This window comes from Felis catus, chromosome B2, assembly GCF_018350175.1.
Source record: "Felis catus isolate Fca126 chromosome B2, F.catus_Fca126_mat1.0, whole genome shotgun sequence".
NCBI lineage: Eukaryota > Metazoa > Chordata > Mammalia > Carnivora > Felidae > Felis > Felis catus.
In genome coordinates, this window is record NC_058372.1 from 77651366 (window position 1) to 77795544 (window position 144179).

General features: G+C 38.9%; 1 protein-coding gene and 2 long non-coding RNA genes across 4 annotated transcripts; 2 read left to right on the forward strand and 1 right to left on the reverse strand.

The window, feature by feature from the left end:
* Nucleotides 1–1241: 1241 nt before the first annotated feature.
* Nucleotides 1242–2609, forward strand: LOC123385459. Its single transcript, XR_006597985.1, has 3 exons — nt 1242–1625; nt 2255–2324; nt 2463–2609. It is a non-coding gene; the product is annotated as an uncharacterized LOC123385459 (long non-coding RNA).
* Nucleotides 2610–21805: 19196 nt separating this feature from the next.
* HTR1E (5-hydroxytryptamine receptor 1E) lies at nt 21806–112158 on the forward strand. 2 transcript variants are annotated; one of them, XR_002742358.2, is made up of 2 exons: nt 21806–21925; nt 86022–86180. XR_002742358.2 is itself a non-coding variant. In XM_006931876.4 (2 exons), the coding sequence occupies exon 2, from the start codon at nt 110739–110741 to the stop codon at nt 111834–111836; it is 1098 nt and encodes a 365-aa protein (XP_006931938.2). In that variant the 5' UTR covers nt 21831–21925; nt 110552–110738; the 3' UTR covers nt 111837–112158. The 2 variants fall into 2 exon arrangements, 1 of the variants encoding a protein (XP_006931938.2); XM_006931876.4 differs by lacking the exon at nt 86022–86180 and adding an exon at nt 110552–112158 and having other exon boundaries at nt 21831–21925.
* On the reverse strand, nt 49677–109408 carry LOC123385458. Its single transcript, XR_006597984.1, has 5 exons — nt 109166–109408; nt 103443–103676; nt 91813–91917; nt 86099–89881; nt 49677–51265 (listed from the first exon to the last, which is right to left on the reverse strand). It is a non-coding gene; the product is annotated as an uncharacterized LOC123385458 (long non-coding RNA).
* Nucleotides 112159–144179: the final 32021 nt, after the last annotated feature.

The following is a 144179-nucleotide window of genomic DNA, read 5'->3' on the forward strand; positions in this document are numbered from 1 at the left end:
GCAGCCTGAGCAGACCAAGACAACCATTAAATGTCTGGCAGGGTAAAAGAAGGGCTGCATAATGTGTACAGTTAGAGAAAGTCAGATAATCTAAGTCAAAACTACTATTTTGAAAATACATTGTATCTGAGTCTTCAGCAACATCTTGGTTTTCTTTTTAACATATTAAGGAATAATTTTGGGAAGTCTTTGAAAAACAAAGATTCCTGTGCCATTGGGCCACAGCCTCAGAGATTTTAATTCAGTAGGTCTAGGGCAGGGTCTGTGTTTTGTTGGTCTTGGTTTTACCTTCCCCCAGATGATTCTGATGCATCACCAGATTTAGAAACCACTGTGCCAGGGAAGCATATCAGAAAGGATAGAGTCAATGAGTGCAATACCCTTCTCTCATGTTTTCTTCTCCTCTTCTCAAACCTGCGTATCCCTTACAAACCATTCTCTTACCAGTAAAATGATTTTAAATTAATCAGTGTTGAATTGGAATCTGTGTGTAGAAATTTTCTGAAAAACAACAAAAAACCCCACCACTCTCTGGTCCAACAATTAGATTGTATGCAAAAAAGCAGAACAAAAGCCTGAGAAAGCCACTGAATCAATTCTATCTGCTCAAGAGGTCTGTTACAGATTTCTAGAATCTTGTATTCAAAATGGCCTTCTGGATTCATCTATTTACTTTCATTTCACCTCTGCATTTTTTGTCTCCCAGACTATAAAGAAGTGAAATTCCAATATTCCTTTTCCCTCCTCTCCCTCCTCTCTAGTTGGTCACCAAATCCTACTGATTGTGCCTTTTTAAGTCTGTCTCAAATACTTCTCTACTTCTTTATTATCCATAAGCTCTCTTATTTCTGATACATTCAATTTCACACATAATTATTGCAATAGCTCTGGTTTTCCTTGCTTGCAGTCTTGACCTGCTGTGATCCAATCCAAATTCAGGTCTTTCATAGTCCTGACAGTGACTGGCAGGGTTCCTCTTCCCTTCAAACTTAACCTCCACAGCATGACCCCAGCTCTGACCCCTAAACACACTGACCCCAGTCACACTGAACTGTTTTATTCTCTCAATAACTTATTATTCAAATGAATTCCTACATTAGCTATTGTCAACCATGTCTCTGCTCAGAATAGGACTTCCCCAAGACTTGTCCAATTGTAATCATCATTCCTTCCAGACCATTTTAAGTTCTGCCTCCTCCATGAAATGCTATAGCTCTTCCCCTTTAGGGTTATTAGGGAAAAAATCATTTCTGTGAATAGCTCAAATCTCTGAATAGGCTTATTTTGGATAAGAAAAGAATATGGGGAGGTAAAAATCAAGCTTTGACATTGTGCCTCTAGAGCCTGGGATGTAAAACAAAGTCTGAAGAAGCTATGATGAAGAGAGAACCCAGTGCCTGGAGAGAGTCAGCTCTGCATCTTTTATTTCCCCAACAGCTCCCCAACAGTAGTGGGGGAGGCACAGCCTTTTCTTCACCATGCAACATGGCCATGGAGAACAACACCGCCATGAGGGGAAGGCCTGAACCATCTCCCACATGAAGGACCATTTAAGCTATAACATCAGGGACCACTACTCACAAAGTAAGGAGAAAGGAAGGAGTTGAAAATCCACTGAGGGAAAGGTAAAATATCAGAATATTCCACAATTGGCACTACCATTATAACGTCTGAAGTTCCTAGAGCTGAAATTTTGAGAGAGGCTCTTGTGAGAAACTCAATTAACTTTCCTTCCAAGGACTTGCTTTGGGAAGTACTTATTGTTAATAATTTCCAGGGCCTGGGGGTGCCTGCTAAGCGACCGACTTCAGCTCAGGTCACGATCTCACAGTTCGTGGGTTCAAGCCCCGCTTCGGGCTCTGTGCGGACAGCTCAGAGCCTGGAGCCTGTTTCAGATTCTGTGGCTCCCTCTCTCTCTGACCCTCCCCTGTTCATGCCCTATCTCTCTCTGTCTCAAAAATAAATAAACATTAAAAAAAAAATTTAAAAAAAAAAAAAAAGAAAAAAAAAATAATTTCCAGGGCCTGATGTAACTAACTTTAAAAACATTTTTTTAGAGGGAGAGCACATGCACAAATGGGTGAGAGACAGAGAGAGAGAGAGAGGGAGAGAAAGAGAATCCCAAGCAGTCTCCATGCTCAGCTTGGAGCCCAATGCAGGGCTTGATCCCATGACCTCAGGATCATGACCTGAGCCAAAATCAAGAGTCATCACTAAAAACCTTTTCTAATATCAACCCTTTCTCTCTGTACAGACAAATGGCACACATGGAATTCCCATGCTGGCCCAGTCACCTGTGAATTCAAGAATTTGCTGGAACTAAAGTAGGTTTGGGGCCCTCAGACATGCAGTCTTTGCATCCCAGACTCAAAGAAAAGCAATTATTTCTCTTTCATGTTTTTACTCCCAGTTTCAGCATCCTCAATACAAACTCACTCTTTTTCTGTCTCCCATCACATTAGGCTTTGTATCAATCCTTAAGGAGGATGCTGGTGACAAAAGTACCAACTTTGGAGTCAAGATCTCTGATCAGATGTGTGACTTTGGAAAAGGCCATGCACATCTTTCTTTTCATGGCCTATATCTTTATCTGTAACAAAAAAAAAAAAGCCTACTGTATATTAATGTCTAAGGTGTCAAATTCCTCTAAAATTCTTGGGGATCAGATATATAAATTTATATTGAATCTATCTATAGTGAGAATATACCTCCATGTCCTGGCAATGGCATTAAATAACTTATCTACTGACTTTTCTAGGCCTTACTCCTGGTACCAGATTGCCAGATTTTAAACCTGTTTTGCTACTTACTGGCTACAAAAACTTGTGAATGTTACTTAACTTCTTTGAACCAGCCTACCAATCTAACAGATGAGAATAACAGCTCTTTCTGCATAAGGCTGCTACAAAGATTAAATGAGTTAATACACACAATATGTTTAGAGTAGCACTGCACTTAGTAAGAGCTCCATGAATGTCAGCTACTATTACCATCCCTATTGTCATGATAAACTGAGAATAGCAACCTGCTTTGAGTTCTCCCCTGATTCACGAGAATCAATTAAGATAATATATGCCGAAGTGATTTGTAAATGTAAAAGTGCTATTTAAAGTTAGGGAATTATACAAATGCTCAGCAACTGGTGACAAGATTAGGAAGAAAAAGTACCACATATCCATATAGTGCAAAACAATTCAGCAACTGGAAAGAAGGAAGTACTGGTACATGCTACATACAGATGAACCCAAAGACATTTTGCTAGGTGAAAGAAGGCAGACACATAATATTGCATATTTATATGCACTGATCTGCAAATTTATAAAGACATATAGCAGATTAGCAGTTGCCTAGGACGGGAGGTGAGAGCAGGGAAATTGAATATAAACAAGCACAAAGGAACTTTTTAGGGTAATGGAGATGTTCTACAGCTGGATTGTAATGATGGCTGCACAACTCTACACATTTAACAAACCATTGAGTAATATACTCAAGACAGGCAAATGTTATGTTATATAAGTTATACCTCAATAAAGCTTTAAAAATAAGTAAGTAAATATATATAAAGTTAAGGAATTATTATCATCTCATAGGTGGTGTTATAAATTCTGTTTCTTTTTTTAAAATGATTTGAAATGTTGGGTTTTTGTGGAGATAGCGAAAGTGCTTTAAAAGTTGTAAATCTTTACGCAAAGTATTACCAATAAAAATAAATCACAATAAACATATCTCAAGGCATTCTATGATTGGTCCATTCCAATCCCCCAACCACCACACGCACACACACACAAACACACACACACACACACACACACACACACACACACACACACCCTCACTGAGAAATACTCCCACAGGAATACCCTGCTTTGGTGAGCCTGAGTCCCACAGCCAACTGATTCCCATAACCAAGCTTTCTCTCCCTTTCCCTCAGCACTTCATCACCCCATCTCTGGAACACACTGTAATATCTTTAGAGCTAGTCCTCAGTCCAAATCTCAGCTCAGCCACATGTATCTCCCTAGGCAAAGTATTTACTGCTGAGCTCCTTTTCCCTGAGGGCAGGAAGACAGGCACAGAAGCAGAAAGATTAGCCATACATTGAGAGAGCCTAGTAATACTCTACACAGGATTTCCAAATTCAGCTTAGCCCCAATCCCTTCACAGAAGCTTCTCTACTCCTTCAGCTCTTTCATGTAGTAATCCGTGTAAGTGCCTTCTCCTACCTTGACTTTGAAGTTCCTTGAGAGCAGGGATCAGGTATATATCTTTCAAACTTCTAGGCTGGAGGTGTTTAAGAAATATTTATTGAAAATGTGTTATTTCTACTCTTCACTGAGTGAGCTGGCTTCTCAGGATCACTTTCAGTGAAGAAGCATATTGGTCATGAGTCAATATCATTAGAGCCTGAAGTTTAGTTCCATGATAGGTTTATCCTAATCCACCTAGTCTGTCATACTTATTTCCTTATGGGAACAAATATTAATGTGTCCAACATGGAGAAATAGCCAGGGTATGCCCAGAGAATAAAGCTTTTTCTTAGTGCAAGGCCCACTGTGCTTATAAAGTTTGGACACTGATGACATATTCTAATCAATTAAGTTAATCAACTTAGATTCATTACTTTGTTCCCTATATCCCGAGGTTGGTAAACACCATTAGCAAATAGAGTCAAGTAAATATTTTAAAGAGAAAATACCTTCATACAAAAGCATCGCCAGAAACTGTTGTCAGTTGAATAATTTGTTTACAATATTTTGTCACTAGCAGGCCCATCTCTACAGAGCCCCTCCTGGTATCCCTCCTTGGAGAAAGTACACTAAGCCATATGACTTATTTTAGCACATGGAATAAATTATCCTATAATTGAATAAAATCGTTAAAAGCCATTGTGATGTTCTACCATTATTCTTCCCTCTGCCTAAAAATGGTCTGACCCCATCAGCCTAGGTCGCCTAATGAACATGTGGAGTGGACCTCCAGCCAATCCACAGCCAATATTTACTGTGGGCAAGATATACACTTAACTGTATATCTTTGGGGGCTATGCTTTGATTAGTCACTAATAGCAGACTAGTGCAGAAAGCTACCGATAGATGTTTCATCCTCTCCCTCTGGCCTTTGTCACACCACGGGCATAGAATGCAGTTTGAAGTTCATTCTTTAATGTTTATTTATTTTTGAGAGAAAGAGAGACAGAGTGTGAGTGGGGGAGGGACAGGGAACGAGGGAGATACAGATCTGAAGCAGGCTCCAGGCTGGGCTCAAACTCACAAACCACTAGATCATGACCTGAGCCAAAGTCAGACGCTTAACTGACTGAGCCACCCAGGCACCCCTTGAAGTTCATTCTTTAAAAGCAATCAGTAAAAGAGATAAGACATATATCATAGGGATGTTGAGATTATCTGGTGGGATAACATACAGAGAGAACCTAGGATTTTATGAGCTCAGTAAGCATGAGCTCTGCCCTCCCACAACTTCTCCCTTTCCCATTTTATTCCCACTACAGACAAATGTCTACTTAGTCTTGACTCTATACTGGTGACATGAAAAAGTCATACACAGTTTCTACCTTAAGAATCTCCTTGTCTAATTCCTATGAGGAAAATGCAGCATGTGCATGCTTGCTTCCTCATATATTTAAGTAAGTCTCCAGCATCCAAGCAGAAAGTTAAAAAATGGGATTCGGATGTGCCTTGAACAAGCTATTGTTCATCATTTTCCCCACTCTTCACCACAACTAACCACCCCTTCTCCTATACACACACAACTATCACCCCCACCTCCAGCTGGTATTCCTTGATCCTCAAGGTGGGATCCTTCCTTGAGGGATCAATGCCATCCTTTGTGGTTCCACAGAACTCTGTACTTCCCCTTCTTCTAACTATTACTTAGGATTGGATTTGTTAGTTTGTGAATTGGTCTTCTCACTAGATTCTATGACCCCTCAAAGAAGAAACTGTATCTTCTTTATTGTATTCTTAGAAGCTGGCTCATGCATGGTAAAAGGAAGGTATTTATCAACATTTTTGAATAAATGAATGAATGAATGTGCTCAATTAATTCTCCTTCATAATGACTTTTGAGTTCTCATTGCAAGTTGATAAATTTGTTATGCCACATGCCCAAGGCTCCACTCAATATCCTCACAGATATTTTTTTAACTGGCAAGAAATTCTCTGTTATGAAATCGGTATGTAATTTACAGATACCCACAATCTTAAAGTACTCTCAGAGCCCCATAGAAATTCAAATGGGCAATCAACAAATTAAATTATCAGCTCCTAATTAAGCAGATGTTGACTTTCACTAAAATTGGTAACATATATCCTAGAAATTAATGAATAGCTTGAGAATAACCATGAACTTCATGAAGCTAAAATCTGCCAAAGCCAGGGATGCTAAAGTATGTTCAGGAGAGTTTCCAAATGTATATGTTTCTATAGCTGCTTACACTGTAAGAACTAAAGAATAAGTAAGCTAATTTCCTTTAAAAAAAAAAAAAAGAGCAAATTGAATTCAAATTCTATTCATCTTTTGTAAGGACTCTAGAGTCGCCAAAGTAGGACCACATCCTCACTTACTCTTGGGGTATCCAAAAAGCTTTGATTATATGAGATTCTTTTTTTAAATGAAGAAAAATTGGGGCGCCTGGGTGGTGCAGTCAGTTAAGCGTCCGACTTCAGCCAGGTCACGATCTCGCGGCCCGTGAGTTCGAGCCCCGCGTCGGGCTCTGGGCTGATGGCTCAGAGCCTGGAGCCTGTTTCCAATTCTATGTCTCCCTCTCTCTGCCCCTCCCCCGTTCATGCTCTGTCTCTCTCTGTCCCAAAAATAAATAAACGTTGAAAAAAAATTAAAAAAAAAATAAAATGAAGAAAAATTGAAGGACCAAGATGGTGAAATAGCATGGAAGTTTTTTGCATCTCTCATCCCTGAAATACAGCCAGATCAACACTAAACCATCCTGCACACCTAGAAAACTGATTTGAGGATTAACACAACAATCTGCACAACCTGAACCGGAGAACTTGGCAGGTAGGCGGCATGGAGAGGTGAACCTGGGGAGAAAGCTGCGGAGGGCAGGGAGCTGGTTTTGCTTGTGGAGAGAGGATGGAGATGGGGGGGGGGGAGAGTATGGAAGGCATCCCCCCTGCCCAAAAGCAGCTGGAGAGAAAAGAAATAGTACACAAGGACTGAACAAAAAAAAGGAGAAAGGAGAAAGGAGAGGGTTTAAATTCCATTAAGACTCTGTAAACAGGGGGAGCGCAGAGTCTGAAACTCTGCAGCTCTATACCTGGCAGTGCTCTGGTGGGAAGGACAAATCCCCAGGAGCATTTAGCAAAGTCCTCAGGGTCCTTGGGCCACACAAGGAGAGGCAGTTCCCCTGCTGGGAGGACATTTGGTAGAGGCTGTGTGGCCTCCCCACAGGCAAAGGTCCCAGTAGATTCCAGAGAAAAACCACATTCGCTGGTGCTGTTACAAGGACATTAAAGGGGAATCCTGGCCCCAGATGTGTGTTGTGATTTTCCATAATCCCTGAAATGCTGCTGCTATACAATCAAGTGAAATTTTTGGGGGGCAGGCTGGCACCCAGCCACAGTCTCTGGGCATCTGCAGCAACGCAGTATCCTGAACATTCTTGGGGATGGCCAGCACCTGGCCATTGCTCAGCGAGACCCTACCCCAGAAGGGCTGAGCGGGTCAAAGCCACAGTCCCATAGAAGTGAGATAAAACTCAGGAAGGAGGTGCCACCTGGCAGCTTGATGGCTTGGTCATGGACAGCATAAAAGCAGGGAGTGGATGGAAGCCAGAGACAAAGGACAGGTGCTTGACTGTCAGTTGGGGAGAGTACAGAGTTTTGATTCCAGAGACTGGGTATCGGGTGACACCATTTTCACCCCTCCCTTGCATGCACATACAGGCCTACACGCGCCACAGCAATCTACCCCAGTAAGCTAAGCAGCGCCATCTAGTGGAGAACGGAGCCATTACACTAAGCCCCGCCCAACTGGGCCAACCTTGCTGTTCAGAAACAACACAAGGCTCTCTGCCTGCTTAGTTTATAGGCTATAAAGTACTTCTTGTTCGACTTCTGGGGAACAGATGTAATTTCAATCATACTCCAGTCTGTTTGCAGTGTATCTATTCAATTTTTTTCTTTTCTTATTCTTGACTACAAAAGAGAAAAAATTTATCTTTATTTTCCATTTCTATTAAAATATTGTTCTTTAATATTTTCTCCTATATTTTTTGCTTTTTTGCAAATTTTTCAAGTTCTATTTTTTAATTCCATCATTTCATTTTATTCTATTTCATTGTATCCATTTTTTCAAATTTTCAAACATTTTCCTTTTTTTCCCTTTTTTCTCTAATCTATCAAGCTTCTTTCAACAACCAGACCAGACCATACCTAGGATCTGGCACCCTTTATTTGATTTTTTGTGTTGTTTTTAATTTTTTAATTTTAATTTTTTTACCTTATAATTTCTTTTTCTCCTTCAAAATGATGAAACAAAGGAAATCACCCCAAAAGAAAGAACAGGAATAAATGACAGCCAGGGACTTAATCAATTCAGATACAAGCAAGATGCCTGAAACCAGAATTTAGAATCATGATCATAACAATATTGCTGGGGTTAAAAACAGATTAGAATACCTTTCTGAGGAGATAAAAGCTAGTCAGGATGAAATAAAAAATGCTATAACTGAGCTGCAATCTCGAATGGATGCCACAGTGGCAAGGATGAATGAGGCAGAGGAGTGAATCACCAATATAAAAGACAAACTTATAGAGAACAATGAAGCAAAAAAAAGAGGGAGACTAAGGCAAAAAAGCACGATTTAAGAATTAGAGAAATCAGTGACTCATTAAAAAGTAACAACATGAGGATCCTGGGAAGATGGCGGCGTAGGAGGACGCTGGGCTCACCGCGCTTCCTGCTGATCACTTAGATTCCACCTACACCTGCCTAAATAACCCCTAAAACCAACAGAAGACTAGCAGAATGGAGTCTCTGGAGCCAAGCACAGACAAGAGGCCCAAGGAAGAGGGTAGGAAGGGCAGAGAGGCAGTGTGCGCTCCACAGACTGGCAGAAGGGAGCCAGGGCAGAGGGGCGGCCCGCCACCCAAGCAGAGCCCCCAAGTTTGGCTTGCAAAACCGGAGGGGCCAGAAGGAGTGTGTTCCGACAGCAAGCGGGACTTGACATCTGGAAGGTTATAACCTAACAGCTCTGCTGGGAGAACGGGAGGGCTGGAGGACAACGGGAGGGAGAGTTGTTGAGCCCTGACAACAGAGATCAGCTTGGCAGGGAACAAAGGCGCTTGCCAGCGCCATCTCCCTCACCCATCCCCCAGCCAAAATCCCAAAGGGAACCAGTTCCTGCCAGGGAACTTGTTTGCACCACGCAAACACCCAAAGCTGTGCTTCTGCAGATCCATCCCTCCAGCGGTCTGACTCCCTCCTGGTGCCACAGGGCCCCTCCCGAAGCAGATCACTGAAGGAAAAGCGAGCTGAGCCTGCCCCTCCAACCCCTGTGAACCTAGCCAATCCACCCCAGCTAATACGCCAGATCCCCAGCACCACAAGCCTGGCAGTGTGCAAGTAGTCCAGGCGGGCCACGCCACCCCACAGTGAATCCCGCCCCTAGGAGAGGGGAAGAGAAGGCACATACCAGTCTGACTGTGGCCCCAGCGGTGGGCTGGGGGCAGACATCAGGTCTGACTGCGGCCCCGCCCACCAACGCAAGTTATTCAAGACAGCACAGGGGAAGTGCCCCGCAGTCCTGAACCACTCCAGGGACTATCCAAAATGACGAAATGGAAGAATTCCCCTCAGAAAAACGTCCAGGAAATAACAACAGATAACGAACTGATGAAAAATGATTTAAACAATATAAGAGAAAGTGAATTTAGAATAATAGTCATAAAATTAATCGCTGGGCTTGAAAACAGTATAAAGGACAGCAAAGAATCTCTTACTACAGAGATCAAGGGACTAAGGAACAGCCAGGAGGAGCTGAAAAAAGCTATCAATGAGCTGCAAAATAAAATGGAGACAACTACGGCTCAGATTGAAAAGGCAGAGGAGAGAATAAGTGAACTAGAAGATAAAATTATGCAAAAAGAAGAGGCTGAGAAAAAGAGAGATAAAAAAATCCAGGCATATGAGGGGAAAATTAGAGAACTAAGTGATGCACTAAAGAGAAATAATCTATGCATAATTGGTATTCCAGAGGAGGAAGAGAGAGGGAAAGGTGCTGAAAGTGTACTTGAAGAAATAATAGCTGAGAACTTCCCGGATGTGGGGAAGGAAAAAGGCATTGAAATCCAAAAGGCACAAAGAACTCCCTTCAGATGTAACTTGACTCGAACTTCTGCATGACATATCATAGTGAAACTGGCAAAATACAAGGATCAAGAAAAAATTCTGAAAGCAGCTAGAGATAAACGTGCTCTAACATATAAAGGGAGACTATAAGACTCCTGACCGATCTCTCTACTGAAACTTGGCAGGCCAGAAAGGAATGGCAGGAGATCTTCAATGTGATGAACAGAAAAAATATGCAGCCGAGAATCCTTTATCCAGCAAGTCTGTCATTTAGAATAGAAGGAGAGATAAAGGTCTTCCCAAACAAACAAAAACTGAAGGAATTCGTCACCACTAAACCAGCCCTACAAGAGATCCTAAGGGGGATCCTGTGAGACAAAGTACCAGAGACATCGCTACAAGCATGAAACCTACAGACATCACAATGACTCTAAACCCATATCTTTCTATAATAACACTGAATGTAAAAGGACTAAATGCGCCAACCAAAAGACAGAGGGTATCAGAATGGATAAATACACAAGACCCATCTATTTGCTATCTACAAGAGACTCATTTTAGACCTGAGGACACCCTCAGATTGAGAGTGAGGGGATGGAGAACTATATATCATGCCACTGGAGTCAAAAGAAAGCTGGAGTAGCCATACTTATATCAGACAAACTAGACTTTAAATTAAAGGCTGTAACAAGAGATGAAGAAGGGCATTATATAATAATCACAGGGTCTCTCCATCAGGAAGAGCTAACAATTATAAATGTCTATGCACCGAATACCGGAGCCCCCAAATATATAAAACAATTGCTCATAAACATAAGCAACCTTATTGATAAGAATGTGGTAATTGCAGGGGATCTTAATACTCCACTTACAGAAATGGATAGATCATCTAGACACACGGTCAATAGAGAAACAAGGGCCCTGAATGACACATTGGATCAGATGGACTTGACAGATATATTTAGAACTCTGCATCCCAAAGCAACAGAATATACTTTCTTCTCGAGTGCACATGGAACATTCTCCAAGACAGATCCCATACTGGGTCACAAAACAGCCCTTCATAAGTATACAAGAATTGAAATCATACCATGCATACTTTCAGACCACAATGCTATGAAGCTTGAAATCAACCACAGGAAAAAGTCTGGAAAACCGCCAAAAGCATGGAGGTTAAAGAACACCCCACTAAAGAATGAATGGGTCAACCAGGCAATTAGAGAAGAAATTTAAAAATATATGGAAACAAACGAAAACGAAAATACAATAATCCAAATGCTTTGGGACGCAGCGAAGGCAGTCCTAAAAGGAAAATACATTGCCATCCAGGCCTACCTCAAGAAACAAGAAAAATCCTAAATACAAAATCTAACAGCACACCTAAAGGAAACAGAAGCAGAACAGCAAAGACAGCCTAAATCCAGCAGAGGAAGAGAAATAATAAAGATCAGAGCAGAAATAAGCAATATAGACTCTAAAACAACTGTAGAGCAGATCAATGAAACCAAGAGTTGGTTTTTTGAAAAAATAAACAAAATTGACAAACCTCTAGCCAGGCTTCTCAAAAAGAAAAGGGAGATGACCCAAATAGATAAAATCATGAATGAAAATGCAATTATTACAACCAATCCCTCAGAGATACAAACAATTATCAGGGAATACTATGAAAAATTATATGCCAACAAATTGGACAACCTGGAAGAAATGGACAAATTCCTGAACACCCACACTCTTCCAAAACTCAATCAGGAGGAAATAGAAAGCTTGAACAGACCCATAACCAGCGAAGAAATTGAATCGGTTATCAAAAATCGCCCAACAAATAAGAGTCCAGGACCAGATGGCTTCCCAGGGGAGTTCTACCAGACGTTTAAAGCAGAGATAATACCTATCCTTCTCAAGCTAATCCAAGAAATAAAAAGGGAAGGAAAACTTCCAGACTCATTCTACGAAGCCAGCATTACTTTGATTCCTAAACCAGACAGAGACCCAGTAAAAAAAGAGAACTACAGGCCAATATCCCTGATGAATATGGATGCAAAAATTCTCAATAAGATACTAGCAAATCTAATTCAACAGTGTATCAAAAGAATTATTCACCATGATCAAATGGGATTCATTCCTGGGATTCAGGGCTGGTTCAACATTCACAAATCAATCAGTGTTACATCACATTACTAAAAGAAAAGAGAAGAACCATATGATCCTGTCAATCAATGCAGAGAAGGCCTTTGACAAAATTCAGCAACCTTTCTTAATAAAAACCCTCGAGAAAGTCGGGATAGAAGAAACATACTTAAAGATCATAAAAGCCATTTATGAAAAGCCCACAGCTAACATCATCCTCAATGGGGAAAAACTGAGAACTTTTTCCCTGAGATCAGGAACACGACAGGGATGCCCACTCTCACCGCTGTTGTTTAACATAGTATTGGAAGTTCTAGCATCAGCAATCAGACAACAAAAGGAAATCAAAGGCATCCAAATTGGCGAAGATGAAGTTAAGCTTTCACTTTTTGCAGATGACATGATATTATACATGGAAAATCCGATAGACTCCACCAAAAGTGTGCTAGAACTGATACATGAATTCAGCAAAGTTGCAGGATACAAAATCAATGTACAGAAATCAGTTGCATTCTTATACACTAATAATGAAGCAACAGAAAGACAAATAAAGAAACTGATCCCATTCACAATTGCACCAAGAAGCATAAAATGCCTAGGATTAAATCTAGCCAAAGATGTAAAAGATCTGTATGCTGAAAACTATAGAAAGCTTATGAAGGTAATTGAAGAAGATATAAAGAAATGGAAACATTCCATGCTCATGTATTGGAAGAATAAATATTGTCAAAATGTCAACACTACCCAAAGCTATCTACACATTCAATGCAATCCCAATCAAAATTGCACCAGCATTCTTCTCGAAACTAGAACAAGCAATCCTAAAATTCATATGGAACCACAAAAGGCCCCGAATAGCCAAAGGAATTTTGAAGAAGAAGACCAAAGCAGGAGGCATCACAATCCCAGACTTTAGCCTCTACTACAAAGCTGTCATCATCAAGACAACATGGTATTGGCACAAACACAGACACATAGACCAATGGAATAGAATAGAAACCCCAGAACTAGACCCACAAACGTATGGCCAACTCATCTTTGACAAAGCAGGAAAGAATATCCAATAGAAAAAAAGTCTCTTTACCAAATGGTGCTAGGAGAACTGGACAGCAACATGCAGAAGGTTGAAACTAGACCACTCTTACACCATTCACAAAAATAAACTCAAAATGGATAAAGGACCTGAATGTGAGACAGGAAACCATCAAAACCCTAGAGGAGAAAGCAGGAAAAGACCTCTCTGACCTCAGCCGTAGCAATCTCTTACTCGACACATCCCCAAAGGCAAGGGAATTAAAAGCAAAAATGAACTACTGGGACCTTATGAAGATAAAAAGTTTCTGCACAGAAAAGGAAACAACCAACAAAACTAAAAGGCAACCAACGGAATGGGAAAAGATATTCGCAAATGACATATCAGACAAAGGGCTAGTATCCAAAATCTATAAAGAGCTCACCAAACTCCACACCCGAAAAACAAATAACCCAGTGAAGAAATGGGCAGAAAACATGAATAGACACTTCTCTAAAGAAGACATCCGGATGGCCAACAGGCACATGAAAAGATGTTCAGCGTCGCTCCTTATCAGGGAAATACAAATCAAAACCACACTCAGATATCACCTCACGCCAGTCAAAGTGGCCAAAATTAACAAATCAGGAGACTATAGATGCTGGAGAGGATGTGGAGAAATGGGACTTCCCAACTGTTGGTGGGAATGCAAACTGGTGCAGCCACTCTGGAAAACAGTGTGAAGGTTCCTCAAAAAATTAAAAATAGACCTACCCTATGACCCAGCAATAGCACTGCTAGGAATTTATCCAAGGGATACAGGAGTACTGATGCATAGGGCCACTTGTACCCCAATGTTTATAGCAGCATTCTCAACAATAGCCAAATTATGGAAAGAGCCTAAATGTCCATCAACTGATGAATGGACAAAGAAATTGTGGTTTATATACACAATGGAGTACTACGTGGCAATGAGAAAGAATGAAATATGGTCCTTTGTAGCAACATGGATGGAACTGGAGAGTGTTATGCTAAGTGAAATAAGCCAAAAAGAGAAAGACAGATACCATATGGTTTCACTCTTATGTGGATCCTGAGAAACTTAACAGAAACCCATGGGAGAGGGGAAGGAAAAAAAAAAGTTAGATTGGAAGAGAGCCAAAGCATAAGAGACTCTTTAAAACTGAGAACAAACTGAGGGTTGATGGGGGGTGGGAGGGAGGGGAGGGTGGGTGATGGGTATTGAGGAGGGCACCTTTTGGGATGAGCACTGGGTGTTGTATGGAAACCAATTTGACAATAAACTTCATATATGAAAAAAAAAAGTAACAACATCAGAATCATAGGGGACCCAGAAGAGGAAGAAAGAGAAAAAGGTAGAAGGTTTACATGAGCAAATTATAGTGGAAAACTGTCCTAAACCAGGGAAAGACACAGACACAAAAATCCAAGAAGCACAGAGAACTCCCATTGGATTCAACAAAACCAACCATCAACAAGGCATATCATAGTCAACTTCACAAAATACTCAGGCAAGGAAAGAATCATGAAAGCAGCAAGGGAAAAAAAGTCCTTAACCTATAAGGGAATACAGATCAGGTTTTCAGCAGACCCATCCACAGAAACTTGGCAAATCAAAAAGGAATGGCAGGACATATTCCATGTGCTGAATCAGAAAAATATGCAGCCAAGAATTCTTTATCCAGCAAGGCTATCATTCAAAATAGAAGCAGACATAAAAAGTTTCCCAGACAAACAAAAATTAAAGGAGTTACTGACCACTAAACCAGCCCTGCAAGAAATTTTAAGGGGGACTCTCTGAGGGGAGAAAAGATGGGGAAAAAAAAAGACCAAAAGCAACAAAGACTAGAAAGGACCAGAGAACACCACCAGAAATTCCAACTCTATAGGCAGCATAATAGCATAAATTCCTATCTTTCAGTACTCACTCTAAACGTCAAAGTACTAAATGCTTCAATCAAAAGACACAGGGTAACAGAATGGACAAGAAAACAAGATCCATCTATATGCTGTTTACAAAAGACCCACTTTAGACCTAAAGACACCTTCATATTAAAAGCAATGGGATGGAGAACCATCTATCATGCTAATGATCACTAAAAGAAAGCCAGAGTAGCCATATTTATATCAGACAACCTAGACTTTAAAATAAAGACTGTAACAAGAGATGAAGAAGGGCATTATATCATAATTAAGGTATCTATTCACAAAGAAGACTAACAATTGTAAACATTTATACTCCAAATGGGCAAGCATCCAAATATATAAATCAATTAATCACAAACATGATGAAACTCATTGATAATAATACCATAACAGTAGGGGACTTGAACACCCCACTTACAGCAAAGGATAAATCATCTAGACAGAAAATCAACAAGGAAACAATGGCTTTGAATGACACACTGGACCACATGGACTTAACGATATATTCAGAACATTTCATCCTAAAGCAGAGGAATACACATTCTTCTCCAGTGCACATGGAATGTACTCCAGAATAGACCACACACTGGGACACAAATCAGCCCTCAGCAAGTACAAAAAGATCAAGATCATACTGTGCATATTTTCAGACCACAACGCTATGAAATTTGAAATTAATCATAAGAAAAAATGTGGAAAGATAACAAATACTTGGAGACTAAAGCACATCCTACTAAAGAATGAATGGTTAACAAAGAAGTTAAAAAGGAAATTGAAAAGTACAGTGAAGCCAAGGAAAATGATAACACCACAGCCCCAAACCTCTGGACCACAGCAAAGGTGGTCATAAGAGGGAAGTATATAGCAATTCAGGCTTTCCTAAGGAAGGAAGAAAGGTCTCAGATACACAACCTAACCTTACACCTTAAAAAGATGGAAAAAGAACGGCATATAAAACCCAAAACCGCAGAAGACAGGAAATAATAAAGATTAGAGCAGAAATCAATGCTATCGAAACCAAAAAAAACAGTTTAACAGATCAATGAAACCAGAAGCTGGTTCTTTGAAAGAATTAACAAAACTGATAAACTACTAGCCAGTTTTATCAAAAAGAAAAAGGAAAGGACCCAAATAAATAAAATCAATAATGAAAGAGGAGAGATCACAACCAACACAACAGAAATAAAAACAGTAATAAGAGAATACTGTGAGCAATTATATGCCAATAAAATGGGCAATCTGGAAGAAATGGACAAATTCCTAGAAACATATATAAACTACCAAAACTGAAACAGGAAGAAACTGAAAATTTGAACAGACCCATAACCAGTAAAGAAATCAAATTAGTAATCAAAAATCTGCCAAAATGCAAGAGTTCAGGGCCAGATGGCTTTCCAGGGGAATTCTACCAAACATTTAAGGAAGAGTTAACACCTATTCTCTTGAAGCTGTTCCAAAAAATAGAAATGGAAGGAAAACTTCCAAACTCTTTCTATGAAGCCAGCATTACCTTGATTCCAAAACCAGACAAAGATCCCACTAAAAAGGAGAACTATAGACCAATTTCCCTGATGAACATGGATGCCAAATTCTCAACAAGATACTAGCCAACCGGACCCAACAATACATTAAAAAAATTATTCACCACAATCAAGTGGGTTTACACCTTGGATGCAGAGCTGGTTCAATATACAAAGAACAATCAATGTGACTCGTCACATCAATAAAAGAAAGGACGAGAACCACATTATCCTCTCAACAGATGCAGAGAAAGCATTTGACAAAATACAGCATCCTTTCTTGATAAAAACCCTCAAGAAAGTAGGGATAGAAGGATCATACCTCAAGATCATAAAAGCCATATATGTAAGACCCACCGCTAATATCATCCTCAATGGGGAAAAACTGAGGGCTTTCCCCCGAGGTCAGGAACAAGACAGGGATGTCCACTCTCACCACTATATTGGAAGTCTTAGCCTCAGCAATGACACAACACAAAGAAATGAAAGGCATCCAAATCAGCCAAGAGGAGGTCAAACTTTCACTCTTCACAGATGACACGATACTGTATATGGAAAACCCAAAATATTCCACCAAAAAGCTGCTAGAACTGATCCATGAATTCAGCAAAGTCGCAGGATATAAAATCAACACACAGAAATTGGTTGCACTCCTATACACCAATAACGAAGCAACAGAAAGAGAAATCAAGGAATCGATCCCATTTACAATTGCACCAAAAACCATAAAATAGCTAGGAATACATCTAACCTAAGAGGTGAAAAATCTATACATTGAAACCTATAGAAAGCTTATGAAAAATTGAAGAAGACACAAAAAAATGGAAAAAGATTCCATGCTCCTGGATAGGAAGAAAAAATATTGTTAAAATGTCAATACTACCCAAAGTAATCTACATAAACGATGTAATCCCTATCAAAATATCCCCAGCATTCTTCACAGAGCTAGAACAAACAATCCTAAAATTTGCATGGAACCAGAAAAGACCCCAAATAGCCAAAGCAATCTTGAAAAAGAAAACAAGAGCTGGAGGCATCAAAATCCCAGACTTCAAGATGTACTACAAATCTGTAATCATCAGGACAATATGGTACTGGCAGAAGAACAGACACTCAGATCAATGAAAAAGAATACAGAACCCAGAAATGGACGTACAAACATATGGCCAACTGATCTTTGACAAAGCAAGAAATAATATCTAATGGAATAAAGACAGTCTCTTCAGCAAGTGGTGCTGGGAAAACTGGACAGCGACATAGAGAAGAATGAACCTAGACCACTTTCTCACATCATACACAAAAATAAACCCCAAATGGATGAAAGACCTAAATATAAAACAGGAAGGCATCAAAATTCTAGAGGAGAAAACAAGCAAAAACCTCTTTGACCTCGGCCACAGCAACTTCTTACTCAACACGTCTCTGGAGGCAAGGGAAACCAAAGCAAAAATGAACTAGTGGGACCTCATCAAAATAAAAACCTTCTGCACAGCAAAGGAAACAATCAGCAAAACTAAAAGGCAACCAACAGAATGGGAGAAGATATTTGCAAATGACATATCAGATAAAGGGTTAGTATCCAAAATCTATAAAGAACTTATCAAACTCAACACCCAAAAAACAAATAATCCAGTAAAGAAATGGACAAAGGACATGAATAGACACTTCCAAAGAACACATCCAGATGGCCAACCGACACATGAAAAAATGCTCAACATCACTCATCATCAGGGAAATACAAATCAAAACCACAATGAGATACCACCTCACACCTGTCAGAGTGGCTAACATTAATGACTCAGGCAACAAGAGATGTTGGTGAGGATGCAGAGAAAGAGGATCTCTTTTGCATTGTTGGTGGGAATGCAAACTGGTGCACGCACTCTGGAAAACAGCCACTTAAAAACATTTTTGAGTTCCTCAAAAAATTAAAAACAGAGCTATCCTACAACCCAGCAATTGCACTACTAGATTTTATCCAAGGGATACAGGTATGCTGATTTGAAGGGGCACATGCACCCCAATGTTTATAGCAGCACTACCACAATAGCCAAAGTGTATACACACACACACATACACACACACACACACACACACTCATGTGTGCATGTATATACACAATGGACTATACACACACACACACACGTGTGTGTGTGTATACACAATGGACTATTACTCTGCAATAAAAAAAGAACGAAATCTTGCCATTTGCAACTAAGTAGAGGGTATTATGCTAAGTGAAATTAGTCAGTCAGAGAAAGACAAATATCATATGACTTCACTCATATGAGGACTTTAGATACAAACAGATGAACATAAGGGACAGGAAGCAAAAAATAATATAAAAACAGGCAGGGTGACAAAATATAAGAGACTCTTAAATATAAAGAACAAACAGAGTGTTGCTGGAAAGGTTGTGGGAGAGGGGATGGGCTAAATGGGTAAGGGGCTTAAGGAATCTACTCCTGAAATCATTTTTGCACCGTGTGCTAACTTGGACGTAAATTATAAAAAATAAATAAATTCTAGAAAGTAAAAAAAATAAAATAAAATAAAATAAAATAAAATAAAATAAAAGTAAAATAAAGAAACATTTTTGTTCTGCTTGTTTTTACATAACAGTTCTATCACCTAACACATCTCAAACTGATGACTTGGAAGTACTATCTTTCTTTGGTAGGAAAACATCCTCCCATCCCATGTTCCTGTTTGGCTTTAGTCCACTTAAGCCTTTTCTTTTAGTGTAATAGGATTAACAGAAGCTAATCACAGTTCAAGACTATAGTTTACCAACCTGCCTTTCTCTTGTTTAGTGAAATTCCCCTTCACACCATCACTCAGCCCCTGCTGATCCTGAGAGGCACTACAGAAGGCAGGAAGAAAGGAATGCATGCTTGCTTTCTGAATTGAAAAAGAAGGATTTCATTTGTTTTAGAAAAGCCAAGCTACCAAAAATTAAATCAAATCAAATAAAGTCTTCTCAATTCAGCCATAAAGCCACACACTAGAAAGGCAAGTGTGAGGCAGGTATTTTGGGGAACTACATAGTTGTCTACAGAGGTTCCAAAGTCCTTTCAACTTCTATCAGGATGACTATAGATCATATAGTCTGCATAAAACTTGCCATTCCACAGCATTATCAACAATAGCCAAACTATAGAAAGACCCCAAGTGTCTGTTGACTGATGAATTAGAAGATGTAATATATATAATATATATAACTGGATATATATATATAACATATAATGGAATATTACTCAGGCATCAAAAAGAATGAAATCTTGCTATTTGCATTGACATGGATGGAGCTGGAGTGTATATGCTAAGCAAAATAAGACAGAGAAAGACAAATACCATATTATTTTCACTCATATGTGGAATTTAGGAAACAAATCATATGAACATATGATAAAAGAAAAAAGGGAAGCAAACCATAAGAGACTCTTAACAATAGAAAACAAACAGGGTTGATGGAGGGAGGTGGGTGGGGGATGGGCTAGATGGAGGATGGGTATTAAGGAGGATACTCGTTTTGATATATAAGTGATGAATCACCAAATTCTACTCCTCAAACCAATATTACACTATATGTTAACTAACTAGAATTTAAATTAAAAACTGGAATAAAGAAACGAAATAAAAACATCTTTAAAAAAAAAAAGATTTGCTATTCCATTTTATAACTCCCAATCTCTCCTCTCCCATCTGCCAGGGTTGTAGTTCAAATAATCTGATTTTTTTTTTCTCCCAAAATATCAGGGAATCAATGTATATACAGCTTCAAGTTTTCAGAACCACTTAAGTTCCCTCTGGGGAAGCAGTAACCAAAGCCCTCAGTATGCTTCCTTCAGCAGTGCCAGGATTCTATAAAGTCCCTCCCAAGTTAACTCCTCTGGCCTGGCAGCAGGTGAATATCCCTGGAACATTGGGAAGCGCACACAGACCTTTGCAGCCTGAAATATTAACTCCAACACCTCCTTTTCTCTTTTTCTCCTCTGTTTTCCCCACCTCTCTTCCCCTTTCCACTTTTCCCCACCCCCAATACTCCCCTACTTCTTCCTCACCCTCCTCTTCCCACCCCTCTCCTTTAAGCACCCTGTGGATGTTGACTGTAATTTTCCCCCTGGGGAAAAAGAAGTAATTCACTTCCAGAGGATTTGCCTGGAGGAGCCACAGACAGGCAAAGTCCAAACCTGTCAGCTACTGTATTCCCTCTCTCCCCAACCCAAGCTGGCCACAGAATAAGGGTATAGGGTCTGCCTTTCCTTGCACCACCTGGACCCTTCTCTGCCTGGGCCTCCACCAACAAAGGGCTCAGGAGGTGAGACCCTGGTCCACACCCGCCAACCCTGTAGGCCAGGTTTATAGCGTGGACAGCGCTGCCCTCTAGTGTTTGCAACCGGGAGCCCTGAGGGCGCCATCAGCTTCAGAATTTCTCTTTTACAGGCTAAGCAAGATCTGAAGCACCTCAGAGCTCCGACCTCCAAGTTCTCCTCCACCGCCACCGCCCTCATCGCACCCTGGCTCACCTTTTCATCCCACCCACCCCCTTCGCTGTTCAGTGGTGTCCTGCGCGCCTGCAAACCTGCCTGGTGATTTAGTAAACTGCTCCCTGCTCGTGTTCCTGTTCCTGCTCCTGCTCCTCCTCCTCCTCCACCTCCTCCTGCCAGCTCTCGCTCACGCCTCCTCTTCCAGTCGGGGCACCCAGACTTCGCAAAGCGCAGCGCCTGCCGCCTGCAGCGCCACGGGGCAGCCCAGCGCATCGCGCTCCCAGCTCCTTCTGGCCGCAGCCAGGGGGCACGGGCGCTGGCAAAGGACTCTCGAGGGCCCAACGCCCCTGGACTCAGCGTGCTCCAGAGCTGGGTGTTGAGAGAAGCTGTGCTTTCACAAAGCTCGGGAGAGAACGGAGCGCGTTCGGTGTGAGACTTGGGGAGCCAGCGGGACGCCCCAGGTCGCCCAGTACGACGCGGCTGCACGCACCGTCCACAAGGTGAGGGGCGCACGCTTCCGGGGACGACCTCGGCCTCCCTGCTCACCCCCTCCCCAGGCCAGGGGCTCAAGCTCTGGTTGAGGGATTTTTGCCCCCTCTGAGGCGCGAAGGCGGCCGGATTGGGACAAGGGGAGGGAGACTACAGGGGTCGCGTGGGCACTGTGCCTGCCCCCTGGGCCTCTTAGTAAGGAACGCATTTCTAGGTTAGACAATCCCCAAACGTGTGAAGCTGCGTGTCGACATTGTGTATAATTGTGGTTGAAGAATTTTATCCTGCTGCCCTTGCCAAAAGATTTGAGGCGGCTTAAAGATGAAATGAATGTGGGAGGGGTACTAGGAGGAAAAAACTTGAGTGGAAATCACGCGGAGATGGGTGTGCGGCGAGGACCGCTGGAGGACGAGGTGATTTCAAAGCCAACGCTGATTGAAAAACCTTTGATTGGAAAGGACCGTATGGTTGCTCCAGCCCTCAGAAAATAATGATGTGCTTAGCCTGATAAAGAAAATACCCAGATGGGGAGATGATGGGTTTGACTCATTTTCTTAAATTACAAAATAAACCTTGAAAGTGCAAGTTAAGACGTGAAGTTTAGTCTTTGGCTATTTCCAAACCCAATACTGCAAGGTGAGAGACTGGCCTCCTGCGTAATGAAAAGGAAAAGGAATCCAGGCTAAATGGAAGTGATTCCTGCTCCTATCACAGGATGATACATGATTTTGCCTTAATACATATATACTTTTGCTTTTTTGTGCCTTTTTTTTTAACCTGTATCCAGTTTTGTATAGGACCTTGTATTCAACTCCACCCTGCTTGTCCTTGAGTTACAAGGGTGAGGCAGAGGGTGTCAGCATCCCAGGATGATGCTTTCTAACCTTCCTCACTGTCCTTCCCTGCCTCCTGCACCAAATCTGAGTCCAGGAGGGAATAATAGATGGTCAAGTAAGTTGGGGGAGGGGTGTTTTTCCAAAATATGTCAGGGTTCTCCTACCACTCTTCTTTTACCCCAAGCTCCAGCAGTTTATGCTCTTGTTCTGAACTTGACATTACTAATACATTTTCCATGGTTACACATTTGGACATAATGTGCATGACCTTAGACACCCAGGGTGGACTTATGAATCTACGGCTTCCCTGACTTAACCCTGTTTATGGAGCAGGAAGCAGGGGCCTGGATCTGGCTCTCCATGCAGCTTCTTTCATAGGGAGCATATTTGCAATACTTTCGAAATACAGATTTGAAATACAGAAAGGAAATGATGAGGCAGCCTTTCTGTACTTCTGGTGCACTTGTATTCCTACTGAATTAAATGAGATGACCCTGTCTTCAACAAATAAATGAGTGGAGGCGTTTGAGGCCCATTTAGCAAGCGCAGAAAATATGCCTGCCTGCCTTTCTCCTCCCTTCAGAACTTTAGCCCTTAGACCACAGAACTGTGAAAATGAAGCTAGCCTCCCAAGTGGGACTCAGTTCAATTTCTGTACCATGTTTAAAGCAAAGTGTGTTGCTTATTTCTGAAATTGCACAGCACCTCCACAACTAACTATTTTGCTGCCTTGAAGTGGGAGAAGTACTTCTGCCCAGATATTTCATCACTAGAGATCTATACAGAGAAACTCATTCAAATCCTGACTCATCATTGTTGATAGAACTTAACTATTATGTCATCATGATCTGATATGGGCTTTTGAAACCCAGGGATTTCTACAGATCTCTGTATAAATTGAGACTTGTAATGATGGAACTGGAAAGGAGCTCAAAAAATAATGTAGCCAAAACTGTGGTTCTCAGAGTCTTGGTAAATGCATGCCTAAATATTCCTTTAGGTGGTAATTCTTCCTCTTATAAAGATTTCCAGGGATGAAGACTTCACAGATTGCTTTTATATTAAAAAGTATTCAAATTGACTATTTATATCTACAAGCTGGCAAATTTAAAATTCTACAGGAATCAACATCACAAACAGTAAACTCAAGTTTTCATTTTCTCTTCTCCTGCCCATGGTAACTTGACTTGGGGCATATTCCTAGGCCAAGTGTTCCTGGGTATCTTCCTGGACACACCTTTCCCTTGGGCACATGATGACACATCAACCACAGCGTACCTTGATACTCACCCTGATGTCACCTTTGTTAGCCATTTTGGTATCTATTCAAAACATTTCCTCCCCATTTCTTCTTATTGATGCCTGGCCAGCATTAATTATGTAAACAAACTTCCTTTTCTTTTGAGATAAATAACCAAGTCAGGATTTCTCAGAGATAGTATTTAGGAAGAAACAAAATCTAGGACACACCACAAGCTCAGGTGATGCTGCAATATGTTCCTGTTCCTGTTTGATGAGGTTATTATTGGAGAGCAAAGTGAGGTTATCACCAACAGCATCTCATCCCCAACTAGCTGAAGCTCCTCTCTATCAACATATTACACCATCACCACCACCAAGATTCCAAGGCTTCAGATTGAAAGCAGATCCCTTTACAGAAAACCTTAGGCCCTGACCTGATGGGTTATCTTCTCATTGCTCAAGCATCTGATTCCCTACACCTCACCTTTATACACATGTCATTTTTTCATGCCTGTGGTCCTTCTTGGAATTTTATTTCTATGCTAGCCTTTAAAAGTAAAAGATCTGAAGCTAATAATTTAATATGGGGAGGCTTTTCCTCCATTTCTGTAGGCTTATTTACATGAGAAAATAAGCTTGAGGCTGCTCAAGAAGTGAGTTTCCACAAAATAGGGATTTATTATTCATACCATATGTTATCAAGGCCATTTCAGGGTAGAGGTGAATCTGGGCATCTCATGCTATATGCTCCTTTCCCCTCCACCTCCCACATTTTTATATGTATGAAATTATATGAACATTAACTTCATGAAAACACTGAATATGCTCTATGGGCAAGGAGGGGGCAGATGGATGGACAAGGAAGGAGAAAAGGGAGAAGAAATGGGTGAACAAGGGAGAGAAAGGGGGCAATGGGGCAGCAACTCTTTAGAGTGGCTGACTACTCCCTTGTTTCCTCCTCCCTGAGTCGTTTTGTAGAACCAGTATTGTGGCCCCTAAAGCTTAGGGCCCAGGTGAGTGAATTTACCAAAGTCCATCCTCCTGGGAATAAAAGGACTTTCATCAATATTCTATCTACTTTTCATAATTTGGTGTCCCTTTTCAAATTTTTTGGATTAAAAAACTAAGAACCAGAATTTATAAAGATCAATTAATCAATTTGTTGTTCCTAAATCATAACAAATTGGTAAAATCCTTGAGAATTCTATTTCTAATACAGTTTGATTCTAATCTTGTTTTTCATTTTTAGTGTTCTCTCTCTCTTTCTTTTTCTCTTTCTCTTTTTTGTCTTGCCCACTGTGGATTAGCTGATTCACTATGGTCCTTATCCTAATAGATTTCAATGCTTTCATTTCATGATTTTATTCTCCTAAGACATGCCAAATGAAAAATAACATAGCCAGTGGAAAACTTGTAATAGGTTCATTGTTAGCACTCTCTCCTGTTGGTCAGTCCTCAACACATACAGCTGTAGGATTAGGAAGACAAAATCCTTTAGAAAAAGCTGTAAAACCCAATTCTTCTACATCTGGATCATTTAAAACTACAAGTTGTAAGAGGAATGAGCATCTCAAGATTCTAGTTATCGGTACAGACCAGATGGAAAGTCTTTATGAAATGTGGCATGAGAAAGAAAGCATTTTTATAGCAAGAATATAATATTTTGAAAAACAGCAACCAATAGAAGCAGCAGCATGCAATTCTAAAATTCTTAGATCCTTCTAATGACCCCGTCTACCTAAAGCACCCAAATAAAGTAAAACCAGACTCCAGGAAATGTCTTTCCCTAGCTGCAGCTGTTCTTTATCCCTTTATCAGATAATGGGCATGTGGTGATATTTCCAAGGGATTTTGGAGGAATCTGACTTAAACGTTAAAGTATGAGTTTTGTTGGGACAGCTTGCCCAAGGAAGTCACATTTGTGTCAAGATTTGTAATCTTGGGACTTGAAGACAAGCCAGAGTGTCTTTGGGGAGTAAACTTCACCAAATGGATAATGAGAGTTATAGGCAATACCTCTCAAAAAATGACTTCAGCTACAATACCCTAATAATGTTCAGAGGTATCATAGGTCCATTCATCTGCACTGGTGGGAGTGGGGAGGAGGAAGGAACCAATATGATGAACGTCTGCGTCTGCTATGCTTTAGGAACTGTACCAAGAACTACACATACATTCTTTTATTTAATCCTCAGAAAAGCACTGTAGGGTAAGTGTTATCAGCCCCACAATTATCAGCTTCACATTCTTTCATTAAAAACCTGTATTTGTCATCCAACCACCTGACCTGCTGCCCTTTTCAGGGAGCTTCAAAAAATCCAGACAGAGGGAAGTGAACATACACAAGGAGAATACCTAGAGAGAAGGTCTGAGAAGTATGCTGGTAATTGAGGGGATCCTATGAATTTGGACTTTACCCTATAGGCCTGGGGGAATTATTATAGGATTTTAAAAAGTATTTATTAATAATAATGTTCATACAGAGATGTATACAAATCCTAGTTGTTAAGCTCAGCAACTTTTCTCAAACTGAACATACCCATGTTACTAACCACCACCAAGATAAGAAATGGCACATCACCACACAAGTAACCTTCCCAACCCCACCCAGACATCACATCAACCTCCCTAAATGCAACTCCCTGAATTCCAACATCATAGATTATTCTGAGCTTTCTATCTGTGTAAAGTGTAGAGAATGGTATCTTTTATGATTTGGTTCAGTGTTATATTCATGAGATTCATTCATGTGGATGGTTATACTAGTAACTTGTTCACTTGTTGCTGTTGTTATATACCATTGTGTTGTATGAATGTGCCACGATTTAATTACCCATTCTACCACTGATGGGCGTTTGGGTTGTTTCCAGGTTTTTGCTATGATAATGCTTCATTATGGTATTTTAAGCTGTTGACCAAAATAATTAGTTTGGTATTATAGAGAAGCCATTCTCACTACACTACAGAGTGAAAGAGAATAAGTGTGGAGGAGGCAGTTGCCCTGAGAGCCCAAGCCAAGGTAGTAGCAGTAGACAAGGAGAGAGGGAAACAAGAACACAATTAATTAGGGCTACAGTGGAAGAAGGAAATGATAATGTACAAATAATAAATAGACATAGAGAGTGAAGGAAAGTATGGAATGCAGGACAACTCTCAGCTTCCTAAACTTGATGAATAATGTTTCCTTTCACCAAGACTGAGAACACAGGAGAATGAACAAAAACATATTTGTTGGATCTCAGAAGATTAAAAGAATTGCCCAAGATGACTCCAAATCTGTGCTTCTGCCACAAAGCACTTTGTTTCTCCCCTGGCTCCCACCAAGCCCCTTCCTCCTGCAAAATCACCCCTCACACCCCAAATGGTAATAGTCACCTAAAAAGAAACATGAACTACTTCATGTTTCCTGAACTGTTGACCTATGAATCATTTGCTTTTCCCTTCAATTTTGTCTCACAATTACCAAAAGAGAAGGAGATGATAATGAATCAGCTAAAACTTTGTTTTACTGCAAGATAGAATTCTTCGCAAGAGAGTAGAAATAAATGAAATAGACTGCAGATGGCCTAGTCTTGCTCTGGTTCATTCAGGAGGGCAGATGTAGTTAACAAAATGTGCAGAGAGGCTGATTCCGGCACTTCATGGAGGAATTGTCCAACACTATCTGACTCACAGTTAAGACTACCTGTGAAGTATGCACTCTGCATCACTGGGAAGTGCAGCATGTTTGGGGACTTGTCACAGGTTGGGTTCTCAGTGCTCTAAGAGAAACACAGTCTAAGATGGGTTTTATTGTGCAGTATGTTGATTAGGGAATGCCCTTGTCTTGAGAGCCACAATGGAGGAAATGAAGGAACCAGGATTGGACTGAGGGAGAAACTGAGCTGCAGAACAACAGCCTCAGCCAACCCTGTGGGGAATCTGAGCTAAAAGGATCCATCATAGTTGCCCCAAACTAGGTGAAAAGGGTCCAGCTTTCCAACCCCTTCCTCCATCAGGCACTGAGTGGGAGCTACCCCGAAAAGAGCACCATTTTGGGAGAGGCAGCTCTCAATGGCCAAGGACATCCCCGAAGGGGCTGATGGCTGAAGGCTGTCCAGACCCAATCTCAGCAGCTGGCTACAAGCTCTTTCTTGAAGGAGGGATCTGGGCAGTATGCCTCTGTGTCCTTCTCGGAAATTTTTTTATTTGGACTTTGACTACAGAGGATTAAGCTAGATAACCTTGCAGGCCTTCCAGCTCTGACATCTGCATATACTTATTTCATTAGATTTTCCAGGTTCCTGGCAGCATTGGGATTTGCATTTACTTATTTCATATACCCAGTTTTGTAAGCCACTGAAGAGTTTACAAACTTGTAAATATTTTTCCATTTCACCTTTAGTCCCTCCTCCCTCCTATTTCAGCACATAAATATATCACTTGAATCGCTGAACGTGGATGGAAAGCAAGAATTCCTATAAACATATGTGGTCCCTTGATGCAGAACTTCTCGTGAGAAGGTAGAGAGGGTGAACTGCCAACTGTCTTGGGAAGGAATTTTTAAATCATCATAAGAGGACTGTGTGTGTGTGTGTGTGTGTGTGTGTGTGTGTGTGTGTGTGTGTGTTTAATGCTTGAACTTGAAATACACTTTGCCATAACTGCTCCTTTTATGATTGGACCTGCATGACAGCTGAAATATAACAGAAAAACTGCTCACGAAAAACCTCTCCTTGATATCTCTGCCTGTTCAATTAAGTAACATAGTACCCCACAAAGAGATTTTATGCTGTACACTTTTGACAAGGGCTGACTGAAACTTGGCAGCTTGAAGAACCTCTCAGAACAAATTCTACCAGGGAACCCCTGCAGTCACATCTGACACAGCAGTTCCTGAGCTGGAGATGCTGCCTCTGACCTCATGCTGCATTCTACCTTTGCCTTCAATTCTGGGGCTGCTGCTCCCAGCTATACCACAACTGTATTTAGCGAACTGCTACCAAGAACCACTCCACACAATTTCTATGGCCCAGAAAGGACAGAATTACACTCTGTTTTCTACATCCATCCCAGCTCCATTCCTTGGTGCTAGTTTGGTTTTCTTTCAGAAATAATTTTTGTGTCTACAAAAGCACAATCTTTTTAAATTTTTTAATGTTTATTTATTTTTGAGAGAAAGACAGTACATGAGTGGGGGAGGGGCAGAGAGAGAGGGAGACACAGAATCCAAAGCAGGCTCCAGGCTTTGAGCTGTCAACACAGAGCCCAATGCAGGGCTCGAGCTCACAAACAGAGATCACGACCTGAACCAAAGTCAGATGCTTAACCGACTGAGCCACCCAGGTGCCCCAAAAGCATAATCTTTTAAGAAAACATTACTAGTTTTTTGGCCTTTATTGTATTGATTTTCCGTAGTGTTATTATTCTGAGTCTCCAGTTTGCTTCTGTTGATTGTAATCTGATTCTCTCCCCTTTGTCCTTATCACCTAAAGTAATTTATTTGATTCCTCTGTGCTTCATTGTCCCATCTCTAAAATGTGAATCACAACTCCTGCCTTATAGACCAATTGTAAGGAGTAAAGAAAACTTAGTACAACTTAGGCCATGAAGAAATGGTCTTATTACAATTATTGTCATTATTATTCTTATGGGGGTGTTTTACAAATAATCCTGACCTAAAATGAGGTGAAGAATGTGGTCCTGGCTTTGGAGAAAATAAAGAGAAATGGGTCCAGGCCAAGTTCCACTGCCCTGAACCCTGTTGGCAAGAATTTTTCTCTTTTAATTACCACCATTGCCTCTGATCAGATATATCCTCAAACCCCAGAGAATGCCTTTCCCTGCTACTTTCTCCAACCACTGAATCTCTACACCCTGAATCCACTCACACATCCTTTCTTTATACACACAGGACACGAGACTGAGCCCAGTACGTGACTCTGGAGTTTCATTTGCAATTTCTCTGCACCTGGAAAGTGCACACTCTGTAGTGATGCCTCTCAAACCATAGTGTGCAGGAGAAGCACTGGGAAAGCATGTTAAACCTCATGCTCCTGGTCCCCACCTGCAAAGCTACTAATCAGCAGGGGACGGGGGTGAAGCCAAGGATTTAAATTTCTCGCAAAATCCCACGTAATGCCGATGCTGCTTATCTGGCAAACCACACTCTGAGTAGCGCAGATCTATGGGAGTCAGCATGACATACAAAACTAAATGTTTTTGTTAAAGCTAAAGAAACAGGAAAATATGTCAGGGAACTTACTCTTAAAGAACTACAGCCCTGATGAGAGATAAGTAATCTTTAAGCAATAAAATGTGTTGCTGTCATGCTGGAAGTATTTTATTACCAGAGAACTCTTTATGGGGAAGGCAAACTGCCTTTAAAAATGAGTAAGAATATCACATCAATGAGACAATGGCCATCTCAAAGGGTACTAAAAAATTACAAAATTCAATATACAGTAAAACCTTGGATTGAGAGTAACTTGTTCTACTAGTGTTCCTCAAGACATTTCCTCAACACTAGTGTTCCTCAAACATTTCTAATAAATTTTAACTTGATAAGTGAGTGATATCTTGCAACTTGAGTAGTACATGAGGCCAAATGTCACATAATCACAACTGAGCCAATGATTCTTGAAATTTGCTTTGATATATGTGTGCTTTGGATTACAAGCATGTTTCTGGAACTAATTATTCTTGCAAACCAAAGTTTTACTGTATACTTACGATTTTTTTAAAAACTGGCAAACTAGCAAACTAGAAATAGAAGAAATAAATTTGTTAGTAAACTGGAAATAAAAAGGAACAGTTTTTCACATTAAGAACATCTTTCTCAGGGTGCCTGGGTGGCACAGTTGGTTAAGCAGCTGACTTTAGCTCAGGTCATGATCTCACGGTTCATAGGTTTGAGCCTCATGTCTGGCTCTGTGCTGACAGCTCAGAGCCTGGAACCCACTTCAGATTCTGTGTCTCCCTCTCTCTCTGCCCCTCCACCACTAGTGTTCTGTCTCTCTCTGTCTCTCAAAAATGAATAAAAACGTTAAAAAAAATTTTTTTAAAGAACATTTTTCTCAGGGCACCTGGGTGGCTCAGTCAGTTAAGCATCCAGCTCAGGTCATGATCTCGCAGTTCCTAGGATCGAGCACCACGTCAGGCTCTGTGCTGGCAGTGTGGAGTCTGCTTAGGATTCTCTGTCTCTCCCTCTCTCTGCCCCTCCCTCACCCACACTCTCTCTCAAAATAAATAAATTAATTTAAAAAAAAGAATATCTTTCTCAAACAATAGACAACATCATGCTTATTGGTAAAACCCTATAAAGACAAGGATGCCTAACAGCAGCAGTATTTAACAGTCATCTGAATGTTCTAATCAATGTGATAGAAAGAAGGAAAAGAAAAAAATAGAGAAAATATAAATTTATAAGTACTGGTCATGCAGTAACTATATTATTACTTACAGATGATGTGATTATCTACTAGGAAAACACAAGTGAATAAATGAAAATGCCATTAAAAAGTATGCAGACAATAAGATGTCTAGCTACAAACTATACAAAAGCCAATAGTTTGCCTGATTAGCAACAATATAATTGTAGACATTTCTACTAAGCTTGCAAATCACTGGGGAGAAAACAGGCCTGAGAAGTGTAAAAAGATTCTGTCAGAGTCCAGGAAGAATGAGAATTAAATGCTCACCTCATCTGAGGAAGATGGAGGACGAGGACCCTGGAGAAAAAGACTCCACATTCCAAAACCAATCCCTATGAACTCTGTAATATTTATCCCTCCACAATTTCTGACAACACAATGTGGCATTGTAATTAACTCTCTCCTGTATTACTGTAAATGTACAAGAATAGTATACTTACTTAAGTAGCTTACACCTTAAAACTTTATTACATAGTACAAATTTTAATTTGAACTCTGTCCTACTCAAGGAAATTTTTGTCACCTGCATGAGAATTTGGCATTTAGTAATCCATAAATCTCTCCTGCCATTATTGTCCAGCATAATTTAAGTAAACATTCAGGGAAGGAGAACGGTTTCCTTTTTCCTTACATTTTCATTTGATCATTCTGTCCCTCTGAACCTAATTAAATTCCTTACACAGATGTTTTTTAAAAATCAAGTATTAAAGATGACATTTAATTAGTAATTAGCAATTTTGCAAATTACTAAGATGCACTCATATTGGCTAGCATATTTTATTTCAAAGATTCTAAAATGGCAAAGCAATGTCATCTCCTGACCCTTTCTGTGACATGATAAAGCCTGGTTCTGTGGGCAGCTGTGGCCTTAATTTATGCCCAAGGCATTGGAGGACCAAAATGTACTCACCCTAGGTTTTGGTCACTTACATATAAATGTAGCACCTTACAAAAAGGGATGAAAAATGACTTTAGAGGAAACAAAAGTCTCAAAGCTCAGAAGATTTGATTAGTTTTTCAGCCTGGTAGAGCGACAATGGCCCTGTGATTCAGATGGAGCAATTTTCTCCAGCACATCCATGGCAGTTTATGCCTTCGTACCAAAAAGGTGGCCAACTGGGTCCCATTGACTTTTGCAGAATCTCTCACTTTGCCTTGAGTGTACTAAGTGCCTCTTTCGCAGGCATATATAATATTGGTATGCATTTAATTAATAACTGATGATTCTATAATATTGTTATTATGATTGTTATGCATTACTATTATATTAAAATATATAGTATTTGTAGCATATGGTTTGTCTGTTTAAATAAAAGATGAGTATGAATGTAGGGGTAAGAAGGGATGGAGTAGAGATTTAGGGTCAGAAGGCCTAAGTGAATGTCCCAGCTTCCTGGCTGTGTGAGCTATAGGGTCTGTCATCACTATAATAGGACAGTAATACCTGCCCTGCCTCCCTAGCCTTTTAGGGAAGTGACTCAAATCAAAGTGTGGTGTTGGAATTCATCCTTTACATCATCATTGTGTTAAGTCAACTGCATCCTGTCTCACTCCTAGGGAGCAAATCAGCACAGGGCTCAAGCTCTGGTGTCCAATGAGCCAGGTTCAAATACTACCTCTGCCACTTGGTGACCACTTGCTTTGGGGAAAATTACCTCTCTAAACCTTAATTTCCTCCTTTGTCAGGCTGTGGGAATTTAAGATATGTATTAATCATCTGTTGCTGCATAACAAATTACCCCCAAATCTAATGGCTTAAGACAACAGACTAATTTTCTCACAGTTTATGTGGGTTGGGAATCTGGGCATGGCTTAGCTGGGTCAAGTGGCTCAGGTTTCTCTCAAAGCTGCAATCAAAGTGTCAAATAGGACTGCAAACCTCTCAAGACTCAACTGGGGGAGGATATGCTTCCAAACTCACTAATGTAGCTGTTGACAAGCCCAGATCCTGGCTGGCTGTGACCCATTGTCAGGTGTACCTCTATACAGGGCTATGATTAACAGAGCTTGCTTCTCCCAGATGTTGCAGCTTGCTTGCCCCAGAGCAAGGGCTGAGAGCAAGAGATTCCAAAACAGAAGGCACAGCCTCTTTGTCACTTTGTCAGAAGTGACATCCCATCACTTTTGCTGTATTCCATTCATTAGAGGCAAGTCTCTAGTGCCAACATGTACTCAAGGGGGGAGGGAGGGAGTGGCAGAAATACCAGGAGGAACAGATCATCGAGGGCCACCTTAAAGCTGCCTACCACATCGGGGCGCCTGGGTGGTGCAGTCGGTTAAGCGTCCGACTTCAGCCAGGTCACGACCTCACGGTCCGTGAGTTCGAGCCCCGCGTCAGGCTCTGGGCTGATGGCTCAGAGCCTGGAGCCTGTTTCCGATTCTGTGTCTCCCTCTCTCTCTGCCCCTCCCCCGTTCATGCTCTGTCTCTCTCTGTCCCAAAAATAAATAAACGTTGAAAAAAAAAATTTAAAGCTGCCTACCACAATATAATATACTGAAAGCCATTTGATAATGACTCAATTCAGTATCAACTGCCACAACTACCTCAGTACTGTTCTTAGACTGAAATTAGATAATCTATGTAAAAGAAATTTGTAAAATGTAATGAGCAATGCAAAATCAAGATTTTATTAGTTTTGTTTTTGTTTTTGTTTAAATTCCAGTTAATTAAGACACAGTGTAATAATAGTTTCAGGTGTACAATATGGTGATTTGACACTTCCATACATCACCTGTGCTCATCACAACATGTGCCCTCCTTAATCCCCATCACCTACTTAACCCATCTCCTTTCCCTCTTCCCATCTAGTAACCATCAGTTTGTTCTCTATAGATAAGAGTCCGTTTCTTGGTTTGCCTCTCTCTTTCTTTTTTGTTCCTTTGCTCACTTGCTTTGTTTCTTAAATTCCATATGAGTGAAATCATATGGTATTTTTCTCTGACTTATTTAGCTTAGCATAATACACTCTAGCTCTATCCATGTCATTGCAAATGGTAAGATTTCAGTCTTTTTGATAGCTGAGTAATATTCCTGTGTGTGTGTGTGTGTGTGTGTGTGTGTGTGTGTGTACCACCACACCTTCTTTACCCATTCATCAGTTGATGGACATTTGGGTTTTTTCCATAATTTGGCTATTGTTGATAATGTGCCTATAAACACCAGGATGAATGTGCCTCTTCGAATCTGTATTTTTGTATGCTTTGGGCAAATACCTCCTAGTACAATTTCTGGATCATAGGATAGTTCTATTTTTAACTTTTTGAGAAACCTCCATACTGTTTTCCACAGTGGCTGTACCAGTTTGCATTTCCACCAACAGTGAAAGAGGGTCCTTTTTCTCCACATCTTCACTAATACCTGTTGTTTCTTGTGTTTTTGGTTTTAGCCATTCTGACAGATGTGAGGTGATATCTCACTGTAGTTTTGATTTGTATTTCCCTGATGATCAGGATTGTGGGCATCTTTTCATGTGTCTCTTGGTCATCTCTGAAAAATGTCTTCTCTGAAAAATATCTATTCTTGTCTGTCCATTTTTTAACTGGATTATCCATTTTAGGGGTGTTGTGTTTTGTAAGGTTTTTTTTATCTATTTTGGAAACTGTTTATTAGATAGGTTATTTGCAAATATCTTCTCTCATTCCATAGGTTGCCTTTTAGTTTTTTTGATTGTCTTCTTTGCAGTGCTTTTATTTTGATGTAGCAGAAATAGAAATTAAGGAATTAGTCCCATTTACAATTGCACCAAAAACAATAATGTTCCTAGGAATAAACCTAACTGAAGTAGTGACAAACCTGTACTTTAAAAACTCTAAAACACTTATGAAAGAAGTTGAAGATGACACAAATAACTGGAAAGATATTCCATGCTAATTGGTTGGAAGAACAAATATTGTTAAAATGCCTATATTACCCAAAGCAATCTACACATTTGATGCAGTCCCTATCAAAATACCAGCAGCACTTTTCACAGAGCTAGAACAAACAATGCTAAAATTTGTATAGACCCACAAAAGACCACAAATAGCTAAAGCAACCTTGAAAAAGCAAAGCAAAGCTGAAGATATCAAAATTCCAGACTTAAAGCTGTATTACAAAGCTATAGTCACCAAAACGGTATGGTACTAGCACTAAAATAGACACATAGATCAATGGGACAGGATATAAAACTGAGAAATGAACCCAGAACTATATGGTCAATTAATCTTCAACAAAGGAGACAAGAATATACAATGGGAGAAAGACAGTATCTTCAACAAATGGTATTAGGAAAACTGGACAGGGACACCTGGGTGGCTCAGTCAGTTGAGTGTCCAACTTTGGCTCAGGTCATGATTTCACAGTTCATGAGTTCAAGCCCCACATTGGACTCGCTGCTGTTAGCACAAAGCCTGCTTCAAATCCTCTGTCCCTCTCCCTCTCTGCCCCTCCCCTGCTTGCACTCTCTCAAAAATAAATAAAAACATTTTTTTAAACAAGGAAAACTGGACAGCTACATGCAAAAGAATGAAACTGAAAAAAAAAAGAAATCAAAAAAATAATAAAAATAAAAAAAAATAAATGAAACTGGACAACTTTCTTATACCATACACAAAAATAAAGTCAAAATAGATTAAAGACATAAATGTGAGACCTGAAGCCATTAAAATCCTAGAAGACAGCATAGGCAGTAAGTTCTTTGACATCAACCTTAGCAATATCTTTCTAGATATGTCCCCTGAGGCAAGGGAAACAATAGCAAAAATTAAACTATTGGAATTTTATTAATTTTATTAACAGTGAGAATCTAGCTCCAAATTACAGGTGGTGATAAAAGAATAGCAAATCAAGGATTAAGATACCTGAATTCTACACCTTACTCTCTGAATAACCTTGGCAAAACCATCTATTTGTTTTATGACTTAGTTCTCCTATAAGAACAATGATCATAACAGCTTTACCAGGACAAAATGAGATAATATATATGAAGTTATGCTTAAACCTAAAGAAATGAGGTGATGATGATGATGATGACAGCAACGATAAAGACAATTACATATTTCAGCTACTGCTTCTTGGTCCTCTGTTGACAACTGAACTAAGCAGATGTGATTTTTATCAGTTTTGTTTCAAATGTATGTATCAAATCCAGCTTCTTCCAATGTTTACAATACTTTTATATGGCTTAATCTTATCTTGCTTTCCACACTAGATATGCTACCCTGAAAAGAGGGTGAAAATACAATTTTGGGAAACTGACCCATAATTCAAACGCACAGAGGTTTCCATGTATCGAGTGGAATTTTAAAATGTACATGTGATATTGTGATATAATTAATATTTTTGTAATAGAAATCATCTTTAATTAGCTTGAATTTTCTGACATTATATCACATTCTGTAGAATTGGGCACACCAGTTTACACCAATATGTAAATATTCTTCTAGTGTGTAAGTAATCAAGCTTTATAGTGATTGAAGAAAGAACTCACAAAACGGCCTTCTGAAGTAGGCAAATATAACCAACTCTTGATTATCTAAAACAGTGTTCTATGCTTGATTCTTGTGTTATCTACATTTCTTTTCTCACTGTACAGTGACATAAATTTAGCAGATACAAAACAAGTTAAGTTCAAGTCACCTTAAGGGTGACTTCTTTTTTTCCTCTGCTTAAAATGTTATACATATTTATTGTAGAAAATATGGAGATACAGAAAAGTATACGGAAGAGAATTTAAATTACTCATATTCCCACCACCCTCTGCTTAAAAATGTTATACATATTTATTGTAGAAAATATGGAGATACAGAAAAGTATACGGAAGAGAATTTAAATTACTCATATTCCCACCACCAAGAGATTGCCACTATTAACTTCTGCCTCTGGGGCTTTCCTCTATATGGATGGAATTTTTTTATATAATTAGAAACATACTATGTATTTTTTTATTTCTACATTTTTCCAATTAACATTTTATCTTTAGTACTTTCACATATAATTAAATATTCTTTTAAAACATTACTTCTAGTAAATATGTAACATTCTACTGTATGGATATACCAGAAGTTTAACCAATCATTATTATTATACTTTCAGGTTGTGACCAAGGTTTTTTTTCAAACACTATAAATCATAGTGTAAAAAGAAATTTTGTACATACATCTTTGTCCTTTATCATTCTGGTTATTTTAGTAAAAATCCTATAGTAAAGGAGTCCTTGAAGTCATTGGGAGGAAATAAGGTTTGGTAATTTAAGTGTGGTAAGGATTTATACACACCCCATGGCCTTCTTTTACCCCTCCCTGCCCATTCCCCTTTGGTAGCAATGTATAGGCTTTATTGCTGGAAATTGCCAAGGCAACAATCTAATTGGGGTAGCCATCTGTCCTATTTTTGCCCACCCAGCATCCATGCCCCTCTTCTGGTAATAGTGTCCTAGTTTTCCTCACCTAGTGTCCTAGTGTCCTAGGAACCTCACCTCTTCATTCTCAATTCGTATGGCTAAGGTCAAATTGAATGCACCCTTTGCTCCAAAAGTTATGTGTGACCTAGACTAATCGCAATATCTTGTTCTCCTGGCCACTGTGATTGGTTCAAAGATGGCCCATAATCCAGAATAGGCCAATCAGATTCAGTGCAACACAGTTGAGAGATTTACAAATACCATCAAGGCATTCTGTCTACACTTGCTTCAGAAATTTGAGGATCAGTGCCTGGAACTGCTGGGACCAGATTTAATGAGACAACCTCCTAAGGATAAACCTCCTTACATGGAGGAAAAAAGAAATGGATCAAGATTCTTGATTTTTACTATTTGGGTTTGGGTTTTTGGATCCACCTGTGCCTGATCTCCTGTGGACACTGAAGTCTCATGAGCAAATACATTCCTGTTTTTGCATAAACCAATTTAAGAGGATTTCTGTTATATGCCTTTGAAAGGATCTTCAATAATCCAGAGATCTTATACCCTCAATTGATGAAGATGAGTTTTGGCTAAGATAGTGTAAGTACATACTTGATGAGTTGTTGGTTAAGGCAGATCCTGGAGCTGAACCCTAGTTCCACTGCTTACTATGTAATGGAGGGAAAGTTACAAGACCTTTCCCCACCTCAGTTTCCCTATCTCATTCCCTAATGAGGAGAATGTTAATACTTAATCCGTAGGGTTTTTGTAAGGGTTAAAGAAGTTGATATGTAAAAAGTGCTTTGAACAGTGCCTGGCACCTCATAAGTGCTGTGTGTGTCCCTGCTGTTGCTGTTGATTTTTTTAAGGTGGAAAGCGAAACACAGGAGAGTAAATTTCACTCATGCAGAGATTGATTGGCTAAGCGAAAATTCAAACTTAGGTCTTCTCTATTCTCTGCTTGGTGTGCCTTCTCAAAAGTTAACCTTATCATCATCTTTATGACAGAGATTTAAGCATTAGCTTTGAGAGGGTTTCTGTCCACATATTTAAATATTTCTCTGAAAAGCATTTGAGAGAAGTCTGAAGCCCATAAAATAGGTATATGTTACAGCAGTGACCAGACCCTATCGTTAGGATTGTAGGTTATTACAACTTGTAACTGAATAGCTTTTATTATAATAAATTTAATTAAATTTATTGTTAAATTTATTGATCAAATTTGTGTTAAAGTTAAAATACATTTTATTGTAATTTCCACTACAACAAGTGACTGAAAAAGAAATACTTGGTAACTTTTGCAGCATTTTTATTTTTTAAATAAAATATACCTTCCCACTAAATCAGTTGCTCTTGCAGAATGCTTGAATCATTTGGCTCTCAGCTGGAAGGTTCCCATTACCTTCTGAGCGCTGGGTGAATGTGTGCTGGGGGAGGCAGCTGGTCTCTCCTAAATGTAAATCAGATTCATCATGTCTGGCTTGGAGAGAATGTGGCATATGGCAAATGAATACAGCTGCCTGGTTAATTTTTCCACCAAGAATTGGTCTAATACTTAAATTCAGAGTGAATAAAACATTTTCTAAATAAGGATATTATGTTCAAATTCCTTATCACTGTTAAGTATTAAATCAGGCCATTCCCCTGAATTAAAACAAAATCCTACTATCCTATTCGAAAAAGTACATGGTATCTAGTATCCAATGTCATACTATTCAAGTCCAACAAGTACCCTCCTTAATGCCCATCACCCATCTAGTCCATCCCCCGCCACCTCCCTCCAGCAACTCTAGGCTGCCTTTTTATTTCTATTATTAAAAAACATTTCTGGGGTACCTGGGTGGCTCAGTCAGTTAAGCAGCTGACTTCAGCTCAGGTCATGATCTCATGGTTTGTGAGTTCGATCCCCACGTCAGGCTCTCTGCTGACAGCTTAGAGCCTGGAGCCTGCTTAGGATTCTGTGGCTCCCTCTCTCTCTGCCACTCCCCTGTTTGTGTTCTCTCTCTCTCTCTCTCTCTCTCTCTCTCTCTCTCTCTCTCTCAAAAATAAATAAACATTTTAAAAAAATATTTCCAAGCAGCTACATTGCCTATTATTAAAACACAGACTATTCTTTGGGTGGAGAGCTTTTCCGTAAGGCTTTTATAAAGTACTGCTGAAGGAGATGGAGAGTATGGACGAATGGTAGAGTTGGGGGAAGATCCATGGCCTGGGGTTTTGGAGCAGTCAGACCAGAGTTCACAGGCCTGCCACTTCTTGGCTACCTGGCATCAAGCAAGCTACGAAACTACCCTCTGCCTTAGTTTCCTCATATATAAAATGATAGTAATATCATGCAATGATGATAATACAAACCTCATAAAAATTGTCAAAATCAAAATGAGGAAATGCATATAATGCTCTCAGCACAGCTCCTGTTGCATAATAAACATTAGCAATAATGTGAGCTGCTTTATTGTTGGTCGTAAAGTTTTGCTGCATTGTCTTTATAACCATGGGATAATTATCAAACCTTTCTGGGCCTCAGTTTTGTCATCTTTCTGAGTAAACTGGGTCAGTCCATATAAAATGCCTTTCAGGTTTAAAATACTATGACAATGCCTGCAGGTATTGAGGTAAACCAAAAGTCTCTAACAGTGTCAAAGTGGGGAGAATTTTTTCAAACCTATTCATGCAGAGTGAAGTTGAGCCTCATCCCTTCTCCAAGGGTGACCATCCCCTCAAAGAATTCGGCAAGGACCATCTATTCATGACTTTCATCCATCTGGCGCTCAGACTTTTCAGCACTTGTGTGGGGAAGAGAGTTCAACAGCTCATTGTGGAATTTTCCTCATTTATGACAATTTTTTATATTTTTTTTACATTTATTTATTTTTGAGAGACAGACTGAGACAGAGCACAAGTGGGGGGCAGGGGGACAGAGAAAAAAGGAGACATAGAATCCAAAGCAGGCTCCAGGCTCTGAGCAAGCATTCAGCACAGAGCCCGACATGGGGCTAGAACCCACAAACCATGAGATCATGACCTGAGCCGAGGTCAGTCACTTAACCAACCAAGCTACCCAGGCGCGGTTGTCATTTATGACAATTTTAAAAGTACTACAGCCACTCTTTCAGATTCCATAAATGAATTCTTATCATAATCAAAGGGCATCATGAGGTTGATAACACAGACAAATCCAATTCAAGGATTAATTTCATTAGTGAGGATCACTAATACAGCTTATTCCCTCCCAATTGTTTTGGTGAGGTGGGTGTTGGGTGTCCTATTTAGTTGTCCATATTGATCAAGCTAACCTGAAAATCTCCTTCTCAGACCTTAACTTCGTACTTCACCAACAGAACTTTTGAAGTATTTGTGTTTTACTTTTCATGAGGGGCTCTTAAAGTTTTTTTGCTTAGACTCCAAAGTCAAAAATTAATTTAAATAGCATTACTTTCACACTAGACTTCTGAAAGCCTCCACATATCATCATTAAATCTAAATTGGTATTTTTTCCTTAAAATATGTAACTTTTAAAACAAATGCCACTCTCTATGTAAATAGAGCTATATTGATTTATGAACTCCAGGAAGAATTACCACTAGGGAAAAAGACAGACTAGAGGAGTATTAGTTGTTAGGCAGATAAAATATTTTAAACTGGTGGTAATACTCCTCTTACAACATGTACTTGTGTTCGTTGATATTTATACTCATTTTCCAATAGTGAATTGTAGATTGATACAAATATATTCAAAACTCAATTTGCTAAAAGGAAAAACAGTAGACATATCTATTTAAAAATTTTTAATGTATTATTTATTTTTGAGACAGAGAGAGACAGAGCATGAGCAGGGGAGGGGCAGAGAGAAAGGGAGACACAGAATCTGAAGCAGGCTCCAGGCTCTGAGCTGTCAGCACAGAGGCTGAGGCGGGGCTCGAACTCACGAACTGTGAGATCATGGCCTGAGCCGAAGTCGGATGCCCAACCAAGTGAGCCACCCAGGTGCCTCAGACATATCTACTTAAACATACACTGCAGGGCCACCTGGGTGGCTCAACTGGTTAAGTGTGCAACTTCAGCTCAGGTCATGATCTCATAGTTCATAGGTCCACAGCCCCACATCGGATGCGTGCTCTGTGCTGACAGCTCAGAGCCTGGATCCTGCTTCGGATTCTGTGTCTCCTCTCTCTCTGCCCCTCCCCTGCTTATGTTTTCTCTCCTCTCTCTCTCTCTCTCTCTCTCTCTCTATTTCTCTCTCTCAAAAGTAAAGAATAAACATTAAAAAAATTTTTTAAAAGAATCAAATATATCCCCCAAAACTGAAGAATGCCTTCCTAATAATATAAATGGAATAATGCAAATAATGTCACTTGAGTTTAAGTGGCACGCAATATTTTTAGCCCCCAGATTGACTACTGGCATAAGTACCAGAAAATAAAATAGAAACTAGGTACAGCCAGGCATGGGCAAATATCCTTTCATACATTTGTTAAGAAACTCAGAATAACTGCCCCTTCTTTGGTGTGACTTTTCCTTAGTTGAGGCTCTCCTGATTACAAGTAACAGATTCCCACTTCAAATTAGCTTAATTAGCAATCCCTATCAAAATAACACCAGCATTCTTCACAGAACTAGAACAAATAATCCTAAAATTTGTATGGAACCAGAAAAGACCCAAAATAGCCAAAGCAATCCTGAAAAAGAAAACCAAAGCTAGAGGCATCATAATTCCAGATTTCAAGTTGTATTACAAAGCTGTACTCATCAAGACAGTTTGGTACCAGCACAAAAACAGACACTCAGATCAATGGAACAGAATAGAGAACCCAGAAATGGACCCACAAACATATGGCCAACTAATCTTTGACAAAGCAGAAAAGAATATCTAATGGAATAAAGACAGTCTCTTCAGCAAATGGTGCTGGGAAAACTGGACAGCAACATGTAGAAAAATGAATCTGGACAACTTTCTTACACCATACACAAAAATAAACTCAAAATGGATGAAAGACCTAAACATAAGACAGGAAGCTATCAAAACCCTAGGGGAGGAAACAGGCAAAAACCTCTTTGACCTCAGCCACAGCAACTTCTTACTCAACACGTCTCTGGAGGCAAGGGAAACCAAAGTAAAAATGAACTAGTGGGACCTCATCAAAAAGGTTTCTGCACAGCGAAGGAAACAATCAGCAAAACTAAAAGGCAACCAACGGAATGGGAGAAGATATCTGCAAATGACATATCAGATAAAGGGTTAGTATCCAAAATCTATAAAGAACTTATCAAACTCAACACCCAAAAAACAAATAATCCAGTAAAGAAATGGACAAAAGACATGAATAGACACTTCCAAAGAAGACATCCAGATGGCCAACCGACACATGAAAAAATGCTCAATTTCACTCATCATCAAGGAAATACAAATCAAAACCACAATGAGATACCACCTCACACCTGTCAGAATGGCTAACATTAACAAGTCAGGCAACAACAGATGTTGGTGAGGATGCGGAGAGAGAGGATCTCTTTTGCACTGCTGGTGGGAATGCAAACTGGTGCAGCCACTCTGGGAAACAGTATGGAGGTTGCTCAAAAAATTAAAAATAGAACAACCCTACGACCCAGCAGTTGCACTACTAGGTATTTATCCAAGGGACACAGGTGTGCTGTTTCGAAGGGGCACATGCACCCCAATGTTTATAGCAGTGCTATTAACAATAGCCAAAGTATGGAAAGAGCCCAAATGTCCATGGACAGATGAATGGATAAAGAAGATGTGGTGTATACACACACACACACACACACACACACACACACACACACACACACAATGGAGTATTACTCGGCAATCAAAAAGAATGAAATCTTGCCACTTTGTAACTATGTGGATGGAACTGGAGGGTATTATGCTAAGCGAAATTAGAGAAAGACAAATACATGACTTCACTCATATGAGGACTTTAAGATACAAAACAGATGAACATAAGGGAAGGGAAGCAAAAATAATATAAAAACAAGGAGGGGGACAAAACATAAGAGACTCTTAAATATAGAGAACAAACAGAGGGTTGCTGGAGGGGTTGTGGGAGAAGGGATGGGCTAAATGGGTAAGAGGCATTAAGGAATCTACTCCTGAAATCACGGTTGCACTATATGCTAACTAACTTGGATGTAATTTTTTTTAATTAATTAAAAGAAAACAAATTAGCTTAATCATGACAGGAATTATTAAAAGGTGCTAGGATATTTGGTGGAACCCAAGAGCCAGAACTAGCTGCTAGGAAGTTATCAGGATCCTGGGACCTAGTATGTATCTGTCCCTCTTCTCCTCTCTCCCCTTTTCCCTCCCCCAAGCTGGATTTGTCTTTCAGTGCATCTGTATGCATGTAGTCAAATGCTGATGTCTACAGCTCCTTAGTTTAGATGTCCAGGTTGAAGTAATGCAAAGAAAAAAACAGTGTTTCTCACTTGAAGGTCCAAATGTTTAGAAAAGAGACTGATTGACCCAGACATAATTAGGTGTCTATCCCTGGACCCAATAAACAATAGCCAAGCAGTGAGGTTACCGAATGTAAACATGGTGCTGTGAATCTAGTCCTAGCAGGATGAGAACACCATGCAGAAAAAATGAGGATATAGGTTGTAGATACACTCCCCCAAAAGTTGTCTATTCTTTCTTTGGCTGGCACGTGTGCGCACGCGTGCACACACACACACACACACACACACCTACTTTTATACATTTTTATTAAGAGTACTCCTGCCATATATGATTTAAGAATCTCTCATAGGGACAGTTAAGCATCTGACTTTGGCTCAGGTCATGATCTCACAGTTTGTGAGTTCAAGCCTGGCATCAGGCTCTGTGCTGACAGCTCAGAACCTAAAGCCTGCTTTGGATACTGTGTTTCCCTCTCTCTGCCCCTCCCCTGCTCGTGCTGTCTCTCTCTCTTTCTCTCTCTCTTTCTCTCTCTCTCTCTCTCTCTCTCTCTCAAAAATAAACATTAAACAAAATTTTTTTAAAGAATCTTACATTGAACTATGCTCTTATCCACCTTCTTCCTATAGAGAGATAATCCAATCAGTCATCTAGCAACTGAAACCAACATTTCATCAGTTGGCCCCTCACCTCATAGTGAATGATTTCCAGATTCATCCATTTTCCTTCTAAGTCATATTCCATTTTGTTCGGACAATGCTCTTTTCCATTCTGCAACTCAATGCTTAAGTGGCAAAATTAGAAAGCTATCCAAAACACAAACACTCCCACATAGAAAAAGACACAAGAAGCAAAAATGTTCACTGGAACACCACATTATTGGTTACCAGACCACAGAATATATTTCATTCCACAGTACAAGAATTATAAGGTAAAGGGTAGAACAAACATATTTTATGGGCATCCACTGGTGCTGGGTTGGGTTCTTTCCATAATCAGCTGTGTCACCACCTTATAATGCAAATGAAGGAATTCTTTGTGCATGCCACCCTGAGTGACTTAGGCAATCAGTTCCACATTCCTTCTATAACTCTATTAATTGTAGCCTTCTCTATTGATACAATGTCTCCTTTAGTGAACATTCTTTCAGTTGCAAGTAAAAATATACACAGATACAAAACTACACACTTTAAGTTAGTTTAGGTAAAATTTAAGTTAGAAATTTTTTGGAAGGGTACAGGGATGTTATCAGTTAGCTTTTACTGAATAACAAATGATCCCAAAACTTAATGACATAAAACAGCACCCTTTCTTTTGAAAATTGGCTGGGTAGTTTTTGTCACCTCAGCTGGTCTCTGCTGAGATTACTCATGCAACTACATACAGCTGGCAGGTCAGTTACAAGTCTATCTGGTATGTTCTCATATTTCTGGGTCTTGGCAAGCTATCAGCTAGTACAGAAGAAGCAGGTGGACTATGTGGTTCTCATCATCCAGGAAACTAGATGGGATTTCTTCACATGGTGGTCACAGGGTTCTTAAAAGAGCAATAGAGGGGCGCCTGGGTGGCGCAGTCGGTTAAGCGTCCGACTTCAGCCAGGTCACGATCTCGCGGTCTGTGAGTTCGAGCCCCGCGTCAGGCTCTGGGCTGATGGCTCAGAGCCTGGAGCCTGCTTCCGATTCTGTGTCTCCCTCTCTCTCTGCCCCTCCCCCGTTCATGCTCTCTTTCTCTCTGTCCCAAAAATAAATAAAAGTTGAAAAAAAAATTTAAAAAAAAAGAGCAATAGAGTAAACTGCAAAACTCTTAAGACCCAGACTGAAGAGTCACCCAATTCCATTTCTGCTATGTTCTTCAGATCAAAGTAATTCATAAGTTCAGCCCAGATTCAAGGAATGGGGAAACAGATCCACCTCTTGATGGGAAGAGCTACAAAAGACATTTTTGCAATCTCCAGGGAATGATGTTTCAAGGAAGTCAAAGATAATATGTATAGCCAGACACCACTGGAACTAGGAACTGTAGACCTCTCAGAACCTAGGAGATTTCAGTTTTTATTCAGGACATCTATCTGCCTCTCATCACATGGTCTCTTGCTCTGCTTCTCTCAATAAGATAACTAACTTTATTTTGTGACTTTCTTCTCTTTGGTGTATGTATACAAGACAAGAGAGAATGGCCCCACAATTCACCAGTGTGCATGTCTTCAGTTCAAGTGATGTACACAGGAAACTGAATAGTGTTTTTTGATACCAATGGGCAACTGTTCACCCAATTCACCTACTATGTCTGGGTGAAGAGCCACAGGATAGACACAAAATCGCTGGGAGCCCACCTTGTGAAAGGGGGTGTGGGATCCTTCTCAGAGGATGAGACCCAGGAGGCACATTCTATCACAGTGTGTAATGACAAAGCCTGTGTGCCATGAAAAAAACAATTCTTCAAATGATATAACTACTCTATTACCGAGTCATTAACAAGCAAGTGCAACAACAATGGAAAACAAGCTTGTCATTTTCTTTTAGTCCTTCTGAATCTGAAGTTCCTGTAAATACTCTCTGTTCTTTTAAAAGGTTGATAAACAATATTTAATGGGAGTTCAATTTGGTCTACAGCTTATTTTTTTCATTTGCTTTTCTCCCCTTTTCTTCCCCTATTGAAGGAAATAGTCTAGAGCACCATCACAGGATGTGTCTGGGAAATGAGCACGGCATAAACCAGAGAAAATAGACTGTCTGCGTCCTGATAGCAAGCTTGATTTCCAGGAACTTCCCTGAGCCATGTCTTACGACTTCACCACACTCTCCTAAAATTTCCAGAGGCCCAGAAAAGAATCCATTTCCCTGACAGTCTTGATGTGGCAAACAGTATCTCAGGCCGGCACCACTGCTTATTTTCTACAGAGTGAATGAAGGGAACATGGGCCCCATGCAGGTTATCTTCACATCTGCACTCACCAATCATGTGACCAATGCACTTACCAATCAGAGCCTCCCCTCTGTCAACTTGTCATATGAAAAATTTAAATTTAAAATATCTACTCTTGGGCATCTGGTGGCTCAGCTGGTTAAGCGTCTGACTCTTGGTATCAGCTCAGGTCATGATCTCATGGTTCATGGGTTTGAGCCCCACGTCGGGCTCTGCATTGACAGTGTAGACAGACCCTGCTTAGGATTCTGTCTCTCCCTCTCTCTGCCCCTCCCCCGTGCTCATGCTCACTCTCACTCTCTCCCCCCACCCCCGCCCCGCTCAAAATAAATAAATACACTTTAAAAACTTTTAATAAAAATTAAATTAATAAAATATCTGCTGTTGCTAGTATTTCATATATTGGTTATTGAGATCAAATGAGATCATATCTCCATGTGGTAGCACCTTGAAAATAGTAGAATATTCTACATTTGAGAAGAAATGGAACTTCTCTCATAGATACTTGGTAGTGAGATCAATTGTTACAAGTCATTTTATGCCCAGTATCATAGAACGGAAGTAAAAGTCAACCTTACAAATGTAGGTGACCATATGTAGAATTTTTCTCTACCTACCCAAGCCTGCTGCTGCCCCTTGCAATATCTTTGAGGCTTTTCTTCTTAGCCTTCCTCTTTACGTAGAAGCACTTGAATAAATCCATGAGAATAAGATTGAAGTCATGAGAATTTAACAAATTTTGGTTCTTCTGGAAAAAGCCTCCAGAAAGCTTGCCAGTAGTTTCAAAGATGATTTGTCACTCTGGTCTAGTGTAGAACCACTTTGGAATACCCATCTTCTACTATTCCTTCATAGTTTTCTCCTAAATTTATCATTATTGTCTTTTATGATTTCCTGTGAATTTTACTTTAACGGGTCATGTTTTCCCATCCTTTAAGTTACTCCCAAAGTGTCAGGAGGACTCACAAAATGCTAAAACAACCAACCTTCAAATTATGTTCTGGATGGAGTAACTTTTCATATTATTCTTCATTCTTACATTTGAAATTTTCCCATACTCCAATATTTTATTTTGATAAATGTCAAATTTACATAAAATTTGAAAAACTAGTACAATGAGCATGATTCTTTAATTATTCTCTAATTATTCTAGATTCTCTAATTATTAACATTTTCCCACATTTATTTGTCTTCTGACTTTCTCTTTCTCTCTCTATATAGATGGTAGATAGATGATGAATAGATAGATAGAGAGATATAGATATACAAATTAAACATAAATACCTTAGGCATATTCACATATGTCTGTATGTGTGTATACACACACACACATATATAGGTTAAACTATTTGAAGTGACAAGATGTTCTGGGCTCATCTTAGACTTTCCCTACACCAATTTGGAATCATCCATTTCTTGAAGAAGTACTGGTTTCTTAATGGAGAATGATATTTAGAAACCACAGTCTGAGCTTTAGGTGTACTTGTTACTAGGGTGTCATTGCTTCTAGGCATTTTTAATGAAAAGAACTAGGATATGCATAATGTATTTATGTTTAATTTGTATGTATATATATTTCTGTCTCTCTGTCTCTCTATCTCTCTCTCACCCTCCCTCTCTTAGAGAGAAGGCAAATAAATGTGGGAAAATGTTAATAATTGCAGAACTAGAAGAACAATTTTAAATTATGAGTTAATATTGTTTCCAATTCAAATCAAGCACCCTAGAGGTTTTTCTCACCATCCCCTGATTCAAATTAAATGTATCTCCCTTCTTTCATGGTGAGAACTCTTATATAGTTTGCAGCTACATACAGGTATTTACTCATGTAATCTATCTGGCAGTACACACAAAATCATTTCAGAATTACTCATCCAAAACTATTGCTGACAATAAAGCTTCTGGGGGCATCTGGATGGCTCAGTCAGTTAATTGTCTACTGATTTTGGTTCAGGTCATGATCCCACAGTACATGGGTTGGAGCCCCACATCAGGCTCCATGCTGACAGCACAGAGCCTGCTTAGGATTCTCTCTCTCTGCACCTCCCCCACTCATGCACACACTATCTCTCAAAATAAATAAATAAACTTTAAAAATTTAAACAGGAAACCTTCTAAGTAAAGGTCAATATTTCTTTGCAGTTTCTTTTTTTCCCTTAGAATATACATTATTTTGTAATATAGAGTATGTGTCACTGTATTATCAGTTTGATTACATACATTCATTTCTACTTACACTCAGTTTTATAATTTGTTTTTTCCATTGTTTTTCAATTATTTTTTGAAGACAAAATATTTACTGAGTTCAAAAGTCCAAACATATTTTTACAAAGAACTTAGAAAAGTAAGTATGCCTACTCTTGGGGTGCCAGAGTGGCTCAATTGGTTAAGCATCCAACTCTTGGTTTTGGTTCAGGTCATGATTTCACAGTTCATGGGTTGGAACCCCACACTGGGCTCCACACAGTGTGGAGCCTGCTTGGGATTCTCTCTCTTTCCCTCTCTCTCTCTCTCTCTCTGCCCCTCTCTTGCTCACACTCTCTAAATAAATAATATTTATAAGGAAGGGAGGAAGGAAGGAAGGAACGAAGGAAGGAAGGAACGAAGGAAGGAAAGCAAGTATGCCTACTCCTTATTTCCTTCTCACTCACTCTCCTTTGGTAACAATTTATAGTTGTTTCTGGTTTACCTTTCTTGTGTTTGTTTTCACAAACTACAGATATACATTTCCATTTGTCTTACACAAAAAGTAGCATTTAAGATCAATTCTTTTATACCTTTTATTTTTTGCTTATCAGTAAATCTTGGAAATAGTTCCATATAAGTTTATACAGATCTTCCTCTTGATTCTTTTTTCCATTACTACATAGTCATTTTGTGGATGAACCATAGGTTATTCATCCTGTAGCATATGAAATGGCTTTAAAGTTGTTTCTAATATTTTACGTTTCTCTAAGTTTATTTATTTTGAGAGAGAAAGAGAGAGAGAGAGAGAGAGAGAGAGAGAGAGAGAGAGAGAGTGAGACTGGAGGAGCAGGGGAGACGCAGAGAAAAAACAGAGCTAGAGAGAGAGAGAATCCCAAGCAGACTGTCAGCACACAGCCCAATGCTGGTCTCCACCCTACAGAGTCAACACTGGGCTCCAACCCACAAACTGTGAGATCACGACCTGAGCTGAAATCAAGAGTAGGATGCTTAACTGACTGAGCCACTCAGGCACCCCTAATATTTTACCTTTAAAATAATATTGCTATAATTAACATTGTGCTTTTTTAACTTTCAGAGGTAAATTCATAGAAGTAAATTACTAAAACAAGGCTTAAACATCCTTAGAAATGTTATAAATATAAATCAGCAGTGTGGGAGAGTGATGTTTTCTCTCAACCTTGCCTAATAAAGTATATTGCCAAATTTTTAAATTTTTGCCAATCTACCAGGTGACAAATGATATTTCAGTATAACTTCTTTTCATTTCTTTTATTGTGAGTGAATTTGAACACGTTTTCATATGTTTAAAGGTCATCTGCCTATCCTTTCTGTAAACTGTCATTTCATGTCTTTTGCCCATTTTTTTATATTGGGTTTGGGTATTTTTCACTCAATTTTAAGAGGTTTTTTTTTATATTAGGGAGATTAGACCTTTATTTTCAATACATGCTACAAAAAAAATTTTCCCTGTATGTTTGTGTATGTCTGTGTTTTGCAATGTAACTTTTTACATGTAGTCAAGTTTATTAATATTGTTTTCATTGCATTTGTATTTTTAATCAACATTATCAAGGCTTTCCCCTGGGTTATAAAGGAACTCACCTATATTTTCTTCTGTTCTTGGATGGTTCCATTTTTATATTTAAAACAGATTAATTTGGAATTCTGATACAGATCTAATTATATCTTTTTTCAAATTGCTATCCAGTTATCACAACACCATTTATTTACATGTCCATCATTTTCCCAGTGGTTGTAGATGCCACTTTTATCTTAATCTAAATTTCCATATATATTTGGGTCTACTTGGATGTTTCTATTCTGTTTCACCAGTCTATCTATTTATGCATTAATATAAATTTGGTACCTTTTCACTTAGGTTTCATACAACAGCCACTCCTTCTGTAGTTGGTTCCTGTAAGGGCTGAAGTTAAAGAGTCCCATCAGGCCCAATATCTCATGATTTTATGGAAAGTGTTTGTAGTTTTGACAGACCCTAAGGTGATTCCCAATGATTCTGCTGTCTGGTATTCATCCTTTTATATACTCTGCTCTCTTTGAATGTAAGTGAGACCTGTGATTCTCTTCTAACCAATAAAATACAGCAAAGCTGATGGGATGTCATTCCCTTATGTTAGAGAAGGCTGATTCTCGCCAGCAGACATACTCTCACTCTCTTGGTGGCCTTGAAGAAGTAAACAGTTGTGCTGCAAACTATGGATCAGGCCACATGGCAGAGAACTGCTGGCGGCCTCTAGAATGTCCACACCAAGACACATAGTAATTTAAAAGGCAAAAAGTAGTGATAAGGAGAGAGTGTTAAAAGAAGCAAGAGAAAAGAAAACAGTTACATACAAGGGAAACCCTATGTGGCTATCAGCTAATTTTTCAGCAGAAACTTTGATATATTCAAAGAAAAAAACCCTGCCCCCAAGACTACTCTATCCAAAACAGCTATCATTCAGAATATAAGGAGAGATAGTTTCCCACACAAACAAAAACTAAAGGAGTTCGTGACCACTAAACTAACCCCACAAGAAATGTTAAAAGGGACTCTTTGTGTAGAAAAGAAAAACCATATGCAGAAGTAAGAAAAGTGGGGGGGAGCAGAAAAAAATAAGTATATTTATAAAAATCAGTCAAGAGATTCATAAAATAAAAGGATGTAAAGTATGACATCATATACCTAAAACATGGAGGTGGGGGCAAGGAGAAGTAAAGAATGGGTTCAAATTTAAGTGACCATCAACTTAATATAGACAGCTATATGCAGAAGAGGGTATATACAAACCTAATGACAACCACAAATCAAAAACTAGTAATAGATATGCAAAAACTAAAGAGAAAAAATCTAAGCATATCACAAAAGAAATCCAGCAAACCATGAGAGAAGAGAGCAAGAGAAGAAAAGAATAGAGAAGAACTATGAAAACAACCATAAAACAGTAACAAATGGCAGTAAGTACATACCTATCAATAATTACTTTGAGGGGCTCCTGGGTGGCTCAGTGAGTTAAGCGTCCAACTTTGGCTCTGGTCATGAACTCACGGTTCATGAGTTTGAATCCCGCATCAGGCTCTGTGCTGACAGCTCTGAGCCTGGATCCTGCTTCAGATTCTGTGTCTCCCTCTCTCTCTCTGTTCCTCCCCTGCTGGCTCTGGCTCTCTCTTTCTCTCTCTCTCTCTCTCTCTCTCTCTCTCAAAAACAAATAAAAAGATTAAAAAAATTTTTAATAATAATTACTTTGAATGTAAATGAACCAAACACTGCAATCAAAAGATATACAGTGACAGAATGCATAAAGAAGCAAGACCAATGTTGCTTACAAGAGATTCATTTCAGACCTAAAGTCACATGCAGATTGAAAGTGAAGGGATGAGAAAGCATTTATCATGCAAATAAAAATGAAAAGAAAGCCAGGGTGGCAATACTTATATTGGACAAATCGAATTTAAAACAGAGACTATAACATGAGACAAAGAAGAACATTACATAATCATAAAGAGAACAGTCCAATGAGAAGATAAAGCAATTGTAAGTACTTATGCACCCCACATGAAAGCACCCAAATACATAAAGCAGCTAATAATAAACACAAAGGAAATAATTTATAGTAATATAATAATAGTACAGGACTTTAACATCCCACTTACACGAATGTATAGATCATCCAAACAGAAAATTAACAAGGAAATAGTGGCTTTGAATGACACATTGGACCAGATGGGTCTAACAGATATATTCAGGACATTCCATCTTAAAACAGCAGATTACAAATTCTTTTCAAATGCATATGGAACAATCTCCAGAAGAGATCACCTATTAAGCCACAAAACAATTCTTAACAAATTCAAAAATACTGAAGTCATACGATGCATCTTTTCTGGCCACAATGCTATGAAACCAGAAATCAACCACAAAAAAAATCTGGAAAAAACACATATACATGGAGGTTAAATCACATGCTACTAAACAATGAATGGGTCAACCAAGAAATCAAAGAAGAAATCAAAAAATACATGCAGACAAATGAAAATGAAAATTCAGTGGTCTGAAGTCTTTGAGGTTTATCAAGAAAAATTTCAAATAAATAACCTAGCCCTACACCTAAAGGAACCAGAAAAAGAAAAACAAAATCCAAAACAAGTATAAGGAAGGAAATAACAAAGTTCAGAGCTGAAATAAACTAAATGGAAACTAAAAAAAAAACAAAAAAAAAACAGCAGAACTGATCAGTGAAACCAGGAGCTAATTCTTTGACAAGATTAGCAAAATTGATAAGCCTTTAGACAAATGCATCAAAAGAAAGAGAGAGAGAGAGGACTCAAGTAAAGAAAATCAGAAATGAAGGAAGAGAAATAACAACCAACACCACAGAAATACAAACAATTATGAGACTATTATAAAAAATTATGTCAAAAATTGGACAACCTAGGAAAAAAATGATAAATTCCTAGAAACATATAACCTCCCAAAACTGAACCTATAACTTCCAAAAATTTAAACAGACCAATTACCAGCAATGAAATTGAATCAGTAATTTTTAAAAAAAAAACTCCCCAAAAAACAAAAAGTCCAAGATCAGATGGCTTCAGGGAATATTCTACCAAACATCTAAAGAAGAGTTAATATATATTCCTCTCAAACTATTCCAAAAAAAAAAAAAATAGAAGAAGAAGAAGAAGAAGAAGAAGAAGAAGAAGAGCTTCCAAATTCATTCTATGAGGCCTGCATTACCATGATAGCAAAACCAGATAAAGACACCAGAAAAAAAAAAAAAGAGCTACCAAATCTTTGGTGAACATACATGGGAAAAAATCCTCAACAAAATACCAGCAAACAGAATCCAATACATTAAAAAAAAAAAATCATTCATGGGGCACCTGGGTGGCTCAGTCAGTTAAGCGTCTGACTTCAGCTCAGGTCATGGTCTTGCAGTCCATGAGATTGGGCCCCGCATTGGGCTCTGTGCTGACAGCTCACAGCCTGGATCCTGCTTTGGATTCTGTCTGTCTGTCTGTCTCTCTCTCTCTCTCTCTCTCTCTGCCCCTCCTCTGCTCATGCTCTGTCTCTCTCTCTCTCTCAAAAATAAATAAACATTAAAAAAAAATTTTTAATCATTCACCAAAATCAAGTGGGATTTATTCCCTGTATGCAAGGTTGGTTCAATATTTGCAAATCAATCAACATGATAAATCACAGCAACAAGAGAAAGAAAAAAGCATATGATTATTTCACTAGACAATAGATGCATGAAAAGCATTTGACAAAGTACAACATCAATTCATGATAAGAGCCCTCAACAAAGTAGATTTGTACCATTCACACCTCAACATAATAAAGGCATATATGAAAAACCTAGAGCAAACATCATACTCAATGGGGAGAAACTGAGAGCTTTCTCCTTATGGTCAAGAACAAGACTAGGATGTCCACTCTCACCACTTTTATTCAACATAGTACTGGAAGTCCTAGCCACACCCCTCAGAAAATAAAAAGGAATAAAAGGCATCCAGATTGGTGAGGAAAAAGTAAAACGTTCTCTATTTGCAGAAGACATAATACCCTACATAGAAAATCCCAAAGACTCCACTGAAAAACTATTAGAAGTGACAAATGAAGTCAGTAAAGTCACAGGATACAAAATCAATGTGCAGAAACCTGTTGCATTTCTAAATACCAATAATGAAGCATCAGAAAGAGAACTTAAGGAATCAATCCCATTTACAATTGGACTAAAACCAATAAGATACCTAGGAATAGACCTAACCAAGACATGAAACACCTGTACTTTGAAAACTTTAATGAAACAAATTGAAGATGACACAAAGAAATGGAAAGATAGTGCATGCTATTGGATTGGAAGAACAAATATTGTTAAAATGTCCATACTGCCCAAAGAAATCTACAGATTTAATGCAATCCCTATCAATATATCAACAACATTTTTCATAGAACTAGAATAAAAAATCCTAAAATTTATATGGAACAAAACAATCAAAGAAAATTTAAGGAATTTAAGAAACAAAACAAAGGAAAATGAGAGAGAGAGAGAGAGACCAAGAAACAGATTCTTAACTACAGAGAACAAACAGATGGTTGCCAGAGGGGAGGTGGGGGGGGTGCGGTGAAATAGGTGAAGGAGTTTAAGAGTACAGTTACATGATGAGCACTGAGTAATGTATAGAATTGCTGAATCATTATGTTGTACACCTGAAATTAATTAACATGGTATGTTAACAATACTGGTATTAAAACTTTTAAAAAATAATGATTATCAGATATGGGGGGAAATGATGCAACTATATGCTGTCCACAAAAAAAATAAAATGAAATAAAAATAAAGTACCTTCTTTTTCCTCACTCTGTCACTGCTTTCCTTTTTTCCCTCAAACTTGCCACAACCCAAAATTAACTTGTGTAGATGTTTACTGGCCTCTGTCCCAACTAGAGTTAAGGTTTTGTGATAGCAGAATTTTCATCAGTCTTGTTCAATTTCAGTTCTCCAATGTCTAGAAGAGAACTTACATCGAGTAAATGGTCAATAAACACTTGAATGTTTGGATGAATGAGACAGATACCATTTGCTTTGTACCATTCTTCTCAGCTGCACAATCCCAAAGTGGCAAGAGCTACAAGAAAAAGTAGCCATTTTTACAAGTTTTACATCTGCTTCTGAAGAAAACCTCTCTTCTTTGTTAGAAGAACAACTTTTTTCAAGAGCCTCAAATGTTTACCCAACGGAGGATCCTGGCAGTCAGAGACTTGAAAGGGAAGGGAAGTGTCCACCTACCACATGTTGGTCTAGTCCCCAAACAGTATGAGGCAGCATGTTAGTCAGGATTCTCCAGAAAAAAAAAGAATCTCTCTCTCTTCCTCTCTTCCTCTCTTCCTCTCTTCCTCTCTCTGTCTCTCTGTCTCTGTCTCTCTGTCTCTCTCTGTCTCTCTCTCTCTCTCTCTCTCTCTCTCTCCACACATTATAGTTCTGTTTATTTTATAAAAATGCAAAACATGGATTTTTTTTTCCAATAGGGAGAACACAAAAGAAAAACTACAGCCACCATCTTATGTATAGAGCTATGGTCCCATACCAGATTGTGACTCTCATCACAGACTTTTAGTGAGGCAATGATACTGTTCAAAAGAATCCAGAATTGGTCTCAAAGTATCTGTCTACTAGCTGGAAGTAGTAAAGAAGTGAATTATTCTAGAAGAAGAATAGAAAATGTTAGATATAGTATAACATGAAGGAAACAAAATTAAGTAATTAATTCTCAGTAGTCATGGCTTAAAAAAAAAGGAGCATAAATTTAAGCTTGTATCCATCTTCAGGAGGTTAGATGTGATGAAAGAACAGCAGCACATGACAAGGAGGCCCTACTATTGGGAGAGCATAACATGAGCTTCCAGAATTGCCACTGTGACATTTAAGATGTTACTTTGTACTTTGAGCACATTTTGAATTGGGGATTCATCCTCTCTCTTGTCCTATTCAACAGCTCTACTAGCTCTAGAAGCATCACTGCATCTACTACTGAAGAGAGAGAGAGAGAGCGCTTAAGGTACTGGCTTACAAAATTAGTTGCTATGTCCAATATTTAAACAGCAGGCCAGCAGGCTGGAGACCCAGGGAAGAGTTAATGTTCCAACTTAATCCCAAAGCAGTCTGCTGGCAGAATTTCCTCTTCCTTGGGGAAGTATTTTTCTTTTAAGGACTTTGACTGATTGGATGAGGCCTACCCTCATTATAGAAGGTCTGCTTTACTCAAATTCTACTGATTTAAATGTTAACCTCATCTTTAAAAAACACCTTCACAGAAACATTTAGACCATTTGACCAAACATCATGGTGTCATGGCCTAGCCAAGTTGACACATAAAATTAACCATCACAGGCAGGATGACGGAGGTTCAGTGGATGCAGTTGGGATAGAGGATCCTGTGGTAAAAAGATCAGAAACAAGGGCATATATGAGGAAGAAGGGGTAAGTTTATGTAACTTCCTGAAAGATTTTGAAGCTTTCTTAACCTTCTTTTATGCAATTTTTGGAAAGAGAATCAGAGGATAGAGCCAAGTTCATTAAATCACTATGTTGTCCACGAGAAACTAATGTAAATCATGTGTCAACTATACTTCAATATAGAGAGAAGGGAGATTGAGACAAGTTCAGCAATGGAAGGCCTAGCTTTCCAATCCCATTTCAGCCAAGAGCCCACATAAAGCTGTTGGCAGAGGCTGGGTAGCTCTGAATCCCCAGGTTGTCTGTGGTGACACTCTTCCCTAGTGTCGCTATAGTCTTGAGTAACAGTAAGGAAGCCAAGCCATTCTACCCAGTTTACAGATAAGTACATTGAAAGGCAGGGGCACACTGAAAAAGCTGCCCAGATAAGTCAAGATAAAATTTGGCAGATAAGTTTGAAAAGCTTACATTTGGGATTCACATTATTCCAGCTGGTGAGCTTTGCTAGTCAGATACCCTTTAAGAGTCAACTGAGGCGGATGTTCTGTCCTCATAGGTGTCTTTTCAAGTTTTGTTGAGGTGCAAGTGGGGAGAGGAATGGATCAGGTACAACCACTGTAGGAAAGTGGGAGTTAATGAAAGACAGGCCAGACTGGTGTTAGAGCAACAGAATTCTAATAACTTTTAGTACCTGTCTAGGTAATTTGGGACAAGTCACTTATTCCTCAAGCCTCAGCTTCCCCTCTGATTCTCTCCCAGCCTTACAATTTCATGAGATTTCTAATCCCAGACACTCTGTTGGCCATAATGGCCTCAGACCCTTCTCCTAATGCCTGATGCTAACCCTATGTGTCTTCAAATACACTACTGCTGCTGTTGATTTTTATTTCTACCACTTGAGTACTGAAAAATCCAATATTAAAAAACATTGATTTTTCCCACAAGGTGAGTCAGAATACGGGCTCTGAATTGCTTTACACATATACTATATATTTATCCAATTATAAATGGTAATAATACTGTGCTAGTAATAAAAAATGAAGCTAGGATCTATCAAAAGAACCTGGTCATATTTCCAAATACCATTACATTCTTTAATATTTTGGCCTCAAATAAGCTTCTGATATTTGGGGAATTGGTTTTTCTTTTTAATATTCTTGCTGCTCACTTGATTCAGAAAATCTCTTGTTGCTATGGAAGTCAAAGGGGTTTTTCATCTGTTTTAAAATCCTCTCTTCATGCCTTTACAATTAAAAGTCAGACCTAATTATAATGCTAAGCATCTGAGTGCAAGAGCTTGTATGAAATAACGGATACTTTTCCTGATTCAGTTTATTACTCTACCAGACTTTAACTCTTTCCTGCTCTTTCATATGCTACTTGAATCGGACTAGTGTGTCTAAAATCAATTATGAGTTTAATTTTCCCAAGCTCAGGAAAAAATTTTATTACTTTTTTCCTAAGCACTGGGTTATTCTAATTAATTTTCTCTTCCTTATCAGCGGATTTAATGATTCACTTCCATGCCCTTGTCGCCAAGTGCGTCACAGCAGTATTGTTAGCCAGAGGGGTCTCCATTGCTGTTAAGAAGCTCTGACTCTGGATGAAGAAACAGAAGGAATATGCTGAGCAGGAGAAGAGGCATGAGGTCATGCCACTGAGCAATGACTGTCACCTTCAGTTTGCCCTTGGGTTTTATAATGTACACACGTGCACACACAAATACATGGCTCATTGTAGGTATCGTGTTAGATGGGTGGCAAGTGAAGATGAGGGAATATTCCACATTTTTTAACCTAGTCTAAGTTCAGCTCCTTTGTAGAGCTTCACTCCTTTTAAATATGAGCCCTCTAATTACTCCTGATTCATTTAACACTTGGCTACTTATGTGCCTCTGTTGTCAAAGCAAAGTCACAGCCTGACATCCACAGCAGGGAAGATAAGTAACGAATGCATGAACTTGTGGCACAAGATCCAGGCATACATGCTCATGACTGCCATTAAGGGAAATGTCAGATCTTCTTTAAAAAGTAAGAATATGATGTGAGTGCGTGGAATTAAAAATGGAGACATATTAAACCTGAAATGGTATGTACGGCACCTGTCCATGGAAGGTGTGAAAATGTTCCTGGTCCACTCTAGCCCCCGGTAGGTTTATTTACTCCTTCCCTAAGTTGTATCCTGGATACATGGCTCAGCCTCGGACACTGAGTGTCTGCCAATACTGCAAAATGTGTGGGAAAACAGATGCATGAACGTGAATACATCCATGTGGAAGTATACTATCACCACCAAACACTGCACTGAGGCTAACATCAATCATGCAGAAAGAATAAATCAACAACCCATGCCTGTGCTTTTGTTTTGCCTTTAGTTCCCAAGACTAATCTTCTAAGAACTGCCTTCCCAAGGGCATTTTTTCCATGCATCTTTTTCCTTGTTTACAGAAAATGGGCAAAGAAGAAGGGAACATAAAGCAGGTGAGATTTTGTTTGCACATGAAGGAGACTTTCTTAGTTATGAACAATCAAATGGTTTAAAATGTGGTTGTGTGATCTCCAACCCTTGGAGAAGCAACACATAAAGAAAAAAATTTTTAAAGAACGTTTGCCTGAAGTCATTTGGGTCAGAAATAACAAGGATTGAATACAGACTGTCATACCTCATTAAACTGGCCAGACATTGATATAGGGAGATTTACATAATCATTTCTCCTGTAGATACTTGCTGACCACTTACTATATGCCGAACACTACGTGTAGCACTGAAAACACGATGAACACTCTCTTTTCTAGGCCCTCATAATCTTAGGGGCGAGACAAAGAGACAGCCCAAAATTACTATACAATTAGAGACATAATTCTAGAAAACCCTAGAAGGGAAGTATGCACTGGGTACTATGTAGTACAGCAGAGAGTCATCTTACTTGAGGCAATTCATGCTAGGGAAGGCTTCCTAACAGTATGCAGCCCTCCAGTTCTAAAAACTAAATCATCATTGATTTTGAATAAAGCTCATATAATCATCTGTAGGAATAAAATGATATGCATTGGAATCATATCTTGGGGTGTGGGGAAGGTTGCACTATTAGCACACTATACTTACAATTATTTGTAAAATTCTTGCATGTTGTCCATAAAACACTATGTACATGAATATATGCAACTTTATAATTATATTTGGTAATAAAGATGCATAAATATGTGGTCTAAGCAGTAAGAATAAATCATATTCAGGGCACCTGGGTGGCTCAGTTGGTTAAGCATCCAACTTCGGCTCAGGTCATGATCTCACAGTTAGTGAGTTTGAGCCCGACATCGGGCTCTGTGCTGACAGCTCAGAGCCTGGAGCCTGCTTCGGATTCTGTGTCTCCCTCTCTCTCTGCCCCTCCCCTGCTTGCTCTCTGTCTCTCTCTCTCTCTGCCTCTTGAAAATAAATAAACATTAAAAAAAAAAGAATAAATCATATTCAGTGAAGCACAATGCTCTCGATGTGAGAGATGCAAGGAAAATGGGATAGAGGGTCATACACTCATTTAGTGATATAGCAGAGTTGTCTGCAGTGTTTAAATTATTTCTTCCTTCCTGTCTTTATGTATATATTTATTTACGTGTGTATTTATTTATTTATTTAAATGCTTATTTATTTTATATATATGTATTTAAATGCTTATTTAATATATATATATTTAAATATATATATGTAAATGCTTATTTCTGTTTTGGAGAGACAGACTGTGCAAGGAGGAGACAGGGGAAACAGGAAGAAAGAATCCTAAGCAGGCTCTACACTGTCAGTTCAGAGCCCGACATGGGACTCCATCCCATGAACTGTGAGATCATGACCAGAGCCAAAATCAAGAGTCAGATGCTTAACCAACTGAGTCACTCAGGTCCCCCTGTCTTTATATATTTTTTGAAGCATGAGTAGTTAGATTTGCCTAAGTTAAATGAGCACATGGTGTGATTACACTGCGTTACTTCAACTTGTCTTGACAACAGTAATAAATTGCAATTTGAACAAAAGTCTTCGAAGTATCTTAAATTCTCTTAAATGAGAGATTCACAGTATTGAGGAACTAAATGAAAAAGCAATAAAATAAACCTTTACAAGTAACAAATGTTTGCTAATTTTAGTATCCTTATATATTCCTAAAGCTCTGCAATTGTGAAGAATTATTTCATTTGTAAGAATGATAACTTTCACATAAAACTACAATTGATAACTTAAAATTAATAAATGAAACAATATGATACCCTTAAAAGAGAAGGAACATCATTAGAAACATATTCTCCAAATTTCTTGTGCTTCATCTGCCCCCAGATTGTGTTGTTCAGGCTATTGGTTGAGAACCAAATCTGCTCAATTAATATCACCTTCTGCCTTGTTTCCGTTGCCTCAACTGGCCAAGTTCTCCATCACTGCACCCATTCCATGCCCCACTTGCAGCTCTCCAGACCAGTCCTGACTTGAGCAACTTGGCGTCTTGGGCTTCTTGTGCCTTTTAGGGGAGCTGTCTAAAGTGGGGGGGGGGTCTCCATCATTCCTGGGGAGTGCTCACTGTGCTTTGACCCAAAGTGTGACCAGCACTAACCACTGCCTCTAGGCAGTTCATCACCTTGTACAGGAGTGCTCCATACCTGATAATGAGGCTTCTATCCCTGGCATGGAATGTATGTCACTCCCTCAACTTTCTATAAGTCCCAGTTCAGGGATTCTCAGTGATTCTCAACTGAAAACATCAGAATTCTCTAGTCAGTGTTTCTCAAACATGATGCTGTGTTTTACTCATCTGGGAAGTTTTGTTTTTGTTTTCTTAAATATCACTGTCTGGCCCTGCCTCCATAGATTCTGATTTAGTGGTTCTGGGGTGGATTACAGTGATCAGCATTTTGTAGAAATTTCCCAACTAGTTCTAATATGCATGCAGCCAGGGTTGAGAACCACTGCCCTAGTAAGCTTCACAAATAATCTCAGCCTCACCTTCTCAGGTAATGCCAACAGCCATGTTGATCTATCCAGGGGTTCCCAACACACATGCAAACACACACACACACACACACACACACACACACACACACACACACCACTAGCTATAAGTAAATACCTTGAGGAATGATTACAAATAGGTTGGTTTTTCTCTAAAATAAGTACTAATAACTGATAGAGTCTCAGAAGACAATGAGTGATGAAATGATGGGGTGGTTTCATAATTTTCCAGACTCTGAAAAAAAATCAATAAAAGAAATGCCATGGCCATGCAGAATTTAAGAGAGAAAAATGATATACCAAGAAAAAAAAGAGAGGAAAAAAAAGTCAGGTGAAGTAATTGGGTCCAAAGTAAAAAAGAGATACAAGGGAATAGAGTAAAGTAAAGAGGGAATAATTGAGATTTTAAGGAAGGTTAACCTTACTTAAATTAACATTCACAAATAAGAGAAATCTCCAAGTATTAGCATCATCAAATGACTGAGATCCTGTGGTGTAATGAAAAATGTGTAAGTCTTGAACTAAAATGGACAGAGTGAATCTCATCTCTACCTCTTTCTAGATCTGAAACCTTGGGCTATTGTGGCAGATTTTCTAAGATGCTCACAAGATTTCTTATCACACATCCTCTTTTTACAATGAGATGTTAAATCTTCTAATGAGGGGAGACGTCTATTTCGCCATCCCTTGAATGTGATTACAGTAGATATGGCACTACATGACATCTGAAACTATGTCATGAGAAGCAGTACAGCCTTTCTTAGTCCTCTTCAAACACTCCTATTGGATCACAGGCACCATGATATGAGGAAGTGAGAGAACACATGTAGAGGCCAAATGCAGGTGTTTTGGCCAAAGCTCCAGTTGAGGTCTCAGCTAACTACAACCATCAACTTCTAGGCTAAACCCTTATGTGATTCTAACTCCTAGCTTTCCAGGAAGACCCCAAGTCTTCCTAACTGAGGCCCTAGACATAGAAGACCAGAGACAAAGTACACACAAATTCCTATTCCTGACCTGCAGAATCCAGGAGTATAATAAAATAGTCACCATTTTATATAATTATGAAGGTATAAAATAGCGATAGATAAATTGGAAAGAAAGTTATATAACTTTTCTAAGGTTTGGTTCAATGGTTTTATAAGGTTTTAGAAGGTTGTGTTGAAAATTAGAAATAACATGTGTAATTTACATGGCACGAAATAAGTGCTGAATAAAATATCAGTTGCAATAAGGATTATCGTTCATTTCCATTAACCATTGTCTCTTCGCTTTTTTGGTTTTTTGGTTTTTGTTTTGTGTTTTTAATTTACATCCAAGTTAGTTAGCATATAGTGCAATAATGATTTCAGGAACAGAATCCAGTAATTCATGCCCTACATATAACACCCAGTGCTCATCCCAACAAGTGTCTTCCTTAATGTCCCTTACCAATTTAGCCCATCTCTCCACCACAGTCCCTCCAACAACCCTCAGTTTGTTCTCTACACCTAAGAGTCTCTTATGTTTTGTCCCCTTCCTGTTTTTATATTATTTTTGCTTCCCTTCCCTTCTGTTCATTTGTCTTGTATCTCAAATTCCACTTATGAGTGAAGTCATACGATATTTGTCTTTCTCTGATTGACTAATTTTACTTAGAATAATATACTCTAGTTCCATCCACATTGTTGCAAATGTCAAGATTTCATTCTTTTTGATTGCCGAGTAATACTCCATTGTGTATATATATACATACAACATCTTCTTTATCCATTCATCTGCCAATTGACATTTTGGGCTCTTTCCATACTTTGGCCATTGTCAATAGCACTGCTATAAACATTGGGCTGCATGTGCTCCTTTGAAACAGCACACCTGTATCCTTTGGATAAACACCTAGTAGTGCCATTGCTGGATCATAGGGCAGTTATATTTTTAATTTTTTGAGGAACCTCCATACTGTTTTCCAGAGTGGCTGCACTAGTTTGCATTCCCACCAGCAGTGTAAAAGGGTTCCTATTTCTCTGCATCCTCACCAGCATCTATTGTTGCCTAAGTAGTTAACATTAGCCATTCTGAAAGCCAATGAGGTGGTACCTCAGTGTGATTTTCATTTGTATTTCCCTGATGATGAGTGATGTTGAGCATTTTTTCATGTATCTGTTAGCCATCTGGATGTCTTCTTTAGAAAAGTGTCTATTCATTTCTTTTGCCCATTTCTTCACTGGTTTATTTGTTTTTTGGGTGTTGACTTTGATAAGTTCTTTATAGATTTTGGGTACTAGCCCTTTAGTCACTTGCAAATATATCACTTGCAAATATCTTCTCCCATTCTGTCTGTTGACTTTTAGTTTTGCTGATTGTTTCCGTCTCCATGCAGGAGCTTTTTATCTTGATGAGGTCCCAGTAGTTCATTTTTGCTTTTGTTTCCCTTGCCTATGGAGACGTGTTGAGTAAGGAGTTGCTGCGGCCAAGGAAAAAGAGGTTTTTGCCTGCTTTCTCCTCTAGGATTTTGATGGCTTCTTGTCTTACGTTTAGATATTTCATCCATTTTGAGTTTATTTTCGGATACGGTGTAATAAAGTGGCCCGGGTTCATTCTTCCTCACATTGCTGTCCAATTTTCCCAACACTATTTGCTGAAGAGACTGTCTTTATTCCATTGGATGTTCTTTCCTGCTTTGTCAAAGATTAGTTGGCTATATGTTTGTGGGTCTATTTCTGGGTTCTCTGTTCTGTTCCATTGGCCCAAGTGTCTGTTTTTGTGCTAGTACTTGCTTATTACAGCTTTGTAGTACACGTTGAAATACAGAATTGTGATGCCTTCAGCTTTGGTTTTCTTTTTCAGGATTGCTTTGGATATCTGGGGTCTTTTGTGGTTCCATACAAGTTTTAGGATTGTTTGTTCTAGCTCTATGAAGAATGCTGGGGTTATTTTGATAGGGATTGCATTGTATATGTAGATTGCTTTGGGTAATATCGACATTTTAACAATATTTGTTCTTCCAATCCAGGAGCATGGAATATTTTTCCATTTTTTTGTGTCTTCAATTTATTTCACAAGCTTTCTACAGTTTTCAGCATATAGATTTTTCACTCTTTGGTTAGGCTTATTCCTAGCTATTTTATGGTTTTTGGTGCAATTGTAAGTGGGGTCGATTCCTCGATTTCCCTTTCTGCTGCTTCATTATTGGTGTATAGAAACGCAACCAATCTCTGTGCATTGATTTTATATCCTGCGACTTTGCTAGATTCATGAATCAATTCTAGCAGGTTTTTGGTGGAATCTTTTGGGTTTTCCATATAAAGTATCATGTCATCTGTGAAGAGTGAAGGTTTGACTTCCAACTGGCCAATTTGGATGCCTTTTATTCCTTTGTGCTGTCTGATTGCTGAGGCTAAGACTTCCAATACTACGTTGAATAACAGTGGTGAGAGTGGACATCCCCGTCGTGTTCCTGACCTTAGAGGGAAAGCCCTCAGGTTTTCTCCTTTGAGGATGATATTGGTGGTGGGTCTTTTGTATATGGCATTTATGATCTTGAGGTATGATCCTTCTACCCTACTTTCTTGAGGGTTTTTATCAAGAAAGGATGCTGTATTTTGTCAAATGCTTTCTCTGCATCTATTGAGAGGATCATGTGGTTCTTGTCCTTTCTTTTATTAATGTGATATATCATATTGATTGATTTGCAAATATTGAACAAGCCCTGCAACCCAGGTAAAATCCCACTTGATCATGGTAAATAATTATTTTAATGCATTGTTAGGGCTGGTTGGCTAGAATCTAGCTGAGAATTTTTGCATCCATGTTCATCAGGGAAATTGGTATAGTTCTCGTTTTTAGTGGGGTCTTTTGTCTGGTTTGGGGTTCAAGGTAATGCTGGCCTCATAGAATGAGTTTGGAAGTTTTCCTTCCATTTATATTTTTTTGAACAGCTTTAAAAGAATAGGTGTTAACTCTTTAAATGTTTGATAGAATTCCCCTGCAAAGCCATCCAGCCCTGAATTGTTGTTTTGGGGAGGTTTTTGATTACTTATTTAATTTCTTTACTGGTTATAGGTCTGTTCAAATTCTCTATTTCTTCCTGTTTCAGTTTTGGTAGTTTATACGTTTCTAAGAATTTGTCCATTTCTTCCAGATTGCCCAATTTATTGGCATATAATTGCTCATAATATTCTCTTATTATCGTTTGTATTTCTGTATTGTTGGTTGTATCTCTCCTTATTCATTTTTTTATTTATTTGGGTCATTTCCTTTTGATCAAATATGCCAGGGATTATCGATTTTGTTAATTCTTTCAAAGAACCAGCTCCTGCTTTCATTAATCTGTTCTACTGTTTTTTGTTTTGTTTTGGTTTGTTTTGGTTTGGTTTGGGTTTGGTTTGGTTTTTTCTGTAGCATTAATTTCCACCCTAATCTTTATTATTTCCTGTGTTCTGTTGGTTTGAGGTTTTATTTCCTGTTCTTTTTCCAGCTCTTTAAGGTGTAAGATTAGGTTGTGTATCTGAGACCTTTCTTCCTTCTTAAGAAAGTCCTGTATTGCTATATACTTCCCTCTTATGACTGCCTTTGCCACATCCCAGAGGTTTTGAGCTGTCATGTTATCATTTTCATTGGCTTCCAGGTACTTATTAATCTCCTCTTTAATTTCTTGGTAAACCCCTTCATTGTTTAGGAAAATGTTCTTTAACTTCCAAGTATTCATTGTCTTTCCAAATTTTTTCTTATGATTGATTTCAGGTTTCATAGCATTGTGGTCTGAAAATATGCACAGTATGATCTCCATCTTTTCGAACTTGTTGAGGGCTGATTTGTGACCCAGTATGTAATCTATTCTGGAGAATGTTCCATGTGCACTCGAGAAGAATGTGTATTCTGCTGCTTTAGGATGAAATGTTATGAATATATCCATTAAGTCCATCCAGTCCAGTGTGTCATTCAAAGCCATTGTTTCCTTGTTGATTTTCTGTCCATTGCCATAAGTAGGGTGTTGATGTCCCCTACTATTATGGTATTAATATCAGTGAGTTTCTGTATATTTGTGATTAACTGATTTATATATTTGGGTGTTTAGTGTTGGGGGCATAAATGTTTACAATTGTTAGATCTTCTTGGTGGATAGACCCCTTAGTTATGATATAAAGTCCCTTCTTCATATCTTGTTACAGTCTTTATTTTAAAATTTATATTGTCTGATCTAAGTATGGCTACTCCTGTAGCCATGATACATGATACATGATAGGTTCTCCATCCCCTTACTTTCAGTCTGAAAGTGTTTTAGGAGCGCCTGGGTGGCTCAGTCAGTTAGGCATCCGACTTCAGCTCAGGTCATGATTTCATGATTTGTGAGTTCAGGCCCCGCATTGGGCTCTGTGCTGACAGCTCAGGGCCTGAAGCCTGCTTCAGATTCTGTTTCTCCCTCTCTCTTTGCTCCTCCCCACTCATGCTCTGTCTCTCTGTCACTCTCTCTCTCTCAAAAGTAAACAAACATTAAAAAAAAATTGAAGGTAACCTTAGGTCTAAAATGGGTCTCTTGTAAACAGCATATAGATGGATCTTGTTTTCTTATGCATTCTGCTACCCTATGTCTTTTGATTGCAGTGTTTAGACCATTGACATTTAGAGTGAGTACTGAAAGATATGAATTTATTGCCATTGTGTTGCCTGTAGAGTTGGAGTTTCTGGTGGTGTTCTCTGGTTCTTTTTAGTCTTGTTGCTTTTGGTCTTTTTGCTGTTGTTTAATCTTTTCTCCTCTCAGTCCCCCTTCAAATTTATTGCAGGGCTGGTTTAGTGGTCAGAAACCACTAGTTTTGTTTGTCTGGGAAACTATTTCTCCTTATATTTTGAATGACAGCTTTGCTGGATAAGGAATTCTTGGCTGCATATTTTTCTGATTCAGCATGTCCTGCCATTCATTTCTGGCCTGCCAAGTTTCTATGTACAGGTATGCTGTGAACCTGATTGATCTACTCTTATAGGTTAAGGACTTTTTTCCCCTTGATGCTTTCATAATTCTTTCCTTGTCTGTGTATTTTGTGAATTTGACTATTATATGCCTTGTTGATGCTCGGTTTTTGTTGAATCTAGTGGAAGTTCTCTGTGCTTCCTGGATTTTGGTATCTGTGTCTTTCCCCAGGTTAAGAAAGCTTTCTGCTACGAGTTGCTCACATAAACCTACCCCTCTTTCTCTCTCTTCATCTTCTGGGATTCCTATGATTCGGATGTTATTCCTTTACAGTGAGTCACTGAGTTCTCTAATTCTTATATCGTGCTCTTTTGCCTTAGTTTCCCTCTTTTTCTGCTTCATTATTCTCCATAATATTGTCTTCTATATCACTGATTCGCTGCTCCGCTTCATCCATCTTTGCCTCTGTGGCATGCTTTTGAGATTGCATCTTAGTTATAGTGTTTTTAATTTGTCCTGACTAGATTTTACTTCTTTCATCTCTGCAGAAAGGGATTCTGTGATTTTTGAACCCCAGCTAGTATTCTTATAATCGTGATTCTAAATTCTAGTTCAGACATCTTGCTTACATCTGTGTAGATTAATTCCCCAGCTATCGTTTCTTTCTGTTCTTTCTTTTGGGGTGAATTCCTTCATTTTGTCATTTTGGAGGAAGAAAAAGAATTAATACAATAAAAAAGGAAAATTAAAAATAATAAAAACAACACAAAAAAATCAAATAAAGGAAGCTATATCCTGGGTATGTTTTGGTCTGGTTTTTGAAAGAAGCTTGATTGAATAGAGAAAAAAAAGGAAAGAAAAGAAAAGAAAAAGAAAAAAGAAAGTAAGAAAACATTTAAAAATTAAGAAAATGTATACAATGAAATCGAATAAAATGAATTGGAGAAGGTAAAATAGAATAAGAAACAAATCTCAAAAACTATAGTAAAAAAATTTCTTAAACGTTTTATATAAAAACACAAAATAAAAATAATTGTTTTCTCTTTCTGTATCCAAGAATAAGAAAAGTAAGGAAAAAGAAAACACAAAACCAACAACAAAAAAAAAGCCGAATAGATGGACCAGTGAACAGAATGAAACCCAAATGAAATTACATCCAGTTTCCCCTAGAAGTCAAACTATGAAGCACTTTATAGTCCATACACTAAGCAGTGGAAAGACTTGTGGTCCTCTCCCCAGGGCTTGGTTGGTGCTGTTGGTTGGGGCTTGGTGTAATGGCTTCATTATCCACTATGTGGCACTGCTTAGCTTAATGTGGTGGATCAGCGCTGCAGGAGAGGTGAAAATGGTATCATGCAGCTTCCCAGTCTCTAGCATCAGAACTCTGTGCTCTACCCCACCAGCAATCAAGCACCCCTCTTTTGTCTCTGGCTTCCTTCCACTCCCCACTTCTACACTGTCCACATCCAAACCATTAGCCTGCCAGGCAGGACCTCTCTCCCGAATTTTATCTCAGATGGAGCTGTGTTTCCAAACCCCTCACATCTGAGGACCCTGTAGCTTGGACCCACTCTGACCCTCTGGGGGAGGATTGCGAGGAGCAATGGCTGGATGCCAGCTTGACCCTGGGAACGTCCCTGCAATCATGTTGCTGAGGCTCGGAGATTGTGACAGGATGCCGACTTGCCCCAGAATAAGTTTGTGCAATCTCATATCATTTGCATTTCAGTGGTTATGGTAAATCACCACATACAACCCACATCAGGTGCCACTGCACCCTGGAATTTTTGTTCTAATACCAGCAATTGTGTTCTCTGGGGTCCGCTGGGACCTTTGCCTGTGAGGAGGCCATACAGCCTCTAACAAATGCCCTCCTAGCAGGGTGGCAGGGGAACCACTTCTCCCCGTGTGGCCTGTGGACCCCTCGTCCTTGGCTCCCAGTTCCTGGGGATTTTCCCTTCCCACCAGAGCACCGCCAGGTATTGGGCTATGGAATTTCCAATGCTGCTCTGCCCTGTTTATAGAGTCCTAATGATATTGAAACCCTCTCCTTTCTCTTTTCTCCCTTTCTTGTTCAAACAACTGTGGGTGCTTCCATTATTTCTCTTTCTCTCCAGCTACATTTGGGAGGAGTACTTTTCCTGTACTCTCCCCCCTTTCTCTGTCCTTTCTCCACAAATACAGCTCCATATCCTTCGAAGCTTCTCTCTCCCTCAGTTCACCTCTCCCGAGTTCTGTGGCTCAAGTTATGCAGATTGTTATGTTAATCCTCAGATCAAATTTCTAGGTGTGCAAAATGGTTTGATGCTGATCTAACTGCATTTCAGGGCTAAGAGAAGCAGATAACTTGCATGCTGCTCCACCATCTTGGCCCCTCCAACCATTGTCTCTTTGAGACCTGGACTCTGCCACCACTTTATAGTTGCCCTTCAAATCTGAAGATGTATAAGAACATGAACAAATACTTCTGTATAGAAGATACTCTTTTAAAACTAATGATGCATAGGGATTCTTTGGCAAGATGGCGGCTTAGGAGGACGCTGGGCTCACCGCGCGTCCTGCTGACCACTTAGATTCCACCTACACCTGCCTAAATAACCCAGAAAACCACCAGAGGATTAGCAGAACGGAGTCTCCGGAGTCAAGCGCAGACGAGAGGCCCACGGAAGAGGGTAGGAAGGGCGGCGAGGCGGTGCGCGCTCCACGGACTGGCGGGAGGGAGCTGGGGCGGAGGGGCGGCTCGCCGGCCAAGCAGAGCCCCCGAGTCTGGCTGGCAAAAGCGGAGGGGCCTGACGGACTGTGTTCCAATAGCAAGCGCGACTTAGCGTCTGGGAGGTCATAAGTTAACAGCTCTGCTCGGAAAGCGGGAAGGCTGGAGGACAAAGGGAGGGAGAGCTGCTGAGCCCCCTGACGACAGAGCTCAGTTTGGTGGGGAACAAAGGTGCTCGCCAGCGCCATCTCCCCCGCCCATCCCCCAGCCAAAATCCCAAAGAGAACCAGTTCCTGCCAGGGAACTTGCTTGCTCCGCGCAAACACCCAACTCTGTGCTTCTGCGGAGCCAAACCCCCGGCAGCGGATCTGACTCCCTCCCACTGCCACAGGGTCCCTCCTGAAGTGGATCACCTAAGGAGAAGCGAGCTAAGCCTGTCCCTCCTGCCCCTGTGCACCTTGGCTACCCACCCCAGCTAATACGCCAGATCCCCAGCATCACAAGCCTGGCAGTGTGCAAGTAGCCCAGAATGGCCACACCACCCCACAGTGAATCCCGCCCCTAGGAGAGGGGAAGAGAAGGCACACACCAGTCTGACTGTGGCCCCAGCGGTGGGCTGGGGGCAGACATCAGGTCTGACTGCGGCCCCATCCACCAACTCCAGTTATACACCACAGCACAGGGGAAGTGCCCTGCAGGTCCTCACCACGCCAGGGACTATCCAAAATGACCAAGCGGAAGAATTCCCCTCAGAAGAATCTCCAGGAAATAACAACAGCTAATGAGCTGATCAAAAAGGATTTAAATAATATAACAGAAAGTGAATTTAGAATAATAGTCATAAAATTAATCGCTGGGCTTGAAAACAGTATACAGGACAGCAGAGAATCTCTTGCTACAGAGATCAAGGGACTAAGGAACAGTCACGAGGAGCTGAAAAATGCTTTAAACGAAATGCATAACAAAATGCAAACCACCACAGCTTGGCTTGAAGAGGCAGAGGAGAAAATAGGTGAACTCTTAGATAAAGTTACGGAAAAAGAGGAAGCTGAGAAAAAGAGAGATAAAAAAATCCAGGAGTATGAGGGGAAAATTAGAGAACTAAGTGATACACTAAAAAGAAATAATATACGCATAATTGGTATCCCAGAGGAGGAAGAGAGAGGGAAAGGTGCTGAAGGGGTACTTGAAGAAATTAGAGCTGAGAACTTCCCTGAACTGGGGAAGGAAAAAGGCATTGAAATCCAAGAGGCACAGAGAACTCCCTTCAGACGTAACTTGAATCGATCTTCTGCACGACATATCATAGTGAAACTGGCAAAATACAAGGATAAAGAGAAAATTCTGAAAGCAGCAAGGGATAAACGTGCCCTCACGTATAAAGGGAGACCTATAAGACTCGTGACTGATCTCTCTTTTGAAACTTGGCAGGCCAGAAAGAATTGGCACGATATCTTCAGTGTGCTAAACAGAAAAAATATGCAGCCGAGAATCCTCTATCCAGCAAGTCTGTCATTTAGAATAGAAGGAGAGATAAAAGTCTTCCCAAACAAACAAAAACTGAAGGAATTCGTCACCACTAAACCAGCCCTACAAGAGATCCTAAGGGGGATCCTGTGAGACAAAGTACCAGAGACATCACTACAAGCATAAAACATACAGACATCACAATGACTCTAAACCCGTATCTTTCTATAATAACACTGAATGTAAATGGATTAAATGCACCAAGCAAAAGACATAGGGTATCAGAATGGATAAAAAAACAAGAGCCATCTATTTGCTGTCTAGAAGAGACTCATTTTAGACCTGAGGACACCTTTAGATTGAGAGTGAGGGGATGGAGAACTATTTATCATGCGACTGGAAGCCAAAAGAAAGCTGGAGTAGCCATACTTATATCAGACAAACTAGACTTTAAATTAAAGGCTGTAACAAGAGATGAAGAAGGGCATTATATAATAATTACAGGGTCTATCCATCAGGAAGAGCCAACAATTATTATTGTCTATGTGCCGAATACCGGAGCCCCCAAATATATAAAACAATTACTCATAAACATAAGCAACCTTACTGATAAGAATGTGATAATTGCAGGGGACTTTAACACCCCACTTACAGAAATGGATAGATCATCTAGACACACGGTCAATAAAGAAACAAGGGCCCTGAATGAGGCATTGGATCAGATGGACTTGACAATATATTTAGAACTCTACATCCCAAAGCAACAGAATATACTTTCTTCTCGAGTGCACATGGAACATTCTCCAAGATAGATCATATACTGGGTCACAAAACAGCCCTTCATAAGTTTACAAGAATTGAAATTATACCATGCATACTTTCAGACCACAATGCTATGAAGCTTGAAATCAACCACAGAAAAAAGTCTGGAAAACCTGCAAAAGCATGGAGGTTAAAGAACACCCTACTAACGAATGAGTGGGTCAACCAGGCAATTAGAGAAGAAATTAAAAAATATATGGAAACAAACGAAAATGAAAATACAACAATCCAAACGCTTTGGGACGCAGCGAAGGCAGTCCTGAGAGGAAAATACATTGCAATCCAGGCCTATCTCAAGAAACAAGAAAAATCCCAAATACAAAATCTAACAGCACACCTAAAGGAAACAGAAGCAGAACAGCAAAGACAGCCTAAACCCAGCAGAAGAAGAGAAATAATAAACATCAGAGCAGAAATAAACAATATAGAATCTCAAAAAACTGTAGAGCAGATCAACGAAACCAAGAGTTGGTTTTTTGAAAAAATAAACAAAATTGACAAACCTCTAGCCAGGCTTCTCAAAAAGAAAAGGGAGATGACCCAAATAGATAAAATCATGAATGAAAATGGAATTATTACAACCAATCTCTCAGAGATACAAACAATTATCAGGGAATACTATGAAAAATTATATGCCAACAAATTGGACAACCTGGAAGAAATGGACAAATTCCTGAACACCCACACTCTTCCAAAACTCAATCAGGAGGAAATAGAAAGCTTGAACAGACCCATAACCAGCGAAGAAATTGAATCGGTTATCAAAAATCTCCCAACAAATAAGAGTCCAGGACCAGATGGCTTCCCAGGGGAGTTCTACCAGACGTTTAAAGCAGAGATAATACCTATATTTCTCAAGCTATTCCAAGAAATAGAAAGGGAAGGAAAATTCCCAGACTCATTCTATGAAGCCAGTATTACTTTGATTCCTAAACCAGACAGAGACCCAGTAAAAAAAGAGAACTACAGGCCAATATCCCTGATGAATATGGATGCAAAAATTCTCAATAAGATACTAGCAAATCGAATTCAACGGCATATAAAAACAATTATTCACCATGATCAAGTGGGATTCATTCCTGGGATGCAGGGCTGGTTCAACATTCACAAATCAATCAACGTGATACATCACATTAACAAAAAAAAAAAGAGAAGAACCATATGATCCTGTCAATCGATGCAGAAAAGGCCTTTGACAAAATCCAGCACCCTTTCTTAATAAAAACCCTTGAGAAAGTCGGGATAGAAGGAACATACTTAAAGATCATAAAAGCCATTTATGAAAAGCCCACAGCTAACATCATCCTCAATGGGGAAAAACTGAGAGCTTTTTCCCTGAGATCAGGAACACGACAAGGATGCCCACTCTCACCGCTGCTGTTTAACATAGTGTTGGAAGTTCTAGCATCAGCAATCAGACAACAAAAGGAAATCAAAGGCATCAAAATTGGCAAAGATGAAGTCAAGCTTTCGCTTTTTGCAGATGACATATTATACATGGAAAATCTGATAGACTCCACCAAAAGTGTGCTAGAACTGATACATGAATTCAGCAAAGTTGCAGGATACAAAATCAATGTACAGAAATCAGTTGCATTCTTATACACTAACAATGAAGCAACAGAAAGACAAATAAAGAAACTGATCCCATTCACAATTGCACCAAGAAGCATAAAATACCTAGGAATAAATCTAACCAAAGATGTAAAGGATCTGTATGCTGAAAACTATAGAAAGCTTATGAAGGAAATTGAAGAAGATTTAAAGAAATGGAAAGACATTCCCTGCTCATGGATTGGAAAAATAAATATTGTCAAAATGTCAATACTACCCAAAGCTATCTACACATTCAATGCAATCCCAATCAAAATTGGACCAGCATTCTTCTCGAAACTAGAACAAGCAATCCTAAAATTCATATGGAACCACAAAAGGCCCAGAATAGCCAAAGGAATTTTGAAGAAGAAGACCAAAGCAGGAGGCATCACAATCCCAGACTTTAGCCTCTACCACAAAGCTGTCATCATCAAGACAGCATGGTATTGGCACAAAAACAGACACATAGACCAATGGAATAGAATAGAAACCCCAGAACTAGACCCACAAACGTATGGCCAACTCATCTTTGACAAAGCAGGAAAGAACATCCAATGGAAAAAAGACAGCCTCTTTAAGAAATGGTGCTGGGAGAACTGGACAGCAACATGCAGAAGGTTGAAACTAGACCACTTTCTCACACCATTCACAAAAATAAACTCCAAATGGATAAAGGACCTAAATGTGAGACAGGAAACCATCAAAACCTTAGAGGAGAAAGCAGGAAAAGACCTCTCTGACCTCAGCCGTAGCAATCTCTTACTCGACACATCCCCAAAGGCAAGGGAATTAAAAGCAAAAGTGAATTACTGAGACCTTATGAAGATAAAAAGCTTCTGCACAGCAAAGGAAACAACCAACAAAACTAAAAGGCAACCAACGGAATGGGAAAAGATATTCGCAAATGACATATCGGACAAAGGGCTAGTATCCAAAATCTATAAAGAGCTCACCAAACTCCACACCCGAAAAACAAATAACCCAGTGAAGAAATGGGCAGAAAACATGAATAGACACTTCTCTAAAGAAGACATCCGGATGGCCAACAGGCACATGAAAAGATGTTCAGCGTCGCTCCTTATCAGGGAAATACAAATCAAAACCACACTCAGGTATCACCTCACGCCAGTCAGAGTGGCCAAAATGAACAAATCAGGAGACTAGAGATGCTGGAGAGGATGTGGAGAAACGGGAACCCTCTTGCACTGTTGGTGGGAATGCAAATTGGTGCAGCCGCTCTGGAAAGCAGTGTGGAGGTTCCTCAGAAAATTAAAAATAGACCTACCCTATGACCCAGCAATAGCACTGCTAGGAATTTATCCAAGGGATGCAGGAGTACTGATGCATAGGGCCACTTGTACCCCAATGTTCATAGCAGCACTCTCAACAATAGCCAAATTATGGAAAGAGCCTAAATGTCCATCAACTGATGAATGGATAAAGAAATTGTGGTTTATATACACAATGGAATATTACGTGGCAATGAGAAAAAATGAAATATGGCCTTTTGTAGCAACGTGGATGGAATTGGAGAGTGTGATGCTAAGTGAAATAAGCCATACAGAGAAAGACAGATACCATATGGTTTCACTCTTATGTGGATCCTGAGAAACTTAACAGGAACCCATGGGGCAGGGGAAGGAAAAAAAAAAAAAAGAGGTTAGAGTGGGAAAGAGCCAAAGCATAAGAGACTGTTAAAAACTGAGAACAAACTGAGGGTTGATGGGGGGTGGGAGGGAGGAGAGGGTGGGTGATGGGTATTGAGGAGGGCACCTTTTGGGATGAGCACTGGGTGTTGTATGGAAACCAATTTGTCAATAAATTTCATACATAATAATAAAAAATAAATAAATAAATAAAATTAAAAAAAAATAAAACTAATGATGCATAAAGACCAGCCCGTTGGTTTGAGATGATATCTATCATTTGCCCCACAACTCAATCATAGGTTACTTTTTCTATATGTGTTTTTCTGGGTGATGTAATGAATATTTACAGTGTGCTATGCACAATAACACAGAAAATAGAATCCTTGCCAAAAGGAGTTTGTGATCTTAATTAAGAATACAAATCAGCAACTAGACCTGAGAGAGTTTCTAAGATATCCCTTCATTTTATACTTGAGGAAACTGAAATCTGGAAAAGTTCATCAAGTTGCTCAGAACCACACATTATTAGCAGCAGAGCTGAAACTAGAACCTAGGACTCCTCAATTCCAATAATTATGCATTCATGCCTTCAGGAAACATTTGTTGAGCACTTCCTGTGTTCCAGCCACTAGGGATTCAAAGATGAAAAAGAAACACTCTTGCCATTAAGGAGTTCACAGTCTGACGGAAAATGCAATCAGAAAAGCAGATAAGTATAGAGCTCAAGAGAATGTTGCACATTGTAAGATAGCATGGGATCAGAGATGGCTCTTCTTTCTTGGGCAAAGGTTCAGAAAGGAGATGATATTTAGGCTGTTTTAAATGCTGAGTAGGAGTTTGGCAGGTAGAGAAAGGGCATTCCAGGTAAAAATAGCCAATTTTTGTGAATCCTTAGTAATATGAATATGCATTTTCATTGTCCCAAGGTTTCTGAAACTCAGCTCCATGGACGTATTCTTAAAGGATCTAGAGAATTTTTATCCTTTTAGAGGATTACTATTTTATTGAGGCTTATTAAACAGACATAATTCTTCATAACCAAAAACAATACAAGACACATATAATGTACATCTTCTCTAGAGACACATACAGCATCTGAATTGGAGGGGTTCTTAGAGATCATTATCTAAGCGCCTGTGTACACATGTGCCATAGCTGAGAAGTGATATAGTGTAACGAGCAGGAAAACTGGAACTACATACATAGTTAAAGAGCAAAAGCAATTAAAGGTAAAATTAGGTTATTATTCCCTTTGATGCCTTCCTCCCAAGGCAGATCACAAAATGTGAAAGCAAAGGGAAGGGAGAAAAACAGCAAATAGGAAGACTATACTCTCTAGCCAGCCTATCACAGTTATAACATGGTATTTGAAAAAAAAAAAAAAAGACATTTCAAAAGGGCACCATTATTAATGCCACTAAGAAGGAATTGGAAAATTGCAGTTTAAATCATTGGTTTTGTGCCAGTTCTCTTTTTTATATAAATATCAATTCTCACTGTGAGGTTTTGCACCTTAATTTAGTTAGGAATACATTTTAAAAATGGCTTGCTAAAAGGTGTGATTCAATGGAAGGAAAGTATTATCAAGTGATGCAATGTTCCATAAATAGCTATTATTATTATTTAATATTCGTTAAACACCCACAGTGAGCTAAGCACCGTACTAAACTTTGGAAAGATATGGCTCTTTCTCTGACAAGGAAAGATTAAATACATAGAAGATAGGAGAGCTTAAATCTACTTAGGATCTGAAATTTATTTTTCTACTCCAACTTTTCCTTGCTTCACTTGTCAAATTAACATAATTCACTATATTAGAGGAGGACTAATGATAGTTATTCCTTACCTGTGTTCAGTGTTTTATATTTTACAAGGGTTTTTATATGTATATCTTATTAGATAAGTTGACAGATGGTCTCTGGAAGATGTGAGCACTAAACTAAACTAAAAGGTAGTTTCATTTTAAGAGAAGACCAAAAACTTGGAGGGGTCAACTGGCCCGTCAGAGCATCAAAAGGCAGTTGTACTTAGGGGGAGGAGGGAGATTTTTCAGATAGGCAATAGGTGCACAAAACAACTCTCTCTACCACCTCAGCTACCAATTTCCCTCCCTGGAGGCAGTCACCAAAATCGATTTCTTGTGTATACTTCCAGAGATATCAAATGCACTCACTAGCATACATTTACACATGTGGCTTCATACTATATGCACTGTTCTGTACCCCGCTTCTTTCTCTTTGTGAAATATTACAGAGATTATTTCATGCTACATTACCATTTTTAATGGCTACATCAGATATTAGGTATAACTGTACCATAATTTATTTAAAATAGCCTATTCTTAAAGAATATTTAGTGGGTTTTGTTTTGTTTCATGTTTTGTTTGTTCCTGAAAACTTCTGCTGTTATCATGATTCAAGTAGATATATAATTTCCTATAAGGGAATTGCTGGGCTGAAGTATATTTGAATTGCTAATTTTGGTAACTGTTGCCAAATTCTCCTCTGAAAAATCTATATTGATTGAAATTCCCAGCAGCAATGTATAGGAGCACCCATTTCCCACTGTCACTAATGCAATGTTATCAAAATTTGTGGTCTTTGATCATCTGATAAGTGAAAAATAAGATTCCATGATAGTTTCATCTGCCTTCCTTCTAATTATGACACTGTTTGAATTTTCTTTCAAGGTTTAAAAAACTCCAGTATTTCCTTTTCTGTGCACTCTGTTTATACCATTTCAGTTTGTCTTTTGGAGTGGTTGTTCTTTTACTGGTTGATTTTTGGGACTTCTTCTCATAGTAATGAAATTAGTCTTTAGTACATAATCTGAATTACATATATTTTTTCCTAATATGTCATTTATCTTTTGACTTTTTTAATGACATTTTTTGCCTTACAAATTTAGGTTTAATTGTTTGACAAATTAATTTAAACTAATTAATAAATGAATTAATCAATTTGGGTTTACTTACCTATAAAATTATTTACTAATACAAGATTATTTAAAAAAGAAATTCCTTCATTTTCATCCAGTACAATGATTTTATAGGTAAAATATTAACCCATTTGGTATTTATTTGATGTGAGATAGGGATCTAACTCTGGTTTTTTTCTTGATGGGCACTAAGTGGTCCAAAATACACTAATGAATAATATAATTCACCTCCCCCCCAATGTGAAATGCCACCACCATCATATATTAAATTATTTTATAAAGAGTAGTGCTTTAGTAAGACTATTATTCAGTTTAGGAATCTAGAAATTCCTCTGGGGGAATTCACCACAATTGGTGCTAAATATGACCTACTGAATCCAAGTAGATGTATGTGGCAAGGAACACAGAAAAAGTTATATGCAGGAAACAGGCAGAATGCATAGCTGGAATTCAGATAGCAAATAGGAACAATGAAAAGTTGAGATTAAAATATAAGGGGAAAAGTAGAGAAGATTCCAAAACAAATGTCTGAATGATACAGAGGGTAATAGGAAGAGACATATTCCAGTTGCCTTCATGATAAAGTCCAGACTCCACCACGTGAACTCTCACACCTGTCTTATCTGGCTTCTGCCTACCCTTCTAGCCCAGGGCATGTTCCCCTTAACTTTTCTTTCAGATTTCAGCTTACACATTATTTCCCCAGTCTTCTTCCCTGACCTGGCCAAGACTGATATTCCTCTTATGTGTCTCTGCATGATTCTGTACTTTAGACTCTAACAATCTAGTCTCTTAATGCTTTCACCCCTGTTGTGGACATTTTCCTTCACTCCCCAGATTTTGTAGCTCTTTGTCCTGGTAACTAAATTTCTCTCCATGCGTCTTTGTGTGTGTGTGTGTATCCGTGTGTGTGTGTGTGTGTGTGTGTGTGTGTGTGTAGATAGAAGGGGAAGGGGGTAAATTGGACCTGATCTGTAATTAAGCAACTGGTGCTTCTTTCTTTTTTTAATTTTTTTTTCCAGAGTACATCTGACTCACAATGTTACATTAGTTTTGGGTATACAGCATAGTGATTCAACTTCTCTGTACATGATGCTGTGCTCATAGTTGGAGCTTCTTATGAGGTAGGCTCAGTCTATTTCAACACAACTTTCACATTCAGGTTTCTGTATCGACTACTTGGTCAGAAACTCCCAAATACCATTGGGCCCACATGCACAGTTGTCAGTGCAGCACTAAGCCCTAGAGTGGTTTTCATCTCGCAAAGGAGCAGACTGGGCCATAGTCCCCTTGGGCAGCCAGCTCATCTCCTGAGTATCTTCAAGGGAAGGGTTTGGCAAATTACAGGCCATGAGCCAAACCTCCCCCCTGCCTTTTATACATATATATATACATATATATATGTATATGTATATATATATGTATATATATATACATACATACATGTAAAGGTTTATTGGAACACACATGCCATGATAATGATAACTACATATATCAAAAACTTATTCTTAGATCTGATTATTTCACTCTTTTTCTTATACAGGTTTAACGCCCTTCAGAATCTTTATGGATTATAGAACTCTCTAAACTCTGAAAGGAAGATATCATAGCTATGAGAGATTACTCTGAGTTCTGCAAATAAAATTATGTTTTTATTCGGCCTCCAATTGTCTCTGCTAATGAGAGAATGCAAAGTAGTGGATAATCAAAAGTCATGCATGTTTGGAGACTTTGTTCTATGATGGGTGCAGTAGTAAATTTTCCTTCCTAATTGCATTTTCCTACAGTGCCACCAAAATGAGCTTGGATTGTCTGAGCATATATTAACTGGGAGACAAAGATGATAATTGTTGTGCTGGGCAGGAATAGAAGCCATTTAAAAATGTTTAAAAATTTCATTTTCTATTATCCTCAAAGCAGATAATCCACAAAGCAAAGGGGTGAGGGTCAATTGAGTATAAGAAATTTTTTGTTCTAGTACACCATTATGATTTTTAACATAGCATTATAATTTTTATTTTGCAATAATTTTTTTTAAATCTTGCATACTTTAGTTAAGACATTCATTAACTGTAAAATTTTATACAAAATAATCTCGTTTCAATTACTATCTTCTTAAAATAGCTCATGATGTCTAAAGCATTATTTATTCTGTTCATAAGTTAATGCTGTTTAAATTCTGTTAGTGAAATGTATTAAATTTTTTTATGCATTTTTTCACCCTTCATATTTTTAGTTATGCAAGGTTTAAAGGTCAGGCAGAGTATTTTAATAATTTGGGCATTCTTAGAAAAAAAATTAACCTAAACTGGATGAAGCAAACCATTTTTACAAGAATCTGGAACCCTTGTTGTGGTTGGTGGTTGTGCACATTGATATATTATTTCTGGAGATCAGTTTTCCTATTTGTATAAAAATCCATGAAATATTTAGCATCTGACTCAATTACACTTTGAGGAGTTGTCTTAAGAAAATAATTAACACAGGGGGGCCTGGGTGGCTCAGTTGGTTGAGCGTACGACTTCGGCTCAGGTCATGATCTCACAGCTCATGAGTTCGAGCCCCACGTTGGGCTCTGTGCTGACAGCTCAGAGCCTGGAGCCTGTTTCAGATTCTGTGTCTCCCTCTCTCTCTCTGCCCCTAACCCACTCTCACTCTGTCTCTGTCTCTTTCAAAAATAAACAAACATTAAAAAAAATTTTTTTAAAGAATTAACACAAAAAAATGTCATTGCAACACTGTTTATTATAGGGAGAAATCTAAATTTCTAGCAGTAATGGCATATCTATAACTTCAGAAATCATGTTTTCAAAGATAAGTTCATAGCCTGGCAAGATGACTATAATGTAATTATTATTAAGTAAAATTAAACACACACACACACAAAGGCAGAGCATTATCTCATATATCTATATGCATGTGTAGGGGCAAGGGCAGGAGCTGGAGGAAGGAATGTGGAAGAAAATTTGCTAGTGATTATTAGAGTTGTGAGATGATAATTTTTACTTCTCATTTTCAACTTTTACCATCACAAATTTCTGTAACACAAAATTCTGTAGCTTATATAAGAATGAGTTTTATTTCAATAACTAGATGCTGGTTCCCAGAGCAGGTAGATTAGGTAAACAGCCCTCTTTAAAAAATGCTTTCTACAATTGAAACTAGACCACTTTCTCACACCATTCACAAAAATAAACTCAAAATGGATAAAGGACCTGAATGTGAGACAGGAAACCATCAAAACCCTAGACGAGAAAGCAGGAAAAGACCTCTCTGACCTCAGCCGTAGCAATCTCTTACTCGACACATTCCCAAAGGCAAGGGAATTAAAAGCAAAAGTGAATTACTGGGACCTTATGAAGATAAAAAGCTTCTGCACAGCAAAGGAAACAACCAACAAAACTAAAAGGCAACCAACGGAATGGGAAAAGATATTCGCAAATGACATATCGGACAAAGGGCTAGTATCCAAAATCTATAAAGAGCTCACCAAACTCCACACCCGAAAAACAAATAACCCAGTGAAGAAATGGGCAGAAAACATGAATAGACACTTCTCTAAAGAAGACATCCGGATGGCCAACAGGCACATGAAAAGATGCTCAACGTCGCTCCTCATCAGGGAAATACAAATCAAAACCACACTCAGATATCACCTCACGCCAGTCAGAGTGGCCAAAATGAACAAATCAGGAGACTATAGATGCTGGAGAGGATGTGGAGAAACGGGAACCCTCTTGCACTGTTGCTGGGAATGCAAATTGGTGCAGCCACTCTGGAAAACAGTGTGGAGGTTCCTCAGAAAATTAAAAATAGACTTACCCTATGACCCAGCAGTAGCACTGCTAGGAATTTACCCAAGGGATACAGAAGTACTGATGCATAGGGGCACTTGTACCCCAATGTTTATAGCAGCACTCTCAACAATAGCCAAATTATGGAAAGAGCCTAAATGTCCATCAACTGATGAATGGATAAAGAAACTGTGGTTTATATACACAGTGGAGTACTACGTGGCAATGAGAAAGAATGAAATATGGCCCTTTGTAGCAATGTGGATGGAACTGGAGAGCGTGATGCTAAGTGAAATAAGCCATACAGAGAAAGACAGATACCATATGTTTTCACTCTTATGTGGATCCTGAGAAACTTAATAAAAATCCATGGGGGAGGGGAAGAAAAAAAAAAAAAAAGAAGAGGTTAGAGTGGGAGAGAGCCAAAGCATAAGAGACTCTTAAAAACTGAGAACAAACTGAGGGTTGATGGGGGGTGGGAGGGAGGCGGGGGTGGGTGGTGGGTATTGAGGAGGGCACCTTTTGGGATGAGCACTGGGTGTTGTATGGAAACCAATTTGACAATAAATTTCATATACTGAAAAAAAAAGAAAATGCTTTCTACAAAGAGGCTGTAAGACTGAATCTTGTTTTACAGCTGCTATTTCTCATTAGCCAGTTCGTTATCATCATTGCACTTTACAGCTTGGTCTATGATGGAGAAATTATCTAGCAAGGTTGGATACTTCCTTGGTATTCAGAAGGATTTACCTTCCTGGAGAAAAATATTCCCTTTCTCTCTCATGTCTCTCCTCTGCTACGATCCACTTTCTCATCTTAAATCCTTGGCTTAAAACATAGTAGGTTCTATGCTTCTTTTCTAGAAGCAGGAAGATCTGTTAGGGGACTGTTACAATAGTCTGGGCAAGAAATGATAACTCTAAACCAAGTCAGTGGTTTATCACCTCCCTCACATAGACATCTTCCTTACTCCACTCAGGCCATGATCATATATGGATGTTCTCCTCACCCTGTTCAGTCACAAAACCCCATGCCAAGTTACTTACTCTACATAATCCCTTCGTTGTATACCATCTTCAACCTGTTCTATCTCTGACACCCCCATGCCAGGCCACTGGCCCCCATGTGAATGCCAACCTTACCCTGCTTGCGCTCCAGTACCCACCCAGGCCATCCTACATGTGTACCCTCCTAACTCCACCAGGGTGCCCCATACATGTTTTTCCTTATTACAATAATAAATTATTACAAATTTTAAAATAATAAAATTTTTAGTTAAAGGAAAAGAGACACTGGTAGAACTTTTAGTCTAAAGATATTCTAATACCTTAAAGTCCTTGGCCAAATCTGACTTTATTAGAATATGTGAAACACACTCAAGGAACATGGATTCCTTCTTTTGCTACAGTTATCAATGTAATCATTGTTTAAAAGAGTAAGCATATCAGTTTTACATTAAATATCATGCACATGCAGCCACACACTCATATTCTTTCACTGTCATTCATTCCTCTGAGGATCAAAAATTGGCAAAAGATGGGTACCTGGATGGCTTAGTCCACTGAGTGTCCAACTCTTGGTTTTGGCTCAGGTCATGATCTCACAGTTCATTGGTTTGAGCCCCACATCAGGCTCTACAGGCTCTATACTCACAGCACTTGGGATTTCTCTCTCCTTCTCTCTCTGCCCCTCCCCCACTTGCACGTGCATGCTCTCTCTCTCTCAAATAAACTTTTTAAAAATTGGCAAAAATAATAAAATTATTAGCATTTTTAATGAAAACTACTGTCTATTGCATTCTGTTGCTAAGAGTCTTCTGCTACAACAAGAATGATGGTAACAACAAAGGGGATACAAGGAAGGTATTAGGGAAGACAGAAGGAAGGAGAGAGATGAGAAAACAAGAAAGTGAAAAGGTGGGAACAAGGAAGGTAGCAAGAAGAGAGACAGAAAGAGGAGACCTAGGAGAGAAAAGGCAGAAGAGGGAAGCTAAATGTGAAAAGGAAGTGTCAAGATGACATTCAGGAGAGTCTGACTTGGCCACCAAATCCCATGGCACAGGGTTCTAACCCTGTGCCCCAAAGCAGTGTCATTGTCAAAATAAAAACATATCTACTCCAAGACTGCTGACAAGTAATGGAGAAACTGTTAGTTCATACATTTCTTTAATACACAACTGAATGAAGCTGACATCCAGAGTTTGGTACAGCCAACTTCTGGATGTTGTTTATGTATTTGTTTAATGACACCTTTAAATGATTCCTATTTTGAGAGTCACTTTTAGAGGCTACACAAGAATCAGCATCTGCAAATGGTGAGAAAGTTCTTGGTTGGTCAAAACTTCAATGAGGAAGAATATGGATATTATATGTATAACTGGAACACTTGCAATGCTTTGCCCACATCTCATTTTGCTGCTTTGATAAAGAAAGAACTACATATTCTGTAAATAATGATGTCCATGTTTCAGATTCAATCCCCTACCAACCATGCAGAAAGGTGTCTTGTCCAGTGTTGTGGTTCTTGTTAAAGCCAGGTATTAAGCCATTCCCTTTTAAACAGTTTTGTCTCAAAAAAGTGTAACAGAATATAAAGATTTTTCTCTACTATTCATATGATTGTTGGATTTACAAAAGAGTATTCTTGAAACACAATAAAACTTAAGGCAAAACTTTTAGAGAAAAGGGATACCCTTTCCCAGAATAACTCAACAGAGTTATTTCATGGGTTAGGTTAATTGGCAGATATTTTTAGCTGAGGTGAATCTTTCTATATATTTCCTGTAGGTGCTATTATAAATACTACCGAAGATATCAAGAGAGAACGTTACCTTCCCAACATCCGTTTCTTTTTTTTCCTTCCTAATAGAATCCTGATTTTGTCTGGATAGCGCTGTCCCCACCCATCCACCCTCCCCCCAACCCAATGACTGAGGGATAACAGACCTCACTGTCAAGTTATTCCTGCTTCACAGAAAGCAGTCAGCACATGACATGGCTCTGGCTCCTGCTGTAAGTAAAGAAGACACTGGTCTACATTTGTCCAATTATAGTTGGGGGAAAGGGTTTTCTCTCATTTAGGAGGTGAGCAAGAATGTATGTTGATTCAGATAGTGTTGGTATTGTATAACCATAAGAATAGCAAGTCTAAATTCAACACTCTCACACTGAGGATAACAGAGCAGAAATATAGAACATGGATCCTTGATGGTCACCATTGAATTATTGCATCACCAACCTGACCAAAACTAATTCTACTTCTGGACTTTCTGTTATGTAAGATAATTAACTTTTTTACTGTATAATTTTTTCTTGAATTGGGCTTTTTTATTTGCAGCCAAAAGCATACTAGTTGATCAAACTATGTCCAAGCTCCAGTAGGAAAGCCAGAATTGCACACAGACATCCATGCCAACCTTGCAGTGCTAGGGAAGGTGCTTTTATAGGTTATAGTCAAGAGTTACATGGCCTTCTCAGTGTCCCTGCAGAAAGAAATCTGAAAATAATTGGAAATACTGGAGACTTCTCTCACAGATTCCTTCTATTTAGACAACTTTAAAACTTAAATGTGGACTCACAGTCTTTTCTTTTCTGGCATAGAGGAAATCAATAATGCAAGCTTTGCAAAGGTAAACTTATTGATTTGAGGACAAAGGAAATGATGCTATATAAATTCAACCAAAAAGAGTCTTGGGAAATTCTGATATTCTTTGACAACAATCTACCTTTGAGTTATAGTTTTTTAGCACTAGCTGCCATCAAAATTAAAATGTCAAAATCAGCTTAGTGCCCAAGATAAATGTTCACGTTGCTATGACAACCTCTTTTTCAAGTTTAACATCAGAAACCTTAATTTGGGCAGAGTTAATATTTACTTTGGGAGGTTTTTTTGGGGGGGAGGGGGGTTGTACAAATTAGACTTGTTTCAATTATTTCCAGAATATCACTATTAGATTTTACATTATCTTTTCCATAAATAAAATATTCTATGATCAAAATCAATTTCCAGTTTAGTAACATAAATCATATGCAAATTTGTTATATATGTGTTTTATATACTGTTCTAGGGAGAAAAATTCTATTTTCATCTGATTCACAAAGGAGTCATGACTCAAAAAGTTAAAGCTATTGCTGGAGACTGAATAATAACTGTAGGTGGTCAGAGAAATTACCATGAAAAGGTAAAACAGAAGGAATAAAATTAGATGTATTTTTTAAGTTTTGCTGCAATAAATACAATAGAGGACAGATATATGGAAAGTGCCTCCTGGATATGGCAAGTGGTTATATATGTATTTGTATCTGCTACAGTTTGTTGTGGGAAACACTACAAACACACAGGAAGCCACTGGAGCCTTTAAGATATTTAATGATAATATATTGAGGTACATATACAAATTAGATGTATATCTGTCAGTCAAAGTCCTGGCAGGACATTTGAAAACAAAAATGGAGACATTTGGTTCTACAACAACTTTGGTACACATTTTGGGCTAAGATGTATATTTTAGACTCCTTTCCATTTTGTTAATGTTAGTTTTTAGTCATTATACTTCATGTTGACAACTTTTGAATATAAACAAATACATGTTTCATAATCATTAACTTTCTCATAGTAAATCCAATTCTTTTTTCTTCAGGCAAAAATATTCTTCTAGTTCCAGAAACCTGGCACTACTTTATTACTGTCAAAGAGCGAAGTGTTTATGTAAACTTCAAAGACAATTTGCATTGATTCCATTTCCAAACTATACTCTTTCACGTTGGATTCATATTTCTCTTTTAAGTTGTTATGAACATAAATTGTGTGTGGAGTGTGGGTAGGTGCATGGGTGTAGTTTACTGAGCTGATCAATGGAGAATCCAGTACACAGACGATCTCAAGCCACCACCAGCTCATCATGTCTGTGTCTTTTCAGGAACTGACTGAATGGGTTGTTTGGTGCAATGGCAAGTGTTCTGGACTTTAGGTCTGGAGGTAATGGCTATTATTAGTCTTTTCATTAACAAGCTGTAGGACTCTGGCAAGTCCCTTCACCAGCTTATCTTTTATTTCCATAAAAGGGGTTGAGGCACGGAGTCTCTGATGTCACTTCTAGCTTTAAAATTCTGTGGTTCTCACTCACGTCCCTAATTATCATGCTTAATAGAAGCCATAAGTTTTGCTGCTTTAGTTTGAAAGGGCCTTTTTCAAACTGACATTGAGAATGCTAAATACACTATTTTAAAATTTAGATAAAGAAATTAGCAGATGATATTAAAATACAGCAAATCCCCAGTGACTTTTTCAGTCTAACAATTACAGCTTCCCATGAACTTTGACATTTTCCTGAATTGCATAAATTATGTTTATCAATTCGCAGGTAAATATTTATATGCCTAAGTAATGATTCAACAAAACTATGAGAAATGAAGAGGATAATTTACACTCTAGAGTAGATATGTATTTTTAATTCAGCTTCATTGAAGAAACTCTCCTTAATATCCTTAATATCTTCTTCAATGTCTTAGAACAAAGGAAAGAGCTATTTATCCACTGCAAAGGCTGAAGTATTCCATGCAAGCTATCACATGGGTATTCAAAAAACATTACTGCATTGTATAAATTCCTATGTACTTAATACTTGCTATTATTCACTGTATTAAATGTATTATGTATATTGTTTAATTCTCACAACTGTTCTTTGACATTATCTCCATTATTTCTGGTCTCAAAGAAGTCAAGTAACTTAACCATAGACAACAGCTAGTAAGGGACAGAGCCAGGATTTGAACCTAAAATTCTAAAGCCAGTGCCTTCAATCTTGCTACCCTAGTATCTCTGGCAACACTGCCCAGACATATCCACTACATCTCAAATACTTCATCATTTTTCACAGATAAGGAAGCTGTTCACTTAACTTTGCTTTCTCCCTTGAGTGATGCCTCTGCACACTGAACCCCTCCACATGTCCCTCTAGCAACATCCACTGATACCTCAGGAACGAGAACGAAGTAGGTTTGGCCTCAAATGTCAGTGTTCTCAAGCTCTGTTAACAGGGCAACTGACACATCAACATGGCATGTCTTTTGACATCAAAAGCCCTATCTCTTTTCTCTTGATTATAGACCACATTTTTTCGTAAATATCTACCTCGTCTCTCCTTCCACCATAATTACCCAATTGTCCCTACTCCAATTTTCTCTAGAAGACATCTACCTTCTAAATGTGCTTTAGAAAAGTTTTGACCTTTACTGGTCTTTGAGAAATTAAGAAAGATTGGAGGCACTGCCCTGGACTAATCCACTTCTGTCTTAGACTGGATCTCTTGAAAACATTCTGAGATGAAGAATTGTGTGCATAAGGATGGTTGGGGAGTGCTCTCAGGAGATACACTGCAAAGAAGTGAGGAAAGGACTGAGGAAAGGAAGACCCAGTGATAGGTCAGCCCTGGGGAGGGGTCTGGGTGCACTATAACCCTTGTCAGACTGGTGGATCTAATTTGTGTCTTCAGTTTAATTATGTTTCTCTTCCAGAGAAAGGGCTTTTAAGGTTATAAAGACCAGTCTGAAATCTGACTATGCAGAATTTAAGAGCCTGAGCTTTCTCTCCTGGGAAAATAAATGGAATAAAGAAAGGTTATGAAATATGAAAGTTCTAAAAATAATAGCAGATCAAATAATTTAGTTATATTCTACTTACCATGAAGTTTTCACACCCTGAGCCTCCCTGTGTGAAGTCTGTGTTATCTGATTAGAGAAAGCAGAAAGAGAGAGAAAGAGAGAAGCCATATGAAAGAGAAGCTCAGTTAAGGATGGCAGACTGCACTGCAAATTCAGAAACATCTTTAATATGTACAAGAACTGGTACAAATTCATCTTTTGTTTTCTATGAATAATCCAGGTTTGATGATCTTAAACTATTGGTAAGAATATCTTTCCCTTTCATCTTTCCTGGACTTGAGCCAGGAAAGAGTTAACATATAACTCTTTGTTGTTTCAATTGAATTTAGCAAAACCCAGAAAGAAAATTCCTTCCTAAGGCATAATTAATTTCTACAACATGTTGAAATAAGAGCTGCTAACTTAGGCACATACACATATCTCTATTGCTAGGTTCTCCTGGTTGGATTTTAAAGATATTCTTTCAAAGAATATATAAAAGTATAAATATATTTTTAAAGATATTCTTCCAAAGATAGACATATATATATATATATCTATCTCAAGTTCTAGAATAAGGAGGATTTATTTTTAAGGGTTTTTTTAAGTTTATTTATTTTGGGAGAGAGAGAGAGAGAGATAGCACAAGCAGGTGAGGGGCAGAGGGAAGGAGAGAAAGAATCCCAAGCAGGCTCAGAGCCAGATACAGGGCTTGAACTCATGAACCATGAGATCATGACCTGAGCTGAGATCAAGAGTCAGATGCTTAACTGACTGAGACACCCAGGTGCCCCTAGAATAAGGAGGTTTCACTGACTGAAAGATATTGAGGAAAACATAAAGCTCTTATTTAAAAGTATCAAGTCAAATACATCGGTGGTACAATCTAGGCTGAAAACAATTATTTACTTTTCTCCTGATGGGAGATTATATGATAAATATGCAAATAATGTTGATCAAACTAATATGGTCCAATAAATTAATAACTCTATAAACACTAAAGGTTTAAGGAGTGTTTCCATGTAAAGAATAAAGAGGTATGCATGTATGTATGTATTTAAAACATTTCCCATAAGTTACAGTATCCTGGGAATTATATAAAATGTACTTTTAAGTACATTTTAAGTCTCTAAGGGAATCACAATTAATATTTCATTTTAAATAAATTATGCTAGGAACAGGATATAAACTTGTGGAAGGTATAATTTATTTGTTTTCTTTATTTATACTACATCCCCAGCAGGTGAAACAGTAACTACACAAAACAGGTGCTCAATAACTATCTGTTGAGTTAATAAATTAGGACAAGGCCAGTGAGGACTATAAGACAGTACTAAGAATAAGAAATTATCCTGGCCATTCAATGAATATACTTTGTCTTAGAAAGAGAACTAGCAGATATTTAAAGCAAAAGGAGTTCAATCCAGGTTTGGGTTAACACTAAAACACTATTTACATTTGTCCAAATTCTATTCACAATCTTGGGTTCTTACATAAATGTTCCAAATTCTGTTAAAATAGCACAACAGGCATAAGCCCAGAACCATGACAGCTCTGTTTCAACAGAGAGTTAAGAGATGGCCTGTTTATGAAATATCTTTACCATGAATTATTCATGTTGGGAAATTAACAATATACTTACTAATTCCACTGTAATGTCTAACTATGTTATTTGACCAAGACTTTGAAATTGTCCTGGAAAAGCCAGGAGAGAAGTGAGAAACTGGCAAGGAATATCACCCCATAGCGTCACATAAAAACACTAAATACTCTATTATCATCACTATTATATAATGTGCTTTATACTTTACAAAGCAAATTGATAATGTTATCTAAATTGATGATCATGACAACCACGTGAATCAGGTAGCAATACTGAATCATGTTGGAAGTTTGGGAGTACTAGTGCCAATCTTCTGCAATCTAACCAATTGAAAATAATGATAACAATAATCATGATCATACTGATCATAACTAGTACCTAAACAGGACTTATTCATGTGCCAAGTGTGACCTACCTGCCTCTACATGTTAGCTCCATTACTCCTCCAACAATCAGAAGCCACCAAATTGGAATCGAGGCATCTGCTTTATTCAAGTTGGTTGGCAAATTCACTTTCCACCTGGTAAAAAAAATAATGCACTTTTTGTCCCTCTCTCCTGGACTGAAAATAACCAGGGAATGACCACGCTGACCTTTCCACCCAGTGTCATGCTATAAAGCTGGAACAGAGAGAACTGACGTGTAGCTGGGACAGGCTTATGTGGTCTGATGGTCTGTGTACTGACAACCTGAGCATGAGAGCTCCAGCCTCTCCTGCACCCTGGCAGGTCTGTGAGCTGGGGGAGGGGGCGGGCACAAATGCCAGGCTTTCCCCAATCTCACACTCTCAAGTTTTTTCAGTAGGTGGAAAACTGTTACTGAACATGCTGCTGTTCTCTCCTGGGAAGGAAAGCAGATAACCGCCCCCCGACCATGCCTCCATGGGACACTGCGGGGAAGAAAATGAGTGTTCCGGCGCATCCTGCCCCCAGCATCTCCAACAGCCAAATGAGGGAAACTGAGGACTATGTAGGCCTAGTTTCTTCCTCAAAGGCAAGGAACTGGCAAGCAGCAAAGACAGGTCTTGAGCCCCTAGCACTCTGACCACAGATTACACATCATATTTACTCTTCACTATACTAGAAACCTTGCACTCCGACAAGTTTGATGAACACTGAAAGGCAAACATTCTAGAAGTCAAACTCTTGAATGCTCTTCTGGAAATGTTTTCATGTCCTAACCAGATTCTCTTTTCCCATAATTTCTTGTCAAATGTGCTGAAAACAATGTCACTGAAACCATTTCTTTCCAAGCCAAGTTAAGAGATAAACAACAAAAAAGGAAAGGAAAAAAAATTGTAATTATAGTTCATCTCACAATGGTATATTTAAAATTTGACTCAATCTGACTTTGGTGTATTTCCATTACTCTATAAGTACTCATTATATTGTATAACAGGGTAAAACATCTGTTCATAGAGTTACCATTTGTGCCAAAAGCACTAATATTTTGCTTTCCTAAATATCAGACTCAGGAACAGATGTTACTTTATTCTCTTTGTATTTTGTCATCAGTCTTCATTCAACAGGTATCCCAATATGGAACTGTTGTTAGTTTGCTTTCCAGTAAATATATATATATATATATATATATATATATATATATATACACACACACACACATAATTAATATGTGCTGGGTCTTAAAGTGTTTATGTACTGCTTATTAACAAGCTCAAACTGTAGACCATGAATAAATTTGACTGCATTTTGTGAAAAGCAGCTCAGAGTCTTGAACTTCCTAGTGAGAGTAGAATTATATCATTTTCCACCCTGAAAGAAAATTTTATATTTTACATACATGTACTTTGTAACCACTACCACTGTTATTTACTATTTGTGCTGTTATGGAAGGGAAGAAAGTTACATCACTTCCTTGCTGTGATTCTTACAAACAATAAAAAAAGTAGCATTAAGGGTCACAATTCTATCAGTTTTCTGATAAGAGCTTCAGTTCATAAGCATGGTGATTGGAAGAACTTGTTTTTCTCTAGGCAGAACTGGAATTGAAACTAGATTGAATCAAGACGATAGTCCTCAATACCTTTGCTGCCATTTAGAAAGATAATTATTAATTTTTTTATTTCTAGGAAAAAAAAAACTTAAGATTTTCAGATATCAATCTAGGCTAGTTGCTAGTGATTTATCATAATCAGTCATAACTCTGGACTGAGTCCAGACACTACCTCTGAGTCCTCCGCCCAGCACTCCAGCATCTAGGACCCAAGGGTTGGAGTTTATATGAGGTGAAACTATTTGCCTTTCCTATTACATTTGAAGTACCTCACCTGTGGCAGTTTAAAAAAGGAAAAAATAAATAAATATAATCCTATAATATTTACAGAGGTATCAGTGCCCTTTCAAATTCTGATTAGTGCTACTAATCCTTATAGACTCGTTCAACATTTTGCAGGAAAATAATGAAATCTAATTAACTATACTCTAAAAGGGACTGTGGCTGATAATAGTTTAGCAACTAAAAGGGTTCATCAAGTTTAAAAGAAACATAACAAAGCCCCTGTTAAATATTTGAAAAATGGCACCAGTATAACCAGGGAAATGATTTTTTTCATTTAATTTAGTTTTAACTTAAAGGAAATGATTTTTTAATTTAATTTAGTTTTAACTTAAACAGTCATGTATGGCTGCCATATTGGGTAGCACAGGTATATAAAATCTTGTTTTACCTTCATAATAACCTTGTGAAGCAGGTCATCTCCACTAAAAAGAGAAAGAAGTACAGAGATATTAAGTGACTCGCCAGCATTACAAAGCTGGAAAATGACCAAATGTATACTTGAATCCAGTTCTCTGGAAATCCAAGTTCTCAATTCTTTTGATGGTACCACATCAAGCTCAAGGTAAGTATGAATAAAAAAGGACAACCCCCCAAAACTAGTGATTGTACACAACCCTCTGAAAGTTCACAAGGGAAGTATAGTACAAAGAACTAACTGTCAAAATATGCTATTTTATCCTACTTATAAGCTAACAAATAAGCGTGCCACAGTTTTATGGAAACCACATAGACAACAGGAGATTCCTGAGTCAGAGAGTAAGGACTTTACTATAGCAATAGCAGTAGCCTAGAGTATTAGCATTTTCTTGTACCAATTTCCCAAGCCTAAATTCACACAGAGTGATGCCAAGAAGGTCAGCTGACTCTCACATGCAGTGAGTGCCTTACAGGCTGCATACTGAGTTTAGGGAACTCAAATATTTTATAATGGGCATTAAGCATCCTGCTCATTACTCCAAAGCAGGCATTATCTTTATCATACTAGACAATAAGCATGCCTCCCTTTCCCAATCCCTACCTTTCAAGACTATTCTCTATGCAAATATCCTTGAAATTGATAGTATGGAACAAAGGCAATCTCAAGATTTGCATAAATGTGAGAGACCACACACCACCTATGACAAGTGACAAACTGGGAGAAAACCAGCCAAGGAAAGAGACATGGCTAAATATCAACATGAGAGTTAAAGTGAACAGATAAATGTGTATGTTTGATAGAAAGATTATGTGTCCAAAGTAAAAAACAGAAAATTAATGTTGAAACTACAAAATTAAGGTGAAAGTAAATTTGAAAAATAATAGTGCCATATAAATGTCAAGAAACACTGGCATTTTTATGGGGCATCAATAGATGCCCATTTACAAATATAATTTCTCCAAAACTAGAGGCTACTTCACTCTTGGAATTGAATTGTAAATATATGCACATACCCCTCTTCCAGCCACCATAAAATTGTAGCATAAAAATCATAAGACGTTAGATCTGAGAGATGGTCAGAAATAATGAAGTCCTGGTAACACAGGGAAACTGAGATCCAAAGGCATAGAGTGTCTTTTTCAGGGCCACACAGCCAACCATCAATAGATCTGAGATGCATTCACAGGAGTCTCTACTCTTGGCCCCTCCATTTCATTATAATACACTACCTCTTGCTTCTCAGCACGAAGTAGATTGAGCCCCCCACACCCCCCCAAAAAAGATACTTGCAAACCTCCCTCTTGTAGAACATGCCCTTGGAACTAGTTGGAGCAGAGCCAAGTGGTCTGAGTTAGCAATGCTTCCCCAGGTGGAAGCCTTAAGTGCTCATTCCCTTGAGTCTGCCACAAAGGCACATTGCACTGCAGAAGATTTAAAAGAAAATTGTGTGCACAGCACAGGAACGAGCCCAGATCTTCCCTGAAGAATTGAATACTTCAGTAATATCATTAAAGCTGGGTCAAAAAAACATCATTTCATTTTTTTTAATATGCTAATTTAACCTCAGGCACCAGATCACTTAAATGAAAGGCACTCCATAAAGTTCATTTTTATTATTCTCAGCTGAAAAGTAAACAACACTTCTACAGGTGTCCTTCATATTAAAAGGCTTTATTTGCTGGCAATAGAGACTCTCTATTGACTAAAAACCTTATCTATACTTCACAGAGCAGATTGTTTTCCCCCAACACCCTTCAAAGAGGTGTAGCCTGTCCATTCTGGACAAAGGAAAATAGTGTGATAAAAGAGATAATGTATCAACAGCCAACTGAAAGAGCTCTTGATGGCCAATGATGGAACAATTTAAGCAGCAAAATAATGCAGTATTCAATTAAAAAGTATAAAATAAATATTCATAAGTCTATATTGATAAACAAATAATGTAACTAGGCATCAACAGCACTTTTATAAAGATAATTGTCCCAAAACTAGAGGCTATGGTTTTCTTTGGACTGAGTCATAAATGTACAGACATATAAGTACAAATATAAATTACTGAATAAGTAGAATAAATGGTAGAGGAGAGACAAATCTTCCCCACAGAAGAATTCTAAATAATATATACACATATTCTCCCCTCCAGGAGGTGGCGCTTAATTCCCTACCCTTGAGGGTGAGCTACACTCAGTGACTCACTCCCAAAAATTAGAGCAGGGAAAGGGAAAAACAGTCCCTTTGCTGTGGAGAGTCCTGGAGAGAGCTGCCTTAACCAAGTGATGAAGGTTAACATCACCAGTAATGCCATGTGGATATGATGTATTCTGATGTGAGGTAATGAGAAGGTATTCTTCCCAAATCCCATAACCCCAGTCTAACCATGATAAAGACATCAGACAAACCAAGATCAGGAGACATTCTAAAAAATACTTGGCCAGTACTCAAGACCATCAAAGTCATGCAAATCAAGCAGAGTGAGAAATTATCACAGACCAGAGGAGACTAGGAAAATGTGACAACTAACTATAATGTGTCCTGCAATGAAACAGAAAGAAGGCATTAATGGAAAAGCTGGTTAAATCCAACTAAGGTCTGGAGTTTAGTTAATAGTGATGAATAATGTTGCTTTCTTAGTTTTGATAAATGTAATTACATTACATCTGTAATGTAAGATGTTAACAATGGGTAAAACTGGGTGATGGATATACAGGAACTCTGTACTACCTTCACAACTTCTCTATAAATATAAAATTATACCGAAACAAAAAATTTATGTAAAAAAAAACTAGATGGTACAAATATCTCATCATATGCTGTCTGTCTGAAGCATGGCAGAATTCTATAGCTAATGCATTGCCCAATCCAAGACACACATTTTAAAAAAGGTTTGGGGAAGCTGAATGAGTTTAACAGCCAGGGGTGGAGTGGAAACAGCACACTGCACAATAAAAGGAAAAGCAATGTCGGGGCGCCTGGGTGGCTCAGTCAGTTAAGCATCTGACTTTGGCGCAGGTCACGATCTCGTGGTTTTTGAGGTCAAGCCCTGCATGGGGCTCTGCACTGACACTGTGGAGCCTGCTTGGGATTTGCTGTCTCCCTCTCTCTCTGCCCCAGTCCCACTCTCTCTCTCTGTCTCTCAAAATAAATAAACTTTTTAAAAAAAGGAAAAGCAATGTTTGTTCTTCACTGAATAACCTGAGTATTATTTATAATAATTATTTGTAGTAATCTGAGAAACAGAATGTGTTCTGAACATAACAAAAATTGAGGCTCTCCTTTATAGGTCAGCAAAAGTACTAAGGTGAAAGCCCAAACCAGTAAACTAACCAGATTTCAAAGAAACAAAAGTGTGCTAGCTATACAATAGTGTCTATGTTTAATACCATAAAAGACTCAAATTAAAAACATAAGTTTTAGACAAACCTTCAAATTTGAGAAACTTCTCTAAATTCTCTTTACTCTAGAAGTTATCTAGGATATTATAACAATATCTGAAATTTATATTATCATCTCCAAAATAGTAAAATCATTTTGCCCATAAATCATAGCCCCTTCCTGCCACCCAGTTCTCTAAATTACTTCCTTTTCCCAAGAAAAGGCCTTTTCCCACACAGGCCATCCTCTGCTTTCAACCTGGAAGGTTTCAGCCCCAACCTAAACTCCACCACACCCCCATCCTCACTCATCACCTAAATCCCTTAGCTTTGTCAAAGAAATCTCAACCATCTCTTCCTTTGGACATCTTTTTGGATTTGTCTTCTAAACAATAATCCCTTCAAAATGACTTTGTGAATGAATGGAAGTGACTTGGTCAAAAAAAGGCATATATCTGCTTTCCACATAAATTTTATATAGATGGGGAAAACTTCCTTGCTCTTTTTCTCCTCATCTTTTCATATAATTGTGTTTCCAAAAGATACAAGAAAGGCATGAGCATAACCTGTAATACATGTGATATGAATTTTCTTAAAAACAGTCCTTAAAGTCAAATTCGACTATGAATTCTATGTTAGGGGGACTGACAAATGCATAATATTCTGATCAGTATATATGAGGTTTACATTTTGTTTCATCACTTTTATTGCTGAAGAATACATTTTAAAGGGATGGATTAAATATTCAAAGACACAAACACTAGTAAATACCTTTTAGTTCAATATGAAGATAACAAACCCATTAGTATATCTACATATGAGTATGCTCAGCAAACAGGAGACTGAACAAATGTTTATTGAGTACCTCACATTACAGGAAATGTGTAAGCACTTTGGCAAATGCTGTCTCATTTCCTTTTTTTCTATAAATATGTGAGGTCGATATAATTATCCTCATTTTTCAAGTTGTAAAACCAAACATCCAGAGATTAAATCACTCAAGGATGTGTTACTTAAGGTAAATAATTAGTTCCTTTAAGTGATAAGCCCCAATGTATCAGTGACTTAACACAGCAAAATGCTATTTCTCATTTATATCACCATCTAATGCAAGTCAGAAGGAGAAGGGGTTGCATTCTGCCCCACCTCGTCATTCAGAGACACCCCCCCCCCCGGATACTTCCATCCCATCCACTAGTGGATGGAGATTGAGAGTTAGGATAGTACATTAAAAGTTTTTGTACACCAGGCCTAGAAATGGCACATACCACTTATGCTCACCTTCCATTCCCCAAAAATGATCCCTCTTCTGTTAACAGGTAAAGAATGGATGCTTTCTCCCTAAAGTAGGGAGAAGCTAAAGAAGGATGCTCTCATTACTGATAATCAACATAGTACTGGAAGGTCTAGCTACTTCAAAAAGGCAAGAAAAGCAATACAGATAAGAAAGAAGAAAGTGTTCCTATTTGAAAATGGCATGATCATCTATGCAGAAAACACCAGAGTCTACCAAAAGAGTCCTATAACTAATAGGTGAGTTAAGCAAGATCAAAAAACAAAATAAATCACATTTCTGTATCCTAAAAATAAACGTGTCAAACCTGAAATTAAAGAAACAATGCCATTTACAATCCCTCCAGAAAAAACTAGTAAGAAGCTTAGGTATAAATTTACCATCACATGCACAGAACTTGGATGCTGAAAATCATAAAGTGCTAAAAAAAATCAAACAAAAGGATACTTGATTAAATAGAAAGTAAATACAAAGATGGTAGAATTAAAAACAAGCACATCAATAATTACATTATGTGTAAGTAATCTAAACATCCTAATTAAAAGGCAGAGAAAGACTGGACAAAAATGCAAGAGGCTATCTATAAGACATCTATATCTTATAGATAGAGGCTATCTATAAGAAACCCACTAAGTATAAAGACATAAATAGGTTAAAAGTAAAAGTATGGAAAAAGATATACCATGCAAACATTAATTAAAAGAAAGCTGGAGTGGCTTTATTAAAATCATACAAAGTAAACATCATAACATAGAACACTGGGGACAAACAGAGGTATATAATGATATAATGGTCAATTCATCAAGAAGACGGCAATTCTAAATGAGTATATATCTAATAACTTACTTTCAAAATACATGACTCAAAAACTGACCTAACCAAAAGAGGAGATTAGCGTATCTAAAATTATAGTTACAGATTTTAACCCTTCTCTCAACAATTGACAGAAAGTTGACAAAACATCAGCAAAGGTATAAAAAATTTGAACAATTCTGTCAAGCAAATAACATGGAAGAATCACAGAATATACATTCTCTTTAACATATACATAACATCACCACAGAGACTATAAGCTGAGCCATAAAATAAGTCTGAATAAATTTCAAATGACTGAAATCATACAATGTTTTATAAGCCTGAGTATGATGGAATTAAAAGTCAATTTTAAAAGAACATATAAAATCCTTATTTTTGAAGTTAAAAAGTGCACTCCTAAATGTCGCATAAGCCAAATAAGAAACCACGAAGATATTAGAAAATATTTCTGACTAAACAATAATGAAAATACAAATACTAAAATGTATAGAGTGCAGCTAAAATAGTGCTTAGAGCAAAATTTATAATTCTAAATGCTTACATTGTTGGTGAAAAAGTTCTAAACTAATTTTCTTAGCTTCTACATTAAGAGACTAGAAAAAGAAGAGTGAGTTAAACCAAGGTAAGGAAAGGAAGGAAATAATAAATATAAAGGCTAAAAGTAATTAAAGAATAGATAATAGAGAAAAACAAGTCATTCAGAAGCTGATTCTTTGTAAAGATTAATGCAATTGAAAAATCCTTACCTAGATTGATCAAACCAATAGCAAGAATGAAAGAATATCACAAAGATATTATAGGCATTAAAAGAACATGAAAGGAATATTATGACTAACCTTATGACTATTAATTTGACAACTAAGATTAAATTCTTAGTTAATTAAACTAAGATTAAGTGGAAAAATTCCTTAAAGGATATAAGTTACCAAAAGTGACACAAGAATAAATAGAAATCCCATAAAGCCCAATATATGGTGTTTTGGTGTTGCTGTTTATGGGGTTTTTTTTTATTTGAGTAAAGAATTTGTACTTAAAAATCTTCCACAAGGAAAACTCAAGTTCCAAAGAGATCCACAAGTACATTCCATCAAATATTCACAAAAGAAATGACATTGATATTTCTCAAAACCCTTCAGAAAAATTTTTAAACTCATTTTTTAAAAGACAGCATAGCCTTGATACCAAAACTCACAAATTAATACAAGAAAAGAAATTTTCAGACAAATATCACTCCTTAACATAAATGCAAAACTCCTTAACAAAAAATAGCAAATCAAAGTCAGCAATAGATGTTTTTTTAAAAAACAATACATCGAAACTAATTATGATGTTTTTCCAAGACTTGGAAGTTTTTCCAAGACTGCAAGATTGTTTTAACATCCAAAAATCAATTACTGTGATTCACCACATTAACAGAATAAAGAAATCACAAAACCATCTCAGTAGTTGAAAAAGATACATTTGATTAAATTAAATGCCCACTTATTATAAAAACTATCAGCAATTTAGGAATAGAAGAAACTTTCTTCAAACTAATAAAAGGTATCTAAGAAAAACTTGTAGTTAATATATTAATGATAAATGATGAACATTTCCCCCATGTATATTGGGAAGAAGATAACAATGTCTGCCCTTACCACTTCTAATCAGCATTTTTTAAAGGACTATTTATTTATTTAGAGACAGCACACAAGCAGGGAAGGGGGCAGAGTGAGAGAGAGAAAGAGAATTTTTTTTTATTTATTTAGTGTTTAATTTACATCCAAGTTAGTTAGCATATGGTGCAACAATGATTTCAGGAATATATTCCTTAATGTCCCTTATCCATTTATACCATCGCCCCTCCCACAATCCTTCCAGTAACCCTCTGTTTATTCTTTATATTTAAGAGTCTTTTATGTTTTGTCCCCCTCCCTGTTTTATATTCTTTTTACTTCCCTTCCCTTATGTTCATCTGTTTTGTATCTTAAAGTACTCATATGAGTGAAGTCATATATTTGTCTTGAGAGAAAGAGAATCTTTTTTTTAATTTTTTTTTTTACTGTTTATTTTTGAGAGAGAGAGGCCGAGTGTGAGTAAGGGAGGGAGGGCAGAGAGAGCAAGAGGGAGACACAGAATCTGAAACATGTTCCAGGCTCTGTGCTATCAGCACAGAGCCCAAATGTGGGGCTCGAACCCACAAACCATGAGATCATGAACCGAGCCAGTCAGATGCTTAATGGACTAAGCCACCCAGGCAGCCTGACAGAAAGAGAATCTTAAGCAGGCTCCACACTCAACATACAGCCCAATGTGGGGCTCAATCCCAAGACCCTGGAATCATGACCTGAGCTAAAATCTAAAAAGAGATGCTCAACTGACTGAGCCAAACAGGCACCCCCTATTCAGCATTTCACTGTAGTACTAGTCAGTATAACATGGCAAGACAAAGAAATAAAAGGAATAAAACAGAAGAAATAAAACTGTTTGCAAATGAAATGATTGTTTTCACAGAAAGATCATAAGAATCTACAAAATATCTACTAGGATCGATAAGAGTATTTAACAAGATCACAGATTGAAAATCAATATCCAGAAATCCACTGTATTTCCCTATGCAAAAAATAAAAATGGAAATTTAAATACAAGTACCATTTACAAAAACATCAAAAATACTATAATGCATAGGGATATTTCTCTTTTTGCTGCTTGATTATTAGTTTATAGAAATGCTACCAATTTATACACCCTAAGGTTTATTGCAGCATTATTTATAATAGCCAACATATAGAAGCAACCCAAGTGTCCACTGACACACAAATACATAAAAAGATGTTGCATAGATACAGATAAATAGATAGATATTGATAGATATAGATACAGATATAGATATACACAATGGAATATTATGCAGCAATAAAAAAGGTTGAGTTTTTGTTTTGTTTGCCATTTGTGACATCATGGATAGACCTAGAGGGTATTATGCTAAGTAAAATGAGTCAGACTGAGAAAGACAAATACCATATGATTTCACTCATATGTGGAATCTTAAAAACAAAACAAATGATTAAACAAACAAAAAGGACAATCAGACCTATAATACAGAGAACAAACTGATGATTTCCAGAGGGATGGTGGGTGTGTGGGATAGGTAAAATGGGTGAATGGGTGAGAGATATAAGATTCCAGTTACAAAATAAATAAGTCATGGGAATAAAAGGCACAACATAAGGAATACAGTCAATGATGTTGTAACAGCAGTGTGTAGTGACAAATGATAGCTACACTTGTGGTGAGCATAGCATAACATATAAACTTGTCAAATCACTACACTGTACACCTGAAACTAATGTAACGTGTGTCAACTATACTCAAATTTAAAAATTAAATAAAAAATACAGGCCTCTCCCTCGCTCTCTCTCTCTCCCTCAAAAATGAATGAATAAACAAACAAACAAACAAACAAACATTAAAAAAAAAATAATAGAGTGACACATACAGTTGACTGATTTTTGACAAAGACACCAAAGCATTTCAATTGGGGAAATAAAGTCTTTCCTACAAAAGTTGCTGAAATAACCAGATACCCATATTGGGAAAAAAGATAAACCTCAACACTTACCTCATATCCAAATGCTAAAATGTATTCAAGATAGATCATGAACTGTTGGTTTACAAATTTGGGAATTTCTCAGTTGAAATCTGAAATTGGCCCCTGAATGGAGGGCAAGGAGTCTAAGAGACAGACCACTCCAGATTGGTAGGCGGCAGGTTTAATAGGAAAGGAAAATTACACAGGAGGCTTGTCTGCCCATGAGAAGAGTAGACCTCCACACCCATCCTCCAGAATCTTTATATAGAAGCCTTACCTGGGTTCAGTAATGCATTCCATCCAGACAATCTCATCTACAAATTGTTCTCTCAAGGCTGCATCCTTCAAAATGGTTCCCACTATGGGAATGGGTAGGCTGAGCACACATTCCAAGGATAGGGGAAGGTAGGTGGTGAGATGCCTCTGGTTGTCTGGATCCAGCTTACAGGTCAATCAGTGGTCATGTCCGCTGATGACCTCTTCCCACATGAAAACTAAAGATTTTAATCTTCTAGAAGAAAATACAGAAAAACATTTTTGTGAACTTGAAGTCATTTCTTTGACACAGGAAGCTCTAATCATAAAGAAAAAATAGATAACTTAGACTTCATCAAAATTAAAATCTTCTCATCAAAAGAGATCATTAAAAAACATAAAAGCAAAGCTAGAGTAGAAGAAAATGTTCACAAAACATTCTTCTGACAAAAGACTTGTGTCCAGAATATATAAACATCTCCTAAAACTCTATGTATTGTTTTGTTTGATTTTTACAATGATAGTATTTTCCTGTTATTATGAATATAATAACCTCATAATAATCACATGTCATGTCTCAATCACAGTTTACATAAACAAGAAAAAAAAACAATGAACTCCACAATCCAGTATCTCCTGTGCACCTTCCTTTGCTCTCATTGAAGAACTAACCGAGAAACTACTATGTACCCCTTTCTTTCCTATAACAGGCCAAGGAGAAGCTTTATGAAGGCTGAGGAAGTAAATTTAAAACAATTAGAGAGATAAAATTAGTAATATGAGGGCAAGCAGCTACTCCCAAAATTTGAAAAAAAAAACAAAAAGAAATTAGCACCCATTGAAGATTTTTTTCTTTTTTTATTGAAGTATAGTTGACGTGCTATACAATATTAGTTTCAGGTATACAACATAGTGATTTAACATTTATATATATTATTAAGTGGTCACCATGGTAAGTCTCATTACCATCTATCACTATACATAGTTACTACAATATTATTGACTATATTCCTTAATGCTGCACTTCATATCCCATGACTTACTCATTTTATTATTGAAAGTTTATACCTCTTAATCCCCTGCACCTACTTCATCCTCCCATTCTCCTCCCCTCTGGCAACCACCAGTTTGTTCTCTGTAGTAGAGTGTGTTTTGTGTTGTTTTGTGTGTTTTATTTCTTAGATCCTACATTAGAGATTTTTAAAATTTAATTATTTAAAGAAATTAGGGCAAAATGAAAATAATCAAAGAAGAGATGAAAGAATATTTATGGTAAATCATAAAGAGTTGTTGAAAACTGGGGTGCCTGGGTGGCTCAGTTGGTTAAGCCTCCCACTTTGGCTCAGGTCATGATCTCATGGTTGGTGGGTTCAAGCCCCGCGTCGGGCTCTGTGCTGACAGCTTGGAGCCTGGAGCCTGCTTTGGATTCTGTGTCTCCCTCTCTCTGTCTGCCCCTCCCCCGCTTGCGCTCTGTCTCTGTCTCTCTCTCAAAAACAAATGAACATTAAAAAAAATTTTTTTTTAAAAAGAGTTGTTGAAAACCAAGACTATGTAAGATGGTGAAATTAAAAGTAAGTGTGCTAGGGGCGCCTGGGTGGCTCAGTCGGTTAAGCATATGACTTCGGCTCAGGTCATGATCTCACAGTCTGTGAGTTCAAGCCCCACATCAGGCTCTCTGCTGACAGCTCACAGCCTAGAGCCTGCTTCGGATTCTGTGTTTCCATCTCTCTCTGCCCCTCCCCTTCTCATGCTCTGTCTCTCTCAAAAATAAATAAACATTAAAAAATTAAATTAAAAAATAAGTGTGCTAGAGGTGCATGGGTGGCTCATTCAGTTGCGCATCCAACTCTTGATTTCAACTCAGGTCATGATCCCAGGGTCATGGGATCAAGTCCTGCATTGGGCTCCAAGCTAAGCATGGAGCCTTCTTAAGATTCTCTCTCTCTAGAGCCAAAGCATAAGAGACTGTTAAAAACTGAGAACAAACTGAGGGTTGATGGGGGGTGGGGGGGGTGGGTGATGGGTATTGAGGAGGGCACCTTTTGGGATGAGCACTGGGTGTTATATGGAAACCAATTTGACAATAAATTTCATATATTGAAAAAAAAAAAAGATTCTCTCTCCTCTGCCCCCTCCCCTCCTCACAGCTCTCTCTCTCTCTCTCTCTCTTGCTTTCTCAAATAAATAAATAAAAATTAATTAATTAATTAAATTTAATATAAAAATGAGTGTGCTCATGACCTATCCCTGGTGTTCTGCCACTGGAGTAGTATACTAAATCAGAGGCTCTGAAGCATCTCAGTAAATGAAAGCAGTATACCCCAACCCATTTGGTTTACAGTGATTCTCCCTATTTGTAATTTCAATGAAAAACTATTTAAATATGGCTTTGGACTGCACTGGTATTTTCCATGTCATAATCAGAACAGAAACTAAATTTTATAAACCTCCCATTAACTCCTGATAGGATATGTCCACTTTTAGCTGTGATTATTGCAGTTAATTTTGCATCCCAGTGGACTAACGCAAGCTTGGTGTATTGATATTAGTGTTTGGATTGTTCTGCAGCATGTGTTTTGAGTTAAGTGTTACATAGTTCCTCCTCTCCTACTATGTTAAAGGCAAAAGAGACTTAAATTTTGGGAGGCTATTTAACAAGCATTGTTCTAATTAGAAATCATACTACCTCTAGAAAAAATTTTAAAAAAAGATAAAAGAAAAAAAAAAGAAATCATACTACCTCCTAAGGAATTGCTAGTGATTATAAAACCATGTGCTATTTCCTTAACAAGGTAAAGGAACCAAGACAATTGAAGTTGGGTCATTTCCTGAGTATGGCTATATCTTTTTCCCTTTCATGATCCCCAATGTAATCCCCGAAATTGCTCAGAGAATTCTACCTCCCTGGTGCCCCCAACCCACTGACTCCCTGCCTATTCCATCCCTGCTTTCCTCCTTCCTCTTTTACATTTCACTCACTCCTGAAATGCTCTCTGCCCCAATATAAAGTATATTGGGTGTAGCAGCAAAGAAAACTGTAAACAGTCCAGTTTAAAAAGACAATCTCTCATCCTAAAAAGAAAACAACCTTGACCCCACATCTCCCCCCATAGCTACCTTATTTCTCTGTTCCCCTTTTCAAAGGCAAAACTCTTGAAATACTTGTTCTTATCCAATCCTCTATTTCCTTTCTTCCCATTCTTTCTTGAAACTACCACATTCAGACTTTCATCTCCACCACTGCACCAAATGGGTCCTGTCAAGGTCATCAGTGTCATCCACATTGCCCAGCCCAATGATCAAGTCCTCGTCACCCACCACCTGTCAGCAGCACTTACACAGCTGATTGCTCTTCATGCACTTTCTTCACTTGGTCTTGGGATTATCTCCATCATTCTCCTCCACCTCAAGAGCTGTTCTCCTCTGTTTCACTGGTTCCTCCTTTCCTTCCTGACCTTTGATTAGTGAAAAGCTCCAAGGTGCAGTTCTCAGACTTGTTCAATCTGTAATTGCTCCCATGTCATCCCACCCAGTGATTTGAAAGACTGCGTTCCATATGGTGTTATGAAACAAACTTTGAGATATATGTTAAATGAAAAAATGATAAAAGATGGAAAGCTGGATGTGTGCAGGAATTTGGAGTGACTGACAACACAAGGATACAACACTCAACTCCTATTCTGAAAGGCCTGGGCACAAAATAAACCAGGGAGTCACATTAAAGAGCTGACAATATAGCCTCAACCAGTAATGTTTTTCCTAATTTAACTGAAGGCAGCTAAAAAGATGAATCAGGCATACATCCCACCCTCCAGAATGTATAGTCTTCTGGGGGGGAATGAAAAATAAATAGTGACAAAATAAGGAAGAAAATGATGTCACTGGAGAAATGACAGGATGTATGGAAGCTCAGATAAATAGAGCAGCTTTTAATTTTTTTTAACGTTTATTTATTTACTTTGAGAGAGACAGAGAGAGCAGGGAGGGGCAGAGAGAGTGAGTCAGGGGAGGAATCCCAGTCAGAGTCTCTGCTGTCAGCAGAGCCCAATGTGGGGCTCAAACTCACGAATCCTGAGACCATGACCTGAACTGAAATCAAGGGATAACTGACTGAGCCACCCAGGCGCCCCTAGAGCAGCTTTTAAAAGCTTGATAAAGCTGAATTATTTGATTTTTGTTTTACTTGATGCTTTGAAAATAACATTTCCTAATTATCTCTATTATCAAACTAAAACTTCTGAAGTTTTCTGTCTCTTCTCCATGCTACTCTCCAAACTCTCAATCTTCCGATCAGAATGGAAAAGCCTTTTTATTTAGAACTGCTCTCCCAACAAACCTCAAGAACTCAAGAAAAACATAACTTAGGATTAATTTTTGCAGAAAAAAAAAGAACTTTCCTTCATTTAAAGAGAAAGGGGTTGGACAGAGAAATAAACACGTGGGACACAGGGGGAAATGTAGTGAGGGTGCCCCAAGCTGATGATGGCTCAGCAACAACCCGGGTCTCCCTGATTCCAAAGCCCATATACTTTCAATGCTACAGCCTGTCTTAGATATAAATGTAAGTTTAAACTGATTATAAAAGAAGGGTAAATAACCAGTGGAGACGAAAACATTTAATTTACAAAAAGGAGGGGATTGTTGGCAGAACAAGTCCCATGGAAGAACTAGAGAAACATACGAATTTCAAAAAAGGGTACAATCCACAGAAATGCTGTAGAAGCACAATGACAACAGAGAGGCAGAATGAATCTCATTTCACTGCAGAAAAATAGACTGTCTTAAAAACAACTGCCCCATTTTTGGTCTTTAGTGAAATCATTTTCTTTTACTTTCCATATCTAAAGGATAGATGGTAACTATCTCCCCGTCTCCTTGGGTTTTGCCCAATGGGCAGAAGCAATTAAATCCAGAGCCAGAGAGATCTCACCATGGCTGGAGATTTGTATTCCTGCCCCCTGACTTCAGTCCCCATTCCACCCGAAGACTCCTACATGCTCAACTCTCCATTTTACACATGCCTCACCTGTTCCTGTCCTCATTCTTTGCTAACATCATTGTGCCTGTTAAGCCTAATCCATATCAATCCATGTCCCTTCTTAAAACCGCAAAAATGTCAGTTTTCTTTGAAGTTTTCCTGGACAGAATCCCACAGAGACAAATTAGAGGATTTGATTGGCATTCTGACCAGCAGCCATTGGCTGTGAATATTCCTATGTTGATTTTGATTGACTTGTTTTCATGAGTATACATTTATATTTGAGTTTACAGTAGTTCCCCCTTATCCCAGGAGATATATTCCAAGACTTCCAGTAAATGCCTGAAATTGCAGGTAGTACCAAATTCTGTATGTACTATGTTTTTTTCCTATACTTACATACCTATGATAAAGTTTAATTTATCAGTTAGGTTTAGTAAAGATTAACAACAATAACTAATAGACAATAGAACAATTATACCAATATACTATAATAACAGTTAATGTGGGGCACCTGGGCGGCTCAGTCGGTTAAGCGTCTTGATTTCAGCTCAGGTCATCATCTCACAGCTTGTGAGTTCCAGCCCCAAATCGGGCTCCGTGCTGATAGCTCCGAACCTGGAGCCCGCTTCAGATTCTGTGTCACGCTCTCTCTCTGCCCCTCCCCCACTCGTGCTCTGTCTCTCAAAAATAAATAAACATTTTTTAAAAATGTTTTTAATTATGTGAATATGGTCTCTCAAAATATCTTACTGTGCTGTACTCACCTTTCTTGTGATGATGTGACATAAAATGCCTACGTGATGAGATGAAGTGAGGTGGATGACGCAGCCATCGTGACGTATTGTTAGGCTACTACTGACCTTCTGCTGATTCGTCAGAAAGGATCATTGGCTTGCAGACCATGGTAACTGAAAGTGCGGAAGCGAAACTACAGATAAGGCGGACTCTTGTACTTTTTTAAAATTCCTTACAATTATGCATTCAATAAATGTCAGTATCTCAGTGATTGCCCAGCTTAATCACAGCTATCCAGGAGACAGACAGATCATAGATGGTAGGTAGGTAGGTTGATCAATTGATCAACTAATAGATAGATAGATAGATAGATAGATAGATAGATAGATACTAAAAGAACACAAATGTTAACCAAAACTAAACACATTTTTTTAATGTACATTTCTTTGACCTTGATGATAATGCTATTTCACAATCAATTTACCATATTACCCTGAGAACAATTTGTCATAAACATCAAAGTAGTGTTATATGCTTTTTTTCTCTTTTCTCCAAAGAAATGCACAGTGGGATAGTAAAATGTCAGAAATAGACAAAATTGCACAATTCCATTGTGACATTAAAATATCTTTGGAGTTGAAATTTGTTATGGAACTTTAAAACTTGTTTGAGGGGTGCCTGAGTGGCGCAGTGGGTTAAGCATCCGACTTCAGCCAGGTCACCATCTCGCGGTCCGTGAGTTCGAGCCCCGCGTCAGGCTCTGGGCTGATGGCTCAGAGCCTGGAGCCTGTTTCCGATTCTGTGTCTCCCTCTCTCTCTGCCCCTCCCCCGTTCATGCTCTGTCTCTCTCTGTCCCAAAAATAAATAAACGTTGAAAAAAAATTAAAAAAAAAAAACTGGTTTGAAATCTGCTTATTATAAACAATATAATTTTTTCTTTAATGTCCCTGAATTTCTAAAATATGATACAATGTGAATGTATGTTTCCAAATGTAAAGAAAAAAACCCTTTTACATATAAATGTTACATATATATGAATAAATATAAATAAGAAAGTAATTCAGGTGGCAAGATAGACTTTAAAGTTGGTAATGTTTTCATGAGAAAGAGTTTGGGAACTTAACTTTTTAAGAAGTATCTTTTTGGTAGCTACACTTGTGGTTAGCACAGCATAAGGAATAAACTTGTGAATCACTATGTTGTACACCTGAAATTAATGTAACATTGTGTGTCAATTATAATTTTTAAAAGGTATCTTTTGAAGAATAAAAATAAACTTCAAACCCACAGATAAAAAAGGAAATTATATCAAAAATATGTGTAAAGAATTTACGAATACTGAAATATGATAATGTTTTCCAGAGGGAAAAAAATATGATTTTTCACTCATTAACCAGTAGCGTACTATTTTCCAGGAACCCTCCATTCAGAAGAAATGCTGTGGTGCTTCCTTTTACCCCATACAAAATGGAACATAAGAAACTACAAAGCTGAACAAACTACAATCTTCTTATAAATGAGAGGCACTGAAGTCTGGGCAGTTTCCAGCTGAGGGAAAATAACCAACAGCTTCTCCACAGTGTAGATCAAAGCAGGGAAAACATGAATATCACTAACTGTACCACAGAAGCCAGTGTGGCTGTGAGACCCAAGACCGTCACTGAGAAGATGCTCATTTCCATGACTCTGGTGACCATCACCACCCTGACCATGTTGTTGAATTTGGCCGTGATCATGGCCATCTGTACCACCAAGAAGCTCCACCAGCCTGCCAACTACCTGATCTGTTCTCTGGCCGTGACGGACCTCCTGGTGGCAGTGCTCGTCATGCCCCTGAGCATCATGTACATTGCCATGGAAAGCTGGAAACTAGGGTACTTCATCTGTGAGGTGTGGCTGAGTGTGGACATGACCTGCTGCACCTGCTCCATCCTCCATCTCTGTGTGATTGCCCTGGACAGGTACTGGGCCATCACCAATGCTATTGAATATGCCAGGAAGAGGACGGCCAAGAGGGCTGGGCTGATGATCCTCACCGTCTGGACCATCTCCATCTTCATCTCCATGCCCCCTCTGTTCTGGAGGAGCCACCGCCAGCTGAGCCCACGCCCTAGTCAGTGCACAATCCAGCATGACCATGTCATCTACACCATTTACTCCACACTGGGGGCATTTTATATCCCCTTGACTTTGATACTTATTCTGTATTACCGTATTTATCATGCAGCCAAGAGCCTTTACCAGAAAAGAGGATCAAGCCGGCACTTAAGCAACAGAAGCACAGATAGCCAAAATTCTTTTGCGAGTTGTAAACTTACACAGACTTTCTGTGTGTCTGATTTCTCCACCTCAGACCCTACCACAGAGTTTGAGAAGATCCACACCTCTATCAGGATCCCTTCCTTCGACAATGATCTAGATCACCCTGGAGAACGGCAGCAAATCTCTAGCACCAGGGAGCGCAAGGCAGCACGAATCCTAGGACTGATTTTGGGTGCATTCATTTTGTCATGGCTGCCATTTTTCATCAAAGAGTTGATTGTAGGTCTGAGCATCTATACAGTGTCCTCTGAAGTGGCTGATTTTTTGACGTGGCTCGGTTATGTTAATTCTCTGATCAACCCTCTGCTCTACACAAGTTTTAATGAAGACTTTAAGCTGGCTTTTAAAAAGCTCATTAAGTGCCGAGAACATACTTAGATTGCAAAAAGCCAAAAAGCGTCACTTTTACCAGCCTTGTGAGTGGACAAGGGTAAGGGGTGCAACTTATCAATTTGTGAACATAGTTGGTTCAGGAAATTTTGTGAGGTAGTGTGGTCTTTTTGTTTGTTTTGTTCTGTTTTGTTTGAGGTTTGTTATTTGGTGTGCCGTTTTCTACCTCTGGTTTTATTGTGGTACATGATTTCAAATAAACATTATCATATAAAGACAGAAATTTCATAGAAATAATAATAAGGTGAAATAGTAACTACTTTTTTTAGCCATTTCAGTTAATCCTGCAATTAAAGAATGCCAAAATAAATCTTCATTTGCAGAATTTCTTATTACTTATAAATCAAATACCTGATAACTTGCCTTCGTGTGGCATTAAACCTGGGGTCATGGCTCCATATTTGTGCAAATTTTAGTGGGAACTGCATGACTCCATAAAGCATTTTTTAAAAAGTGATGTGCTGCCATCTGCTTGCAGACCTGAACCAAAGTCATTTACTGTGACTACATCCTTTCAGGTGCAAATAGTACAGCTGATGTATCCTTTTTAGTTCATGATTAAATACGCTTCCTCATTCTCTAAAGAGAACCTGGAATGAATCCTCTGCTTTCCTGGGTCTTTAACTATGAACATGAAACATAAACAAATACAAAATAACCTAAATATACTTCGGTCCATGTGTTGCTATACTACCTGACAGGCACACTGGACTTCCTCCTATTCGGAGAAGTGTCCCCCTAAGCCTCGCACACACTCCCTCATGCTGACAGGATTCAGGTGGGAGTACAAGCAGTTTCACAGGGTGGGGTGATCAAATGAAGGAATATATTATCTGAAGAACTGTGCTGGAGAATGCTACTCATTAAATTACCAGTGTGCACTTGGAAAAACAAAAGTTGAACATCTGTGCTTACACCCATCAAGGAGATGAGTGTGAAATTGTGACCCTGGAACCTCTGTGGCTTCCATGCCAGACTGCACCCTGGGGCCAGGAGGCTACAGATGGGACCTGAGGCCACACGCACCTCTCCTCAGCCGGGGTGACTGCTCTAGTCACGAGGAGGAGCTTACCACTAAGTCACGAGTGATGACAGAAGAGAATGAAAGTTTGTAAATGCTTGTGCACTCTCAAGTCAGTGACTGTTCTACACCTCTGCTCCTCATCTCATCCACAGCTTCTCCTCAACTCTTCACCCTCCAAGGGTCATATCTCTTCTTGGTTTACAGAGAAGACCTGCATTTGCTCCCTCTCCACCTCCATGTTTTAGCCTTAAATCTAAGCTCTCTAACCTTTTCTGTAATCTTGCACCTCTCTCCTTTGCCCCCAACTTCTTTCCCCCATACCTCTCCTCCCTCATTTCCCCCCTCCCTACCTCCCATCCCTTCCTCTCCCCACTCTTCTTGAATCTCACCTTTTCATTTGCTCAAGTCTCTTGGACACTGGTGTATACTTCCCCTGACCCTGCTTCCCACTCAAGCTCCTGCTTCGTCTCTCTCCTGTCTCTCCCACCTGAGCTTCTCCACTCGTCAACCCTTCATTCTGCTCCACCTCTCACCTTCCACTGACTTTCACATCCTTTGCCATCTGGGTGTGCCCTTCCTAGCTCTCCTGAAACACGTCTCCCAGTAGGCAAATATAGTGGCCTTCCCTCTGTCCTCATCTGCTTCACAATCTGTCATCAGGTAAAACAGCTAAGGGGAGCCTGGGTGGCTCAGTCGGTTAAGCATCAGACTCTTGGTTTCGGCTCAGGTCGTGATCTCAAGTTTCGTGAGGTTGAGCCCCACATCGGGCTCTGCCCTGACAGCACGGAACCTGATTGGAATTCTCTCACTCCCTCTCCCTCTCTCTCCCTCTCTGCCCCTCCCCTGCTCACATGTGCGTGCTCACTCACTCTCTCTCTCTCTCTCTCAAAACAAATAAATAAACATTAAAAAAAAAACAGCTAAGCCTCCCTTTCTTGTTTAAGCCTGTGCTTTCCAGAATACTTTACTCCCCTGTTTCTCCAACCACCTCATTTTTTGTCTCCTTTCCTTTCTCCTGGAGCATTGTCCTCAGCTCTTACCTCCTGTGTCTCCATACTCAATCCTATCCCATCATTTTAACAATGAGGTCCATTCCTATGGCTCTTCAATTTGTGTCTTTAGTTCTGATCTCTGTGTTTCTCAAATTCCAGACCCATGAATTACATCCAGTGAACATCTCCCTATGAACTGTCTGTTGGTTCCTCAAACACAGCTTTTCTAAACTGAACTCAGGATCATTTTCCCACACTCAAACCTTCTCTTCCTTCCACCTTCCCCACCTCAGATAACAGGATTACCATGCTTTTTATCATTCATATTAAATAAATGTGATCCTCTCTCTTTGTGGCTTGTCTCTCACATCCAGATAGTCTTATCTGTTTACCTCTACAGAAATGTTTGAATATGATCCCTACTTCTCCAATAATGTGGTTTCTTCACCCATTCCAAATCTTCTTATCTGATCTTACCTCTCAAGTCCTTCACCTATCACTCTGTGGCCACATATCTGCACACCTATCAGATATATCTTCCTATGACAGTGGTCTATCAGAGACATCTTCCTAGGACAGTGGTCTATCAGAGACATCTTCCTAGAACAGTGGTTTTCAGAGGGGCAGTTCCTGACCAGCAGCATTAGCATCAGCCAGGAAGTTGTTAAAAATGCAAAGTCTAGGGCCCCACTGAAGACATACTGAATCAGAAATTCAGAGTGGGGGGGGGGCCCATCAACTTCCTCTTATAAGCCCTCCAGGAGATTCTGGTGCACACTAAAGTTTGAGAATCACTATCCCAGAGCATGCCATTGGTTTTTAATTACAGTATTTATAATCCTCTAATATTTCCCTATCAGTTTAAAGTAAAGATTCTTTTTTAAAAAATGAACATTTAAAATAAAAAATAAATAAGGATTCCTTAGTATAATGTTCAAGGCTCCTTCACTATGTGGCCTTAATTTACCTTTCCAGAGTTATGTCTCACCACTTCTTCTCACCCATCCCATACTCCAGCAAAGTCTGGATATTTTATGTGCTCTCTAAATTTCCTTAACAGTTGATCCCACTGCTTCAGAAACCTGACCCCATGGCTTTCCATTATTTCATCAATTCTTTATCATGCAACTCAAATGCAATCTCTTCTGTAAAGTCTTCCTGAGATCCTTCTTCTTTCTCTGTCACTATGAGAGTCCTCTCCCCCAGCTCTATGTTCCTTAGAACCCCATTTCTGTCACTATTATTATATGCATCCTATCTTATAGTGCATTTGTTTCTGTATTTCTGCTGTCTGCCCTAATATACTGTGAGCTCCTTGAGGGCAGGAACTGTGTCTGTTTCATCTCTGTATCCCTAGGGACTCCTACAGTGTTTTACACACAGTGGGTACTCAATAAATGTCTGTTAATGTGAATGGGATTATATCCCTAGAAGAGAATATGTAAATGTGCCATCTTCTCCCAGTGAGAAAACCAAAGTTCTTAATTCCCATGGTGCAATACTGACTTTATTTTTCCCCAAAACTTACCATACAACTTCCCAACTTTGTTCCAAAAAAATGCTAGAAAAAGCTTCCCTATGGAAAGAAAAAGAATTTCCCATTGAATAAATGAATAGACTTTATTCATTAGGATTCAGTCTAAGCTGCTTTCAAAGAAGAAACCTCCAAATATAGTAGTTCAAACAAGACAGTTTTTTTCTCTTTCATGTGACAGTCAGGAGGTAGGAGGGCAGCCCAGAGTGAGTAGGAGACTCTGCTCCACAACATTATCCAGGGACTCAGTTTTATTCCGTCCTGTGGTTCTGCAACACCCCCCCACCACCACCACCACCCAGGTCTTATTCTCATCTGCATGGCCAGAGCTGACGCACCATCATATCAACATTCCAGTCCATAGGAAAGAAGAGAGAGATGTAGAGAGTAATTTCCTTTTAAGGAAGTTATGTGGATCATGTAACTTCTGCTTATACTCCATTGGCAATTATTAGGTCACATGGCCACACCGAGTTGTAAAAGAGAATAGGAGAGTAAATCTCTAGCTGGGCAGCCATGTGCCTTGCTAAAATTGGGGACATTATAATAAGAGGAAGAAAGATAGAATGACCACAAAGGGACAATGAAAAGTCTACCCCAAAGGGATATTGGTTTCTGTGCATACGGCTCATATATTCCAGGCAAGTCAATTGGTTACCCAGCTAGTGGTGATCTATGTACAAGGATGTTGAGGTTTAAATCACGGTTACTTGACTGAAATTGTGCATATGCTGAAAATCCAGTATTTATCATGCCTATATCTCTACTATCTAGAAATTATATGAGCAACCCTCTTGCTTTCCCATCATCAACCACATATCATCATTGAAAATTCTTGGCAATTATAAGCATTTTAAAATGTTAAGAGTCTAAGTAAATAAAAAACAAAAAGAAGATGCATAAGTAATATTTACTTACTCATTTTTACTAACTCATTTCAATTTACTAGATAAGTCCTAGTTAAATGCAATTCTCTCACACCTATCTTTGCCCTTAGCAAAGAAGAATCTGTATTTATTTCCCAGTATAATCAAACCTGTTGGGAAAAAAAATCTGCTGTTTGGTTTACTCATTTAATAGTCTAGCTGGTATTGACCACCATTGCCAGTTTCAATTAAAACTTGAGTGAAGTAATGGTACCTTCTGATATCGTCAGTTTTTCCAGTGTAAACAGCAAATTAAAAGTAAACCCCAGGGGTGATATTTTGAACACTTCCATTAACAATAACTAATAAATTAGAACTTCCTGATTTGTGTACCCAGTGAAAGAATTCTTGGATATAAGTCACTCCCTTGCAGACCTGGTAATTATCTGGTTATAACTGGTAGCAATAAGAATCCTTACGAGCATCGCTACCTCTATCTGCTTTGGATAACTGGATAGTTTCCTATACTTATGAATTTCAGCTTGCAAACTCTGACAGGCATGTAGAAGGGAAGTTCCAAAGTGAAGTTCAGCAACTGTTCTGGCTACCAGCACAAAACATCCATTATCGTACTGATCTCAGACTAATGTGTGTTTGCTGTGTTTGCTTAGTTTTTAAGGTCTTCTATACACAACAACTTTTAAGTCCTTATGTACAATATTTGCAAATACAGTAAGAGGATCAGAAAAGCTAGTGAAAAGAACCTTATGACTACAAAGGAAAGACAAGTAAAGGCAATGTTTTCAATTAAAAGGGCTGAGAAAATGACTATCATTGCATAGAAAAATGGGATCAAATCTTGTTCAGCTTTCAAGGACCATCATATGCAATATGGGAAAAAGTACTGTGCCTCAATTATTGACTGTAATCAGCAGGAAAAAAGGAAAAGTGATTAATGAGATGGGAAAATGTCTGAGCACCACCCAGTAGTTCTAAAAGTTGTTTCAGAGTGTGTGTGGGCATGTCTAGTTATCTCAATAGAGAACCCTAATGGTATTTTGCAGTAGGAGACAATGGAGGCTAAATCTTACATTAAAAAAAGGGGGGGGGGGAAGAGTCCCACTCAATAAAGAAGTACCACACCCAAAATACCAATATCATTACCTGCTAAGAAACACATAAGTACCAGCATTGACATGGGATGCTCAGAAGCTGAATGTTAATTCAGGTGTTGGCTAGGGATTATTTGAGATTTTAGAAGACTAATCATGGTGAAAGTGCTGCTATGAACTTTTATTGCAAGTCATGGAGGGTTTCAGAGTTTCAAGACCAATTTGAATCTGTCTAATATCAAAGTATGGGTCAGGCCAACAAATATAGACACCACATTGGTTAAAGAGTTTCCATTGACATTGACAGAGATCATTAAGAAATGTGACACAATAAAGTACCTATTAGCAAGAAGGAGGTATTGGTACTTCAAAGGATTGACTCATATCCTTATTTGGTGGAAAGGCTTTCAAAGACCAAATATAGTCTCACCTAAGTCACTTCAGACTTAGAATTAAAAGAGACTCTCAGGAACCTGTCAGTAGAAGGAGGAGATATTTCAAAAGTTAGGAAGTATGACATTAGATGTTTCTGGAACACTTAAACTATCCAAGGTCCCTCCTTTCTCCCCATAAACCTCACCCTGGAGAATATACAGCAAGCTTCAGCCTTGCCACAAAAATGGTTTGAAATTATTTCCTTCATAATAGAAAGGGATCACTCTGAAGAAAGAATTATTTAAAGAAAGTAATCTGTTGGCTCCCTAAAAGTTCCTAGTACCTAACACAGAGGGTGGTGCATGATGGCACTCAAGTTATATAATTTACATGTTTATTGAATTTAATTGAAATGAACACATTGATTACAGACTTCAAGAAATTTAGAGGTAGAACTATGTAGTGGGTAAGAAGGTTCTCATATGGAGGTGGAGTCGCCACTTTTTTTAATTTTTTTTAAAGAAAGGGACATCAGGACAATGATGATACAAAAGAAACAGCAATGGGAGGAGTTGGGAGATAATATCAGCAGATATTGAAAAATAAAAATGGTGTAAGAGCAGTGATATGAAGAAAGCAAGACTACAGCAATGGAAAGAGCAAAATTGGGGAGATAGTGGTGGTGGTGGTTTGGGGTTCACAAACACCAAGTGAGCATTTGCCATGAGCTTGACACTGTACTAGGCACTGGGATCTCTATAACGAAAAAAGCAGAGGGACAGAAAGAGGCAGACAATCCAGGTAGAAAACTACAAGGCCCAAATCTTAAGAGCATATTTGTAGGAAGGTGACTTTATTTATTTTCTATTTGGATAAAATAGCATTTCGGAGGGAATTAGAAACATTGCCTTTGCTTAAGGGGATGGGAGAGAAAGAAGACAGAAGAGCACATTTTGCACATCAAAATCTTGGGGGAAAAAAAGTAATACCAGAAACTCTGGAGGATGGATGGTTCTTCAAAGAAAATGTATAAACAACATGGATACAAGAAATAAGGTCACAGATGCATGTGTTTCTAGTTTGCATGGTATCAAATAGTGGTACATCAGAAGATGATTTAAGAAAAGCTGATTTAGGGGCGCCTGGGTGGCTCAGTCAGTTGGGCATCCGACTTCGGCTCAGGTCATGATCTCACCGTTCGTGAGTTCAAGCCCCGCGTTGGGCTCTGTGCTGACAGCTCAGGGCCTGGAGCCTGCTTCGGATTCTGTGTCTCCCTCTCTCTGACCCTCCCCCGTTCATGCTCTGTCTCTCTCTGTCTCAAAAATAAATAAATGTTAAAAAAATTTTTTTTAAAAACTGATTTATGAAGACATCCACAGGAATGAGGATGGAAACAGAACCCTGAGGAAAATTCAGATTTATAAGCAGTCTAATAATAAGTAGACCAGTTACCCCAAGTGTTTCTGGTTCATGGTTAAGCACTCAGTAAGGGATTGGCAAATGAATAAATTCATTACTCAGGCCACCAAGCCTGAGTCAGCATTTAGATGGCAAAGGAGAGCAACTTGGTGGTATAACCAAAGTATCTGTGTGAGTCAGTAAGAAGGATGCTAATAAAATCCACACTCAGAGGTAAGAAGCAGTTATATAAAAATACTAACCCATCAGCCATCCTCTCTTTCTGCACTTTGGAGGGGAGGGGCAGAGAAGAGGTGTTTTATAAAGAACAATAAGAACAACCACAATGTAAACAGTGTTACCTGACAGCTTTACCTGATTACTTCTTATTGATCCATTTCTCACGAAAAACTAAGGCCTAATTGCCCTTTCTAATCACACACACACACATGCATCTAGAAATAAAAACATTATCCCATTAGGAAACCAAAGGCAAGTTTGGTGCAGGCAAATGACATTGGTATAACTGTTACAAGAGTCCGATTAAAAATGAATGCCAAGTGTACTATGTATGTACATGTTATTTCATGTTTAATTGTTGGACATTATACAAACTGGAATAGGAGGATATAAAGATAACAACCTCATTGCTAATACTTAGGAAGAGTCATCAGAGTTTCTAAAATATGTCTATATCAGAGAGATCTTGCCTTAGAATGACTGCCTTGCCAACAAACTCCTTCTAAATGTGTTACAAGACACAGCTCCTACTAAGAAAAGCAGCTCTAAGTGATTCTTTAAGCATAACTCACCATGTGGCACCAGGTGACATCCCCTGCCTGTCCCCAGCTTCCCTATCTGCAGCTGATGAGTTAGGGCAGTTGGGCACTGGACCCAAGAACAGCAGGCCTATATAGTGGCCATGTGCTATGAGCTGGTCTGGTGTGAAAGCTCCCCTTACACATAAAGTGATTGGTTGTGATAATGACATTCTTACCTCTAAAGAATTTGAACAAAAAAAAAAACACATAGAGAGTCATTCCATTGTCAGTGGAAGCAGAAGTAGAAAGACAAGCAAAATAAGACAAAAAAAAAGAAAGAGAAAGAAAGAAAGAAAGAAAGAAAGAAAGAAAGAAAGAAAGAAAGAAAGCAAGCAAGCAGCCTACTGGCATCCATGGCAAAGCACAAGAATGAAACTCAATTAATTCCTGCTGCTAAGAAACTAACAATGTTGCCTGTCCTTTAGAGTTGCCTTTTACAATCCCAGACAACCTTCCGGGTCCCAAACTGTGCTCCAGGTCCTTGAGGTTTAGCTGTGAGAATACTCCAGAGACTCCTTTCTTGCTTATTCCAACAGTTACCATTACAATTGACCACCACTACTTAAGGAAATCTGCATTGTTCTCTTTCTTCCAACTGAAGGATCCTGAATGCACAGAGTTCCTGGGTCTCTGAGCCCTAAGCTTCTGGAATAAGCACACTGGCTCCATTTGGACAGTAAGTGCAGTTGGACCAGATTCAAGTCTTTTCATTTCCATTGACCTTTCTAGTGTGGAAATGTACATAGTCTCCATGACTCTAATATGTCTCAGTTGCCTTCATGAAACTAAATTTTTCCATTTAGTTTTTTACTCCATGGATGTAGTTCTATTCATCATAGGTTGCTTTTTATTTTTAAGTTGTTGTTATTTGTTTTTACTTTACTTCTTAGGATAAAATGACCTTCCTTTCCTTAACTCTTAGCCTTGGGAGTGGGAAGGAATAGAATGGACAGGGTGGGAGGGGCAGTGGGCAGAGATCAAAGGGCTGTGTTAGTCTGTTTGGGCTGCTATAACAAAAATACCATAGACTGGTTGGCTTAGAAACAACAAAAACTTGGGGCGCCTGGGTGGCGCAGTCGGTTAAGCGTCCGACTTCACCCAGGTCACGATCTCGCGGTCCGTGAGTTCGAGCCCCGCGTCGGGCTCTGGGCTGATGGCTCAGAGCCTGGAGCCTGTTTCCAATTCTGTGTCTCCCTCTCTCTCTGCCCCTCCCCCATTCATGCTCTGTCTCTCTCTGTCCCAAAAATAAATAAATGTTGAAAAAAAATTAAAAAAAAAAAAAAAAAAAGAAACAACAGAAACTTATTTCTCACACTTCTGGAGGCTGGAAGTCTGAGATTCAAGGTTCCCGCATGGTTATGTTCTGGTGAAGACCCTCTTGCGGGTTGCAGACTGCTGAGGAAGGTTTTTAATATATGAATTAGAGGAAGACACAATATCCATTTCATGACAGGTACTAACAGTCATCTTTAAAGGGTTTGTCACATTTAAAGGGTGCCTGTGTGGCTCAGTCAGTTAAGCATCCAACTTCGGCTCAAGTCATGTTTGAGCCCTGCATCAGACTCTGTGCTGACGACTCAGAGCCTGGAGCCTGCTTCAGATTCTGCCTCTCTCCCACTCACGCGTTCTCTCTCTCTCTAATACAAATAAACATTAAAAAAGAAAAAAGAAAAATTAAAAAATAAGGGGTTTGTGAACTAGTTACACTTGCGTCCTCAACAGGTGTTTTGAGGGATTTAGGTGAGGAAAGGAAATATTCCTCCTCTACCCTCATGGTCTTCCAACTGGACTAAGAATTACATTTACATGAGACAGACTAATGGGAGAAAAAAAAGTTTTAGTGTGTGCACATGGAGGCCAAATAATGAAATTGAGACATAAAGAAATGACCAAGACAGGCAGGTTTTATACTTTTTAGACAATGAGACAATAAATCTTTGAGTAATTGACAGGACAAAGAAAACTTTGGGAGCTTCAATTAGTAAGAAATTCTAAAGATTTTTTAAAATTTTTTAAGTAATCTCTACACCCAACATGCTGGAACCCACAACCCCAAGATCAAGCGTCACATTCTTTACCAACTGAGCCAACCAGTTGCCCCCAATTAGTAAGAAATTCTAAACAGGATTTGGCCTGGAGTAGTAAATTAGTAATATAATAATAATAACAACAATAACAAAAACAACAACAAGGGTTGTTTCTACAGACTTCTTGGCTCTCAATTTCCCATCTCTAGTGGTAAGGATGTCTCTTTACATCCTGGTACAAGGAGGGTACTTGCATATGGGAGATTTAGTTCCTGCTCTCAGGAAGCAGAGAAGGGTCTAAGTGTCCTTCTTGCACAGGCTGTCTCTTAAGTAATTTTTATTTAAAATAAAATGTGCCACTGTGGCCCATATTGGGGCAGCCTGATCTTGGCCTCTCTAGAGTGGAGCAAAATCATGACATTAACAACCGCTCTATACTCACCCAGGCTTAGCTCAGTCACAAGCATCCTAGGGTATAGAATCACCTCTTTGACTCTTATTAAAATGTCATAGATCTGAATATACTCCAGCAAATGGGCATATTTCCAGTGATATGACCCCTTTCTTAATAAAAATAACCAGGAAAAATTACCAAAATCCAGTAAGGGTGTGTGTGTGTGTGTGTGTGTGTGTGTGTGTGTGTGTGTGTGTGAAATTTAGTCTACTAAATAATAATTTGAAGATAAAGTTCATTCAACACACATTTATTAACATCTGTGTGTCAAGCTTTGCAGCAGATTGTCTTGTGAATGAGACCCTGCTGTAGCCCTTAAGAAAAATATGGTCTATTGGAAGAGAAATCCAAGTAAACAACAGAGTATGATACATTGCATTGTAGAGGTATGTACAATCTGCTATGTTTGTGCAGAAGAAGAAATAATCAGTTCTGTGGGAGATAGAGGAGAGAAGCCTTCACTGGTACATGATGCAAGAGTTCACTAGGCTGGTACATAATATAAGAGTTCACTAGGCTGACAATTCATTCAGATAAACAGCATGAATAAAAGCATGGAGACACAGAGATTTAAATGGCGTTTAGGGAATGAGAAGTGGCCTGAGGTGGTCAGTATATGGGGTAGGAAGGAGAAAGTCAAGAAAGGAGGCTGATGGTCCAGGCATGTCCATGAAGGGTCTCAAATGCCTCACTAAGGACATTAGATCTTACCCTGAAGACAGCAGAAAATTGCCTGATGTTTTCAACCAAGGGAGAACATGATCAGACCTGAAATTTTGAAAGAATCCTTGAATGAAAAAGAATGGAAGAATGAAGACCACAGGTGCTGGAATAAGCCAGGGAGCAAAAAGTGGAGTCTGTACTAAAGAGGAGGAAATTGAGCAGAAGGAGAGGTGGGGGGAGATGTTAGAGAAATTTCAGAAATAAAATTAGAGGACAGACAAATCAGATTTATCCAGAAAATGACCTTTTTAAATTGAAAGAGAGCAAAGTTTCAGAATGCCAAAGAGAACGTACAGTAACTTTAGCAGCAGATCATAAATTCCACAATTTGAGGACATAGTAGAATAAAACAAGAGTCACCTTCTTTGCCAAACAGACCAATCCTTTTTCCACATTGCAGATTGTCTACCCTTGCTTAATCACAGTCAACTGGATAGAAAATCCTTTCTAGGAAATAACAATAGGTTAATTACACACCTCATTTGTCTCCACTGTTAGCACTACTCTTTCCCTGAGTCCTTCTAAACACACTGGTTACTTAACAACTCAGTTAAGCAAACAACCCTTACTAAGGCAGATATTCAATTCATTTGTCATTTAACAAATATTTACTGAGCACCTACTACCTGCCAGGAATTATGCTAGGTCTTAGATATTCAGTGGTGAACTAAACAATACAGATTCTTTCTCTAACTGAAAGTTTAGTCTAATGGAAGAGAGAGTTATTTAAGTAGCATTTTCAATACAGTGTGTTAAAGTGTAGTAAAGAGCAATATTTCTCCAACTTCTGATATGGAAGGTCTGAAGTAAGGCCAGAGATTGTATATTTCTTAAAAATTCCCAGGTGATGCTGATGTTACTGGTCTAAGGACCGCACCCTGTATGGCACAGTCTAAGACATCTCCATCCAAAGCCATTTGAGGAGACATTGGCAGGAAAATAAATTCTCCTGCATTTCCTACATTTCATAATTTGAGCCATGGCAATTAAGAACCAAAAAGAAATAACAAGAACAATACAAGTGGTGTATCTCCAGATCTGATGGGATTGAAGCAGAAAATCTGAGCTGATCTTTGAGCAAGTAGGGACAGAAGAGAGTGGGGATGACAGTGCCTACACTTGGGACCTCAAACAGAAACATGGAAACTGAGCCATGAAAGTTTGCAGGATAAGAGCCAAGACAGAGCACTGACCTCATCTTTCAGGCTTATGGTTTTTTGCTCACAGCACAGTGTAGTGGGAATCATATTTAATAGCTTTTCCCCAAATTAGTTGTATCAGTACTTTTTAATAATTTTCTGTGTGCTTTTATGCTTATATTGACTATCCTGTAAGTAAACGCACTTTATCCCATGGGTTCATATCTCCCTAACTAATCCTTATGTTACAAGGCCAAGAGAAATGGGAAAGAAATGGGAAAAAGAAGGAAGTTGCTCCTGTTTAGTTAGCCTGTTTCACACCTGACTGTATTGGACATTGCAAACCCAGAATCCTAACAAATGCAACAGCAAGACACAGAAACATAAAGCAGGAAATCTGGAGACATCAGTGAAAGATTCTTCCTTAAGGGAACAGTTTTTATTTTGCACTTTAATACTGTGTAAAATCTAAAATGTGTGTTTAAGCTCAAAGATCTATACCTGCATCATTAACAGAAGATATTTAAATGTGTACCTAAGTCAGCATCCTAAAAAATGGTTCACCTGGCGTCCAGAGCTCCATCAGACCATATTCAGTGAGCTTTTACCTTCTAGAAAGCTGTACTTCTCAGCCCTGTGCATCCTGAGGGCAGTGAGCCCCAGGTGGGAGGTACATCATGCCTGTCAAGAAAAGCCAGGAATCATAGTTTTGCACAGTTTTCCTTGGCTTTTGTTATATTGGTAACCAAAAAGTACCTTATAGAATACTTCTGAAGATCAACCCTTAACACCATTAGATTCTTTGGGCCTTTCCTATACTTGCTTTTGGTTGCATTTATCAGCCAACCCCCAGTGAAGGCCCACAGATCTTCGCTGAGGCACCCACACTGGGCCAATAACCCATGCTCCAAAATCATTTCTCTGTTCCTCTGGAAACAGCTCCTTCAGTAATTTGGAAAATTCTCCCTTGCCTCCATTTCCTGTGGCTCCAGGGATCCAATCAAAATCTTTTCCTAAAGGTTATGTTTGGTCCCTGAGAATTGTAAAAATAGGAACCCAGTGGCCATAGGCTCTGTTCTTTGGAGGAGACTGAGCTAATGAGACCAACACAAGAGACAAGATGAAATGGAAGTTGAAGATCTGGAGAGAGCCATAAGCATTTTTTTGCTAATGAGGAATTAGAACACCTAATTCCTTCTATCTCTTAAATCTTATGATTCTTGAAAATATATGCATGAGTAGTTGTAGTGTAATAAATTCCTTCTACCAAACAATGCATTTGGAGTTAAGTGTAGACTTTCTCTGGTAGACTGAAAAGAATATTGAACATGAAGTAAGAAAGCCTAGATTTAAGTTTCTATCCCAAAATTAATGAGTGACATCAGGAAGTTGTTTAACCTCTCAGAGCCTCAGTTTCTTCATCTATAAAAATAAGGGTATAAAGACTTACTCTCCAAGTTGCTGTAAGAGTTAAATGACATAATACTCAAAAAAGGTGTTGGGGTGCCTGGGTGGCTCAGTTGTTTAAGTTTCCGGCTCTGGATTTTGGCTCAGGTCATGATCCTGGGGTTTTGGAATGGAGCCTGCTTAAGATTCTCTCTCCTCTCTCTCTCTCTCTCTCTCTCTCTCTCTCTCTCTCTCTCTCTCTCTTTCTCTCTGTCCCTCTTCCTCCCACCCACCACCTCCTGCCATGCGCATGCACACGTACACACACACTCTCTCTAAAAAAAAAGGTGCTTTGGTGAGCCACAAAGCCAGAGAGAGAGAGAGAGAGAGAGAGAGAGAGAGAGAGAGAGAGAGAGAAAAGAAGAAGGGTGGGTGGGAGGGAGAGAGAAAGATTGAAGAGGATGGGAAGTGAAATCAGAAAATCTCTAAAACTGCCTAAGATAATGAATTATCTTTATTTTGATTAAAAAACGCTAAGAAATCAAACACATTATGTCCACAAACTGCAAGGGACTTTTTTTTTTTTTTTTTTTTTTTTTTTGCAAGGGACTTTTAATCCAAGTTCTGATCTGATGCTGGGAGCCCTCCAATGGCTGAGAGGTAAGAATACATCTGAATTCTCCTGTTTGCACTGGTATTCCCAGAAGATGAATAAAGATTCATTGTCACATTGTGATATAAGTAGAAAAGACCTTGGACAGTACTTCTTCAATCTCCCACATTTAAAAGATAAGGAAATGAAGACACTGAGGGGCTGTATATACTTATTTAAAAAGTTAGAAGTTATACTTTTCATTTTTAAATTTAACCCTTTATATTTTTCCGAAGAATGTCAAAATTCAACAGTTTCCGTTTTGACATGAGTAAGAGGTATTCTTATCTCAAAATGTATAACTAAGGCATGTCTATCTATAGTTATAGACTGAGACCCAAAATTACCACTCAGTAGTGTAACCATGATGCTTTGAATATAGTTACATCATGAAATTATTTTTGTATGCATGTTTTGGCTGAAATTGTTCTGCAATTTAAACACCAATATTTTTGTCTTAGCAAAACCTGTACTTGGGACAATTCCTTGATGCCCTCTACTGGCCATAATGTTATTATCCAATGTACAATATGAATTATTTCTACGTAGACAACTAATCTACTTTATAATATGCCTGAACACTAAAAAGGTTGACTTTGGGGGTAAAATAAGTAAATAAAGAAATATACAGAATATAATAATGTATCAAAAACATTTAGGCAATGAAATAAACCAAAAGCAAGCCATCACTGGGGTCAATATTTGGAAAGCTAAGAAATTATGACATCAACTAGTTTCACCTAATATTTGCTCTACAAAATATAATAACTAGGCTGTGAATTTTATTCTTAATTTACATATTCCAACAGTACCAGATTCTATAAGGATGGTCTGTTGAACAATATATTATTGAATTTAATACCAAAAAACAGGATTAGTAGAATTATATTACCAAATGTTGAGAGATGCCATGTTTAGAAGTGCAAGCAACAGAAAAATATGAGTGAATGCACTAAACACCCAGATATCCTTGAGACTAGCCTTCTCCTTCCCTGAAACAATTTTATCAACCTTAGGAACAGCTCCACGGTTCATGTTGACCATTACGCTGGTTCCTCTGGCCTATTGGGTGGGTGTCAAGCTGAATCACAGGTTCATCTACCTCCTCATCTACATCATGTTGCCAAAATATTACTACTACTTATAATAATAATAATTAAAACATTAATTGAGTTGTAGCCATGTTCTAGGCACTGTTACAAGTGCTTTTCATGCATAAATCTCACTACAATGCTGTAAATTTGCTACAAAATAGATGCTCAATAATTGCATGAATAACTTAATGAATGATGACTATAATTGTCCTCATTTTGCAGATAAGAAAAATGTCAGCTCATAGGCATTAAGTAGCTTTTGCATTGCCACATAGACAGCAAGTGGCAGAGCTGGGTTCACCAAAGCCTGTGATCTTTACCATGCCTCACCAACTGCCATGCTTTGTGCGCACCCCCTGAGTTATAACTGCTAAGCCATTTACTGCCTTGTTTCTCTTATGACTCATCCCTGAACATTCAAAGATATGAGACAAGTGAAAATTGTTCTGTGACATTCCAAATCAAAATTCAAATGGTAGATAGACACTGACATGCACTAGGGTAAGAAATGTATTCAACTCAAAACCATGATGAGATATCACCTCACACCTGTCAAAATGGCTAAAATTAACAACACAAGAAACAACAGGTGCTGGTGAGGACTTGAAGGAAAAAATGTGAATGCAGTGTTGTTGTGAATGCAAACTGGTACAGCCACTCTGGAGAACAGTATGGAGGTTCCTCAAAAAGTTCAAAATAGAACTACCCTATGATCCAGCAATTGCACCACTAGGCATTTACCCAAAGGATACAAAAATGTAGATTCAATAGTTGTAAATGCTTGGCTGAGGAGCCAGTGGAGTGAAGCTACCATCTGTGGGACTATGACTGAATGCCTCTAAGTCAGAATCCCACCCAGGCAGAACGATACAGCAGCGCTTTGGGGCCTCAGTTAGCTTCGGATAGCCCGTCCCACACCCACCCTGCAGGTGGCCACTGCGCTTGCCCTGAATATGTGGCAAACTCCACCATTCAGTGTGCTGAGCCCCTCAACCTGGAAAACCGGTGAAGGCTGGAAAGGAGGCCACTCCCTTGCCCATCACTCAAGGCATGTTCACATGTTCAGGGAACCTAGTGCTAAACCATTCATAGACAACCTACTTCTAGGTCAGGGTTTCATAGGTAGCAGAGCAGCTCTCTTGCTGCTCTATTGGAAGTCAGCCCTCCACCGACACAAGGGTTTATAAAAAGGAAAAAAAAGAAAAGAAAAAGTACAGATTCAAAGTGGTACATGCAATTGGATGTTTATAGCAGCATTGTCAACAATAGCCAAATTGTGGAGAGAGCCCAAATGTCCATCAACTGATGAGTGGATAAAGAAGATGTGGTATAGGGGCGCCTGCGTGGCTCACTCGGTTAAACACCCAACTTCGGCTCAGGTCATGATCTCACCGTTCCCGGTTCTGGAGTTCGAGCTCAGAGCCTGGAGCCTGTTTCAGATTCTGTGTCCCCCTCTCTGCCTCCGCCCCTCCCCCACTAGTGCTCTCTCTCTCAAAAATAAACATTAAAAAAATGTTTTTTTAATTTTAAAGATCATCAATTTGAAGATGATCATCATTTTAAAGATGATACACACACACACACACACACACATATATATACATATAATGGAATATTACTCAGCCACCAAAAAGAATAAAATCTTGCCATTTGCAATGACATGGATAGAGCTAGAATGTATCATGCTAAGTGAAATAAGACAGCCAGAGAAAGACAAATATCATATGATTTTACTCATGTGTGGAATTTAAGAAACAAAACAGATGAGCATATGGGAGGGGGAAAAAAGAGAGAAGCAAACCATAGAGACTTTTAAAGATAGAGAACAAACTGAAGGTTGATGGAGGGAGTTGGGTCGGGGATGGGCAGGATGGATGATGGGTATTAAGAAGTGCACTTCTTACATTGAGCATTGGGTGTTGTTTGTAAGTTATGAATCGCTGAATTCTACTCCTGAAACCAATATTGCACTGTATGGTAACTAACTAAAATTTAAATAAAAATTTGAAAAGAAAAAAATTCTCACCACAAACCTACTCAATCATAAAATGATAATAATAATAATAATAATAAAGTTGAAAACACTTATTGCTTATGTCAATTTTAAAACTTAGTCCCCAAATTATATGATACTACCCCAACTTCAAGTTGGGGTATATGTCCTCTTTCTTTGAATCTAGATGTGTTTGTGACTGCCTTGATCAATAGACTAGGAATAAATTGCACTCTGACATCCTCTGCTAAGTCAGAAAAGACCACCACTTTTCTACCTGGTCCTTTTGGGATGCTCACTCTGGAAGAAGCTAGCCACCACACATAATAAATCTACCTACTCTGAGATCACCATGTTGGAGAGTTCAGGTGCCAGTGCTCCAACTAACAGCACCAGATGAGCTCCCTGCTGACAGCTAGCATCCACTGCTTTGAGAGTGAGCCATTGTTTCTCCAATTGACTTGAATCTTCAGACGACTACAGTCCTAATTGACATCTAAAAGCAAATATGTGAGACACTCCAAGCAAAAACTGCCTACCCAAGCCCTTTCTGAAGTATTTACCCAAAAACTGTGAGCAAACAAAATGGCTGCTTTGAGCCAGTATGTTTGGGGGTAATTTCTTATGCTGCGATAGTAAACAGATCATGACTCTGCTCAGTTTTAATTTCTCTTGTTACCCCAAGGTCCTGATCTTGTCTCAGTTGGCTTAACATGGGAAAACTCTAACAACCATGTTCATCTCTGGTTTAGATGTCTGTTAGATATGTTTCACAAAAAAGACTCATAGAAAACAGGGAACTCATGGAACTGCAACAAAGTATATAGACACACTTCCTATAATTTAAGCTAACCAGTTTTTACTTTTTAAAAAGAAATAAATATTGCTGTCTGGAATAAACACACAAAGAAGCATAAATGAACTCAGCTTGTGCACTCCAGAAAAATATGAGAGAAAGCCCTTATTCTCAGGCCATTCTCCTTTCCCAAATGATATGGACCATTGAAGGTGTCATGTTCTGCTGTCACTATATTTTCTTGGTGTCAACTCTGTTGTGGGGACTTCTGAGGCACCCAAGGCCCCCACACTTACTAGGGTACCCACGCAGGCACCCATGCAATGTCTTGCCACCTGTTAAGTGCTACACACAAGTAAGACACAGGGATCCAATACCCATGGAAACAGCCACCTCTGTGCCTTCCTAGCCTCAGGAAATTGAACTCTTAAATGTTGGAACATCTCCTACTTCTCAAAACAAAACTCTTCACCCCCAACCTAGAAAGTCTATCCTAATTACCTGGAAGGTCTTCAACTTATAGTCTAAAACCTCTCTCAGATTTTGGTCTCCAGGTACCAGAGTTGCTGGAAATTTCTTCATTGATTTACGATCCACTCAGATCCACATGTACAACTATTTACTTCTTTTCTGATATTGTGGAAATTCTAAATTTAAAAAATAAAACTAGCCCTCAAGACAATGAGCATATTCAGTGCCCAGATCTTGATCTTCAATGTCATTCTCTAATGAAAAGAACTGGCATTCCTTAGAAAAATGGCTGATTCTAGGGCTGGGGCAGGAAATGCACAAGACAGACTTAAAGCACCTTGTAGTTCCAGAAATCCAGGGTGTCCTCAAAAAACACAATGATAGAGGTATATCAAAGAGACACAGTAGCCCACTGATAGAGCTCCCAATTGCCAAAGCTGGAATAGTTTTAGGAAAAAAATAAATACTGTAGTATTGGATTGTAGCCCAAAATATAAAATAAGTATCTATCCATGAGTCCATAATGATATAAATAAATTATAGAATAAATTAAAAATGACAGAGAATAGGAAACCTACCATACAGAATTCCAAATAATCTATGTGGATAGTGCCCCCTCAAGGTGATACAGCATAACTCCCCATCAATTAAGTGTGGATTGTGCATAGTGACCCCAACCCAAAGAGTACAGTATAGAAAGGGGGACAAAGAGTAATTGTACCAAACTTTACCTGAAAAAATACTACTTCACCCAGGTGATCAAGGTTAATATCAACAATGATAAGTCATGAACCTTAATATGATGTGATGAGAATGGCACTTTACATCTGTGGTCATCCTCCTTAAAACTCGTACCTCCTGTCTAACTAGGAGCAACATTCTAAAAAACACCTGAATCATAGTCCTCAAACCTGTCAAGGTCACTGAAAACAAAGAAAGTCTGAGAAACTGTCACAGCAGAGGTGCCTAAGGAGACATGCTGACAAAATTTAATGTGATATCTGGACAGGATCCTGGGGCAGAAAAAAGAATATTGGGTTAAAAACTACTGAAATATAGTCTGATAATAGTCTATTGTTAGTGTCATATACATTACATATGCATTAGTTGTGACAAATGTGTCATGTGGAATGCAAAATGTTAACTATAAAAGAAATTAGGTACAGAGTACACAGGAACTATCTAGCTATCTTTGCAACTCTTTTGTGAATCTAAAACTGTTCTAAAATAAAAATTTATTTTGGGGGTGCATGGATGGCTCAGTCAGTTAAGTGTATGACTCTTTTTTTAAAGTTTATTTATTTATTTAAAGAGAGACAGCACAAGTAGGGGAAGGGCAGAGAGAGAGGGATAGAGAGAGAGAGTATCCCAAGCAGGCTCTGTACTGTCAGTGCATAGCCCAACACAGGGCTCGAGCTCTCAAAACCGCAATATCATGATCTGAGCCGAAACCAAGAGTTGTGCACTTAATCAACTAAGCCATCCAGGTACCCCAAGTGTCTGACTCTTGACTCTCACACTGGGAGTGGAACCTGCTTAATATTCTCCTCCTCCCTCTCCCTCTCCCCCTGCCCCTCTCTCTCTCTCAAAAATAAATAAATAGATAAGTAAATAAATAATAAAAATTCATTTTAAAAGAATATTCTACTACAATGACATCAAATTTTCACAATTTTACAAATTGTTTACAAAATGTTTACAAAATGTTGGTGTATTTCATCATTCATTTCTATATATTTAATTGTAAACCCAATTAACAATCACGTTATTCTTAGATGTGACACTTAATAAACCCAAGAATTGAATGTTGCACTATTGATTTGAATGCTTTCCTAAGTCGTACTCTCTAATATGTTCCCTGTAGTTTGGCACTTTATGTGCATGCCCTAGAAAGAGTTCTCATAATAAAATATGTGCCTAAGACAGCATATGGTATATTTCCTATCTATCTTTGAATATCCCTGGTAACATGTATTGCAATTCTCACAATTCTAAAATGTACTTTCCTGGGGTGCCTGGGTGGTTCAGTCAGTTAAGTGTCCAACTTCAGCTTAGCTCATGATCTCATGGTTTATGAGTTCGAGCCCCATGTCGGGCTGTGCTAACAGCTCAGAGCCTGGAGCCTGCTTCAGATTCTGTGTCTCCTCCTCTCTCTGCCCCTCCCATGCTCATGCTCTCTCTGTATCTCTCAATAATAAATAAATGTTAAAAAAATTTTTTAATATACTTTCCTGTTATAGCATACTGTTGTAAGTAACAGTATAAGTAACAGTGTGCTACCTAAGCAAGTAAATGCAAGCAAAGAAGTTTCTTGTTCAGGGGTGCCTGGGCAGCTCAATCCATTAAGAGTCCCACTTTGGCTCAGGTCATGATCTCATGGCTCCTGGGTTCAAGCCCCACATTGGGCTCTGTGCTGACAGTTCAGAGCCTGCTTCAGATTCTGTGTCTCCCTCTCTTTCTGCCCCTCCCCCGCTCACATTCTATCTCTCTTTCTCTCTCTCTCTCTCTCTCAAAAATAAACATTCAAAAAATTATTTACAAATATAGGATGTTAAATGGGACCTTCCTAATTTCAGCTGAAATGAATAGGTGTCAGGTATCTCTACATTCTAAATAGAGGTGCCAAATACCCCCACAGGACTGGCTAAGAAGCATCCCCTAAAAAAGAAAATTACAATCCTTAGCATATCACCAATCTCCAGGGTATAGGAAAGAAAGCTAATACATTATTTAAGCTTGTTGGTGAATATTTAAACAAAATCCTGAGTGCTCTGCATGTTTACCCCAACCCCTTTAGAAGAGTACCACCCACTGCCACTAGCCTAGGGACAGAGCTTTCAGAAACTGCTCAAAAAGAACAGAGGTGTTTGCTGGGAGGACAAAGGATGGACAATGAGGACAGGAGCCCCAGGAGAACATTACTGAGCAGGGAGCATATGTAGCCATGGGAAATAGTTTGACTTGTGTCTTGTGGAGTTGGAGAGTGCACATTCTGGGGTCTGTTATTATCTGGGAAAGCTTAAGGTGAGAGCCTGGCTGGAGTGACTTTTAACTAGAGGGGCAAAGAGAGAAAACAGCACTTGCACCCATAGTGAGCTAAGCAGAAGAGCATCAGGCTTGAGTGAGCTGTGAGGGACCCTGCCACAGAGGACTGTTAGAGACATGGGCCGAACCACACTGAAAGATGCCTCATGGCATAGACCAGAGCAGACATTGGAAGGGGGTAGCCAGTGAACACAAAACCAGCTTCAAGGAAATTTTGAAGGCCCTTGGCTAAGGACAGGGAGGGACATCTGAAAAATCCATGAAAAGTTCCACAAGAGAAAGAGCTAGCATTTGGGCATAAGCCACAGAGAGCACCAGTTCTAGATTTAGTCATACCAAGCAAGGCCAAATTGCTTCTGTTCCAAATAAAATGATTCGAACTGATTTCAAACTATATTAATTATCCTACTAAAGGAAACATTTGTAAACCCTGGAAAACAAGACATCTTAACAGGTTCTGCTTGAATTAAGAGATTTTTTATGGCAAAGAGATTAAGAACAGGTAGCAGTTTTGAAAGGAGAGAGGGGGTGAGGGAAGAGGTGATATTATTATTGTGCATCCTGTGGCACAAAATAGTTTCTGGCAGACCAGTTTTTGGGTTTTGTTTTTTTTTTTTTTGAGGGGGAGAGAGAGAGAGAGAGAGAGAGAGAGAGAGAGAGAGAGAGAGAGAGAGAGAGAGAGAATGCAAGTGGGGGAGGGGCAGAGACAGAGGGAGAGAGAGAATGCTAAGCAGGAACTCCACTGTGGACTGGAACCCACAAACTATAAGATCATGACCTAAACTGAAATCAAGAGTTAGACACTTAACCAACTGAGCCACCCAGATGTCCCAGGCAGACCAATTTTAACCTTAGAATCATACAAATTGATATTCAAGGGAATAGAAAACCCAGAAGAGTTCTAGAAAACACAGGTGAGAATCACCTTTCAAAACCATATTGATTCTGCCTGGAAACCAGCTATTATACAAATACAAATTGCAACACCGGTTTGTTCACGAGAAAGAGCTTGTTGGCATAGTACCAAATAAAGACAATCTACTTGCTATGCAAACAGATGTGTTGGTCCCTGCTATTGTCAAGAGATCAATCACTCAGCAACCTCAATTAGAGCCTGTAAGTCAATACTCTGTTTTAAGAAGCATAACTATTCTCATCCACACAAAAGTATGGATCTCCTCAGGGAAATTCTCTCATGAACTTCCCACCCATGACCAAAATCTACAATAGTCCTCGCCAAGGTATTGTCGAAAAAGTATCCCCTGACACTTGAAAGCTGTATGTACATGATGATAACAAAGTCAGGATCTGGGGCCTCACACTCTTTACAGTAATTCGATTAGGAAGCTGCAAGCCTAGATCCTCCCTGTGCCTGGTGTGGACGACAAGCAAGTTAAGCAACTGTAAGCCACAGCCCACAGGGCCCAAATGTCGTTCATTTTGGTGCTTGCTACCTGTGTTGGTTTGCTAAGGCTGCCATAGCAAAGTACCATAGGTTGGGTGGCTTAAACAACAGAAATTTATTTTCTCACAATTCTGGAGGCTGGAAGTCCAAGATCAAGGTGTAGGAAAATTCAGTTTCTGGTGAGATATCACTTCCTGACTCGTAGATGGCCACCTTCTCACTGTGTTCTCGATGACCGCTTTCCTCTATGTTCTCAGGTGTCTTCTCTTCTTATAAAGACGTCAATCCTATTGGATTAGGGCCTCACCCTTGTGACCTCATTTAACCTTAACTACCTCCTCAAAGGCCTTGTCTCCAAAACAGTCACACTACAGGTTAAGCTTTTGATGATATACAGATGTGGATGGGGGAATGATGACACAATTCAGTCCATAACTACTTCATCAGAATTCTAAGGTAACTATTCAACATAAGTAATACTTTATTGATTCAGATACCACTAATTTGAAATGGTGCTGTTCAAACTGGAGAATCCAAAGCTTTCCCTTGTACCCTATAAGCAAAAGTAATTACTGAGGCAATTGCAAGAGGTTAATTGCAATTAACAAGATTGAAGAAGAATTGAGGATCCAATAGAGAATAAATTTCAACCACTCCCATGGGTACATGGGATTACTCCCATGGGTACATAGGGTACATTTGAATTACCCTTATCTGGCCTTAAAAAGCTGCTTGGCCGGCTCTTCCTTCAGTAATCACTACTCATCATTAGTCAGGTAACTATATGTTCACTGCTCTAATCTTCAAAGATATTTCTTTTCAAGAATTTCTGAGTTCCAGGTGCCTGGGTGGCTCAGTCAGTTGAGCGACTGACTCCTGATTTCGGCTCAGGTCATGAATAATGGTTCATGGATTCAAACCCCCCATTGGGCTCTGCACTGACAGCACAGAGTCTGCTTGGGATTCTCTCTCTGCCCCTCCCCCGCTCATGTGTTCATGTGCTCTCTTTCTCTCTAAGTAAATTTTTTAAAAAAACGTAAAAAAAAAAAAAAAGATTTTCTAAGTTCCTAATGTATTTATAAATCATAGCCAAGATTCTCATTCGGATAGTCAAGGCCCTCCTAAATCCAGCTCTATTTACGTGACCACCACTGGCTCCCATTACTCCCCAGTATGACCCCCTACTGACATGAGACCACCCTGCTTTTGGCCCCTGGGCATCCCTGCAGTTTGATTCCCAACTTGCCCTTTCTGTCCTGGGTGCCTCGGGACCTCACCATTGGGAGTGGATTCTAACAAAGCGGAATCTGGAAATTAGAGATGCCTTCTATGCTTAGGACTCCAGCAGCTATGACCCACGGTCTCCATTCCTTAGTCACTTTCACTATTGAGAAATCCCACTGCTTACAAATTTTACCTGAAATCTCACGTCCTTGAAGAAAGACTTATTTTCCTAGTCATTTATACAGAGTTGCTCTTGTCTAAATTTCCAGATCCATTCTACTCACTCTCGCTATGCCATACAGCTTTCTTTCCAGTTATTTTTCATGAGTGGGTCTCAAAATAATTGCAAATTCTTTCAAGTCAGGTACTGTTGACTTTTAATGGTTTTTTTTTTAATTTTTTTTAACCTTTATTTATTTTTGAGACAGAGAGTAAGAGAGCATGAACAGGGGAGGGTCAGAGAAAGAGGGAGACACAGAATCCAAAACAGGCTCCAGGCTCTGAGCTGTCAGCACAGAGCCCGACGCGGGGCTCGAACCCACAGACCGGGAGATCATGACCTGAGCCGAAGTCGGATGCTTAACCGACTGAGCCACACAGGCGCCCCAGTTTTTTTAAAACATCCAAAGGGCTTGGGGCACCTGGGTGGCTCGGTCGGTTAGGTGTCCGACTCCAGTTCAGGCCATGATCTTCACAGTTTGTGGGTTCAAGCCCTGCGTTGGGCTCTGTGCTGACAACTCAGAGCCTGGAGCCTGGTTCGGATTCTGTGTCTCCATCTCTCTCTGTCCCTCCTCCCCTCACACTCTGTGTGTCTCTCTCCCTCAAAAATAAATAAACATTAAAAAAAAATTCTTAAAAAAAAATCCAAAGGGCTCAACACAGTGTGGAAACATAATGTAGTAAATATTTTTCTTTTCAAAGTGGCTTGAGTTCAACCTTTCACTACTTCAATCTTCTCAAGTAATGTTAATTACTGAGGCTGTGCTGCATCTGGCATTTTATTCATGCTTGACATCCCAAACCAATTCTGGAGCAAAAAGTCTGTGATATCAAGAAAGAAACATAAAAGCGGTCTGGAAATTGATAAATTCCTCCAAAGAGGTGGAAAGGATCACTAAGCAGTAGTCAAAGAATGCACCTAGGGAAGTTTTAATATAGAAAGTTCTCACTTGAAATGAGAAAACAATTTAACCTTAGTTTACATGTGTTGGTAGTAATTATTTAGATGATAAGAACAAAAATAATTTATTTTCTTAAGACTAAATAAATTTAGAAGTTTTAATTTTCTGAAATACTAGAACAAAGTTTTGGGTAGAATGGACTAGAGTAGGATGAGGGTAGGATAGTGATTGTTTTTTGTTTTTTTTTTTTCAGATGAATCCATCACCTAAGAGCAACTTCTATCTCTTTCCCAAAAAGTGAGCTACAGGGGTCACATTCTGGCCTCACGCTAACATGAGGCAGTGATGAAAAATTGCCTCTTTCTGTTCTGTGAATCACTTTCAACCCTTTCAAATTGTAACATCTTACTCTAACTTGTCTTTACAACTACCACTCCCCTAAAAGTCAACCATGCTATATAATTATATACACAAAGCCTATAAGCTAAAAATACTTACTTTTACTAAAACTCTAAACACAAAAGGATAGGATAGATTGCACTGAATTACTTAGAATAACCATTCTGGAACCTAAGCAAAGATTCTCAGCACTTTCTAACGCAGACTACAATACTGTAACTCCAAGCAGAGAGAGCTCCTAACTCCTTCTGACTGAATTCCATGAAGTCTAATAATCCGAGCAGCGTCCCCAAAAGGTTTTGGACAAAGCATTAACTTTAGATAAACATATCTATTATTTGCATTAAACTTGTCTTTTTCTTAAATTTTAATTCCAATATAATTAACATACTGTATGGAGGTTCCGCCAAAAGTTAAAAATAGAACTACCTGGGGCACCTGGGTGGCTAAGTCAGTTAATTGTAGACTTTGGCTGATGAGTTCAAGCCCTGCATCGTGCTCTGTGCCGACAGCTCAGAGCCTGGAGCCTGTTTCAGATTCTGTGTCTCCCTCTCTCTCTGCCTCTCCCCCTCCCACACTCTTTCTCTCTCAAAAATAAATAAACATTAAAAATTAAAAAATAAAAATAGAACTACCCATGATCCAGCATCAAGCCTGTCTTTGACCCATCTCCAAAATATTTCTTTAAATGACAGCTTTTGCAGGTCCCTGGGTGGCTCAATTGCTAAGTATCTGACTTCAGCTCAGGTCATGATCGCATGGTTCATGAGTTCTAGTCCCATATCAGGTGAACTCGAGCTCCACTTCAGGTGAGCCCCGCTTCTCTCTCTCTCTCTCTCTCTCTCTCTCTCTCTCTTCCTCCCTCTCTCTCCCTCTGCCCCTCCTAGGATTCTCTCTCTCTGCCCCTTGCTCACTTCTGCCTTCTCTCCCTCAAAAAAATTAATTAATCAAAAATTTAAAAATTAAATAAATGACAGCTTTTGGATTGTGCCAAAATTACACAACTAGGATTCCCTACTTAGGGGTGTCTGAGTGGTTCAGTCAGTTGAGCGACCATCTTCGGCTCAGGTCATAATCTCATGGCTCGTGAGTTCGAGTCCCATGTCAGGCTCTGTGCCGACAGCTCAGAGCCTGGAGCCTGCTTCAGATTCTGTGTCTCCCTCTCTCTCTGCCCCTCCCCTGCTCGCACTCTGTTTCTCTCTCTCTCTCTCTCTCTCTCTCTCTCTCTCAAAATAAATAAACATTAAATTTAAAAAAATAAATTAAAAAAAAAAAAAGGATTCCTTACTTCATTCAGTGGTTGATCTTACTTAATAAACCCTATGCAGCATGTTGGAAAAATGGCCATACATGCTTCCTCTCCCTGTATCCATACCCCATTTATCATGTCAGTTTGAGTGCCCTCAAACTTGACTCTCAGATTGGCCATGGGACATGTTTTGACCAGTGAGATGCTAGCAAGCATGATGCAAGCAAAGGCTTGAAAAGCACTGTGTATTAAGGCCGCCTCTCTTGCCACCACCACCACCATCATGGGAAGCAGCCCCAACCTACTGGATGATGAAAGGTATGTGGTTCAGTGAGCCCTACCAGCCAAGCCAACAGCTACCCCATCCTGAGTAGCAGAGGCAACCAACAGCTGACTGCCGGTAAATAGGAGCCAGCCTAAACCAGAAGAATCACCCAGCACATTCCAAACTGTGGATGCAGGAAAGTGTGCACTAAATAAATGGCTCTTGTTTTAAACAAGTTTAAGTTTTGAAGTGGTTTCCCATTCAGTAAAAGCTAACTGACACACATGGGATTTCAAATAATTGTCAACCATTCCTCCTTAGCTTTTGACTTCAACTCCTATGATCCCCTCTTTAAATTGGTCATTGGCAGATCTTTTATGTTTCCTACACATTGGTATTATGGGATTGCAGTCTGCAACTCAGAGATTAAAGAGATTGTCTCATAAAGAGGAGTGTGGGAGTGTACTCGTTTTCACCAGTTGGGTTTGACTAATTTCCAGCTGTCCTATCTCTGCAATGTATTCCAAATGCCTGGAATATACACACCAAAGTCCAGGATCTTTTACTTGAGAAGTTATTTGTAGCCTAGTGAAACAATGAAAGCTTTCAAGCAAAACGAAAGCTTTTCTTTGTCTCTTTTTAACCCAGCAAGCTGGTGGCATATGGCATACTGTAGCTACAGAAAAAAAATAATAAATAAATCATTCCGATCTCAATCCATCTGAACAGCAACTGGACTGTTATTTGGGTTAATCTTAGATCAAAGCCCAAATATCTAGTTTTTGTACTGGTTAGAGATTCCAAAATTGAACCAAGAGTTAATGGTAAAACTTAGTTGTAGCACATCCAAAATAAACCATTCGTTTGACACTGATAAAAGTCATTGTTTTCATGTTATTACAATTACAGTATTACGGCATCTATTTTTTTCTTTTTTTCTGTTTTCTTTGGAGGGGGTGCTTTTTTGAGAGTGAAAGAGTGCTTTCGGAGTCAGAGAGGAGCAGAGGGAAAGGGAGAGAGAAATCTTAAGCAGACTCCACACCCATCATGGATGGAGGCACCTGGGTGGCTCCACGTTCAGCATGGAACCTGATCAGGGCTCAATCTCACAACCCTGGGATCATGACCTGAGCCAACATCAAGAGTCCAACATTTAACCAACTGAGCCACCCAGGCACCCCATGGCGTCTATTTTCTTCTGATTCCTATCACATAATATGGTATTTTTAAATTTTGCATGCTTGGTAATTATTCTTGCTTAACTTTAGGACATTTGGATAGGTTTCCTCATTAATTTCTCCAGGCTAAAATCCACCTCATACCAAAAGTTATTCTGAATTAATTTTCTCATCAGCCACTGAGGAGGCAAAAATTGACAATTTAAGTGAAGCCTCATCACAAACAAATACACTAAGGAGGATCCTTGTAACATTTGCAGAGTTAAATCTTCAGACAGTTATTATTACTTCTCAAGTTTTTTTTTTTTCTGCCATCTTTATTCTTGTTGCATTTAGGGGAAGCTTTAATAGACTCAGTGGAATTTTGATTGAGATACTGGACCTCTCCTTCTCTGAAGAACGTATTTCAACCAGGGTTTCAGAAACTCTGCTCATGTAATGCCATAATGAACTAAAGTAAGAAACACTCCCTTTAGGAGTGCCTGGGTGGCTCAGTCAGTTGGTTTCAGCTCAGATCATGATCTCACAGTTTGTGGTTTCAAGCGAGGCCACCGGCTCCTCACTGACAGCTCAGAGCCTACTTGGGATTCTCTCTCTTTGCCCCTCCCCTGCTTGTGTGTGTGCTCTCTCTCTCTCTCTCTCTCTCTCTCCCTCTCTCAAAATAAATAAATAAACTTACAAAATAAAAAGAAAGAAAGAAACAATGCCTTTAAAATGCAGGTATCCGATAGGCAGGTCATACATATGGGCAGTTTCTGACTACAGGCTAGCCATTTGGATTTTTTTTTTTTTTTTTGAAAACAAGAAGTTTGATGGAATAAAAACAGTTGACATTTTAGGGGCACCCGGGTGACTCAGTCGGTTAAGTGTCCGACACCAGCTCAGGTTCGTGGGTTCGAGACCCGTTCTGGGCTCTGTGCTGACAGCTCAGAGGCTACAGCCTGCATTGGTTTCTGTGTCTCCCTCTTTCTCTGCCCCACTCCTGCTTGGGCTCCGTTTCTCTCTCTCTATCTCTCAAAAATAAACAAACAATAAAAATAAAAACAGTTGGCATTCTCAAGTTGAACAGGCTCAAATCTTTATTTAAAACAGTGATGATTTTACTTGTATGCTAGATGAGAAAAAGTCACTGAGGAAAGAAAGAGGGAACATATAAGGGTATATACTTAACAAAAGTGACAAATGGATTTCTCTCTCCATCATCTAATGATTAGATATTATTTAATAGCTTATTATGTGCTGGCAGGAAACAGACTGAGATTAATCTCATGATTATTAGAAACTGATACTGACATTTACAAAAGGAAGCTGTTGAAAATTGTACACTGGCTTTTCTACAGTAAAAACACTATAACTTCCTGTCACTTAGATAGTGAACTGGGCTTACGTGATCACAGGCTTGAGTTCACTCTATTATAAAAACAAATAATCCAGCAAACCTTTTTCATGAGAGAACATCTTTCAGAGTCAGAGGAGAAAGAGAAGGCCTGATTTGTTCAACTTGGGAGCTCTATGGTGTCACATTACTTATAGGTGAACTCAATCCCTCAGGACATGTAACAAAGAATGAATAATTACAACCCCTTCATTCAGAATCCAGTAATTAGGTTGACAGCAAAGCAACTCTGTGGGACTTTCTTTTTGGTGGGTGTCAATTGATTATAGCAAGTATAACCTCTTCCAAACTTTCCATAGCTACCAACACTGTATTACGTGCCCTGCATGTCTTATCTCAATTAATCTTCACAAACAATCCTGGCAGACAAATGAAAAAATGGAGGTTAAGGAGTTAAGATAACTTGCCTGTGATCATACAGCTTTATAAATATTGAATTCAGGATTTGGACCAAAGGAGGGTATTGCCAACAGCTACATTTGTAACCGGTGCCTTCTTCTTAACAAAAGAAATAGCAATGAGGAAACTGGAAGACCCTTGGTTGTATGGCTGTAATTCACATTTAACTGCTGTTCTTGGCCCATAAAGACAAACCAAAAACAGTTGATTTGCGCTACAAATAAACCCATGCAGTATATTAGACCTGACCCCTAGTGATATTTTCCTTATGTGCCTGCTGTCACAAAGCTTCAACACTCTTAATCAATGAAACCATATGTCAGCTGAGTTTATAGCACAGGAAAAACACCCAGGAACAAACAGAAGAAATAATATGTTGTTTCCAGGAGAGGTAAGTGATTATCGATCGTGATACATAAAAGTTCACTTAGGTGTTTGCTATAGTTGAGTGGGTAAGAAAGAAGAAACACGGGTTGGTGCAATAGAGCTCCTGTAAAGAGGTGGATATTCTCTACGCTTTCACCAAACGTGACTCATGAGTATCAATTTGTGCCACAGAGCTTGCCACCCAGCAACCATACAAAACCATCTGCACTTCCCCAGGAACCGCTCAGAATAACTTAATTCTCCTCTTTTCAAAGCTAACAATATGAGGCACAAAAAGAAAACACAGGGAATTGAAAGAAATGGCAGGGAGGTGGCATCTTTGCCAATGCTGGACTTAGCATTCTGGCAAAGCTTACTCCAATCAGACAAGATCCTATCTGTAGGACATTTTCCAAGCTAATCTTGCATATACTATGATTTTGAATAATCACAGCTTATAAATTCATTAAGTAAAGCAATTTAAATCTGTCCTGCTTGTAGAATTTCATACAAAGCCAATGTCTGGCACATCTACTCCCTTGCAGTGGCCTTCACTGACTCCTCTACTGCACCATACATATCGTAGTTGGGACCTTCGCCCACCTTTCTTTTCTTCTCTCCCTATTCTCTTGGCTTCAGCTATCATGTCTATGGAGTTATCCTGAATCTGCATCACCAGCTCAAATTTCCCCCTTCAACTCCACACACTTTTTTCCATCAGTGTGTTTGACATCTTTATTTATCAATGCATTTACCTGTTGACTTTTAAAGTCATTAGAATGACCTAGTTTGATCTCATTGTCGTCCTTTGAATATGCCAGCCACATTCTCATCTCTGGGCCTTTGCATCTGCTGTCTCCTCTGTCTGAAACACTGTTTCCCCACACATGCATGCCTTACTCCCTGACTCCTTCGTAGCTTTATCTAATGTCAATGAGATCATTCCAGCCATACTCTGTAAAGCTGCAACACACAGGGCACCTGGACAGCTCAGGTGGTTATGCATCCGACTTTGGCTCAAGTCATGATCTCATTGTTTGTAGGTTCGAGCCCCACGTCAGGCTCTGTGCTGACAGCTCAGAACCTGGTGCCTGTTTTGGATTCTGTGTCTCCCTCCCTCTCTGCCCCTTCCCTGCTCATGCTCTGTCTCTCTCTCTGCCTCAAAAAATGAATAAAAATGTTTTAAAAAATTGTAAATAAATAAATACAATAAAGCTGCAATACAAGCTACCCCAGGATTCCCTGTTCCCTTTCCCTGCCTTATTCGTCTTCATAGCACTTACCCCTTCTGCAACACATGTTTTACTCATTTATTTTGTTTATTGTCTATCTCTCCATGCAAGCTCCTGAGGCCAGGGATTTTTGTCTGTGCTGTTCAATTCTATACCCTGGTGCCTTACACAGTGACTGGTATAAAGTAGGTACCT

Excerpts from the sequence above, each read along its gene's own strand:
- HTR1E (XM_006931876.4), top strand. The coding sequence starts at position 110,739 with ATGAATATCACTAACTGTACCACAGAAGCCAGTGTGGCTGTGAGACCC.